Here is a 144,179-nt window from a genome sequence, read left to right as displayed (position 1 = left end):
AGTAGTGGCAACAGATGGCAAGAGAGGGTAACCCAGTTCGGAAATTTCGGGGGAAGATGCAGAGCACTGGTTTTGGGTGGTGGTTTAAAGTACGACTTGAGGCCACAGATCTGGAGATCTGCAACCTGCTCCATCTCACTGGAGGTGTCCTGGAGCAGGACGTGGAGCCTTTCCCTCTCCCCCGTTGTGTTTAGGAGGTGAGTACTCAGCTGCCTCAGATCACGTGTGGGAAAGCAAACAGGGGAGGTGGTGTCATGGTTTACTTTGTTCACATCTGTAAAGCATTTTAAAATCACCATAGGTAATGCAGCCTCAAAGGTCAGGGTCAGTTTGTTTCAAACCATGCACTGCAAATACACGGTACCGAACATTGCACCAGACCGCGAGTGAGCTGTAACCTCATGTCTCAGTACTTCTGTGAACCTCCTGAGCCAGACCACACTGCTCTGCACTGGGAAGGCTTTGGGAGGTCCTTTCAACATGTCTCAGTGATGCAAGGGTTGGAAAGGTGTTGTGGTTTTGGTTTTTTTTCTTTAAATCAGTACAGGAACTGCTATTGTACCATTGCTATGTCAAAAATTGTCAGTCAGAGGTTTGAGGAGGTTGTTTTTTCTCTGCCCCTTTTAACCTTCTCTGGTTTTGCAAATTAAAAGAAGTTTTCCCATCAGATTCAATTTCTACTTCAAATAAGTAGCATTTATGCTGGGGAAAAACTCTTCAAACCGCTCAGAAATTGAGCAGTAAATCAATGGCAGCTTCAGAACAAGTTAGCAATGCTGAGAAACTGAAATGAAGTCATGGATTGATGGGAAGGTTTTCAGAATGACACACAAGTTGAAACTACACCTTTTTGGTTCAGCTCTCTGGATATTTGTCTCCGAGAAGCTGATCCTTTCCCGACTGGCTCAGAGAATTGACAAACCTCCACGAGAAGGCAGCTATACATTGTACTCTAAGACTACCCAATTTAGTAGCTATTTAAGCACACTCCAGATTTTCCAGCACCAGATAAAATCCCACTGATGCCTTGTCTCCATGCCCAATATGAAACATTTGCTTACCTGCCTGGTTTTAGATAGGAGTAAATGCTCCTTTTGCTTATTCATGAGTAATATAATTAAGTAGAAACAGAACATGCAGAAACCAGCTTTTAGGTGCTCCGAGAGCCAGATTCCAACCCCAAGAAAACTAAATATTTGGGGCTGAAGATATACAAGGAGATACACCGTTGGTAATCAGGAGTAAATGAAGCATTAAGAAGGAACCAGCTGTTCGGCGAGCAGAACTGCACCGTCCGCGAGGAGCGAGGGTGCGCCTGAGGCAGCAGAAGCTTTTCTGTTCCTTCTTTTCTTTTTTTGGCTCTACCTTGCAGCACTTGTAGGCAAATGAGAGGGGAGAAATGACAAAGGGATTTGAGTCTCAGTTCTGATGGCTGTAGTATTACGTGCAGGTTTCCCAGTGGAGAAAGCACAGTAATGTATCTTACGTATTTTTAGGGTAAAAGGACCATTGAGCAAAGATTAACCATTCTGGAGTGCTAACACTGCGTGAAAAGGCATCATTATATTTGGCAAGTGCTGCTTTCTGTCAACAGCAACCTGTTATTTGATTTTACTTATTTATCTTTGTTAAATGAGGGGTACATTTCCATGCAATACATTTTTAAAGTGTTAACCTGAGGATTGGGATATATTTCAGTGGACACAGGGGCTATTAGCTGTTTTGCCTGTCTCTGTAATGTGTACTGCTCATCACTCCAGCCATTTTCATATTGAAGCTCCTTTGGAGTGGCTGACACCCTGTATCTGTAGGTCAGGCCAGCAATAGAAACGCTGTTTCCTTTAAGTACATCACTTTGGAGCAGGATATGGAAATGATCCAATTAATCATCTGCGGTTTCTTGCAAGCACATTAGAATGAGATCACGGTGTTCATGCAGTGGAAATCTTTTCCATGGCCACACTTATTTTGTTGAATAGTCTCAGTGCTGTCACACCCTGACTCCCTTGTACCTGGTGGTTCATGCTCAGGCTTTTCTTGCTCCTAGACCCATCACTCAATTAATCCTTCTTCCTTACGCTAGCCCTGAAATGTCATCTTCTGCACTGGCTTAGTATGTCTGTTTTGTGATTAATCTGCCTCGTACCTGAGCTCTGAGCCCATTTAAAAAGCCTCAGCAGCTTGGGACTTCCTACGAGGTTTTCCATTTCCTTGTCTTATTTACTGTAGAAAATTGCTGATGGAAGGAAAAAAGAAGTTCCCCTTTTGCTCATGGAAAATACATGAGAAACTGAATGCAGCTTCAAGGAATAGCTGAGGTCCATCCGGCTAAAACAGGAAGGCAGAAACAAAAAAGGAAAGATGAGAGTGAGAACATCTGGATTTTGGTCCCAAGATATCTGTGTAATAGACTGAAGGACTGAAATACCTAACCCACCATGTTCTCGCTCACCCTGAAAAAGAGGGATGGAGAAAGGGGAGGGAGGATAAGCAGGGATTATATAGAATATTAACTAATGTCAGTTTATCATCCAGAAACCTGTTTCCTGCAGTATATTCTTTCCTCCCTCCCTGACTTGGGTTATTCTGAACCGCTCACTCTGGTGCCTCATTACAAACCTCCGGCACCTTCACGATGAAATAGGGTTCAGCAAGTACAGGTTTCTTCTGGAGCCAGGGGATGCTGGAGCACGTTTCCATTCTGCCCAGCCTGTCTCTGTGACCTCGGCAAGCCTCTTCATGTGGCTCCGTTCTTCATCTGCAGAGGCCAGTACCACCACGCTTCCTTCTGCTCTGGGTGCAGAAGCATTCGGGAGGCGCAGGTACTCACCTGTGCTATGGTACAATGATACTACTGTATAAAAGTTTTCTGTACTGAAGTACTTAGAGGTGACTTAAAAAGCAAATACATGATATTTTTATGGTTGGATGTGTTTATCACTGTATCACAGCAGTACCTCATGACGTGAGTAACAGTTATAAAAGCACTTTGAGCTTACTTGACAGTAAATGTTTTGTGGCTCTTCTCTATTTCTTCCCCTTGTATTTTAAACTCCTGAGCTGTGTCATCATTATTCATTGGCATCCGAACTCCAGCACGGTGCGCAGAAGCCCTGTGCCGGGTAAGGGGGACCAGACAGTGCCTCACCTAGGGCGCACCGGTCCGGAAGGCTCGGGGGGGGCTGGATGCTGCTCTGGGGAGCTCGGGCAGTCCCCGCTGATTTCACATTCTGCGGCAGAATTCAATTTGGACACCCTGTGGGAAGGAAGGTTTCAGGATCAGGTGAAACATAGGAGCTCGCTTTCAAGCGTTGTAAATTTTCAGGTGGGCAGAACTGAATGGATTGCCCTTTACCCCAAAATGTAATTTCTCTGTTACAGAAGAGTAGCATTTGTAAAGAGGTTTAACCTGGGTAGCCTCTGTGTGCAGTCTCTGACCAGTAACAAAGCAGTGTCTCATGGGGTACAAAGGCAGCAATAAATTCTATATTGACACTGAACAAAATTTAATATCTGCTGCATTTTCCTCTATGTAGGAGGGTACTTACTGCAAGGTAATGTGCTGGCAATTCTGAATAATTCAAGTAGCCAAAGGCACTTCTAGATACAGGCATATGTACTTCAGACCTGCATCCCTTCCTGAGATCCCCTTCTTCAGTTCTGGTACGCATCGAACCCCTCTTCTCCTCTTCGTAAGGATGTGATGCACATCTGTTAAATTATGATGCTTTACCTTCATCAGCCTGTGATTGCATTACCTTTGTTTTTACCCCAGAGTGCCAATTAAAAAAGGAGCCCATGCAATCCTACAAAAGAGCATGAAAGCAAACATGGGAGACTTGTCACAAACTGCTCCCTTTCCATGTCACCACGCACACCGGGCATGACTGCTCCTGCTAGTTGAAAGTAATTGAAACAGGTGCTGTATTAATATTTATAAGAAGTTCTCACTAAAACACTATTTGATCTGCTCATGAGAAATGCTGCACGTGGAGCACTTTCTGTGACCTGGCTCTCAAGTGCCCCCCATTCTCCCGTGCTTCTTGCACACATTATGCACATTGCCGGTGGAATTTCATATTAATAACTTGCTTTTTATATCTCAAAATGTCTGAATAAAGACATCGCTGTCCTTTTTCTCCCCAGATCTGGCCAGGGAGCACTGGTCTCTAAAAAGGAGCCTCTGCTCAACAAGCTTAAAAATAATCATCAAACAAGCAGGTCTACAGATGCTGGCAGGCGGCTCGGAGGATGCCCTTCCTCCAGCGTGGGCTTGCTGAGCTGCCTGCGGGATTCGGCACTCCGAGCTCTCCTGGCACCAGGATGGGGAAATGGCATCGCCCCCACATATTTCTTGGGTTTTCCATGAGTGACATCAGTGGGGAGCATTTCTGACCAAAACCGGCCGGGGACAAAACTCTCCACCGGAGTCTCAGTTTTTGCACGGCTGGCAGCTCCCCGCTCTGTCTTGATATTCTGCTGGTGTAGCAGCCTGTAAGTACTCGCCAGTTCTTTTCGGCATGTCATTACTGGGCTATTAGCTGCCTGTGAACTGTGTAATTGAGACAGAGCGGATTATGTGTACACACGAGACGTTGCCTCGTGTCCTCGCCTTCCCCCAGACCCGCTGGCACGTGTCCCCGGCGGTGGCCGCGGCTGTGGCCGCCTCATCCCACAACATTGTTCGTTGGCACTGGCGTCTGGTATTATTTCTGCAGCTTGGTTGAATGGGCATAAAGACAGGAGAATAATGAAAGGTCAAGACTGTAATGACTTTTCCCATGAATTCGTACCAAATTTTGTGAGGACTGATGGATATCTTTATGAATAGGTTGCAATATAGACACCAGGTACTCATTTATTAGGGAACAGTAGAGCCAGGTAAGCCTTAATTCCATGACTCTTTTTCACTGAAATGTCAATGATCCAAGTATTTTTGTTGCTTTTTTTTTTTTCTGTTAGCAAACTCAAAAGCCAAAGCAACCACTGTGAAGTCTCAACTGACCACTTGAGAGCACAGGGACAAAATACTTCCCATCCAAACCTGCCATGTATTGAATGATGTGCTGCAGAACTACAGGGTCTGATCGGAGGTGATCTGCCATCCTGGAGCACCAGATGACATGGTGAAATGTGAACACTTTTTTTTTTTTTTTCCCATTAACAGTTTCAGTAAAAAAATAGAATAAGAATGTGAAGCCTAGGGACAGATGGACAGGAATACTAAGAAGCATCCATTCCAGAGGCTCAAAGAGTAGCACAGATGTATGACAGTGTCTTGTCTTGGGTATATTTTGAGCCCTTTTCCAATTTATTATTTTGTGACAGTAGAATTCAAATGTCTAAACACAGGTGTGGCTGCAGCTTACCACATGCAATGATGCCTTCTGGTCAGCCATGTACCAGAAAATAGAAGAAAAATAACAGTGCTTGCAGAGCCGTAGTTTCCAAATGGTTGCTTAGGCATTTAAATAACTAGGTCTAGGAATTACAGCAGGGACTGACGTGCCAAGGTGCCTAGGAAGAGCTGGTCGAAACATTTTTTATGAAAACAGGAAAAAATCTATTGCAGTAGAAATATTTTTTTCCTGGATATGTTTAATAGTATTCTTTGAAATGTTAGCAATAACATTAAAAATTCCCATGGAGGAACACAGAGCATTTCACCAGATGATTGGGTGGGTAATAGACATTTATTCCTTTTGGTGACTGGTCTCTTGTTCCGTTCCTGTCACTTAATGGTGACTCAGTAGAAGCCTCTGGGAACCTGCTCAGGGCGATGTGCAGCAGCACCTCTGCATGAGCCCCTGCCCGCAGCAGCGGCCCTTTCTCAGCGGTACGGCTCCCCGGCAGGATGAGACCACCTGAGTCCTCCTCTCCTCTTCAGGGCATCTCTGTTGTGGCAACCAGGGCCGCAATCCCCCGCCGCCCGTGAAGAGTGAGGCTTCCCACAGCAGCCTTCTCTTAAAGACTTCACTCAAAGCAGGAGAAAGGAGAAACTGGTGCTGATGGTGAGATCTCACTGGTTATACTTCCTGGGAAAGGCACCATTTGGACAAAGGGAAATTTCTTCATGGAAAGGCTCAAGGAAGTGAATGCAAGTGAATAAAGGTGTGAATTTAGCTAAAAAGGCACTAAAACCTATCTTGAGTCTCCTAAATGAAGGTAAATTGAACCAAGGTCCCTTTGATTCTGAAACCATTTTAGAGATTTAATGATTCAGCTAATTGTTTTGCCTGATTGATAATGCATGATTCATTGTGAACTTAAACTCCACAGAGTTCAGGTATTTTTTTTGGTGTGACATTTTGGTTTAGCTCTTTGTACGTAGGGAATCATCAGACGGATGTAGGGAGGTAGAGAACCAGAGGGAAATCAACCTGCTGGAGGATTTGCGGCAGACCTGGAGTCAAAAGACTTTTCAAATCCGTGTTGATTCAATATATTTTTTTATTGCTCTGAACTGCGGAGAATACTCAAGGGGATTGGCAACTAGAGGGATTTCATACAGGCCGTCGGTGGTGCCTGCTGCGAGTAAGTTGGGTCAGATCCATCCCGCGCACGGACCGTAGCCCTGGGGAGGCGAGACCCCCGCTGACGATGACTGGGGGGCCCTGGCACAGCACTGGGAGAGTCGGTGGTGCGTCCTGCCACGTGCACACACGCGGCTTGCGCGGCTGTAGGCACGGCTGAACCAGCTGCCGGGACGGGAGGTGATGCTGCTGAGCCAGCCCTGCTTAGCAACAGGACTAAGGCAAAGGCTCATGCTATTAAATAGCCCACTTGAATACGCTCAAATCCATTGTATTTGAAAACACCTGTTCTCTGTCCACTTTTTTTTTTTTTTAATTTTAAATTTAAAATTTAAATTTTAAATTTGCTTATCACAGGACAGCGTTGTTCTTAAGAGAGCATGGATTTTGTCTGCACTTGGTTTGCTCTTCTAAGCTTTTGCCTCCTTCTCGTCTGCCTGGTACTGCACACCATTACTGGCTCAGATCAAATATGCCAGAACAGTCTTCGGGATGCAAGTGCACTTTTCTTTTCTCCCACAGATGCCTACTGGCAGCAATAGTAAGAAAGATTTCTCCCTACATAAAACCAAAGTAGAGGTGAGGAGATTTGTTCTGCCAGCGCAGTGATAAACCACGAGAAATCGAGTTCCATCTGCCAGACCCGGCTAGGCAGATCTCTGCCAGCTTTCACATCTGAAGTGAAGACTAGCAGCATTGCTGCACTATGTGGGCAGGAATGAGCCAGGGAGACATTTCCCAGCATGGGGAGAACAATTCTCTTCCTTTCTCAGACACTTCTTCAAGTATTAGCAACCATGGTAACTGGAATAGAAATGTAACCAGAGCGCCGTGCATTCAGCTTGACACAATTATCTTTGCAGAACAGTCGTGTTAAAAATAAACACGACTTGCACCAGATTCCTCAGCCACCTTGCTCTGTGCCGTGTGGGAGACCTGCCGAAAGTTCGGTGTAGTTTGGATGAGTGCGTCGCGCGCCGAGGCCCGTGCAATCTCTTGGATGTTGATGGTGTGTCTGCCCATCGCCATCAATTCTCCCTGAGCTGCATCTGGGGAAGAAGAGGAAGACCTCGGTGGGGTCCCCTTGTCCACCCGCATGGAGACTCTGCAAAAGAGGGAGAGGCCCCGGGGTGGACGTGCCCTTCCCCAGTGAGGAGACGTCGGCATCCGCAGGGTGATGGGGCAGCAGAAGCCTCCACGTGCCCCGGGGAGGTGAGGACCTCTGTGTGTGTGTGTGTGTGGTGGGCAACCACCCTTAGGACTGTTTTGTGGCAGCGCAAGCTTGGTCGAAGTTAAACCCACGTAACGAGGGCTGTGGGCATGGTTTCATCCATTTTAGCATTGTGGCTTTAGCTCTGCAGTCCAACACTTGCACAGGGTATATCTTGCTGGTAAGCTCTGTGCAGACGGACGTACACCTTGATCTTTCTTTTAATCGTTATTTCTGATTTCATTCTTATGTTATTTAGAGAAATCCTTAGCATTCACTGAATTTATTGGTACACCAGTGCATTTACCTACTAAGCACAGCTATTTTTCCCCTCAAAATAGCTTTTGAAGAAGGTAGTTAGTGTTCTAGCAGGAATTACTGTATTTATTTAATATGGCATATGTATTGACGTGCTAAAAGATCTGGAATCAATGTTTGCTCTTATAACTGTTGGCCTAGATCAGTAATAATTCAGATTTGACTGATAAGAGTGCATCATCCATTGACAGTAGAGCAAACCTTGGATAGCAAGGGACTTTCTTTGGAGATCCTAGGCAAGATCAGTTGAGGGTACACAGGTTGTAAGCTGTGTCTTAAAATATTTGCTAGAAATACGCTTAGGAATAAAAAAGGATTTGGATACTTCATTTTGTCAATGAACATACTGTGATTTAAAACTCAGAATACTTTCAATTTGACATCTCTGCCTCACATCATTATATGGTCTACAAGAGATGGCAAAATGCGGGGAAAAATCATTACCAAATTGGTCTTGTTTGAATTCAGCCATCCATCATTAGTTTGTCCATTTCAAACTGCATTCACGCTCAGTGTTGGGCTTGCAATATAAGCTGTTCTCATTTGTAATGTTGTGATGAATTCTTTCTCCATCTTCAGCAGATGAGTAGGATTTAAAAGAGCCACGTCAAATACTCCTCCAGTTTTGTTTGCAAGCCCAGCACATTGGGCTACTGTGTTCTGTCAGGAATAGGTCACTGATAAATTCACAGAGGCAAACACTTCAGAACCCCAAATAACACAACTCAAATCACTACTAAGGTGCTGTGGTCTTATTTCCAAACCCATAGAAGAAGTTCCCTGCATTTGCACCAAAGTGGGTGAGGACATCCCAGCTAACTGCAGAGGGATGGAGGGAAGTGTACCTCGTGCACCGCATTGCTCCTTGTCAGAATAGCAATTAAATCATCAAGCAAAAGCATGTGGAAAGAGGGAAGAAAGTTTGAGTGTAGGAAGTATAAAAATTTTTCCTCTTGTCTTTTTTAATCAAGGGAAAGGCACAGATTGCAAGTTCTTAACCGCTAAAGATTTTTGCAAGAGTCATTTCCGCAAATGTCTTACATTCCATGTATAGATCTGGAGTCTATGCTTTTAATGGACTGACAAATGTACAATAACCCCAGATGACTGTTACTTCATTGCTTGGCTATACAGATAAGAGGAATGCTTTCTTTTGATTGAGATCTTAAATCAATTGTTCCTTTACCCAGTGTCTAGTGGTTATTATCCAAGGAGAAGATAAAGTTCAGATGCTAAATTGTTAATATTGTAAGAAAAATGTCTGTTGTGCCCTGCTTAAAGTTTCCTGTCTAGATGAAATACATTCTCCTATAATATTTAAGATTGTGTGTAATCCATCAGAGTACATATTTGATCAGTGGCCATATTCGCTTGCTCTGTCACTGCACCGTCAGGTTTTACAGTGCAGTTCTGCAAAATCTGCCGGCGCTCCGCACTCAGCAGCAGCAGCAGCAGCAGCAGGGAGCAGAGCCTCACTCCCCGGCTGGCCTGGTCCTCCTCCTGGGCGAGGGACGAGCTGCTGGGAAGCTGGGCAAGACCCTGTCTGGCTGTTTGGGAAAGGAGCCAGCCATGCCGCAGCAGATCCCCTTGTCCTGCTCCAAAATATCAGGGACTGTGCTGCTGGCAGCATGGAACTGGAAAAAAGCCCGAAGGGGTCACTTGCTTCATGCTTGCCTGCCGCTGCCATTTCCCATCAGTGACACGCGGAGGTGGAGGAGAGCAGGAGCTGTAGGTCAGCCTTCGGGATGGAGCGGCGGGGCGTCCTGCCAAGGCCATGCCTACGGAGGACTTGTAGGAGAGAGCATCGTGAGCTGTGCCGCATCACGAGTCAGTGTCGATGCTCGGCAGCGCAGGGTATATACATCAGGCAGATGAACATCGTATAATCCTGTGCGTTCCCATCCACTTCCTACAGCTTCTCCTCTGGCGTTAGGCGCTTTGCAGGGTTGTACGGTCTGTGATGGCCGCTGGACCACCGGGCCCTCTGCTCTTGAGCCAGCAGCACTTTGAAAGTGGAATCCTTACGATGCTTTCTGGGATTATTCATTGCCTTTTCAAGTTCCGTGGCTACAGTAATAAATAAAAAACACTTGGATGTTCTTCCTTTATATCTTTATATCTATGTTACCAAAGATACCAAATTTCCTCGCAAGCACTCAAAATACATAGTCTCACATTTGCTTCTCAAATGAGCAACAGCTCTAATTCTTCATCTGCTCGTCTCTGATTTAGTTTGGGTTGTAATATTTCATACCAATTTGCTATTGAATTTTCACCTTGTGTTATTGAGAGAAATAGTTCTGTTATTTTCTAATCGTGACTCGTGTTGCACCTTACAAACTTTAACTAGTCTCAGGGTCATTCTCATTGACAAATTGCTGTAGGCTGCTCAAGTAATTATTCGTCCTTGGGAAGATGTATATCCTGTATTGAAGGTATCCTAAGAATAAAACAATTTCACTATTCAAATGTCTGCTCTATCACTAGAAGATTAAATACTTATCCTTTTGACCAGTTCATGCTAGTCCCTGAAAGGCAGAGATCTAGCAAAAAGTACTAAAACCTACTCCATGAAAGGCTAGCTGTAGAGAAGGTATATAATTAATATGACTGTATATAACTAATTCTGATACATTTCTCTGTTCATTTTGTTTTGTGTTTTAGATCTGACAGTGATCACCAAGGAAACTAAAAAACGCTGGTGGCTCTTCACATCTCCAGCAAAGCTGAATTGTTAGATGCTCCTGGTTTGGGGCAGTGTGCTTCACTTGGGTCAAGTACAAAAAGCATCAAGCGGTCCCAGGTAGTGGCTCTCCTACTTGTCTCTCTCTTGGGTTTAAAGCTCCCACTGTGCTCTCTGACAACTGTTATTGAAAGGTGACCTCTACAACTAACCCGGGACTGAAGGAGGCAGACCAGGAACCCCAAGGGCTTTTCCTGGCCAAGAGACAGGCACAGGTACAGACAGTATCTACAGATGGGACTCTGGTCAGGCTGATATCTTCGGGTGCTGCCACAGCGAATGTGTGCAGAAGTTGATAGCTAACCTCTGTTGATTTATTTGTGCTCCTACATGCTAAGTCTGAGCCCACACAGATATGGCTGTGTGTCCTCTGTTTCGGTAAACAGCTAGAGCAAGGGGGACACCCTGAATCTTAACCGCGTCTGCTAAGACAAGAGCTCAGTGAATGCAAGCAAACCCTAGTTCCATCAAAATCGATAGGAAAACTGAGGGAAAGCTTGCAAACCAGGATGAGGACCCAAATTTGGTAAGGAAGCAACAGCGAAGAAACTCTGCCTTAGCAGAGCCTGGTCACTAGAGCCACAGAGCCCAACTCCATAGCGAACTTAGACCCATGCGTAGGGCGCCGGATTCTTCCCCTCGTGTGCGCCTGTTGGTTCAGATTCAAGGACCTGACCTAAAAGAGAAATCCAGTTTCCACATTGCCCTCTCAAACCCATTTTATTTCCCATCTCCTTAACCCAGAATCTGTGGCAGTGTTGGCTGCTGCTGTTGTGACAGATGCTGAAAGAGGCTGGCAATATTTTTGGTGCTAAAAGCAGTACTTCTTTGTTGACAAACTGTTAAAAAAAAGATTTACTGTTATGGGGCTGTTTCCCCTCAGGGTTATTTTCTAGAGGGAATAACTTTGGCTCTGTCCGTTGAGGATGCGGAGGGGGGGCACAGCACCAGGGGACACGCAGACATCAGGGCCCTCGGGGAAGGACAGTGTCCTGCCTGCTCATGCAAGTTATTCAAAGTAACGGCTTGTCCAGATACGAATATCTATTCATGCCAAGTTCCTTTTCGGTTCTCCTGCACTAATGAGATTCTGGTCTGAGTCTGGTTCTCGCTGAAAGGTAAAGCAGTGGCCGTGAGCAGGTCCCAGAGAGGCAGAGCAGGCGGGAGCACCGACCGGCATGGGTGGGAGCACAGCCGGCGCGTCCTCCTCCTCCGACCCAGCTGGAAATGCCTTCTCCTTCAGCCCAGTGGCTGCCGGCGCGCTGGTGAGATGGGGCCAGGCCAGGCCACGGGGTTTGTCCAGGGCCGCTCGTGTCCGTGGGCTCGGTACCCCGGCGGGGGCTGGAGGAGCGATGCGGAGGATGCCCCGCCGCTCCGCGCGGAGGGCACGGCCGTGGGCTGATGCCGCCAGCTGCCTCTCCCGACGGCCCTGGTCCTCCTTAGGGCGGGTGCTCCGGCCTGGGGAGGGCTCAAACGCACAGGTAATTCTTCTGAAGTTCGAAGGATCTCGAGTGTATCCACGCGCTTAAATTTGGTTCCGCACTGGTGTTGTCACGTATCGTTTCATCGGCTTCCCTCCGGCTGACAGACGACAGCCCCGCTCCAGGGCTCATTTTTTCCTACACAGCTTTGCTAATGACTTTGCACCCGTAGCCGTAAGCGCCTGGGTCCCCCAGTCTGTCTCTGCCTGAGGTCTCCTCATCTGTCTTCCACGGAAGAAAAGGGTGACTTTTCCCACGGGTCTGGTTGACGTGCTCATGATGAACTGCACGTGTTTAATGTGCAGCCAGAGTAAACTTCTGCGTTAGTGCCACTTCATGGACATCATGATGATGTCCCAGTCCATGCCCCGTTCCTCCAAGCAGTCTCTTTTTCTTTAGCGTATCACCTGGAGCGCTTATACCGCACAGTTTGTGCTTTTCTGGCTTTGGGAATAAATAGATGACAGTTGTCAATCTAGGACGTTTCACCAACATTGACTGCAATGGCGTTTTTTCTTCAATGACACTTTGGGGATGCTAAATGATCTTTTTCACTGTTAACAGAACACACGGAGCTATGCAGCTCCATTAAAGGCTTTGCAAATATTCAACTACAATAAGTGTCTTCTGCCTCTACCGCATTCCTGATTTTTTCTATTGACAGGAATCAATAGTAGCGCATATGAGGAAACAGATAAATATGTATCTAGCTAATGAGAGGTAAATGGCTCTTCAGAGCAAGTTGGCCTCACAAATTTCCATTTGTCTCTGCATTTTCTTATTTTTTGGATAAGTATTCAGCTATGCATGTTATCCCGCTCACCTTGAATGTATCTATCTGAAATCTCCAACCTCTCTTCAATGTGTTTTCAGCATTTTGTAATGTCAGATGTTGCTTCCAGCTGTAAGAAAAATTATCTTTTATACTTCTTTAAAGTAAAAGCAATTTAGAGCATTTACATCTGCAGAAGCAGTAGCTCCTTGTGGAGTCCAAAACCCAAGAGGTGCTTGTTTTTGTACACTATTGGACTATATCAAAGGCAGCATTGTGGAGTAGTTAATGATTGCCTTTTCATGTCAGCTTTTAAATTTTTGTGTAGTGTCTTTATTATTCATACCAATCTGTCTTTTACATCATCTTCCACAGACACTCCAGATTAAATTTTCTTCATTATCATTATAGAACTAGATGAATAAGTGGCACATCTGTTCATGAAGTGTTTTATTATCTGTTCTGATGAGGTTTTGGATGAATAGCGGAATGACTTAAATATGGAGCAGAGAAATGCATACAGGTTTATGCATAATCTTAAATTCATAACCAGTAGAGCTAGCTCGAGGAATCTGATTTTATACCGAAGAGGTAATTATTAATTAATGATCTGGGCCAATTTATCATGAGGGCCAACTTAATGAAGGGACAAGACGAGACAGAAAACAAACCTGCATGTGAAATAGCACTAATGAAGACCCACACATTGTTTAACTGGTTCTCGTTCCATCACTGCAAAGGAAAACTCCATAAATATTTTATAAACACACCATTCTAGCTGCGTAAAACCAAATTGCACCAATAAATCTATTTATCCAGAAGTTATTTCCTAATTTCTTACAGCTGCATCATTTACAAAGGAGGATGCTGATCATTTGTCTATCAAAGAGACAAGAAGGCTAAATTTTCCACACCCATATGGTAGTGGTGGTTTCCGCAAACACTCCCAAATTGCAGAGCACGCACTATCCCGTTTGCCTTCGGGTCTGGTTGTCCCAAAGGGAGGCAGAAGCCCTTGGAGGCAGCCCAGGATGGACACGGCAGCCAGGGTTTTCCAGCTGCAGGTCAGGCTCCCCTTTGGAGGGGCTATATTTCTCTTCCATGCCTAAACATTGCTTGACATCCCGAGGACGATGCCCCAGTCCCAGCTGGGTGCCAAGGTGGGAAGGGAGTGGAGGGAATACTGGAGTCCGGAGTAAAAAACTCCTGCTCCACTCGGGTGCGCTGAGCACTCTTTGATGCCCAAAATGTTTGATGGGGCACTTTACTGACCCCCTGCAGATGAGGTAAAATGAAGCATCAGATTCCTACGTGATCTTTATATGTTTGGTTTGGGGATGTGAAATGTAAGTAAGTGGATTGTATGTAAAATATGAGCCCGTGTCAGACAGAAGAGTGGCATCTTGAGCTCCAAGAGACAAATCACTCGAGCTGCAGGAGCTGTCATGGTATACAAGGTTGCCAGGAACAATCAATAAAATTATAGCCTTGTACTACATGGTTGTTTATCTGCTATTATGGAAATAAGGTACCATCAAAACTGTTGAAAATCTTAAGGATTACAGTATGCACAATTTGGGGATATGACAGCAATATTTAATGATGCTATTCTGACAGGTTCTGTTTAGAAAAAAAAAGAAAGTCACAAACTTCTACTGTTGTTGCCTGCATACAGCTGAAAGGATAACAATTAATGTTATTTGTCAGCTGTTATGGAAGAACAAATTTGGAATACTGTATAGTGTCTCAGAAAGCTGAAATCCCCGGAGTAGCACAGGTAACATGACAAACACAAAGATGCTCATTATTAGTATAGCTTCTACCGAGCAAAGGTGCCCATCAGATTGGTAATTCTCCTGGATTTCAGTGGAAATTTTACGTGAAAGAAAAGCAGGGCAGACACGGGCGCAGTACAGCGTTTCGTGCTGGGCTGCAGCCCCGGCGGCTGGAGCACTGCTGCACGACACCGGCTCCACTCGGGCTCTGGAGTTCTCATTTAATGGGGAAAAAATGTTCAGCTAATCCCACTTGATTGTCTTTTGCTATCTAGAGCTGTGTGGCAATATTTAACTTCCATCTGAAAAATACATAAGGAAAGTTAATTTAATATATCATTTAAAGAACAGATCATTTTACTCTGAAAAATCTCTGCTGTTAATAAGGCATTAAGAGCTTAATTTCGGGCTTGAGCTCAGATCCGGGAGAGAAAAGGCATTCCCAGCCTCCAGGCTCAGGCCTGGGGAATCTCTCAATTACAACATGTTAGTATTTTTAGAAAATACCATTAATTGAACAAGTACATTTTCAAAAACAATGCAGAAAAAGCATTTTGCCCCCAAACTGTACTCACACCACATTATTGCCTACAGTTTTTGAGACGCTTCGCTTTTCTTATTTATTTCCCAGATTTTACAAGTCAAAGGGTCTTTACTATGGCCCTCATGAAGAGGTGTGATTTAAACCTAAATTGATGTTGTAGGAATTTTAAATATTTTAAAAAAAAGTTTCATACAGATTGAGTTTAGACCATTGTTTTTGTGATCCGTCACACAGGCAGATTCTGTACTGAACATTTTTGTCTACTTCTGAAGATAGTATCAATCACCTCTGTTCTTGACAAGCCCTAAGGAGAAGAACATTTATCAGTCTCTATTAGAACAGTCTAAAAAAAATTCTAGAAATGACATTTTACAAAGACAGTATGATCTGGTTGGAAAATAGCAGAAGCTTGATGCTTTCCCTCAAAAATTCTGTGCTGCCTCCTTATATAGTTGCTGTCATCACAGCATCCACACACCTCACTCCTCTTATTTTAGGAGATCCTTTTTATATATTTTCACGTCAATCCCATGGGGGAAGATTCCAAAATGGGAGAGCAGGAGGCCAGACCCTATTCAGCTGGCATAAAACCTACCCAAAGCACGGAGCCTACAATTTTCTGTTGGCTCCTGCCCCTACATCCCCAAAGCCAAGCGCTAGGCTATGTCTGGTGCAGGGATTTGAGGGGATGGTGTCCAGTGGAGCGTAATATCCGCGGACGCGGCCCACGCTGTAGCAAGGCAGACGGCTATTTCTCCAAATTTACCTGTCTCCAAATTGGTATTTAGAACCATAAAATCATTTAGGTTGGGAAAAGACCTTAAAGGTCATCGAGTCCAACCGTCAACCCAACACCGCCACGTCCAGGGCGCTTCCTCGCCGTCGCCCGCGCTGCCCATCACGGCAGCCGCTCCGCTTCCACGAGCTCTCCTGCCAGCAAAGGGCTGAGGGCGGGTGGGCTGCGGGAGACGTGCAGGTCCCACGGGGCGCGTGGCGCAGCCCCACGCGGGTGGACTCGGGGCGGGGGGGGGGGTCCTGCCGCCGGATCGCGGCCCCCGCATCCCCTCCGGGAGCTGCCCCCGCGCTGGGGCAGCAGCCGCCGGGTGCAGGTCCTGCATTTCGCGGCGGTGCCGGGGGATGAGGGTCTCTGCTCCGGCTGTTACTCCCCGGCAGAGCGCGGCAAAAAGGCCAACAACAGTCGCTGGTTTCCTTTTTGCTGCTCCTCTGGGCAGGGTGAGCGCCGAGCCCCGCAGCGCTGCGCCCCGTCCTGCGGGGTCCAGCTTGCGCAGCACCGACAAACGAAGCAGGAGGGGTCCTGCCCGGGCACGGGGCGATACTCTTCCCTTTGAAGGGAGCGCGGGTACGGGCACGCTTCTTTCCAGCAGACGCAGTATTTGCCCAGGAACTGTCCAGAACTTTATATGCTTGAATTTGACACCACATACATTTAGCTATAATAGTAAAATCAGTGGGACCATTAAAGCAGATTATGCACTAATAATTATGCAAATATTCCTTCAGTGAAGCTATAAAAATCTCATGAAGATTTAGCACATGGCTATTACAAGGAGAGAAATATGTGGAAAATGAGAATGAAGATCATTAACTTTAAGGAGTTAGGGGAATTTTTTTGCTATCATTTAAATACATGATTTGGGATGCCTTTGCAGGTTTAACCTGGAGGAGACGATTAGTTATAACTGTGCTGAAATTCAACTGCAGGATGAAAATTTGGTCTGCCTGGAGAAATGATCGCTGGAAAACAGAGCTCACCTGTTTTGTCCTTTTAGAAAGAACTTAAATACAGTATTAGGGCATTTATAAAAAGCAGAATAACATTTGTATTCCTAGCAGGTAGATCTAAAAGGAACATCCATTTTCCTGTTTCAGGGCACAGATTAGTGGTTGGAAGGAATTACAAAGGGGTTTGACTGCTTCCCCACTCCAATGCCCTTGATTTTAGCTCTGGCTGGAAGAGCAGGACACTTGCTGTGGTCCTGGCTGCAAAGCAAAGCAAGTAACTTGCTGCCCCACAAGCCCTAGCAGCTTGATATTTCACTACAGCTGATGTTACGAAATGATATAATATTTGACAAAGAGACCACCCAAAGGAGCAAATTCAGTTTAACTTACTGAAGCTGGGTCCAGCATCCAGGCCCTGATATAACAGTACTTAATTAACTTTAAACATACAGGAACCACTGGAAGGGTAGATACCATAGTGACAGGCAAGTCTTCAAGGCTGATGGCTCTACCCCAACAGAAAAAAACCCACCCTTTTATTTTTATTTTTTTTTTTTTTATGTTATGCTTAAGTATCAGCTTGTGTGTGTTGAAGTCAGAAACCTAAAGTGCATCTTACTGTTTGGTCCTGGTGTGGTACCCAGCACTGATCCAACTTCTGCCTGCCCACTTCAGTGCCAGAGAGAAGAGCCTGCAACGCTTTCGGAAAAAGTGCCAGGGGTGGTATAAGTGATGTCCTTCTCCAGGATGCTTCGGCTGTCCAAGGAGACCAACAGGAGAGGTGAGGATGTTACAGATGTGGCTGAATGCATCACTAAAAGCAGATGAAAAGCTGCCACTCCTCTCCACAGCAGCTCTCCGTAGTACTGGGTACGCAGCCACGGTAACAATTACCTGGTACACCAGGGAAGAGGAGAAGGAAATGTTCTTGCTCGTGTTTTGTTTGCTGGGAAGGCATATTGTGCAACTGCAATTAAACTGCCAGTTTTTAGTTCTGCATTGTTAGCTGAATTTATTTCTCATCCATAGTGCTGGAAAAATAAACATGCTTGTGAGTTAGAGATAAGTACTAATACTGCAGTGCAACGCAGGGCATAACAAGCAGCTTGAAGCAGTGGCAGAGGTAAAGAGTTGGAGAATGTTTTCAGTTTGGTGCGGCTTGCTTTAGACATAAAGGGAGGTATTAGATATGACCTGAAGATGTGAGTGATTAAAAATACATGAAATTATGAGGGAAAATATTCAGTCTTTTGTGTTGCCTGAAAGCTGAAAAAATGCATGAAGAGGCTGGTGAAGACTGGAATGATTTCTGTCGATAATTAGATCAACATATTGGATTTGTGGACAACTTAAAGAGCTAAACTGTAATGTAGTGACAAATGTGGCAGTAGCTGTGTGTGGGGGATAATTCAGGTGAGAAGAACAGTCCTAAGCAGGATACAAAGCTGGAGGGAAAGACGGAGACGTCAGGGCAGAGGGAAAACTGTGGCTGAAGGTATCCAGACTTCTGCATTTTAGGGGACTAGATCTTGTTGCCGCTGTAGTCAGGGCCAGGATTTCCCTTTAGTAACAATTTTACCATGAAAGAAGAGAGGGCCGTTGTGTTTGGTTTGGTTTGGGGTTTTTTTCTCTTGGTTTTTGGTTTTGTTTTCTTCCTACAAGTATGGACACCAGTGACATCTGAAGGATAACCTCGCAGGGGTTGTGGGACCCGCCGTGGGAGGTTTAATTGCCCGAAGCAGTGGCAGAAGGATACCACGTCTCTCCTGCAAGAGCTGTCAGCGCTCAGGGGCTGCAGACGGGTCTGTGGTTATGGGAGAGAATTTTGGTCCCTGTTGTCCCGAGCTGGAGGTGGCGCGGTGTCGGGGGCTGCTCCCCAGCTGCTCCTCTCCTTTACCACTTTAGCCAGAGCATCCCGGCGCTGGCGGAGAGGGGACACCTTTGCAAAGCACCCGCTGGCGGGGAGCGAGTTACCCACGCGCTGAAACTTGTGCAAGTCGAGCGACTTTTACTTACATACCCACGCTCAGCACCGGGAACCGGTCGCTGCTTCGTGCAGGGGCTGGGAGCTGCTCGTCCCGCAGCGTGGCGCGTCGTCGCGGCACAGGAGCAGCGGCAGCCGGCGTCCCGCACGGCCCTTTCCCGGGAGCCTGGGCAAGGGACGCACGGCCAGTCATCTGGGTTGAAAGGATGGGCGGACGCTTCCAGGCTAATACTGCTGTTAATTGAGGGATTATTAGAGTAGAGACATATTTTTTAATCCTTCTATTACTGCGTGTGTGGGCATTGACCTTCGCTGTCACCCATCCCAGGTTGTACGTCACAGCCTGCCCGTGTAATTTAGCAGCCCGGCAGCCTGGCTGCATTAAGCACTGGCAATCCTGCTTGGTTATTACTGTTACAAAGCTGCAGCCTTGCCTACATCCTCCGTATTCGTTATCATTTTGCCCAAAGCCGTGCTATTTCAGCCCCTGCTCTCTTCAGCTCTCTCAGGTTTAGATTGGATTAATTCATTAACGCAAAAGGCCAGGGAGAGATCTGGTGGCAACAGGAAAAATGATGTTTTTTTCTCTCTCTCACGGCTCTGTCGCGCGTGGTTATCCTAGCCGCACACCTCATGTTGCCTGAGCACTTTTGACACCTATTTCTGTCCATCTGCACGTCATATACACCATCAAGAGCACAACATAAGCAAAACTCTGCGGTTGTTCACAACGCTCACAATAAGACAGAGTGTCTTATGGCAAAGGAAAGAAGGGAGGCAGATGTAATTGTTCTAATGAATAATTATAAAGAGATCAAGACCTGTTCTTTTGGACTAATGATGAAAATAAAAGCTCATAGCTACATGAGTAGCACCATTTATTTTAGCACTGGTAATATCACTAAACTACATACTATTCCCAATACATTATGTTAAAATTACACATATTAGATGTCTTTATTGGATTTTAAAAAATAATTAGAGTAGCTTAATAACGACTTCAAGTAACACAGGCCAGATGATAGAGAAAGCAGAAATTACATTTTCAATATGTGTCTACGAGCGCCTGCACCCTTTCAGATGTCCTGGAAAGGGACTGTGCCATAGCAGGCTGCTAATTTAACTTGGGGGTTAATGTCTGTGACTAAATAAAAACGAAGGAAACTGCGGATTTATCTTCGGAGGTACAACAAAGGTCATCGCTGTTGCCGTCAATGCGTACAGTCCATTACACACTCGGAGCCCTTTATCTGTTACTGCTCATCTGTTGTTGTAGCTTATCTTCATTTTATATCAACTCATAAAGAAGGAGTAAGGGGTGGGGGGAGCAAAGTTAATAATGACATTAGAGTCAGATGAACCGAAATAACTCCAGTCCTGTGCAGAGGGATTGCGGTGTTCAGTGAGCCCCGGTCGGTCCCCTCCATCCCTCCTGCGTCAGCGAGGGGCCGGCGGCAGAGCACAGCTCGGGGGGGCGGAGGGTCCCCCTGCCCCGGCTCCCTTCCCTCCCCACCCCGCCGGAGAAGCCGGCGCGCATCGCTCCTCCTGACGGTCCTTCTCCCCCGGGAGATCTCGGAGCTCTCCGGGTCACTCTCTTATTAGCACAAAGCTGTCGATACGCAGTGCTCCGACCTCCGGATTTCAGGATTGCAGATGAGGTCTAGGGTGATGGAGCGAAGGCAGAAATAGCCCCATCGCGTCATGTTCGGCAGCTTGGCAAATCCATATGCTAAAATACGTTTACATTAAAATGCGCTAAATAATTTTTGACAATCCAGTACTGTCTGAAGCTCAAATACCTCTGAAAATACTTCCCAGGCAGTTCAAGGGGTTAAATCCCAAGCAGAGTTTCTTCCCGCATTCTTTCTGCTCGCCCAGCTCTATTTCATGGGTAAACGGCCATTCGCAGGAATCACAGGTATTGGCTTCCTGGTTCCATCAGCGCTAAGTCTTGAAATCGGGGAAAATTTTGCTTCAGTAAAGACTAAATAAAATCTGATAAAGGGTTTTAGTTCTGGCAGCCTGGTGCAGCACAGGCACACCTGACTGGGAATTGGATTAGGTGAGATGGTTTTAATACCTCTTGGCTACTGTTTGCTGTGATCTCTGGGGCAAAATAATCTTCATAGCTGCACCTCACTTTCTCCTCCCATAAAATGGGCATAATAATAAAAATACATCTGGAAAGATGCAAAATTTATGCCACAGAGAGGATGTTTATAGTATTAATGCTTTTCGTGATTTTTAATGAGTCTCTGATGAAACCATTTTTTGCAAACTTTTCTTTAGGAGACAGCTAATTTACATGCAGTTAAACTGCTTCAAGTTTTGTTTGTCTTGCTGTCCTTTAAAAATCCTGGGTATTTTGGGATAATTTGTCAGCCATTAGTGATATTTTTGTCATCGCAGTCCAGCTTCATGACTCAGTATTGCACCAACAATCCCGTTGTGGAGCAGGATGCCTTCACAGCCGGTGACGAGCGCGCGGCTCCTCTTCCCACTCTGCTCAGTGGATGTTTTCTCGTTAATTTAAATGGGCATAGGGGCAGGTTTTTATGCTAATGTCACCAACTGCTTATGCCCATGCTCCAACACTGTAGGGAATTTGCAGGGCAGGGTTTGTAATTTAATTCTTATGTTTCAGATGGAGAAGGAAAACTAATGTTTGTAGCTGGAGAAAGCCCTTAGCTGAATAACGCTGAGATGGAGTTACTGGGGCTCTTACTGCTGACTGTCGTGCTGCACCCCCACCAGCACTAGGAAAGGGCGAAGGACCACGGACGGGCTCTGTTGGGAGGGATTCCGCCCCCGCCGAGGGATCCCCCCCCAGCAGTCGCCTGTCGTGTCGACGTGCTGAGGGGGAAGAAAGGACGGGGTTTGTGGTTAAAAGGATGCAGCAGGTCGCAGGCGGTCTGTGCTTTGATTTCTGCCTCCACTACCGATCCCCTACTTGGCTTTAAGCGAGTCATTCAGACCAAAGAGAGCGCTGCTCTGGGCGCCCAGCACAGCGCGCCTGAAGCCGGAGGGGACCTGAGCTCTTGGAGGGTGTCTCGGCGGGGATAGATGAGAACCGCGTCAAGCTGTGGTGCTCCAGAGACAGCGGGGACATCCTCACCCAGTGCCCGTTGCGCTCAGCAGGTTGTTATGTGTGATAACTCAGTTTCAGAGGGATGCATGCATTGCTATGCCTTGTCTGTCCCAGGTAGTGTTTAAGAAATTAAATAACTAGAGTTCATATAGGCATCGGTGCTCGTTTATTTGTATGCATCAAAGGATATGAGGTGCCCTGTGTCAGTACTTTCGTTCAGATAAAAAAATACTTAAAAAAAAAAATCCCATTTACTTTGAACTTTGAATCCATCACGGCTTTGCTTGCCAGCCACAACATGCAGGGCTGCTCGAAGGCTTGCCCAGTGCTGCAGGCTGGGCCGCGAAAGGGGCTGTTTCAGGCTCACCGGTGGCTCCAAACATCCCCCTTGCCAACAAAGACATGTGTGGGAATTATTGTTTCTACGCCGAGAGTACCTCCTCCTGCTGAGAAGAAAATGCACGTTGGAAGCAATGCTGCAAGGGTCTCCTGGAGTTGCCCTCTCGAGAGCAGTTTACAAAAGCCGGGTATCAATCAGCTCACAGATGAACTGCCCTCCTGGCTCCCAGCTAAATGAGTTTTGTCCTTCCCTTTGGAGGACCGTGGCTTCGGTGTTCAACAATGTGGAGCAAATAATACACGATTCCAGGGTTAAATCTGTGCCAAGCAATTCAATGGAACCAGTCACAAAATTAATAGTTTTGGTGTCACTCACAAAGGTCTTGCCCCTTGGACACCTCTCGGACCAAGGGGAAGCTCCTCTCCTCTTACGCCGCTCTCCACGACTCCTCCATAGCCCTGTCCCTGGCTCCTCCAGCTGAAGGCTGCTCTCATCTCCCACCTTTCATTATTTCTGTTCCTGGGTTGCTCCCTGTCTTGTAATCCTCCACCCTGCCTCTCCCAAAATGAATCTGCCTTTCCTCTGGCAAGCTCTCCCCCTCCAACACAACAAGCCGGGCTGGAAGATGCCTCCGGAGGTCATCTGGTCCAGCCTCCCGCTCACGGCAGATGAATTTCCCCTCCAGTTTCGCACCCACCTCCACGAACATCTGAGCTGCCGCTTTGTCATTCTCCTCTCAGCCGCACAAACACCGCTCTCAGAGACCAGGCGACAGCAGGAGGGCTAATTTTTTAGTATACACAGTGCTCTCTCTCAGGTTGGGAACGGACTTGATCAAAACCACACTTAGGTCCTGCCTCCCCTGATTTTGAGGGACCAAATTGCAAATTCCAGGTATTTTTTTCCTTTGTTAAAATTCTGCTAACCTGAAGGACTCTCACCCTCTTGTACTGTTGTGGTTAAACAAGGATTGGGTGGATGAAGTGTGCAGCATAACACTTACATCATGCCTAAAATCTATGCAATTTTCCTGGTTTTCTATTAACCTTTAATGGCTTATGTATATGCATAACTAGGCATGAAAATAAAGGCCAAAACAGAGTGTCCATGAAGTGAGACTTCAATGCCAATGCTGAAGACAAGATTTATATTTAAAGAATTGTTCTTATCTTTCAGCCCTGAATCAATTCATCCCACCGCTCCTCTACAAAAGGTATTCTGCTTCTAATATTTAAAATTAAATGTTTGCAGAGTGAGCAAAAGGTGCTGAGCTGACAGATCAGAAGCAAGCGGAGCTCAGGCATCCACACTTCACCCCCTCAGTGTGTCTGCTCTGGGGGGGGGGACAGGGACTCCCCTTGCCAGGGGAAGGTTCCCTCGGCGGTGATGCACCCCTGGTTTCACCGCCTGCTTTAAAAATGAGTCTGAAGCGGCTTTGAGATCTAGAGCCTGGTTTGTTTTCTAATCAGTATCCTGGAACCCAGCCCCTATGCCTTTCCCAAATTTTGTTCACATTTACATTTCTAATCTACACTTTTGCTGGTTTTTAATTCTTTTTTTATTTATTTCTTATGTGACAGAAAACTCTGGTTTGTCTTGAAATTCAATTTCCGTGTCATATTTTTGATCTAGGAGCAGGATATAGACCGATCACAGCAGAGATGATGTGTGCTGTCGGGAATAAAAAGGGAATTATCTCACTGCCCTCAGTGGAGAAAAAGCCTCCTCCCTCCTGGCAGCTCCCTGTGCTGGTGGTGGAAGAGGGACCAGGGAAGAAAACAGGGGGATGATCACAAGACATCTTCGTGGCTTCGATGCAGAATCCCTCATTTAGTCCACAGCCTTGTGGCTGGCCAGGTAATAGCTGCGTGTTCACCTGCTTATTGGTATATGTTCAATGAAGAGCTTTGAAAAGACTGTCTCCCCAAATTTTAATCTAAACTGTCTGACCGACGGCCGTGCTCACCAGCCCAGCACTGGTCCCACCGTCAGCAACACGGCGAGGATTAACCACGGCGTAACCCACAGCCGAGGACGGGGTCTCCTGTGGTCGCCGCCCCCCCCCAGTTCCCCAGGAGAGTGTGAAGGTGGGGTAAGAGGCAGAGGGCTGTGCAGCCCCCCCGTGACAGGCAGCATCCCCGTTCCGTAAGCAAGTGCACGCGAGTGGCTCGGTCCAGGTCACACATACAACGCCCAATGCCTTTTTTGTCTTTGGTTGATTTTTATTTATCAATAAAACAATACTACAAAACATGGGAAACATCTGCATTAAATACAGATCTGCTGTTACTTTGCCAGCTTTTAACCTGCTGTATTTACAGAGTTCTCCCCTACAGACTTTTCGCCAGCAGGAGCCCGAGGGGTGGTCGCTGCCGGCTGGAGGACGGGGCAGCACCAGCTCCCCGGCACTCCGCAGCAGCAACGGGAGTGAAAAGTCGAGCAAGAAGCGAGTATCTGTTGCTTTCTGCTCTCGCGTGAGACAATCTCGTTGTCTCGGTTCCCTGCAGTAGGATTCCTCTTTGCCCTGCCCCTGCCCTCGGTACAGCGGGGAGAGGCTGTTGCTGCAGGCTGGAGGGTGCGTGGGTCTGCGTCCCAAACGCCGCAGTCCCACCCCAGTCCTGCCTGCCAGCGGAAAGGATCTTCCTTTCCCACTGGATACCATCGAGCAAGCTGCCGAGCTCCTCATTTGCTCTGGTTTTGGGGCACAATAGTGATTGACTTATTCCCCTTCCTGTCAAGCCCACGGATGGCTCGCGCAGCCACACCTCAGCCCTCCTGACCGTTGCGTCTCGTGGGAATTGCTAAGATCAGCGAGCAGAAAGGGTGACGCTGGCACTAACCGGCAGCCTTCCCAACCCAGACCTTCTCCTCTGCATATTGAGTGCTTGGACAGCTTGTCATTTTGGGGCGGTTAGAGGTTACATCTGGGGAGAGGCGTCCTCTCCTCTGACAAGGGTTTGAACAAGCGATGAGTTAGGGCCGTTCTTCCCACCAGCACTTACCTGTGTGGCTCAGAGCAGCACACCTTCCAGGCACGGGGCAAGTCCGGACCTGGCCTCGTGCTGCTCGCTCTGATCACGGGCTAGAACGACTCACTCACTCCGTGAGAGAAAGAAATATACATATGTGTATATATATATTTCTCTATACAAGCTCCTTTTATTATATAGTTGTAAGGCAGATTAAAATTATTTTCTGATATCACCCGGCATCAAAGGGAATCTCTCCTACTTTCCATGCACATCACACAGTGCTGCGTAGGGAAGGTAATTAAATCCTCAGTAATTTTCGTACAGGTGTTCTAACCTGAACATCCACTGCTCTTTCACACCTGCCCTGACATGAAAAGAAGACAAGACAGTGCTCAGAAGTGCTAGGAATGGCAAACTTCAGCTTCCCGCCCTAGAAAACCCCTGGGAAGCCGCAGAGCTGAGCCCCTGCTCAGGACAGAGGTGCGACCTGCCGGGGAGGAGACCCTGCCACCGCAGCACAGAGCGCAGCTGGTTCCAACGTGTTCTCCTCCTTCGCAGACTGGAAGGGCCGAGGGAGATGGGGAGTGAAACCAAACCCCAGAGAGGGGCGAAGCGGGGGGAGCCGGAGCCAGAGCCCGGGCTGAGTCGGACCAGCGCCTCGGAATGTTTCTTTTTTGCTCCTGACTGCTGGAATTCGTCTGCTCCTCAGCAGTCAGTAAAGAAGAACAAGTTGGGGTTTTTCTCTCCACGTGGAAGGGAATGAGGACAATAATTTATCCCGTAACAGTTCAGCTTTTCTTAAGACTTATGATTAGGGAGCTGGCCAGAGCCTTGCTAATTGGCACCTGGCTGAGCAGCACGGTGCGTGCTCGCACGGGAGAGGACTGTCTGCTCACACCTCGGACCCGGAGCCGGCAGTCGTGACACCTCCGTAACGGGGCACGTTCGCAGAGCGCAGCTTCTCCAGAACTACCACAACATTGCCTAAGACGTAATAAGTATTGTCATGAGTGAATAAAGTTGAAAGAAGTGCACGAACAGGTACAGTGCTCCTGCTCTGCTTGTGGTCTCTTGAGCCGCCAAAGGAAAGCAAATCATTTTTACAAAGCAATCTTTGATCTTAAATTAATTTCTTTCATTTTGTCTTTATTTGTCTGCCCAGGAAATTGGAAATAGTCTAGGACATCTAACTACACCTCCCAAAAGCTCAGGAGGTCTTAAAGGACTTTTTTCCTGGGACAAATGTCTATGCTTGTGCTCAGGGGTCTCAGACGAGATGCGCTGCTGCCCGAGAGCCATCTCTGCACACAGGTGTGTGCATCCTCCCAAACCCACTTAAACCCCAGAGCACGGCTTCAATCAACATATGCTAACAAGTGGAGCTGCTTAAAATACGTAAAATGTGCTGTTTTGAAAAAGCCATAGTGTATTACAAAGGCATACAGATGTTGGAAGGAGCGGGGCTGTCTTTTAATAACAGATGCTCAGGTTTGCGAGCAGCAGGTGGCCGGGACGGGGGAACAGGTTGTCAACAGGTCCGTGGAAATGAGATTATTCAGGAATGCAGGGTGAATCTGGGAAACAGGCCTGGATGGGGAAAAAGAATGTGTGGAAGGGGGACATGCCGACATGTGCAAAAATGCATACACTGCCATTCTAAAGATGAAGGATTTAAACTTCTCTTCTCACAAATTCTCATTCTTCAGTTCAAAACTGAGCTAATTCAAACAAAAAAGGAGCAAAAATGGGTGCAATGAATCATTAGTAATTTCTTTTTTGTTTGAAGTGAAACATTTCTTTCATTTCAGGTTAGACAAAATAGTATTTGTTGTTTCACGTTAAAAAAGAAAAGAAAAGAAAAATGTCGATTTTTTGTTTATTCCAAACTGTCATTTTAAAAAAAATAATTGGTCAGCAAAGTCAAAGATCTCATCCACACACAAGTGCAACAGTTCCACGGACATCTGGAGTCCAGCTACTTGCAGTTACTGGTTCATGTTACCGGCACTGAACACCTGCAGTAATTTAGATATATGCCACTGGGACAAAACCACCTACCCAGAGAAGTAACCTGTGTCATTTCTGACGAAAAACTGGCGATAGCAGCGTCAGTACTTGTTTTATTCGCATGAAGGCGAGTGCACTACCCTGTGAGCTGATCTTCACCGTCACCCTCCAAGCCGCAGGGCCCCAAAGTGGCCCTGGCCAAACCAGCCCCACGAGAGGAGGAGGAGGATGCTCCCGAAACAAGCCAGTGACGACCTCCGGGTTTCAAACGCCGCTCAGGAGAAAGCAGGCAGATAAACGGGGTTACAGACCACCAGGTTCGTTTAGAAACAGCAGCAGAACCATCTCCCCATTTCATCCCTGCCCTGTCTCCCCATCTCCTTGACTCCAGGCAAGGGGTGTTTAACTTGGGAGAAGCCCACCCGAGAGCTGTGATGGCAGTTTAGGGACCGCAGGGACCCCGCTGCTGGCTCTGCAGGTGTTGGCGAGCTGTCACCGATGCAGAAGGCAGGTGTCTCCCGCAGAGTCATCTGCTGGGATGGGAATCGCGTTATCATCTGGCTCGCGGTTCTTCCAGCGTCGGCCGTTTGCAGGCTGCCAGCGGAGCGAGCGGGTGCAGCAGGCTGTGACTGCCGCACGGCGCTCGGCGAGCATCACGCCTCGCCATCTGAGGAGACGTAACTTCCAGAAATGCTTTGCTTTCCATATGCTTGTGCAGATACTGTAACATCCAAATCCCTGCTACGGTGAAGCGCCATATGGGGGGAGCTCTGCAAAGACGGGATCTTTCACCTTCTCCCAGGAAGGGGCCCTTGGAAACGGCTTCCTCTGAAGAACAGCCAAGTGCCACAGATTAAAAATAATAATAGTAAAATCATCCCGGGATACTCAGCCCCACAAGTGAGCAATTGCCTGGTTTTCTGGCTTTTCCAGACCCAGCTTGCCTGCAGCGATGCTTCCCGATTCCAGTCGTATTCGTGTGTATGCATGGCTGGAAGAGCAATGAGAGCCGGGCCACCCAGAGCGGCAACGACAGCAGTACCGAGCCCCAATTACCCCCCCGACAGCTGTGCAGAAGGGAAGAAGATATGACAATAAACCCAAATTATGAGTCTGTCATTCCAAGAACAGCACCGCTGGGGGAGAGGATTGCAAACGGCTTCCCCCCAGCCCCGGCAGCCTCTCTCTCTTTTTACCTTTGCAGCAGCTACTGGAGGAACGTAAAGCCTCGCAGCTGGGCACCATCTGCAGACCCTGGGACCTGCCTGGGATGGATGGCGTGGGGACCAGCACCGAGAAAGGCCACAGCTGGCTGCCCCTCCTTGTCCAGAAGAGATAGATACCCTGCCTTTCCCTCCATATCCTTCTCCTCCTGCCCTGCCCTGCGCTCTCTCTAGTTGCGACTCAGCCGCTGGCTGTAACGACGCCGTCCCTTGCCAAGGTGTCTTTAAAATGACAGAGGATGGGAGTATTTCAAAGTATTCTTGGAAATACTCTGGCAGGTAACCCCTGATGCAATGACGGCTTTTCCAGAAGTATTGCTGCTGGTGACAGTGCTTTCAAATCATGGCATCAAAAAATCTCTGTTCAAGACAGGGAGGCAGAAGAATCTCACCCTGTGACCACTGAACTGTTATCTTCAGCCCAACCCAGAAATAAATGAGGAAAAAAACCCCATCACCTTCAAGGGAGAATAATCCCCAGCCTGCAGGGAACCGGTTAACATAAACTGATGCTAAATCACAGTGGGCAAGAAAGCATGTATGTATCTATCGCTATATTTATGTGTGCGTATATATATGTGACAGTTGAAGGATACCAACTTATTTATTCTTGTCTGTGCTCTTACAGTGTATATGCACTGATTTATTTGAATGGCAAGACACAAATTAGCTGCAGTTTTCAGCCACCCAATGCCACAACACTGATAGCTGTACTTTTCACCAGCGTATTGTATAACACCTAACCCGCACATGGAAACGACTAACATGGAGTGGCTCTCTTCATTTATCGTCATCCTAAGCAAAAGGTCAGCTCTTCCGCCAGCAGTGACGCTGGAGCAGAAGGCAATAGCAACACCCTCATTTACCACCTCCGAGCCTCTATAAATAGGCATTTTTTTAGCAGTTGGACCACAGCTACCTGGCAGGTGTCATCACACGAATGACTCCACACAGGTCACAGCTATGACTTGTTTGGTTTTTTCCAACATGTCTCTCTTTCTTTCATGGTGTTATTTGTACCAGGGAAATACAGCAGGCTAAAAGCTACGTGTTTGGTTTTTTTTTTTTTTACATACCACAGTAGAAACAGTTACCGAGTTATATTTGTCACAGTAGTTTATGCATATTTGCTATTCACAGACTGCAGAATATTGCCAATAACCTCACTGGTGGGGACTGACAACACGGAGATACATGCATTCATGTGAGACCATAATCAATGATGTCTATACTGCATTAAGCACATTCATTTTTTTTAAACACCTTCCAGTAAAATCGATTCCTTTAAATTTGTAGTTAAAACTTCTTTTTTTTTCCACAATTACGCACAAAATAACCTGTAAACAATTTGACATTACACTTATGTACAAGTGAACCACGTTGGAAAGTAGAGAGGTAATTCAGTGGGTGCCACTTAATCTACATCAATGTGCAACAGACTGACTCAGCCTCAGCAAAGTCATTAAGTGCTTGTATGAGGTCCGAAAATGTAACATGAGCAAGGCCCCGAAGAGATCACAAAAGTCACCAAGCCCCCCTCTAAATCCTGTGTTGGCTGGGAAAATATTGCACTCGCAGCACTCGCTCCTCTAACGCGCGTACGTCTGGATAAACCGAAGCGCCCGGGTTGGATCCCGTCCTGCGAACACGGGGAAGGGGCCAGCCCCCCCTCGCTGCCCCGCGCGCCCCGAGGAGCGGCCAGGGGAGACGCGCGAAGGGACGTCAGGGAGGACACCCCCCACTGAAGTCCAGCAATTCCCGTTCAACCAGCTGGGCCTGCCATCCTTCTGCTTCACGTTGGTAAGTGTCGTCTGTTTAATTCTGAATTCTGCTTTTTCGTGTTTGCTTTATCATTGCTATAGTTTAAAATCTGTAATATCGTACTTATAAACTGATTTTTTAGCTAAGTGATATAGATGCCAAGAAAAATAAAGAATGTCTTTTTATAATATAAATAATTTAAAAGTGCTTTTCTGTTCTTTTACTATTAATCTACAAAACCCCGTTGGGGCATAAACTATCCATAAGACTGGACATTATTTTGTACCATGATATACATGGGGCCTTATGCAAAAATTACTCTGAAAGTCAAGTCCACGTGCGTACTCGCAATGGTGGAAAGGGCTTCAGGGCAGGGTAAGAAAGTTTTCTCCAGCCTTTCTAGGGCTCGGAGAGCAGCGTGAGATATGGCTGAAGGTCTCAGTTACATTACGGTCGTTGCCAATAAAAATCAACCTTGTTTTCCCCTTCAGCCCACAGCTTTGCAAAGAAAATTAATGAATGGTCTCACAAAACTAGAATTAAAAACCCAAAACACGTTCTCCAGAGTGCTGTGAAGCCTCTATACGGTGCACGCAGATGATTTAGGGAAAAAAGAAAATAATTTGGTCCCCATGGGTCTATGTAAACTCACACGGTCTCTCCCTTTCTCTCCCCCTGATGCTTTGCGTCCCGCTCAGGCGCCTGTCTCGAGGCGTTTGGGCGCGTAACAAAGCCCTCGGAAAACGTCACTTCTGACCGTGAAAGGCATAAGCAGGCGCGGCCCGCGGCTGCGATGGGAGCGGAGTTGAGCTGAGCCCGGGCGCCAGCAGTGCTCGCGGCCAGGACAGTGCCCAGGGCATCGCGTGTACCCCGCGGCTGCAGCACCCACCTGCGAGGCGCTCACCCCGCAGCGCGTTTCGCAGGGCTGTGCGCGCCCACCACGCTCCTCCAGCCCAGCGTCCTAAGCAAAGCTTCGGCAAGGCTACTGAAGAGACCACGGTAACTGAAGACTGGCTATGCAAGACCACCACCAAACCACCAGACCCGTTTGCTACACGCAGAAGCGATGAACGCTGCGAGCAACGTAAGCGGATGTGAATTTTATTACAGCTTAATGGCTATCTCTCAGCCTCACTGACGCAAGTGCCCATTTTTCTGGAGAAAAGGTGTTTTCGTAGAGTCTCGGTCCTACTGAAGTCAATGTAAGTTTTCAAAGTAGTTTCGACAGAACTTGTATTTGGTCTTTGTTATGTGTGGAAAGTAGCCCAAAGCCCAGTTTGCTCCCCAGATATTTTGGAAAGAATAAAGTACTCTGTTAACCAAGTTTCATTTTGGCTTGCTACCGATAAGTGACCAAAAACATCCTAGGGATAGACATGGGTTCTCTCATGGAAACAAAGCCGAATTGAGCGGAGTAATTTTAGAGCTCAAAATTCAGCTACCTTTTAGACAATCTGTTATTCCAGTTTCACTTCCCCCCACTGCATTGCATCCGTCTCCCTTCCTTTCCCTCATTGCCTCATTTCAGCAGGTGAGCAGCGGGGGGCTGCAGCCCACCACCCCTGCACAGCGCCGGGGAAAAGCCCCGGAGGGAGGAAGGTGCCTGGCGTGCTGAGCACCGACCCTAGTTCCCTCCTTCTGCCGAGCTGACGGTTTGGTTTGAGGGATCGTTTTGATGCCCACTTATTGCAGGAATTTCTCCTGCCCCTTCCAACAGTGAGTGAGCGGTGCCGTGTCCTGCAGATGGGGGAGAACAACCTTGCCAAAAAGGCATCAGTATGTGCCTTTCATCCCAAGGTGCGTGTATATATCTATCTAACTATATGTATGTATATGTACTTGTAGATATGTATACGTGTATACTTATGTGTGCGTGACATTTTTTTATGTATGCGTGCATGACATTATTTTTGGGAAGAGGTCTTTCAGAGTTAATACATCCGTGATAAGAAAAATCACCGCCTCAGCGCCTGTACGGCGAGGACACCACCAGCAAGAGAAGGTTCGGTCATTCTTTCCCGACCCGCTGCCACCCGCACATGAACTACGGGGCCATCGTGTAGCAGCTTTTTTAATTACCCTGGTGCCTGTCTCTACCTGGCCATGGTTTTTCCACACCGTCGCACGGTGCCGGCATCCCCTGCCCCCCGGCAGCAGAGCTGCCAGGGCTCGCGCCGGCAGGGTCCTGTGCCCGGTGGTGGCCCTGTGGCCACCTGACGGTGGCAGAACAAGGTGCCCGAAGTGTGGCTCTTTGGTGGGATGTGGTTCTTGCCGCGGGGTATGGGTGGTCCAGAGAAAAGCAGCGAGGCAAGGAGGGAGAGAAGGGGACCTCTGAGCAGCAGTAACGGATGCTGCCCAGCATCCAGCGTTTAGGCTAACCCCCATCGGGGAGGGGGGGACGGCTCCCCACCATTGCCCAGGGGCTCCTCCACAGCACAGGCTGCTCTACCCAGAGCCCACCAGTCAGTCTTAACAGCAAAAAGCCTTGAAGCACAGCCCCTAGCTCCTATACCAAGCCACCTGTAAAACAACTGCAACATGAAGTTAGACCAGAATTAGACCCCCGCAGGAACGCAGCAGAAAGTGCATACAAACACACACACACACACACACGAGTGTGCACCCACACGCCTGGGCACCTGCTCTCCTCCCACTCCATCCTAAATCGTGTTTCCTAGCAGGTTTGGCCTGCCTGTGATTACTGAAGTTTAAGACCTTTATTTCTGTAGCACTGGAGAGTAATAACCATTTCATCTAAAACTGAAGACATGAAGGCCACATAAATCAAGCCCATTCGGGCGCATTTCATTTGGTCTAATTTTTCCACAGTTATTAATCATCGTGCAATCCTGTGCACCCTGAACGTCAGTCTGGGAACACACACCCACCCCCACCCACCACACACACCCACCCCCAGCGCCTGTTCTTCTACTCCATCTCATGTATTTTATAGATTTTATAGCCCAAATAGTTGTGATATTAAAAAGAGACAGGGAATGATCTGGAGTGGTAGGAAGGACAAGGTTTTAGCTGCAGTCTGCTGCCGAGGAAGAGGGGTGATCCATCCCGAACTGCAGACTCAGCTGGAAATCCTGAGGGAGAGCCCGATCTGTTCCCCAGTTTTGTTTGCTTGGTGCTGGAGCTGGGGGGCAAAATGCAGGATATGTTAAGTAGGAAAAGAAAAACATTCTAAACTAACCAACAAATAACGAAGAGGAGCCAAATCTGTGGATCTTGTGCAAAACACTGATTTCCATGTGAAAATGCGCCTTTTGAGCAGGTAAGTGGAGGGCTGCACAACTACCATGCCTGAACTCGAATGTGAGCGAATGTCTTAAAACCTGAATTGGTTCTAGAGCCTGACCCCAAGAAGTGCTGAGATTTCTCACTGAGCCCAGCATTTCCCAGGTCAGACGCTCTATTTCACAATCCTCACTCTGTGTTACCATCACTGCACGTCCACTGTAAGAATTAGCACCCTTCTCACGGTAAAACCTCAGCTGAGATGATGCTAAGCTGCCACATCCAAGCCCTGTTCTCCGAAGACTGGGAGAGGTATTGCTGGGAGGGCTTTTCCCCCCTCCCTACAGCCAGCTCATGCTTATGGATCACTCTGGACACGTATTGCTTCCTTTTATGCTGGTAAGATTTGCAACCTCACCAATATACACCTGCATAACATCTGCAGCTGAGTGATGGGTATGAGCCTCTGCCCGTGCGCTTGTGCAGACCTTACGGTTCTTCTGGCAAAACAAAAATGTCACAGCCAGGTGTGTGGGTGCAATGGGGCCCTGCAAGCACAAAGATATCACCTTGCTGAAGCTGCATGAAGATCAACAGAAACAATCTGTGCATACTTGACATCATCTCCCATAGCAGTCTCTGAGATTTAAGAGGGGGGAAGCCCTGGAACCTGCAGGACACTAAATAAGTCAGAATCAAAGTGCTTTGTGTTACCAGCACTATCACTTCCCATATTTTTTTTATATATAGATAAAATCTCCACCTTCCTGTACCTTTAGAAAACGAATAATTTATCTCAAATACTCTAGCTGGTATGTTCTCAGCTATGGCCAAAATAGGTTAGCTGGAGCAATTCATTTTTCCGTCACTCTCCGTGGCTCGCCTCTGCCAGCGGCCTGAGCTCACCCCTGAGCCGAGCCCCCCCCGACGCCTACCTGCTCCAGGTTTTGCTGGCCCTATGCCTTTGACCGCTTGCTAACGCTCGGTTCCTGGGTGCTCTCCATCCCTGGCTGCTGTGCTTACGCACTACTCGGCAACAGCCGCCTGTTGCACCCCACGAGACTGACCCGTTCCCCTTCCCCGAGCTCCCGCGCCCCGGGGGGCTGTGGGCTGCGGGACCCCCGCTCCGATCACTGCAGGACCAGCCTTTCCCACGGCTCCCCGGCCGGCACGTGGTGGGTGACATAGGACACGCGGCGCGGTTTGCCGGCTATCGTCCCGGGACCGACACCGAGACAGGCGTCTGCGGGAGGGAATACGCGTACCTCCTTCTGGGGTTTGCGTTTTCTCTTGAAATGCACACGGCCGGAACGGTGCTGCTCCTGTCCTCTGGCAAGCAATCCCCGCCAGTCAAAGCACTAAACGTGGCTTGTTCGGCGGATAATTTCTTGCGTTCGCTTCTGTGCCGGACAGGACCCAGCGCCCGCTCTCCCTGCCGGCTGGGGCCAAACACTCCTGGCACACGCGCCTGGCAAGCCTGCAGAAACCAGCCATCCTCACCAGCGTGGCCACTCCGCCCGCCACCGCACTCGACCCCGGAAAAATTCCTACAGCTTTCCAACTGGGATCATCACACGTTTAACCCACTGGCACCAGAGAGCCTTGAGAAACACGACAAGAGGTGTGGGGAGGACACAGAGGGAACAAGATCGTCAAAAACAAATGGAATATTTTGCTGACAGCAACAAAGACCCACGCACTGTTCCCCGGTCTCCACTGAAATGCATTTACAGTGTCTCAAAGCAGGGGAAAAAAAGAGAAAGGGAGCAAGGGAGAGAGACAGTGAGATGGGTTTTCTACTGTTCAACCCTCAAAGACCTGAAGAAGAAATGGAACATCCACAGACTGCTAAAAAATGCTCTTTTCTGAGAAAGTGCAGTTATAAGGAGAGAGCCAGAAAATCTTTAAGCAATATATATTGATATATATATACATATATATATACACAGAGATATATATACACACATATATATATATGCACATATATATATACACATGCTTAAGGTAAACTGTCATGGCATAGCTTGTTTCTTTGAGCTGTGTACATCCCTCCAAACAACGCACTACAAGGAGAACGCAGAAGGCATGCAGTCCACAGACACCCCCGGACACTGCCTGCTCACGTGCCATGTTCCCACCGGCGTCAGCAGCATCCGCACATGAGCGTCTCTTGTTGTCGGTATGGTTGTGCCCTTAAGGTATTCAGCTTGTGTAAGACTCAGAGTTTACAAATAAAAGCGTTTGTCATTGTGCTTCCACCACTGGAAAAATATCGATACCCTATGACTATAAATGTTAAGGTGAAATAGGCAAATTAGGCAGTACTACAGAGATGGATTTTTTTTTTTTTGTGTGACCTAACAAATAATTATTATTGGGAATTATTTTTGTATCGCTTAGGATCTTGCTCTAATGGTAATAAGGTCGTGTGCTTTCCCCACCCTGAGCCTATAGGTGGTACTTCCGCAGCAGTTCGGATTGCCAAGGATGTTTCCTTTCCGGAAACCTGTCTGGGATTTTGATTTTGAGGAAATCCTGGATACATTTTTCTAGCTCCTCCTCAATGGAGAGCTTCTCCTTCACCGCTTTTTTCTTGCTGGAGTTGGACTCTCGGGAGCCGGAGGTGAGAGTCCGGAGCAGGTCGCTCTTCCTCCGGATCTCGGACTGCTGCAGCAGCTGCACCGGCCCCTTCTTGGCCGGCCGGTCCAGAGTCTGTATGTTGGGCTGGCGGGTGACGGGGCCGCAGATGACGGTCTCCTGGGGAGAGCTGGCCTCCGACTGACTGTCGCAGCTCGATGTTGACAGCTCGTTGCATGACGTGCCGCTCTCTCCCTCCTTGTCGCCTTTGCCGTTCTTGCAGCAGCAGTCGCAGTGGGACGAGGACCACCGGGAAGGCTCACCTGCAAGAGGAACAGAGAGCGCGCCGGGGTTACCGACAGCTCCGAACCCCTCGCCCCCACCCAGAAACAGGCTGCTCGCCCACCGCCGGGCTCGCTGCTGCCTGCCGCGACCCGCGGGAGCGGGGAGGGACGCAGCCGCCCAGCGCAGCAGAAAACCTCTCGGGGATCATTCCTGAACGTCACCGTGAACCGGCAGCAAAAGCTCCACCTGGTCTCAAGTGGGAGGTGATTTCCATTAACACCGGAGCTCCTTCATCTGCTCCGCTTGCACGTGATGCTCAGGTCCCCTGCGGGTCTCCTGAGACAACCAACGCGTGTCTGGAAGTTTTCTGAGATCCTCCGTGAGAAAGAGTCACACGAGGACCCAGTCAGGTGTTTAACCAGAGTGAGCCACCATCGTTTCAGGAACCCTAATTGCTTTTCAGGCTTGTAAATGACTTGCTGCTACCTCCACCCACCAACCCAAGGCCAAACCCTGAGCAGATCGCACAGGGCTTTTCCTCCCTTAAGAGAAAATCCTGAAGAAGTCCACAGAAATTTTGCCTGAGGAAAGACGGAGAAAAAACAGAATGCGGACTTCAGATTTTGTCATTCCCAATCCATTCCTCCAAGTTTCACTTGTATGTGGGGTTCCTTTGAAGCCAATAAACTCATAGGTGTGGATAGAGGTTACTGGGCAAAGGCCAAGATTACTAGTCCAAAACAGACAAACAAATGATGAATTTTTGGCTGCCAGAGGAAGGCAGCACCCAGGAGGCAGGACATGGCAAAACTTGCTGCCCCTTCCCATCCCAGCTACCGTCACTGCAAAACACAACGGGTCCAACAGCTTGTGTCGGCACTGATCATCTTCCCTGGGTTTGCGCTTAATAAAGGCAAGTCCAGACAGGAGGGAATAAAACTTGTTCACATAGGAAGGGTCTGTCTTGCTGGTGGGTGAAAGAAGTCAGGCTCTATCTGCAGCGGCTGCCGGGACCAACAGGTCTCACCTGGGAATGCCAGGCTGCTTAAATCCCATCGCACGCTCCTAGCCTCATCATTCTTCTGCCTTTAAAAGGACAGCGTCAAATACGCTGTTAAATCCAAACTATCTCATTTTTTCCTTGTTTGCCATGCTCAGGTTAAAACCAAAGACCCAGGGATTCTCCAATGATCTTCTTCACACAATTACACACAATGGCAGAGTCCTACCCTTCATTAGCAACCACACATAATGAACCAGCGCAGGCGAATGCCCTGCCAGGGGCTCTGCCCCAGAACAGACCGGCGTAAGCAACGTGGCGCGGGCCGATGGCTCTCCCGTACAGAGGAGATGAAATTCCAACCCCACAGCAAGTCGGCTCACAGCAAACACCCCGCAGGGAGAAACGCGCCGGTGCCAGGCTCGGAGCCACCCAGCAGTGGGCTCGTCGGCAGCCAGGCTATACCAGACCCGCTCCCTCCGTCTCCTCCCGGCACGACAGACGCAGCCGCCGGTCCGGTCCCATCCCCATCCGAGGGAGCAGGACCGCGTGGGATCACTGCTGGCGCTCTGCAGCGTGAGGTGCTGCGGCAAATTAAACGGGAGAAGTGGACGGCAGAGGAATGCGTACAAAAAGCAAAATAGACAGATCCTGGGTACAGGCAGCTCACGCTGATCTCTTTCCAGATCTTACAGGTAACATCCTGGCAGTCGCAAAGAAATTCAGCGTTAGGGGTTTTGGTCTAGCCCCCAGCACGCGGTGAGCGAGCCGGGGGGCTGCGGGAGGCACGCCAGCATGGGCAGCCCTCACAGCAGCAGCGAGCCCGCGGAGGCAGCATCCCTGCGTGACACCGCCACGGGACGTGCAGACACGTGGCCCTGGAAGTCACACTTTTTCCCAGCGGCATGAACCACAACAAAATAAAACAAGATGTTCCTCATGTCTAAACAAAACGTTCAGACAATAGTGCTCTCACTGCTCAGAAAAATGTTTGTTATTATTCTAGCCTGTAATCATCATGGTCTTTATACTTGCATTCGATTAAATATGACTATTTGTTCTTTTTTAAAGTAAGAAACCCAACAGCATTCAGGTAACCATTGGCTACTTATGTCAATAAACGTCTCTCCCGCAACAAAAAGGATGTATGCAGCCCGTTATACAATTCAGAACTGGGTATCAGAAGGTGGCTGGCTTCCCCAGCCTCCAGGAATAGCATTTGGGAAATTGTCTTTTCCATTATCGACAGCTATAGCACCCCTACTTTCTCCAGACATCTTTTCTTCTTTCAGGCTCGATAGCACAGCCAGCTTTGGCTTTAAGACCGCGCAGCCAGAGCCGCCAGCCTCGGTCCCGGCGGGCAGCACTCCCCCAGTGTCCCCCCTGCCCACCCAGACCCAGACCCCGACCCCTGCGGACAACTCGCAGCACTTCGGAGGTAGCCTCCCCATGCACGAAGGCTTGGCCATGCACAAAACAGAGGCTTCTGGGAAACATGGACCTTCATTTGCATAACCCATCAGTGATGGGAACCCCTGAAGAGTGCTTAATTTATTTCCTGATTCATGTAGCGCATGGCTTGATTTTTTTTTCTTTTTTCAGCTGGAGACCTGCCCAAACGCAGTAATCCGTGACAAAGAGGAAGAGCTGGCATTGATAACAACTGTTCCCTGACCAAACCACTGCAATAATCATGGATTTAAATGTCTTTTGGAAGCATCCATCTTCCCACTAAAATGTAATTATCATTTCCAACTCACGCAGATTGGTAACATCATCCAGATCAAGAAAAGCATAATTTAGCTTTGCAGCTTGGGCCCAGCAATACAGCACCCGGTCTCACCCATGAAAAGGAACCGGGGGCCCCGCTGCCAGGATTGCACCCCGGCGCTTGTGGCATTTCCTACAGCGGTGCAAGGGCAGGAGAAGGGAATGGGGAGGGGGAACAGCCAGGTCAGAGCTGCAGCATCGGCCCAGTGGTTTTTGCAGCAGCGAGAGGCAACGCGTGGTGCTGGGATCACGGTCGCGCCGGCAGCTCCCGCATGGCTGCGGGGAGGGCAACAGAGGGGGGTGAGGCCGGTGGGGAATCTCTTCTTCACGCCAGGGTCCAAGGTGACCGTTTGCTGCCACCGCTCCAGAAACAGGTCCCCATAAAAAAATTTGGGGCAGGGTGGGAAGAAACAAACGGCAAATGTTGCTGCCAATTTCAAACCCCTGTGCCGTGGGAGCAGACACTGGACAAAGGGGGTCTGCAAGCTCATGGCCGCAAATTGTTAAAAACTGCGCCACTGATAGTCGCTGCTCTGCGCTCCCTTTTCTCCAGCCATGAACACAATGCATATAATTTACAGAAACAGGTGGAAAAACAAAAGTCAGCAAGCCCCTCCTCATCTCTTCCCTCCTCTTCCTTGTCAATGATGAAGGAGTCTTTCAGTCTGTGAGCTGTGTGGCTAAATTTAATTTATAGACTGGCTTCAAGACCCGTTCTGTATCTTGTCTGAAAAAAGTCAATAACAGCTAATTGAAATTTTTTATAATTTGCTCAGCTTTGACAAAGGCATTACGTATTGAGCCTTTGCAAAATCCTGATCATGTGCTCCTGAAAAACACATCCATGAGCTGTATTGATTTGCAGCTCCTTACTGCAGCTGACAGTACAGCTCGGTGAGGGTTTTCCTGCGTTGCAGCTACTGACTGCTCCCTGGGAGGGACTGCTCCGGAGCCTCTGCCCTTCCTAAACACAGAACGATTTATTCCAGCAAGCAACCGCCAGTGCTTGAAAGGCAAAAATTAATCAGGTGGAAGGGAAGCGGTGAGGGTGTTTCTGGCTGGCCCTGTGGAAACACCGAGATGCTGAGAGGGGAGTGCCTCCTTCACGGCAATCCCGGCCGGCGGGAGGACAGCTCCTGCTCTCCTTTTCAGCGTTTGCCTGCACTCGCCTGTAATTACTTTTTCTCTTCTCACCCGCAAAGTCAGTCATCTTCCCCAGGCTGCTTGTGTGCATTTAAGGACGACAGTGGATCCTAACGGAGGAAATACATTTGACAAGCACCACTGCTGCCACCAGCCCTTTCACGACGTGTTTTCCCTCCTCCGGACACCGGGCTCCCTCCCCATCAGGGCCCAGAGGACAGCAGGGCTGAGCTCAGTGCCGGGGATGCTCGCCTGCTCCTACGCCAGGACGATGCGCTCCCGCTGCATTTGCTGCTTCCCCACCCCACGCTGAACCGAACGAAGTCTGAAAAACAGTGAAAAATGAGTTGAGAGGGAAAAGGTTACTGCTCAGGTCAGGTCCCATTAGCACACCGTGCAACCTCCTCCTACATCCTACCGCTGGCCCTGAGCGTGGCAGGTTTTGGTGCCTCCCTAGCAATTTCTAAGCAAATTCATAGGGACATTCAGCTAAAGCCCATCCACACCCCACAGCAGCAGGACAGCCCGTGAAACCCAAATCAAAGGGCTGCACTCACCCAGCCAAGGAACAAAACCCCAACACACACAGACCCCAAACAGCCCAGACCCTGAACATCAGACACCAAATATCAGACCACTGCAGTGGCACAGGACGTTGCTACGATCACCTAATGAAACCTTGCAAACCTGAGCTGATGTTCAGCACACGCTTAGGTCGCAGACACCTCCTCACTGTTGTAACTTCATAGTTACGGGGGAGAAGAAGGGGTCCAGCGCCCCGTGTTCCTCCTGGAGGGGCTGGACCCTGCTTGGGCAGGGGTACCCACCAGCTGCCATCAGGCACATCTAGAGTATATACTTCATTACCACAAAACAAGCCTTTTATAAGTTAATTAAGACCTAATAGATGCTAATTTCACTTAATGAATATTCACCAACGATGGGCATACCGCGGGTGAGCCAGGAGGCAGAAATTCATCTATTCATGAGGCAGAACAGCAAAAACCAGGCGAGATCTGGGTGCTGGAAACAGCCGCGGAGTTCGGAGAGGTTCCTCGGGCAGAGACCTCCCGCCAGCACCAATGTTCAGTGAGCTGGGCTGGCTCACCGGGAGCAGGGCTTGGCAGGGGAGCTGGCGACCAGCAGCGGATGCTCTGGGTACGCAGAGCATCTCTGCAGCGGATGCAGGCAGAGATCTCCGAACACCCCCGGGAAAGGCGAGAGCCTGGCTGAGCAGCTGCCGCAGCAGCAGGGAGAGCTAAAACCAGCAAGCTCCTTTTTGCAACCTGAACAACTGCTCCGCTCTGCAGAAAAACAAGGGGCAAAGGTGAACAGCTTTCTTTTTGCTAAATACGTTTTTGACACCTTGAAGCGGTGGGCAGGTCTGTATGCACAGTTAAACACACTCTCGGAAACCATCCGGCCGGCCTGGCTGCCAGCCTTCCGAACACCCCTGCCCTTGCTGGCCTCAGCCCAGCATCACGGAGCCAGAACCCCGGTGGGTGTGTGGGCAGCGGGCATCGCCAGACGTGTACTTTTCCTTTCAGCTACAAAATAAGCTTAAGTTTTATGCCGAAAAGACCTTAATATAATCATTACAAGAACAACATATCAGGCTAGCCAGAGCAGTACGTTAAGAAAATCTAGAGAGAGGGAAAGCTATGGAGAAAATTGAATTGCCCTTTAGCTTGTAATGAAGTAGAGGGAAAAAAATAATTTTCATTAGGCTATCGTCAGATACCAGAGAAAGAAAAAAAAGAAAGGTTCCAGTATTAAGCAATAATACATGAAAAATACATCTGTGCCAACCAGGATCAAAGTAATTACCATGCTAGGAAGTTGGCTCTGTTAGTTAAAACAGTACTGTAAAATTATCTGATCTCAAGTCAAGCAAGCTGAGCTCCACTTTGTTGCAGGTGCACAACGAAAAGTGCGGGCATAGCTGTCTAATTTACTGCTTTGCAAACTCCCTTTGCCTAATTTTAACTCAGTCAGGCATGGGCTGTGGAAGCCTCTGCTCCCCACGCGCTTTGACAAACAACTCCAGACATCGGCTCAGTGGAATGGCTTCTGTCATCTCCTCGGGAGCCAGAGGATGCCAGGGTGTTCCAGAGGCAGACTTGCCAAAACACATTTAAAAGCCGAAGTCGAAAGCCAGCTATCAGTCACACAAATTTGCAGCTGAGTGAACTTACTGAAGGTTACACTCATTCTGCCCACAGAGTTTCAGAGACTATGGGGTAAGGAAATACAACAACAAAATTCTAACAACGAAAGGAAGTTGGAGGCTCTGGACACGTCGTACGAGGCCTAATTTTATCATTTTAAGTAACCAAATTACTCTCTGTATCACATCAATTAGTTGACATCAAAGCGAGGGAAAACGTTCGGTCAGTCTGACAGAGACCAGACTCGGGAATTGCAGATAATTGCATGTACGTTTGCAACGCAGCCCGTTAGAAATAAAATCCTCAATGCTACCATTAGGAAGGAAAAAGCCCTTTGGGAATCGGGGCGATGGGTAGCGGGTTTCAGAGCTGCGCTACTACCAGCACGGCACGCTCGGTCCTGAGCTGGCCAAAGGTAAGAAGGAGCTGATGTGCGCTAGCAAGTGAGGCAGGTTGTCGCTGCATGGCCAGGTCACTTGGCAAAGAGGGAAGCAAAAGAGCTCAGATTTAGAGGGGAAAAAAAATCACTGCTGTTTGCCTCAGCCTGATTTTTATTTTTTTTTCTAAGAATGTTAAATTAAAACATTTCAGCCACCCCATACCAAAGGAAAAGAAATACATTGTTCGGCTATTTAAAAAATAGGTCACTTTTAAAAGATGTTTTGGAGCATGGAAGCGGGGATGGGAGGCAAAGGGCTACTGATTCGAGGCTGTGCCACGTGTCACCTCCGTGTGAACCCCTCTGTATCTGGGCGTAATTAGAAGCTGCTGACAGATCTCAGGTTGCATCAGAAAATGATTCTGTATTACACTGTAATGAAACGGGCGGAGCAGTGCACTTCACACCTTCTGTGCGTACACATTACGCATTATTTTGCTGGATACAATGAGTTTCCAACAGCGAGAACTGTACGGGGTCAAGGTGACTCCTGGCAAAAGCAGTGTCCAAACTGCAAACCCTCCTGGTGAACTCAGCCTGTGCGGGAGCAGGATCGGCCCCGGGTTTAGGCTTGGGGCTACCTCAACTTCTCTAGACTGGGAGCACAGTCTTTGAGAGCTGTATGTGTTGTGGAGTGACCACACATAAAAGGAAATCAATAAAGTGCTACTGAAAAATTGCAGATTACTGCTAACTAAAAGCAACGGCTGCAAACTGAACTGAAATCGATTAAAAAATAAGAACTATCACAGCCGCTACAAAGAAGAGCTAAGGCAAGTCATTCACCCCTGCGCCAGGACAGCACGGACGCTCTTCAAGCGTTTTCCCAGCATTTTCCAGATCGCTTCTGAAGGACGTCTCACCCAACTATTCACTTCTTGGAATGTGATTTTGGGGGAGAAGTTAGCAACTTTCAGCCTAGAGTCCCCATGCCAACACCCTCACAGGGCTGCTGCCGCCTGCGCCGGGGCTCAGAGCACCCGGGCCAGGCTGTGTCCACAGGACACCCCTCTGCCACGGGTGGAAGTGGGCTCACAAGTACCGGAGAGGATGCGTAGCCCTGGGAGACGAACCCGCGCTCCCTCCTGCTCCGTACCAGGACCGCTCTGACGCGCTAAACGGCACTGCCGCCTCGGCTGCGCGCTGCTGCGTAACGCGCAGATGGGTACGGTGTCTGACGCAGAAGTACCTCTGAATTAGAGAACAGTTAGCTCTCTTACTAAATCCCGTATCGAAAGCAAAAACGTACATCCCTGGAAGGCCGGGAGAGACGTAAACCCTACAAGCTGGGCCACTCCCTTGCACTGCATATCAGAAGCCTTTTTATTGGAGTAAAACTGCTGCCAGGATCAGTTTATTCTTTTGGGCACCATTTTGTCATGCAATAAACATGTTTGCTGGAGTCCCAGGGATAATCTAAGTGCCACAGGTGGGAGATTTCATGGAGTTTGGGTCTGGGTCAGCGGAGAACCTTTATTCACCATGGGAAGCCATCAGCTTTTGGTGCGCGGGGGACGCGCATCTGGTGGGCTTGTGGGGATTTGCAGAGTTCCCAGCCGTGTAAACCTGCCTGCGTGCATTCCCATGCAGAGGACAGGTCTCCTCACCTGGTTTTGGGTGCTGTAAGGGTGACAGACAGAGCAGACAGGAAAAAAATAAATATTTCTCTGTGTTTTGCAGTGAGAGGGAAGCATCTGCAGCAGTATCAACCCACGCAGGACCCACGGCCGAGCAAGGATGGGTGCTAAGTCCCAAGACTGGCCACCATTCCAGCAGCAAATCGAACATCGCGCTGATTTAACCACAGAATTCATTAATTAATGTCTAAATGCTTTGAGATTCTTAGATAAAAGGGGCTAATTAATTCTGGCCTGGCTTTCCTTCTTTTCTCCCTGATCTCAGCACATTTCTCTCCCAGTGCCCTAATTATAATTATTATTATTAGAAGCTTCTGAAGAAGCAGCAAAGCCTCTGATGTATAATTGACACACAAACCACCAGCCATCCAGTTTTTCTCTTCTCCTTTCCCTCTTTCACGACAAACACGCTGCAAGCGGGGAACGGGAAATCCCCACAAGAGGGATGGCTGGTGTGCCGAAAACTAGGGAGGAGAGAGAAGTTATGATACAAAATAAAATTAGCGCAGAGACCTTCAAACAAAAATCAGTGAAGAGTTTTTCTTGTGAGAAATGGCATATAGACCCTAACCCTAGCCATCATTAAGTCCATCTCAGAGACAACAGTGTTTGAATTTGGTAGTGCTAAGCCTGGGACAAATAGCCCAATGGAGACAGACCTGGGTTTCGCAGGGCAGCGCTTCCCCCTCCTCCCTGTCCCTCTGCAAAGCCCCCAAGCCAGCGGCGATGCTCTGATTGTGGGGGGTTCGCAGAAGCACTTTGAGGCATCTGAAACTGCCCCAAACCCCACTGTTGCAGCAGGCTGGGACATCTCCCCCTCCCCGACTTCTATGAGCTTCAAGAATTAGGTTTTTGCATTAGTTCACCCAGAAAAAGGCTAACAGAAAATTTAACAGTATTCAAATTTAAATGCTATCCGTAAGTAACTTCCAAGCAAGTGCTGTTTTACCATGTAGCTGCACCCACTTCTGGGACCGGCACCAGTCTCAGCCTCCACCTGTCCCAGGTGATCACCCCCAGATTTAATCCCGCTAACAAATTATCCAGCTGCTGCACTGGAAAGAAATTGTCACCCCTTGCTCTCCAAGCCCACCTGGAACTACAGAGGGAGCATAATCGAATGTGTGAAACCTCTGACAGATCCCAGGAGAAAGGGTTAAACATTTCTTAGGCAATTTTTCACGGATAAATGCTGTTGTCTTGAAATTAAGCATGGTGATTTTGATGACATTTGCACTGGGAAAGTGCTTAGCGAGATCATTCAACACCTCCTTTCATTTTGACATCTATATTATAATATTAATTTTAATATCACACTACATATAGTAATTTTCTGTTATAATGCTTCAGAGTTACAAAAATGCAATGTTGTGATATTTCAGAATTAATGTTGCAAATTACTATTCTACAAGAAATTTCAAAAAATTGATTATTTTTTTTTTTTCCTACTGAATTTGGAATGAAACTACATGTTGGTGTGTGAGAACATGCAATGGGATGGAGACTGCTTTCTCATGTAGCCTTGACCTTACAGGCAGAAGAGTTCATTGTTCTCAGGTTAATATTCCTTTTATTCAGCTTCTACAGTTTTCACAACCCTTCTTCTTGAGGTTTGGGGGGGTTTTTTTGGTGTGGGGTTTTTTGGGGGTTATCTACCTTGTTTTTCCCAACAGAAGAGGGATGGTTGAGCCTGTCTTATAAAAAAATGAATGGCAGGCTTGTTGCTACAGATATCGAGATAGCAATGAATTACTCATCAAAAGGCTTGACTGAGTTTTCTTGCTCAGAAAAAGGCACCTCACCAGCAGCACGGCAGGAGGGAGGCACGCTGCGGGCTGGTTTGCCCGCTCAGACCGTGCAGCCCCATCAGCCGCCTCCGCAGCGAGGCCGCTCCCGGGGACAGGCATCGCACCAGCCCCAGCAGCGTCTCTGGGGAGACACGGCTGGGGATGGGCGATGTCTTCAGGCAGGGCACGGAGGTTACGCACCAGATGCTTTTTGAGGCAGGCAGAGGTATTTTCAGCGTCCAGACATTCATTACCTCTACGTGTGTGGGCTGTACCAACCTCCCAGTCTGTGATCATCCTAATTTGAGCCATTTTCCCATCCTACTGTTCTCAATCCAATCTTGTCCATTTATGTTGTCCTTTCACCTTTTATTCTCCTTACTGCTTCTTCGGCTTTAGGGTTTTGCTGTTGGTTTTGGTTTTTTTATTTCTGTTTCACGTTCCTTTTCTTCTTCCTTGTCCCCGTGACTTTAACCACTCAACTGTTCTAGTTTTTGCTGTCTCTTCCACACTTTCTCTCTTCTGCTGGGGCTACTTGCAGCAACCGATCCCCGTTATGCGCAGTAATTAACAACGCTGCCCAGGAAGGCAGGACCATCGGCAGGTGGGAACAGGGTAGCCCCTGCCCTGAGCCAGGCAGCCTCCGGGGCCACCCCCTGGCCAGCTCCCCGTCACCTCCATCCCTCGGGGGTCCCATCACCTGAGCGTCTGAGGGGCCAGTGCCCTCACCTCCACGCTCACCTTTGTTTCCAACCGTGTGAAGCAAGGATTCTCCTTTCAACACCAAAAAAATGAAGCGTGGAAGTTTTTAAAAATATCACACATTATTCATATGGTAAATAAAAAATTGATTGCCTCTAGGTCTGAAGATAAGGTAATGTCGGTAAAGTGACAATTTGATTTAGATCACTCGTTCATGCATGCGCAATGCCTCAAACAGTTTTTGCATCCATGCATGAATTAAAGGTGTTCTGATTGATGAGAGACCACGGTCTAATTGGTGTTTTAATAAATACATTCTGACTTGGTAATCGAGCTAGATTTATCAGCAGAAAATGTCCCTGTCTAAATAAAATTACCAAGGTAAAGCTTAGGAACAATGACAAATGCCACGCAAGTAATTGGCTCTGGGATCAGTGTTGGCAGCAGGATGGACATGCGGTAGATTTATTTGCATTTAGGATCAAGTATCTTCAGTAAAATTTCAGCAAGCAAACAAAACCAGGGAAGGACTTGACAGTAATGTTATTGGTTTGAACTCTCCCATATGTTCAAAGACGGCAGCGAAGGGGGAGGAAGGGAATCAGCAGAGACAACGGCTGCTGCCAGGCACAGTTAGTAAGCTAACACAATTTTTTACCCTTCTGGGAGCAGCTGCGGACACCTGGGTGCTGCCGTGGCCAGGACTTGAGCTGCTCTCTGCAGATACCTGGTTCCTTCCTAGTCCATTCTACTAATTTAAATTTTCTATTTTAAAGTTTTTTTCCATTTAAACCTTCTGAACTTGCCAACCCAGTGTAGAAACCAGAATTGTGCACCCATGGTCTCTGTGTCTAGGGAGGTCTATGATTCGTGGAAGAGAATCTCAGCCAGTCCCTCGCCAGCACATACACTCTTATCAGGAGTCTCCCAGCATTTTACCAGCACTCCTGCAATCTTTCCTAAAACACTCAATTCTGGAAAGGAACTTCTGTAAGAGTATCAAATTTGTTTGAAAATAAAAATAAGTTCCCCAAATGGTGGAGAAAATATGAGACCTGGTGTTAAAATACCAGAAGGCATATTAAATGAGCCAAGATATTTATGTATGAATCTTTCTCAAAGTAACATGTGATGAAGTTAAAATTCTGAGTGGAAAGAGAAGCACAAAGTGTGAGCAGCAGTATGGTAAGAAACAGAAAGTGTTTACAGAAACTGGTCAACCCTGGTCATTGACATTGTCAGACTGTTTCTGAAAGTTGTGATGTACCCCAAGTAGTACAGACTTCTCCTTGCACTTCCTAACAAAAGCCTTTTTATCACAGGAAAACCGCTTCCATGGTCAATTTATTCTTTCGGCCATCGCTTTGCTGTGCAATAAACGTTTTCGACTCTACCTGGCGTCCCCCGTGCTGGCCTGCCTGGAGACACAGACTGTACCTGGGCTACTCAGCACTTGTCTAAACCAGCAAATATGTCCTGGGAGGACCCTTCAGCTTCAGGCGTCCCCCACCTGGGTGAGCAGACGGAGACGGCGGCCGTCCCCGCTGCAGGAGCAGCCTGACCCTACCAGGGCATCAGCATCCTTCCCGGGGAATGTGGCTGCTCCGCTCTGCACCCTCCGAGCAGCAAAACACATGGTGAAGACTCAGCCCAGAGAGCGACTCACGCAGGCTTCTCGGCAGGCTCCGACGAAGCCCATGCAGCTCTTCAACGGAGGTCGGAGGGTGGCAGGGGACCCTGTGGTTCAGTACGCGCGACCCTTGAGTGAGTTACTTCTGTGTTCAGGAAAACTCTGTCTGTCTCTTACTATGAAGATGTGTGGTCATACCTCAGCAAATGTCTCCATCGTTAATTCAGGTCATCTGTCAACTTTTAATTGTTTCTGATTGTGGTCTCTTCAAATCCATCCTTTTTTTTTAAACCTCTTTATCTGCCTAACCATAGCTGTCTGCTTAACCAAATCTTTCTCTGGTAGCACTGTAGAAATCATTCAGGCTCACACAACCCAGATTTATCTGCCTTTCTACCTTTTAGTTCTCATCCAGTAAAATCGTTGGCCAGACCAAAGTAAGAGCATAGCTGAGCAATACTCTTTCAATTCTCACCTGTATTTCTCATTGACAGTTTAGCAAGCATTTAGCCTGAAGAAGAAAAGTAAAATGAATAGCCTGGTTTGCAGGAAGAGCTGAAGAGGTCTGACTGTTCAGCATTTCCAACATAAGAAGTAATTCAAGTTGTAATTCAGTGCTGCTGGCTTCCTTGCTTTGTACTCCCCTTTCCAAATACTGTGATTACAAACAATATTTGGCCATCAGGACTGTGGCATTTAAGTATATCTTCCTCTGGGAAAATTACGTTGATATGAAAAACTGATGCCGAAGTTTTCTTCTGCCAATAGCATTTGCTCTTTCTGTCCTTCTGTCACACATCTCTAGCTCGGTTAAGTTTGGTGCACAGAGAATTATTAGCTGCCACTGCCAGCATCTTCATTCTTCAAGTCCAGCCTTGCCCTCTCAAATTTAAGACTTTTCTGTATCTTTTTTTGATTTAGTATTCCTGTATTAATACCTTATCTTAATACAATCTTTCCTTTTACCTTTTGTTACTTTAAATTTATGCTCAAGAACTTGAAAGTGAAGTTTGATTTAATTAAGCCAGCCTGGGTTAAAGAGCGAGGGCTTTCCTCATCTCCCCTGAACAATCTCCTGGAGTTAACCATGGCATGAGCCAAGACCTGCACCGCCTTTCTGATAGGAAAAGATGTGAAACCTTCTGGTAGGACATTAAATCAACCAGCCAGAAACCAGGGAAGTAATGCAGGTGGATCATGGGTTGAACCCCCCCAGTTGTTTAGCACTGACATATACCTGATGGTTATTAAGAAAGAAACTCCAATCATCCATCAATTAAAACACAGGTAAAACCAAATTAGTCTGAATAATCAAAAAATACATCCCCTCCCAGTGTCCTAATTTTAGAAATGCCCGCATGAGCATCACTGCAGACTCCTCAGCAGCTAAAGCAAAGAAATTCAGAACTAGATAAGCGTCAACAAAGCATTAACACCTCAATGCAAAGCCGGGGCAGTTTCCCCAGTGCAGCTATGCCAGCCTTGGCACTGAGCCGGGGCAGGAGCTCACCCCAACGCTTTGTACGTGTGACTGCACACAGCTCTCATCTAGTATGAAAGACCTTGAGATACATACATATATATATATATATATATTTGCACACATATATGTAAAAAACACAGTTTACATTCAAACCTGAGCCCTGTTTTGGACACCTGTTTTAATCAGCAAAGCCAAAGCGTGTATTAGTCCTGCTTCTTGAAGATAGATATCGCTGACCGATGGTTATGGTAATATGGAAGCCACAATTTTTGAATTTTTGAAAATTAGAACTCATGAACTCAAAAATGCTCTGGAGATATGAAGCTATCATGTCAGCCTATGTTGTTCCAATTAATTGCAATCAATTGCTAATTGAGAGCTATTTTAAGACTTGTCATTACTCTGAACATAATGTAGAATAATTTGTGTGTTCCCCTTTACCCCCACCACAAACGACATCGGTGCAAAGAAATCTCAGGAAATAGAGTAAAAAAGAGTAACAGGAGCCTGATTCCTGATTTCCTTTTGCCTCTTTGGCAGATACAGTAAAATTAGGAGCTGTAGATTTAAAAAATATGAGCAACAAGGACCGAGACAGGGAATCTCAGTCACTTGTTGGGGCTCCACCTCTAAAACTTTTCAAAATGGCAGCTCTGATATTACTGAGTAAATGCATTTGCTTACTCCCTGGATTTCCAGACAGTACAAATGTCCCATCTGTCGAAACTAACGTCTTCAAAGAACATTACACCTCAAATCTAAGCAATAATGGTGAAAGAGTGTCAAAGGCAGAAGGCAAAGTGGAGCCTGGTTTGTATATTTTAGTATGGGAATAGGTTGTCCGAAGATGTATCACAGACTCTGGAGAGGAATCGGAAAATCTGATTTTACAGGCAGAAGAAAGGCAAGCTTAAAACACACCTAAATTAATAGGTTTGCAATGGCACCACTTGCACAGGACCTGGCAGCCTCCAGAGCCGCCGAGATGGAGGCAGTGCCCGCCGGGGTGCAAGGCGGGGAGGAGGACGGTGCTGCGCAGCGGGGATGCGGGCAGAAGGGGAGACACGCGCCCATCACCCCGGAGAGGGACAGGCTTCCTCCCCTTGTCCATGCCGGGCACAAGAAAGGCACATTTCGGGGCAACTGCCATTGGCAACAAACACGTTATTAACCAGTTAGCGATTTCCAATTATAAAGGTGAAACAAAGCGCGGGAGCTGAGACACTCCGGTGTAAGGATGGCAGTGGCAGAGGTGCGCCTACAGGTAAGCGCATGATGCTCCAGAGCTGAAACCAAGAGGCACAAAGGAGTGCGTTCCCAGCAGCCCTGTCCAAAGCCACTGCCTTGAAATCTACACTCGCACTTCATATGCCAACATGTTCACAATTCAAAAACAAGCGCATATGCTCACGGGGAAAGGAAGCACCATTTGGAATTGGTTTACTGGCCAGCACAGCCGTTTGGTTTGTGTCCTTAGCTTGACTGGCTTTACAACAAAGGCCCCCAAATCCTGACAGAGTTATTTTGACATAAAAATCAGATGACCTAAATAGCTGTACAGCATTCAACAACAGGCTGGATGCTTACTGCAAAAGCTGGTGGAGCAGGCAAATCCAGCAGGGATATAATTCTCGGAGGCAAGAGGCATTTATGAGTAAGACCAGCGTGCTCAAAGACAGCAAGTCTGTCATTCAGCATCTACATTCAGACACGCACCAGCTTGACAAGCTATTTCATGATGTCAAGTAGAAAAATCCCCAGGCAAAGAGATAACTAATTCTTAAATGAGGAGTTTCTGCTAACAGTGCTGGTTTCAACCAACCAGTAACGGGGTTTTTTGTAATCAATCTACAGTTCTGCTGTCTTTTCATTGCATTTTATTATGCTTATAGTTGGAGCAAACTCAGCTCTCCTTTTAAAAACCCAAGTTAAACTTTTTTCACCTGATTATTTAATCACATACTCTCCTCATTTTCCACCTGGTCCTTGTATATAAATATATGCTATATACAAATATGTATCTCCTTGGATCCTGTCAGTGGCTTCTGTGCACAATTATGCTTGCCATCATCACATGGATAAATTCACCCCCTTTCACCTCTCATTTGTTCTGTTCTTGCAGTCTTTCTGTTGCTCCAGTTTCTTCTCTCTCATCTTTTACTCTTAGTATCAAGTGATCTGCTATTCCCGGAGCATCCTCCCATTGCCTCTTTGCCTCTACTCCAGTGCCGTTCCCAAAAGTCACCCTTTCCATGAACTATTTACAGGGGCTCCTCAGTCAGGTCTCCCCCTGCACTCTGCAGTCCCGTTCTCCTTTTCCTTGGGGTTACCGACTTCTTGTCTCTTTTCTTTACTAGTCCTTTGCCTTCGCTTTACATATACGCAGCATGGGGGTTTATGATGCTATAAACTAATAATTAAGCTGTAAAAATAGGCAGTGAGCTGTTAAAACTCACAACTGAAAAAACCCAAGGTTACTACAGGTTAGTTAATATAGCCGTGCTGCTCATCCTTGAGGAGCCAGGACGGCTGAACAACCTCCCAGGGAGGAGCGGAGCAGCCAGTGGCTCCTGCCACCTCCCGGGAGAGCTGCAGACGGCCACAGTCAGCCCACCTCCCATCCTCGAGGAGGGGGCTCCAGGGCTCCCCGCTTTCCCAGCACGCCTGGGAAAACTCAATGCCCGTGTCGGATGCCGTGCAAAGGGCGGGAGACAGAGGAAAGCAGCTCTAATGCTGGTTCCTGCAGGTCTGCCAGCGGTACCTGCGTGCCTGGAGGGGAGTCGCTACCGTTCGGACAGGCTGACGCTGCCTGCTAAGCACCGCTGAGCATCACCTGCACAGGCAACGGAGACGGCTGCAGGAGCAGCATAGAGTTATCAACCTACGATGAGTTTATTAGCGACATTTCTTTTCTGCCTAGTTTAGCCCCGTTTGCCGGCATTCCCCCCTGAGCCTGGATGGCACTGGCAGAGCTGAGAGGAACAGCTGCTTTCTGGATGGTGAACAGTGATGTGATGTATGTCGTTATTACGGAGTGAGATGAACCATGGCTTGTGCACCTGGACCAGGCGGCAGCGAGAGGGTACAGGACCAGCTAAACAGCCAGAAATGGTTCTCCTACTGAGATCCAACTGAAAAAGTTGCTTATTGAAAAAAATTACTTAGGAAATCACTTTCTTCTTCCCTGCTTAAAGCCATTACTAATCTCCTAATTACTATGATACGGTTTTCTTCTTATCCTGGACTTGTTTTAAACAATCTAACGTCCTTCACTTATCATTTAGCGTTGCGCAAAATGGCCACGTGTACCCCATGCGGGGACAGCAGCTGCGCAGCCAGGAGCTGCCCGGTGGCTGCGGCACCTCCTGACCAAACAGGCTGCACGTTGGGTGGTTTTCACCAGTCGGTGCAAGGCACCACTCCTCCATTGTCAGGATGCATCCCCAAATGAAGTCCCAAATTACTTCCCTAGTTAACAGGAATTAATGTTGCAAGAGGAGCGCAGATGACTGCAGTACCCGGCCAGCGGTGTTTGCAGTGCATTCCCTGCTCATTTATTACCTAGGGTCACAGAAAACTCTTTGTGGCGTTTCACTCTGACAACGGGCACTAATAAATAACTCATATTCGTTGCTGTAGCGGCGCAATTTCAACAGCGTTGAACCACGCCTCATCTTTCATAAACGGCTTCTTAAGAACAACCTTGTGCGGAGCTGGCACTCCAGGCGACGGGTCGCCCGCGTGGGGCAGCGGGTCCCGGCCCCAGAGCCGTGCCGCAGGGAGCGGCGTGGGCAGCGCTGGCTCATCACCCACCCCAAGCTTGTCCCGCTGCTCAGCGCCGCCGGATCGGGCTCCCCACCAGCTGCGCCCAGGTAAACACTGTGGCTACAAAGAAAATCAGAAAGTGAGGGGCTGCGAGATAAAGGAGCAGCCCTGCAGAGCTGTTCTGTGTTAACTGTTTGGAGCACGACAAAGGCAGCTGCTGCCAGAGCAAAGGTGGGATGTCCGAACCCGCAGCCAGGGGCATGGCCGGTACCGGAGCTCTGCACTGGGGCTGCTGCGTTTCTGGGAGTATCAGACATCCCCTTCCTTAGGGGCAGATGCTTGGTTTTTTTACAAGCTATTTAAGACACCCTCTCTGGAAGTTTTCTTTTTTTTTTTTCCTGTCTGAACCTCATAAAATAGCCTTCTGCTCTATAGAGATAAATTTGGTTTATGTGAGAGAAACATTCCCTGCCACAGTGGGCTTTGCCTTAAATACCGTATCTTGCTGTTTAATGTTGCTGTGGCTTAGCTTGGTTTATTTTCTAGCCTCCAAGTGGTGAACTGAACTTTAAGAAATGAATGGTTTGGTTTATCAGTTTTAGCATCTAGACCAAAGCACTTTTGCATCAAATAAATGCATGTAGTGGGAGACCCTCCAGATACTGCTTTAAAAAATCCAGCTATTTATTCCAAACATTTTTAGCACCAGCTTCAAGACCAATTAAGTTACCCATGCCTGGGCAATCCTAAACGCTCTGAGATCACAAGCTTTTCTCTTCCATGAAGTACAGGGGCCCGAGGGGTGCGAGGGGAGAGCTGAGCCATGGCAGCAGCCTGGCAGGGACAGCGAACACCGCAGCTGGGCTCGTCTCCCAGCGCAAGGCAGGTCTCTATGTAGGTCACTCCGAAGCTCTCTAGCACACACTGTTAGCATGAATGAAATACCCGACTATTTCTGGTTTTGCAATGTATTAAAAATAAATGTAGAAAGCAACCAAAGCCCAAACTGCCCCATCGCTTCCGACTTCAAAGAAGGCGCTGCGCAGAGGGGGACATGGCCTTCAGATGAGTAATTCCAGAACATGAATCAGTAACATTTATGAACCTGCTCCGTGGGAGTAAATCCAAGTGAAATCTGGAGTGGGTGACATTTAGAGATGGAAAATTAAACAAGACACAGCACCCATGCCTAGGTGATGGAGGGGATGCACTGGAACACAGTGAACCGGAGAAATCTCTTACTGGAACGTGAGGAACAGACAGGCGCCAAGAGAGGCAGGGACGTGCCACCCTTTGCTGTCCACAGCCGCGGGAGCCACCCCACAAATCCTGAGGCAGTGACACTGCTTGGTACTGAACACCAGCAGCTGCATACATATCCCGGGGAGAGGTTTTGCTACCAGGTTCTGCAGGGTTTTTCCCTAATGGGTCTAGAGGATAATGTGATTTTTTTGAGGTGGGCACACTGGGTTGGATCAGTTTTGGGAAACTAAACTGGTTTTGGTTAAGTAGTATACAGCTCTCCCCTGTATTTATAGAAGAAAATACTTTTTTTTTTTGTCCTGCCTAATCTAACAGTTTATTAGATGTTCTTCTCCATATATTTCTATAGGAGTATGCAAAAAGTCTTTAGAGATGTTAGTGGTTCCTATTAAACTCTGTAGGGTTTTAGTGTCATTTACAGAGACTCTACTGGTATCAGCATTATTAAATTCCATATAACTTCTCCACAAGAATGTAGAAAATCTCAATGATTATGAGTCCAGTACCTTTGTGGATGAAAAAGACATTCACAGGAAATCTCAGAGCACTACAGATGTATTCAAAATAATAATAATGGAAGGATTTTTCTACACGCTGCAATGCAGAAATGCATCAAACATGGAAAAATTGGACCAACTGTCCTTTGACCTAGAAGAAACATTGAAAATTTAAGTAAGCTCTCAGCTATGTAAAGACCTGATCCTAATCCCTCTGGAAATAATATGAGCATTTCCACTGACTGAAGAAGATTTTGAAATGGCACACCAGCTACAGCTGTAACATCGTGGTGTACTTTTGTACTCTTTACCTTATAGACACCTTATTTCTCTAGAAATCGCTACATCTCACAGCTATCCAAAAGCTAATAAGGCAGATTGTGAAGGCAGGCTGACTCTAAAGAAATGTTCAGAGGAAAAAAAAAAAATATATATGTACAGAGTTAATGCCAGGATTGGCATGTCAGGCTTCACAGGCTGGTTTAGTAATTATTCCTCAGCGTAGCACCTAGTAGGTTGGTGATGGAGCAGGAGCAAGTCATGGGTAGTAGCAACCTGGCTACGGCCACTTGGGTTTGCACAACGCGACCTACAGACATTGCAGAGAAAACCTCTATCTGCGGGAAACAAGACACAGACAGGAATACATGACAGTCAGGTTCACCACCATCACATCGAAGCGATGGAAGGGAGGTTTCAGAGAAGCCCTGGAAGAACAGCCACTGTTGCCTCTGTCTACTTGAAGTGGTGGAGCAAAGGAGTAACCCAACATACAATTTGTGTTTTCTTGATTTCTGTTATTCATTTTATGTTTGATCAGAAGTGCTTGTAATGCATTTCTGGAGCAACTGAAAATGGCATCAGAAACCAGCAATTACAGAAACCTCTTCCACACAGTCCATGAAACACAGCCCTTGATACAACAGAAGCCAAGGCAGCCCCAAGTCCAGCCCAGTTGGTCTTGGTCTGAGTAGGGACCAGGAGTGGTCTCACCAGCTCGCACGCTGAGAAGGCTCAACTCACAGAGGAGAAATGGGATCTGCAGCAGAACTTGGGGAAACCTTCCCACAACAGGAGAAACTGCCTTCACTTCAGCAGGTCCTCAAACTCATGCTGCTTCTGACCTGTAATGAGACATGGGTATCTCCTTCACCATGGTCCTCCACACTGGTTTCCCTTAGTAATTTTTTTCCCCAGCAAAGAAAAAGGAATTTACTAAACTAGAGCTGAGATCCTACAAAATTCTCAAGAACATTTCTCCTCAGCAGGCTGTGGGTCCTGTTTGCTTCTGCTTTTGGTCATCAACATGACTCTTTCTGTACCGCTCTGTACACCTGCAGCACCTCCACCTGTCTTCATTCACCTCCCTGTACATGTATTTCCTTCTGTGATGTCTACACAGACAGTAATGCTTATGTGTTATTTTTCTGATGAAACCCATGGACCTTGTATTTTGAAAAGCAACTATTTAGTTGCAGCTAACGAGCAGCTGCATGGTGCCTAGTTGCTGGCTGGGCTTAAACCACAATAACAAGTTTACCTGACTCTATTCTACAACATCCTAGCACTGGATCACATACACTTTCCAGCTAAATAGAGGTAACCAATAGAAATACATTGCTTTAAACACAAAATCTTTGTTTTGTTGAAAAACTTCATTTAGATTTTTTTATTGCATTTCAAAGAAAACAATCATTATAAAATCAAGTTTTGGAGGAAAAAAATTTTTGTCCTAGGTTAATTTTGTACTTAATTTAGAAGTTTCCATTCATGGCAAAACTAAGAAATCCGTTTGCATTGTGATTTTGAGCGACATTTTCCCCCAGCTATTTCCACAAACAGAAACAGATAGAAGGAGAAATGTGCTTTGTAGAAAGTGGAAATTTATTTCACCCTGGTCTTGTGGACAACGCTGGTAATAAAAACAGCCATTAAAGAGGAGAGCATTCATCACTCCTCCCATCGTGCCTCCCTCCAGCTGCGCTGTGCTCTGCTCTCCTTGGGAACGTCTGCTTTCTGCTGCGTGCAGCCCCGAGAACCAAGCCCGGAGCCTCTAGTCCCAAGCTGGAGATACAGCAGGGCAGCTTCTTGCCATGCAGGCATCCTCGGGAGCTGGAGCCAGGCTGGGCTCCACGCAGCTCTGCAGACCTGGCAGGGAGCAGGCACAGGCTGGGGGGAAGCCTGCCAAGGTAACGGCCATGAAAATATCTTGCTCCTTCCAGCAGTTGACAGAGCATCACTTGGAGGTCCCCTACTGCTCTCAGGGTCAAGAGCTGCTCCTCTTTGCTTCAGACACATCACCCTTGCTCACAGAACGATGCGCTCGTGCTGCAGCCTGTCATCTATCTCAATCTACGTTGTGGGCAACCGACTCCGAGGAGCACGGGCATAACATCCCCAGCGGATGCACGCTTTCTGAAACCGCACTAAGGAAGATGCCCTGCTGGTGGCAGGAATTCACATCACATCACCAATGCGGCCAGGGCCAAGAGCCTACCTCCTACCATCAGGAGACATTACCAAGAAATGGAGCAGGGCTCATTTTGCCTGTTACAGGGGAATTTCCATGTACCTGTTCCCCAGGCACAAGGCATTTGCCCGCAGCTTCCAGTTCCAGACCCTCATCTGCTGCCCTACAAATGGATCCTGCACCGCAGGGTGTTGGGTGGGTGACAAACCAGTGCCCCCAGCAGGACCCTCGTGCTGGTGGGGACAGATCCTGGCTGAGGGACTGCCATGCCCACATATATAAAAGGCTTTCTGAAATATTAAAACGCATGTAACTGCTTAGCTGAGGTGATAAATGGGCAGCACAATTATTTCAGCAGATATCGTATAATGCCTTACGGCTGCCACAATAGACAAGCTATTTCAGTCAGAGTTCCAGCAAACACCTTGCAATGTTTTCTAAATATTTTATATTGGGGGAAAACATATTTTCCCACGCATGCCTGAAAGATTCAGAATAAAACAGACACATTATGAGTGTTTTTACATCTTCACATATTTACCTCTGGCACTGTGAAAAATCATTTTGCCTGTTGTTTGTTAGTGCCTGGAAATGTCATTCATTAACTCACATAGGGTGCTTCTCGTTTTTTTTGCTATAGGTGCAATAGCATTTGTTTGACAAGTAGGCTGGGAATAAATGCCACCGGGAGTTTCACATGCCGCTTGTGACAGCAAACCAAAACACAGCTACAAAACTCCACCTTGACTAAAGCTGTTTCTTCAGTTGTCATCGTTTGGTTTAGATGAAGAATACATCATTAGATACGGTGATGAAGACACCAACTGCATGCTCTTCTGCTCGGTCTCTCTGGAAGCGATTTGTACTCGCGCGCTGCCCGTTGGGGTTTGCACAGGGCAAGGGAGACCCTGGGGGTCCCGGCGCTGAGGAAGCCTCCCTGCCCACAGCCCTGTCACTGCCAAAGGGGAAAGACTGAAGGTAAGAAACTTTCTGGAGTTGTAATACCCAAGAACGGGGACAGATTCCTTTGCTTCATCTGCTGCAGTTGTTTAATACCAGGAAGAAACGCGACTCCCAAGCCAGCTCTCCCTACCTGGAGGCGTGCTTGCCTTCTAGCAGGAGTAAAGCAGTGATATAAACGAGGGAATCAGAGGGGTAAACCCTGTCCCTGCCCCAGGAGCTGCCGCAGGGCGAGGAAGGACCATTCGCCAGCGCAGGGGCCATCGCTCGCCGCCCCGGGTCCCGAGAAGGGGGAGCCGTGCTCCCGGCTGCCCGGCCCCGCAGCCGGCTGGGGATGCGCTCACCAGAAATACAAAATCCCAAACCCATCCTGACCCCGCACCAAGCTGGGACTTCACCAAACGTCGTTGCTTTTTTGCCACGTTTACACCTCCCATCAGTTCTGCTTTAGCGGAGGAGTTTATATCTTAACTCTACGGGTGCACATGCAGGTCCTGAGGACATGGCCCCTCAGCGAGCGGGTGATAACTCAGGGGCCTCAGCACTGCCAGTTTTGTTCTGATGCATTTTACACTTTCTAGATGGAAAAGGAACATAACCAAGAGGGGAGGGTCCGTGCGGGCAACGTGGGACCCTCGCCCATGATGTTCGTCGCTCTCCTGCTCCAGCCCAACGAGGCATTGCCTGCAAAGGCATTCTCCCACACAAAATTAAAATGAAAAGTAATTACAAAAATAAGATGACCTTAAAAAGGCTTTTCTTCCTACCCACAGCAAGGCCAACGTATAGGAAAATGGCCCACACTGGAAGGCAGATGCACCAGCCCAGCTTCATAATGGGACTCCCAGCCTCCACCTTACTGGGAAGCATTCACACGAAAGCCATGCAGGCGATTATATAGTAAAAGTCTCCCGAGAAAACAGCACAGTTTTAGTGAAGCAGAGTGTTCAGCTGCTCTAATCATACTAATTACTTGAGACATTTCCTTTCTCCCTTCCCTCCTGCACCCTCTTGGGCCCTTTTGCCTTCAAATCAGCTACAGAAACAAAGTAATTTGGTCAAGTAAGAAGCTTATTAACACTCGATGCAGCTCGGCAGCACAAGAAAACAGACCACCACAAAGGTCCATTCACCCCGATGTCCTGACTGACAGACCTACCAACCCCAACATGGTAGGGGGGCTTTCTCTGGCATGGAGGGACTCGGTGCAGGGGGAGGAGGAGGAGGAGGAGGAAGATGGCTTCATCCTGCACATGGAGGGCTGCGAGACCCAGCTCAGCCCTCAGACACCCTTGCCAGGGTGGCCAACATCCCACTCCACCTCCCTGGAGCCTGGAGCCGACTGGTGGGATGACTGACCACATCCCAGCAATGGCAGGGAGGCTGGGTGCTAACACAGATCCTGAAATCAGCCCCCCCCTCTGCTTCCCCAAGTCTGTTCTCTCTTTTTCCTCCATACCTCAGCAGCGCATGGTTTAAAAAAAATCTCCCCCAGCTCCCCTCTTCTCAAATTCCCAGACATAAGGAAGTGATTTAGAGCTAGTTTCTGGGAGGTGGCTTTTGGGTGTTTTTTGGGGTTTTTTTTTGTTTTTTTTTTTTTGGGGGGGGGTTGTTTTTTGTTTGTTTGTTGGGGTTTTTTTTATCTGTCACTGATGCTAACACAGGCTGGCTGCTTGGGTCTTGCTTACTGCTTTATTTCAGCTTTATCTGCTGAAAACCAAACACTGAAACCTAGTTCTATTGTTCAGGAAAGATAAATTGTATTCTAAACGCACGCATGACCTGCTGTTCAAGAGGCTTGTTTTAGTGTTTTATGGTCTTTATTTATTGATCAGCCAGGAGATCCAAATCTGGTACTCCGAGCTATCTGAGCCGGGCTGGGAGTTAATGGGAGCACTGGCTTGGCAGCGGGAAGGGGAGCTCGCCGGCGGGCTCCCTCCGCATCAGTGGATGTGCAGGGTCTGGCTCCCCTGTGCATTGCACCAGCCTCATTTCAGCATCACTGCTCAGCCAAAAACACAATTAAGCAAGCAGTGAATCCAGTTTTTAAGTAGTGCAGACAAATAGAAATATAATTATTAAATTGAAAAAAGGGCCAAACTATAATTTGTAGAGTCTAAGTGTTTCAGCTTGAACTAAATATGTTACCGTGTAATAAAAGCTACTGCTTACACCATTCTCATCTTCCTTGTGAGCTGCTCAGACCTGAGTCACCACTGTGCTCCATCCTGACCTGCCTCTGGTGGCTTTGCACCCTTGTAAAGCTGCTGTCAGGCAGGCGCGAATCCGGCCAAAGGCACCTCCTGCTTCCCGGGGGAATTGATGTTCCCGGCAGCTTTGCTCTGCAGCCATTAGAAGAAGCTGCAAATCCAGTGGGTAATTTCTAAAGGGAGCTGTTAGACCCGAATTAATGCGCACGCATCACGGTGCGCTGCGCGCACAGCTCACCCCAGCCGACAGCCTCGGGCAGGGCTTGGGCTGAGCAGGAGATGTAGGCTGGGTCCCAGTGCAGCAGGAGAAGCACCTGGTGGTCCCGGCACTGGGATAACAGGAGCAGCAGCAGAGCTGCGCGGGGAGCCGGGACTTTGACCCACCAGGGTCCAGGGGCAGCGGGTAGAGCCGGCTCCCTTCTTTGCAGAAAGGAGGGAGAAGCTCAGCAGCTTCCAGCCAGGAGAAAGCACACCATTTACACCCAGAAAGTTGCAGGTTCCCAGCGTGTGGCATACTTGTGGCTGGGTACATGGGTGAGCGTGATTTATGCACTCTCGGGGGCTTACTAGTACATTTCATACTCTTCAAGTTCCACCTATTGCCTTCAAAAAATAAAACAAACTCATACTCAGCATGGGAGATTAATCTCCAACACAAAATATTTAATTAATACACTGAAATTTCATTTCATGGGTACTTGCATTTGTGCTACGATAAGCATTAGTTGAAGATCAGTGTATCACCAAATACTGCCTAAGACAAAGGAATCATTTGTCTATATTGCAGTCAAGCATAACAAATAACCAAGTAGTATTTTGGCATAGCTCTGTAATGTTTGCTGTATTAGTCTTTTACATTAATAATTTACAGCTAAAGGTCTGTCTCATTGCCATCACCAAATCAAAAGCCATTTGCACTACTTATGATATCACAGTGACATCTTGGCTGAAACAGTTTTCACTTTGCCAGCCTATGGATTTCATTGAATTTAATGGGTTTCTCTTACATATTAAGTGAAAATAAAATTAAAATAAACTGTCATGGTTTAACCCCAGCCAGCAACTAAGCCCCACACAGCTGCTCACCCACCTCCCCCCCTGCAGTGGGATGGGAAGAGAATTGGAAGAATGAGAGTGAGAAAACTTCTGGGTTAGAGATAAAAACAGTTTAATAGGCAAAGCAAAAGCCACACATGCAAGCAAAGCAAAAAGCCAAGTCCTGTCCCACCACTGGTCCTCTGAGCAGGAACCCAGAAAAGCAGCCTGAGCACAGATTTTTCCCGCAGCACTACCCATAATAGCATGAACCCATTGGGGAGTGCATTCCTAGGGAACCACAGCACCTCCCGCACCGCCCAAGTCAATCCTCTTTGGTCTCCTGCCTTACAGTATTAACCGAGTCCTTCTGAAAAGATCCTACCAAGCTCAGAGATTAAAGACAAAGCTGTTACCAGTCTCCAGGCACTGCTTTGAAAAACTGAAAGCCAGAAGAAGGTACTATTTAATGAAGCTCGTTGTGGGGGTAATGTTTGACTTGTTTGAGATTGTTCTACAAAATGGATGTTTGGTCCTTAACAAGGGGGCAAAAAGGGCTGTAAGGAGCACAGGCTAATGACTTGCCAAGCCTAAAAACCATTCCAGATTTTACTCATTTTTGAGACATGGTCTGACTGCCAGCTGATGAGCTGACCTGAGACACCTCGTCGATGCAAGAGCAGCCCCAGGGCTACCCTATCCTCCCAGCACAGACACTGGGACTGGGGTCACCCCACAGGGGCAGTGGGTGCCCACCAGGGCCGGGGTGGGGGCAGCCGGTGGGGAGGACCCCAGGAGCCTGCCAGCCCACAGGATGGGGCAGGGAGCTGCTCTGCCACAGCACATGCTGCCTCCAGCCAAAATCCCACTTATTGCAGGGAGTTTGTCATTTGGAAAGCTTCACAAATCCAAAATCAGTGAAGTCAGATTCTCATTTACACATTAAGCCTTTTTATACCTTTCTTACTGCATACAAGGGCCATAAAATAAGCAGCAATGTAATTTACTTATGCTTCAAGGCCCCTTTACAGAGCCAAAATGATTTATGCAGCCTCGGTGCACATGACCAACAGGCCCTTAATATTTAACAGCTGTAAAAATATTGCACAAACGCTATGTATTACCGAGTCAGTTTTAGCCTGCAAACGTATTAAGATAACTCTGCATACATTGCAACTGGTCAAATATTAATCATTGAATAATTTATCCTGTGAATATATTTTGTTTTAAAAAAATCATTCAGCAGATCTATTTGTCCACTCTAGTACAAATACATATTTATGATATGGTTATTGGTCTAATATATGTTTTTTTGGTATCCTCATTTCAGGATATACATAATAAGAGTCAAATCCATCCTGAGGAAAAAAAAGGGAGGAGGGCCCAGCAAAAGTTTTATATGCAGGGCTACGCTTGGCGAAATACTACCGCCTGCATCCAGGGAGCTCGGGAAATGAGCGGTTGCAGTCTCTTTAAAAATTGATGGCTTCGCTGGAACTGTTATGAAAGCACTGAAAAAGAGGCTGGAGCCGATGCAACAACCCCAACATGTGAAGCAGAGTCCGCAGGAATCCCGGCAAGGCTGCGTGGTACGTGCTGCCGCCAGCGCCGGCTCCCCCCGCGCACCCAGGACCCTCCTGCTCCGTGCCTACAGAAATATCCCCCGCCTCCCTTCACCTCTGCTCTGTGCATATGTGCAAAAAAAGCGAAGTGGAAATTCGAACAACAAACAGGTACACATAAAAGTACCAAAAGGTATTTGTCTCCCAGCATCTGTCAGCCTCTGCACGAGAAGGATGGGGATCTGGTGGCACAAAGCTCTCCTGGGGAAGGAAGCAGGTCCCTGGCAGCGGCTGCCCCAGCCTCGCAGAGCCCACAGCCTTTCCACGGGACAACCGCTCCGACGCACTATTCGGCACTTCTCCCCCGGGTGCAGCGGGGGACTCGGCGCCCTCCGGCCAGCGCCGCGACCGCAAGCTCGGTGTGCCGCCAGCTCCGGCGCCAGGGAGATCCTCAGCCTTGCGGCGGCTTGCTGCTTGACGTGGGGCCACGCCAGGTCTCACCCGGAGACACTCAGCCCACAGCACGTTCCCATCGCACAGCCGGACGGCTCCCCAGCGTTTTAGGGGAGCACTGCTCACGCCAGAAATGCACTGCTTGCTTCCCATTGACTGTTAGTCCTCAGTTGGAAGCCCCCCACTTAAAACATTTTGATGGGGGATTGAAGGAAGAGCCAGGTGATTTAGGCAGTCATTAACAGCCTGGGAAAAGCAAAGTCAGTTCGGAGTCGGTGCTGGATAGAGAGTCTTCAAGAGCCTGTAGCACGTCTGAAATGTCACGTAGACAAGCCCAAAGGGACCAGTGTTCAGTCTTTTGCTAGAAACAGCTTGTGTAGACAGCTAAAGGCAGATAACATCCTTATGTGTACCGTGACAGATGTATACTGCCACGAGTCTGAAAGCACATACCCGAGTACCTTTTAGGGAAAGAAAAGTCATACGGAAAACAAGTCCTCAGCTCAGGCTGGGCTTCCTCCTCCTCGAGTCCCAGCATTGTCCCACTGCCTTACAATTACTAACTGCATAGTCATGCTTGATAATTGTACGATATGCACAAAAAAGGATTAGAAGAAGGCAACACAACCAACATTGCCTCATTAACCTTAGCCAGGAGTTTAATTCAGATCATCAGAAGTACCATGCTAACAAATGAGAGCTGGCCCGGTGCATTACCTAGCCCTCTTTCAGTCCGTCACCAATAAAGGGTTTAATTAAAGACTCCAGGTTGTGCACTGTAACTACATGATGTGGAGGCAGGTCAGCTCATCCAGCAGAAGGAAGGGCTGAAGAGCCTGGCCGGCAGGACAGGCAGGTCAGTTACGCTGCCTGTCCTCTGCCACCAAGAAGCACCAGCATTGTCAGAAATACCGTAATTCACACGTGTGTGCTGGGTCTAGCACAGTCATTTAATGACCCTAAAACGGGTCCCTGTATAACCACAGTATGTCCACTGACAAATTTGCAGTGTGATTATACCACTTCAGCATCTGAAGACTGGTATTTCTAGTGCCTACCTCATCAGCTCACTGCGTCACAGCTACAGCTGCCTACCCAGCTATGGGTTATGCAGGGGACAAAAACTCTGTCAAATACATCAAACAGGAAAAGCAAGACTGACACCTTGAAACAGGACTGCTGCTGCAAGGCCTGCTTGCCCTTCAACCCGTTCTTCCAGACCATAAGTCAAAGGCAAATCAAGCAGCCATCCACACGCATAAGCATATCCGAGCTATGTTCCTGCTCCAAGCCAGCCAGCACTGCCACTCCGGATCGATCTCCCGAAAACCCCTGTCTGAATCCTGACAACTTCTCCATCTACAATCATGTTTTGAGGCACTCATAGCCAACAGGCAACTTTTAAACAAATCAGAGCAACGCGATTATTGAATTAAAAGCTACCAGGCTCAGGTGTTTTAGCTGACCCGCTCTCTCCGCAGTACGTGGCAGCCTGCAGTATGATGTACCAATTTCTCTGGGGCCCGATACTTCATCCCCCCTCCTCTCCGCGCTGCTCCCAGGCACTGCCCATCGCAGTGGGTGAGGAGGGCACCTGTGGGTCACATCGGGTCCCTGGGGGTCCCCAGGCTGAAGGCTGTCCCCATTCCCCAGCTCATTCCCAGTTTGCAGCCACCGATAGCACTGCCCAGCACAAGTGCGTATCAGCTGTGCGCTTCATCTGCGTCCAAACTAGAGGAAAACTGACACAAACTGCCTCCCCTCCCTCCCACGGCACCGAAAAGCTCACAGTAGCATTTCACTTGTTTTCATTTCTTCATTACAAGTTGTTTAGCAACATTGAGATTTTCACTTGGAGCAAGATTTTTCTCTCAGGTTCAGGCTACAATGATCAAATGCATTTCTGAAATCACCCCAATGACTCTTCAGAAGACGACTGAATCACCTAGGTAGTTATGTCATTCTGCAAGAATAGGAGATTTCAGCCAGGTTCAAACCAGATGGGTCAAAGAATAGGTCCCATATCAAAACAAAAAAAATCCCCTAGAAGCGGGTCCCAACTCCCCGCTAGCAGTCTGAACTGATTTGAAATGTAAGTCAGTTGCAATCTGAGCCCCGAGCATCAGCCCATCTCCAAGAGCAGCTACTGAGAACTGCTTCGTGCTTCTGCAGGCTCCACACACAGCTCAGGCAAGACTTTGCTCAGCCCCCCTCTGAAATACCCAGAAAGCAGGAGCTGGACTACAAGCTACTGAGAAATAAGTTTAAGTTTCTAGTAAACTGTGAGAGATCCTCCAGCTCCCATCATAGCAATGAGCCTGACATTCTTTCAGGAAAACACAAACTTAATTTCAAAACATCTGGGAAATTCCATTAAGTGATTTATGATGCAACTGATGAAACTGCAATTTAACTTCAAAGCCCCAAACAGCATTAAAGAAACCCTCATGTGCTCAAATTAACAGTAAAATATTTGACACTGTATATTATTGTAAAAGCAAATAGCGTTGTTCTCCAATTAGCCTAATGCAATAGATCACTGTACGGGCAAGCATCCCAGCAGGCACTCACTGGGATGCGCACATTCAGGTTAGCATATATGGCCTGTGAGACAGCAGAGCATTACACGCGCAGTAAGGGGGGCCCAGATGAACCAACTGTCCTGCTCCATCCCAGCATCTCACCTCTTCACAGTGTTATCCTCAGAGAAAAGATCTAAATATAGCAAGACATCACCTGGCAGGCTGCAGCCTAACCACCTTCCCTACCTCACCTCTGCGGCATCCCAGGCAGTGGGAGGACTTTGCAGGAATTAAGCTTGCAAAAAGCAACCACCCTCGTGCAGGAGCGGCTCTGTGCTGCTGCCCGAGCCCGCAGCCACCCGGGGCGATTCCTCCTGCTCGCAGGAAACAGAGGGGCAGGAGAGGAAGCTTTAGTGCTCAGCCAGTGCATGTCTAATTAGTTTACAACTGCCTCCTTCAATAACTGGTGAATAAGATCCCTATTGATCTAATTAGCAGTAAAAAAAAGTAAAAAAAAAGGCAGATTTTTAAGGGCTGTTGGCAGCTTTCGGGTCACAGCTAGAGAGCTCCATAAGCTCCACGCAGGCGTGCGTGGGCAGCAGGGAGAGCTGGCCCCAGACACCAAGCATCTGCATCCTTCACAGCCAGCCAGGTGCTCTGGCGAGAGCTCAACGTTGCACACAGCCAAGAGTTTGAAAGAGCACACCCTGATGTGCCCGAAAAGGACAATTCTGAGCAAGGTCCATGGGAGCCCGCAAGCTGCCTCCAGCAGAAACTGCCTGATGCAACGACCTTGGTCCTGATTTCAGGCCATAACCGAGCTGAATGCAGCCAGCAGAGGAGACACAAGTGTTTACGCCCACTCTTGCGTTTCTTCACGCTATCCTCAGACAGTACCTAGGGCCGCTCTAATTGAGGCCACCTGGAACAATCCTCAGCAGAGCCGAGCAGCAGCCCCGAGCGATGGGAATGGCACGGGGAGCTGCTGGACCCATCCCACCGCTCCCACGCTGTGCTGGAGACGCACCAGCTCTGACGCAGGGACTCGGGGCTGGTGCCACCCTGTGCGTCAGCCTGTACTTGTCCAACAAGGGATGCAGAATGGATGAAAAATGCCACTGGCTGGAAATGTTTAGTTTGAAAAAGGGATGAATGGAGGAGGGAAGGAAGAAGAAATACGTCCGTTGTGGTATTTATTTATCTTCTGAAAGGAAACAAAGACTTCCCAGGACTGAATAGCTCAATTAAGTGCTTGCTGGAATGACAGATTTACTGCTTGCTCAACAAATACATTTCAAACCAGAAGTAAGACTGGGATGAGAGAATTAACCGAGAGATAAGGAGAGCCTCAGATAACCCAGGAGAGGATCTACCACCCTGGTTTCCACAGAAACCAGGAGCTGCTACAGAGTGAGGTCAGACGATTTGTTTTGCAGCTCTTCATCCCTTGGAGGGAAAAATTGCCCAGAGGAGATGCCGCTGCTCCCCAGCCTCTGCTCAGGTGGGCAATCCCAAAGGCCCCAGCAAACCAGCCCAACCCCGAGCAGGCTGGGGGATCCACTGCCAAGGGATTTCAGCCAAGGCTTGCTCTATCAGGCTAAACATTCCTCTCCATCTCCAGCTGCTCTTGCGGAGACGGTTTTTCCTGAAAATAATTATAAAGCAATTACTTGTTGGTTTTCTTTGTATTGGTTACTACTTTTACTCAGAGCCTGTGAATGGGGTTGTAATTAAGCACACTGTGCTGTGAACACACCAAACCGCCGTGACAAACGATGCGCTCGAGTCCTCGTTCCTCCAGTTACGCAAGGGACAGAAAAGTCCTGTAAAGACTCTGCAGCTACAACTTAATAAATACTTGGTAGTTATTTAAACCTCAAAAATTAGGTGCAAGTCCTTCAATTTAATCCTGTTCCTTCTGGGGTCATAGAAAGTGCTAGATTACATGCCCCCCCAGGAGCAGCAAGAAGTGTTCTTTTTACTATGGGTACTCTGCAGAACAACGATCTCCAGCTCCACTGAGGCAATTTTTTTTATTAAACCAGACAGAGGACCACCTACATTAGTTAAGGTAAAACTGTTTCCAGCCATGCTATCTGGCAAGCATTTTTTATTTCAGCAAACCAGTAACGATGGCAGGAATTCAAGATTTGCAGGTGCCCAGATAGAAGCTCAAATCCTCCTATTACTAAACCGCCATGCAATTACAACAGACAAATTACTATCCCTTCCTCATCGCCCAGACTTAGAAAGGATTCATGGTTTTTCCATTTCAGGCAGATTTTGAAAGGCACAAAAGACTGTTGTGTGTAAAACTCCCAGTGATAATCAATGACAGTTGGGTCCTTATCAACCATTATGTTCTAAAAAATCTTCACCTTTGTGATTAACATATTGTTTCTTTGGCTCTCTTCTTGATTAAGAAGAATCACAGAGAAACAATTATGCATCCTATCATTACTTTCTAAGGGAGCTCCACAATTACATATTTTAATTAATATCCTTGTTCATTTCAGAGAAACTTTGGGTTTATTTGGCTTCAAGTCTACTTCTTTGGCATCAAATTGCATCCATAGCATGGTTTGAGAGCTTTGCTCCCACAGCCTGGGAAAAAGTGCAAATGATAAAGAACATTTCATGAAAACTTTTTTTTCTTTCAAATAAAAATTTTGATTTTAACCCAAGACAAATAGCAATCTATTTCTCACACTCTCGCTTGCAAAAGGCACCTTTTTTGCAGCATAACAAATTTACATTTGCAGGTTTTGGTGAGGTCACCATGACAACTGTCAGAAGTCATTCTTCAAAGACATCTTGAGTAAAGCCACAGACCTACCACTGTCATCACCACTACACCACAGAGCACATTTTAAGCTGGTTTTCAATTATGTGGCACATGGGTCAAAGTGGATCCCTATGGATCTGGGATTTGGTCCAGGTCTTGACCAAACATTGCTTTGCATTGACCCAGCTGCAGGTGGGTTTCTCAGAATTTGGATTTTAAAGCCGAGCGCGGCCAGGACCCGTGTGATGGCACAGCTCCCGTGCCTGCAAGGGCCACCCTCTTTTCCCCCCATTTGGATCATTCCCTTTCCTTCTCACCCTTTTTCTTCATCTCTCCTTTCCACAGTTGGCTTTTCAGCCTCTTCCTTTTGCCTTCCAATGGGAAAACAGAGGAGACGCAGCCGGGAGCTTTGCCTGCAGCCAGCCCCACGTTCCCAGGTGCTGACCCAGGGCTGGCAGGCAGCTGCCTGCAACCACAGCTGAACGCCGAGCACAGAATCCCCCTCTGAACCACATTATACAGCTCATCTGTATTGCAATTCACTGTCATAAATTCTCTGCTCATTTGATATACTGATTGTACCAGGAGTACCATGAAAGGAACAATTGCACAAAGACTATCGAGTACCAGAGTGTGAATCAGAAACAGGAATTTTCCCTGCAATTAGAAACAAAACAGTGCTATAACTTGCCTTGCAAAGAGGGTCACGCATTCAGAAGCAAGGCAAGAAGGGAACCATTTTATTTTTAACAGGGGAACATTTCTGTGGGGAAATATAAAATGCTTTCAATTTTGAAATGCCAAGTCTTCCTATGTAAAAAAATTATGGTTAGTCTTATCTCTGCTCAGTCTCCTTGTTGTACTAGTACAAATGACCCAGTGCCCACTGCCAAATTCCAAACTGAGGGTTGTCAATGCTTGGATTTAGGATGCAATTTATCCTGTATGAGTCATGGAACTTGTATTTTAGGCATCCCCAAGATTCAGAGAGAGATTTTTATCCTAAATGAGAAACAAGCCAAGCAACCACCAAAGCTACAAGCAACTTTCGACATGAGCATCCATTTTACCATCAGCCTGCAGGCATTTTCCCCTAACCATAAGCCTTTGCCTTGGAAAACACGGTCAGCAGCTGAGGGCAGGGCCACCCCACCTCTCTGGGGCCTGGTGCTGCTCCTCGTCCTCTCAGCGCTCCAGGATGGACGGGGCAGAGGTGCCCTCGCACCCACCGAGCCTCCTCCCTGGGTGCCGGGGCTGCTCCCCACCGTGACAGCTACATCCCGTGGCATCCGTACAAACACTGCATGTGCCACTCAAAACCACAGTCAAAAAGCCAAGAGCAATTACTTAATTGCTTTGATCTGTGCTCTGGTGAGATCCACAGAGCATAATTATATTCTTGCTTTAAAAAGAGTGAAGAAAAAAAAGGCTTTATTTTGATGTTTTAGTGTTTGCTTCTAAGCAATATGTGCTTAAAGGGAACTACGGTAATTTATCTTTCCAAAGCCTGCTTTCTACATCTGAAAAAACAGGAATAGCTGCTGTACATTTGCATCTCAATTTTAGCTTGAGCAACTTGACAAAGATTCAGCTAAATGAATCGGCACCGTTTGCAAAGAAAGCAGCTGAAGTAAATAAAACCTCCAGGGATGCTGACAAAGAGGCATTAAAATCAGGATCTGCTCTTTCACAATGAAAGAAATCCAGCACTTAGAGTATGATCTAAAGTTCACTGAAGTCCTTCCATCAGCTCCAGCAGGCTTTGGATGGCACCCAAAAGGTCTAGCCATCGATCGCAGCCCCTGCGGCTGAAGCTTGCTGGGGCCAAATTCATACCGAGATCCGAGACCCGCCCGAGAGGGCAAGGAGGAGAGCACAAGTCCCCGCCTGACAGTTTGAGAGAAATGCTTCTCCTGCTCCTTCAACCAGAGGCGAGTCCAGCTGCCAGTGCCTGGACAGCCCCATAGCATCCCCACTTCCCACCAGGGCTCCAAGGGCAGCGGAGGGGAGGTGTGTGGCTGCAGGTACCACTGATGGGTGTCTAGGGACCAGCTAGGCTGCAGCTGAGCCCTGAGGTTTTATTCCGAGCAGCTCTCTTTCAAAGTTTCATCTGAGAGCATGAAAAATGCCTTCATTTTCAATTCACTCAGGAAAAAGTGAAAAATATTGGCCAGCTGCACTTTTTATGGGGAAGTTATGAGCACTGATCTTTGAGAGCTGAAAAATATGTACCACTTATGCATAACAATTAACTTTTATGTTTTTCATGAGGGCTGTTCCCTTTACTGCCTCCTCACTCCAGGCCAAATTCTCTCCTGGTCTCAACCGCTGAAGCTCCGCTGCCTCCAGCCCCGCTACAGCAATTTACCCAAACTGAGGCTTCTACCCTTTGTTTTAACCCTGCCTTTGTCTGAAGGTCAGACAGGCTCAGAGGGAGATGTTTCAAAAGCATCGAGGACTTGGCTGACTCTAATCCCTGGCTTCAAGGGAAGCAGAGGAATTTAATGCAGCGTGCTTTCAAAAACCCTTCCCAGAGTCCATATTATCTTAAAGTGCAGCATGTTGGAGAGGCTAAAAGCAGAGGTGGGGCTGATCCTGCTGCCGCTGTGGGAGCTGAACAGACCAGTTTAATTAGCAAGACTGAGCTGAGATAGAAAGCTTTCATCTTTTGATACAGCAAAGAGGACACAAGAAGAGGCAAATGATTTAAAAGGTGCCCGTTGCCCTGGGCTGGCTTTCACTGGGTACTGTTCCCTTTTGTTACTCAGTTCCTTTTGGTCCAGTGAATTCAGTCACTCACAATGGTTTGCTTATTTTATTTGAAAGAGTGGGAGGAAAAAACTACTCCTATATACAAGTCTGGTCAGGTTAGATCAGGCAGAGCAGCAGCTCCCAGATTCTCTACTGCTTTTTTCATCAAGGCTGTCCAAAATTGCCATCTTGGGGACAGCACGGCCAGCAAGACAGTAAGTGACAGCCACGGTCAGCTGAAGGCTCAGTGGGAAAAAGTCCTCACCACAGGTTTTATTCTAGAATAGAACAGCAACAGGTGCCATTTTAAAAGTCTCCATTTACCACCCATATATCTAGGTCACATATGGTATTACTCCAGCACAGTATCTATATAACCCACTGAAACAGCGCTCGCTGTCCCAGCTGGTATTTATGGGTTCAGGCTCTTATTTTCATTTTACAAAGTATATATGCTCACAAACTCAGCCGTTTTTGAGCTCTTGGCAGCAAAGCCCGAGCACTCTTTACAGGGCTGTCATCACCATGGCATTTCAAAGTACCCCGAGGGAAAAGAAGAATATGCTACTGGTATATGACTAGCCCACCCTGTCCCCTATCTGTAGGAAGCACCGTGTACATTGCAGTGCTGGCACGCCTTATTGGGCTATTGGCCCCTATCACCCAGGGGTGTAGGGAGATATCACAGGAGAATTTCCCCTCCAGACCATTACAGATGAACACAAAGCTTTCGTTGCAAACCCCTCATACTCAGAGCAACTTAATCAATTTTATATTGTTGTACAACATAAAATCTAGAGCACATTTCAGGAAGGTGATTGGCAACGCTCGTAATGTTTACAGTTAATCCAGGCAATGAAGGAGCTGTATACCAGCATCACCTAAAATTCACTTTCCTGCGGGTAAAAGGTGACACCCAATTCCGCAGCAGGCTGGTAATTCAGTTCAGTCCTAATGAACTTCAGAATTTGATGATGCCCATCCAGCAGATTAAAACAAACAACCAAGAGGCTGGTGTCAAACCAAGCTACCCAGTGTTGTCATCCTCAGTCACAGTAAAAACCTTCCTGTCTCTTGCAAATAGCACAAGCCTGATCTTACTGCATCATCTGGTGTACTACACACATTAGTAAGAATCCAAGCAAAAATTTTGCCATTTTTTGAACAGAAAGACAAAACAATCCAAGCATTTAGTTTTACCAAGAAAAACTTGACACAGAAAAAAAACCCCAAACCTGTTTTTCCTTGGAACCATCTTAGGACAGTTGTTTCTCCAGAGCAAGATGAGGCAAGTGACACAAGAAGCTATAAATTATTCTTGTCAGAGAGCACCTGTATGGACATTTTTATCTGAGACTTGAAGAAGGAAAGGCCTTAGACACACAGTATTTCGGTGCAATATCTCAAGAGTACTTTGAGCTAGAAACGAATACACAAGCTCCCCTCTAGCAACAGATTGCTTTCTAATTCACAGAATGCAAATGCAGATGCTGTTCTTGGCACTTAACCAAACTATTGCACAACACATTTGTTTCTAGAGTAGGAGCATTTAATACAGTAGCAATAAAAAGGAAAGGAATACCCGGCATCCACCTGTATTTGCCTGGTTTTGTTATTTCTGCATATGATGATATGAAGATTCTAAACTGAAGACAAAACAGAGACCTCAGGCTGCCTATCCTTGAATAGGGAAGAAATTTAACAAACATTTCCATGATGTCCATACCTTCCAGCACTACGGTCATCTTGGGGGTCATTTTGTATAATCAGGTTACCCAGTAGAAGTCCCACCTGGCTCCTGCAACTCAGCTAGGAGACAAAATGGTTAAATTAAAAAAAAAAAGCTGTCAAAGCCAGTGATTCAAAGTCTCTTTCACTTCAAACTACTTTGGCTCAGGATCAACAGAAAGACAATTAATCTGCATTAACAACACACAGAGCCTATTCTCCGAGATTGAGTTTTGACATATATTACAAACACCTATTTGGATCAGTGGGGTTGACTACAACAGCCAGGTCACAGCCTTTTGCTCTGCTGCAAGCCCCGTTGCCCAGGACCACCTGGGGAGGAGACCCAGGACAGCAGCAGGGAGGCCTCCCACCCCCGCTTTCTCCGAACAAGAATGTCTACTGCTGCCAAATGAAGAAATTTAGGAGAAAAGAAAAAGAAGAAATACCCCAAAACGCACAGCTTTCCTTTGCCAGAATGACTCCAACAACCAGAACACACTGAAAACAAGAAATCCTAAGTGAGGCTCAATACCTTGCCTCTCAACAACAAGTAAGGGGAGATGCTGTCATTTTTCTTGACATTCTCTCCTTCTGTTCCCACCCAGTTCTGCCAGTGCAGCTCACCATGCCCCCGTGAAGGCAGGGAGCACTCGGAAACCTGCCCAGGTCAGCCTGGCCCCTCCTGCACCCCAGCAGCGATCCAGCAGGCACTGGGGAGGAAGCATCTCCTTCCCAAGGCACAAACCTCTACCTCTGGGCAGCTGGCACTTTAACCCCCTTTTTTCAAAGGGTAAAAGTTCCTACGTGTCCTTACATTTCAAACCAGTTAAGTGTATCAGGCTTTAAATGCAAGGGTCACCTTAATTAAGCTGCAAATAACATTTCCCCCCCTTGAAAGGAGCCCACTTCTTCCCCACAAGTTTCAGCCAACAGTCTCCATCAGTAGAAACTTTCCCTGTAAATTGATTTTGAAACACCAGGGATTACTGACTTGCTATCACCTCACACAAATTACATCTTATCAAAGAAGCACTGAAGTACATAATACAATTACTCAAAGAACAATTTGCTGGTGCCAGAGACAGTATTTTACATATGTCACTGAATTTATGGTTTAAGACTAAATACTGTCAATGAGCACCGATCTGATACACTTTCCTCCTTTGGGTTGGTTTTTTTTTTTTTTTCTTCCTTCCTCCTACTTCTTTTAGCCCTTGAGTCACACGCTAATGTATAGCTGGAATTAATGACAGGCTAAGTAGCTCCTAGAGAGACAGATGTCCAAACAGGAGCCCTGGCAGCAGTCACAGCCACACTGCCCCACCAAAACCAGCTCATACTTCCCCAGCACATGCAGGAGACAGTACAGTGTGGTCCATATGCTGGATTCCACCGTCTCTCCTGCCTTTAGGCAACCCAGAGAAGTAATATATAATTATATATAACGTATAATATAGTAATATTATAGATATCGCATATCTATTATAATATATATGGTATTATGTGTGTGCATATACCTATATAAACCCCACACTTTTTCACAGGGATTCATTCAGAGGGTTTTGCTTGGAGGACAACTTTTGGGCAAGGCCTGGATCCTGGTTTACCAATTTGATGTCAAGTGAGTTGGGTGCTGCTATACAGAACCATCCTTGCATTTATGCTGAGAGCCCACAGCAGGCACTCGGTGCTGCTACATAGTGAAAGTAATAAACATTATTTTCAGCTACTGGAAACCTTGGCAGAGCCATGATCTCAGCACAGCTCCTCCACAGAGCATGAGGGGATGGTGACCACACTCACAGGAGCAAGAACATCTGAGCTCCCCAATACTGAAGGGGAAAACGTTACTGGTTTTGCAAGAATAAAGCCCAGAACAGACCCCAAACCCACACCTTGCATGATCCCATCAGCACCAAGGATGCAGCCACTGGGGCTCAGAATTAATTTAACAAGGACGGGGTACAGACACACGGGGGCTGCCCAGTGGGTGGCTTTGGGTCAGGCAGAGCATGTGGGAGACTGCAAATGCAGGCACAGGTCTGCAGCTATCCAGATGACAACAGGGCTCTTATCTTCCCTTTACTTCGAAGGTAAAAACAGCGGGGTGAGAGATAACAGAGCAGCGCTCAGGGGACACCCTTGCAACAGCACCCACAGAAACACCACGAAGCTCTTCCAAACCATTTACATGAGATAACATGTACTTCATGCATATTTTATGTATACATAAACATACATCTGCAGAACATGCATATATCCTGCATTGCTTAAAAATGAAAACCATTTGGTGCTTGTGTTCACCAAATCGACCTGACCTTTTTAATCTTTGAGGTCCGTTTCAATACCAGGACCCTGGGAACTGAACCCACCTCATCTCGGGTGACAATAGGGCACCAGCTCCCTGGCCTGAAGATGTGCTGGCAGCCGTATGCCGCTCGCTGTAATCACAGCTCTTGTTGTATGGTTTAGGACAGGCAACCTCACCTTCTACATCTTATCTAGTGGTTAATTATAAGCCTAGTGTCTAAACTTTTATCTATCTACTTATCCAGATTTATATACATACAGTAACGTTATTTACCTAGAAAGGATGTTGTGTAGACCAATAAGCAAATATTTGATGAGTATTATCTGAACCTTAAATGTTATTACTAATAAAAATGTCAGCTTGAAAATCAATTAAGTCCCATGGAACCAGATTCTCAGCAGAGATGAATTGGTTTATTTCTGTGGAAGTCAATGAAGTTAAACTAATTTACACAGCTGCTAATGCCATCCAGATTCTGAACAATAATAAATAGTCTGTTCTTTCTTCTATTTAAACAAAAATGCATTACTTGTTTAAAAAGAGAAAAACCTTGCTGTAATAGCTACTGAGCTTTTGGCTTAAGAGATCCTGGCTTTTTCTTTTTTTTAAACTGACAAGCCAAAACTGTTTTCCGAATTCTTTGCCTTATATAGAATCAGCTACACTTGATACAACCTCAATGAAATCAATGACAAAGAGACAAAAACGCATCCTACTTTGGTCTCTGATGGGTTTTCCTTTGTTCTCAGAAATTCCCACTTAGGTCTTTGAATTAACAAAAATGATTACTTAAAAGTTAAGTATTATTTCTGCTGCACAGGGAGAGGTATTCTGCCTGACGTGCAGCAGCAGGATTAAATGAAAGCTGTGCTACAGGCACGACACATGGAGTGGCCCCGGGTCCTCAGTGGCAGGTTGCTGCAGGGGGCCGGAGGCTTGATTTTCTTCCCGGGAAGCCTTTCACAGTAATATACGAAGATTAACTTTTTGTCAAGCTGTCCTTTTTCTAACTAATTTGTGGGCTCAGACAGGAGCCTCAGCTAAAGGAATCTCTCTTGCAAGAGCCACATTGGGCTAGCCAGCACGGCCGAGGAAGGCAGCCGGGGTTCCGCAAGGAAAGATTCTGACAAAGACCATTTCATGTCACTAATTAAATCTAACTAAACCTCCCAAATTTTATGGCCCCATGAGGTCTATCACACAAGTATTTCATGCCTGTTTTGCTAGCCTGAATTACAAACACTGACAACGTGATTTAAGAGGAAAAATGCTAAATGCTACACCACTCATGATGAACTAGCACACATCCTGACAGAACACATTAGTTGCAGAAAAACAGCAGAGCCCAGGCAGGCAAGTTTCCTGCTGTGAAAGATCACTGTTGTGTGCCCTTCCTTGCAGCTGCAGTTTATGATCTTAGTTCTCACGACCCAGTTGGTCCGAAGCTCACGGTCGGTCAGAGACCCCAGTTCAACTATAACCATTGGCTAGAGCAGAACTTAACGCTACCAAACATCAACACCCGCTCATCCTTGTGGGGCACGAATCCAACCCCATCCAGCATTACCCTGAACCCTACACCTTTATTAACCTGAGTCTCCACTTCCTGAAAATATATTTCCTTTCCACTTTCAATATTTTATAGAAATGTCAATGTACTGTACCATAAATATTTAATTACAGGTAGCTAATGAAAACACTGAAGTTAATAAAAATCTCAAAGTAGCATGCCCAAATATAGCAAGGAACATTTTCACATACAAGTGAAAAAAGACAGCATATATTTTGGGTAAAATGTTTAATGCCTGCCTAACTAAATTCATTCAGGTTAATTAAATCCTTCTCAAACAATTATTTGTTTCCTATTTGTTACAGTACACATTGCAAAGTATGTTCCTCCACTGCTACGTATTCAGCAATTATACACATGCTTTGATAATTGTTGTCTTGTGTGTCAGATTTTGTTTAGTCTTTCTAAGCTCTTGCAAAATACAGGAGAGAGTTCAAGCGTTTCCACGTATATCTTTCAGAAGCCGAGATGCTGATCTCAGTTTAAAAGAAAAAGAACACAAGTACAAAAGTTTAAGTTCAATGAGAGACAAAAGCAATTTTCCAAGGAAACCTGCCCTTTTCCCATGGGACCGGCAGCTGCTGGGCATTGCTGTGGCCAAGAGCAGGCACCAGCTGTAAAGACGACATTTTTACGATTCATGCATTTGTGAAACTTGTTTATCAAGGCATTGAGATGCCTAAAACAAGCATATAAAATTCCATGATTCAGTGCATGAAAGTCTCCAACAGAAATTATTCCCTGTGAATAGCCAATTCCACAGTTACCTATGGGAAGGAAGGCACTGCATCTGCCTCCAAAGCACCTGCAGCTCCAGCCAAGGTGCCATCAGCGCTTCTGCTCCAGAAGCCCCTGTATTTCTCCCCATCATTCACAGAACTATTTCTCTTCCTCTAAAATGTTTTAGTCACATAGCTTTTTCTTTAAAACTTAAATTTATCCCAACAATTATAGAAATTCAGTCTCAGTGTTTGCCAAGTAGAAGATCCAAAAAGAAACTAAATATAAACAACAGCAACACTGACTTATCTAGTTTGTTAATCTGAACTTAGTGAAATTCCAAAATTTGGTTATGAGCATAAGATGTGGAAAATAAATTAGGTTTTGTACAACTTTTCTTCGCTCCATTTGACAGTCAAAGAGGCCAATAGAAAACCTGTGGCAAGATATTATCAAGAGAGCAATCTGATGATGGTTATCAGGACAAATTTAATTCTCTCTCTTATCAGGAACCTGCTTCTGAAGATCACCGAGAGCGTACAGGAATAAAGTACAAATCACCAGGGACCCAGCCCCACAGGAGGGATCTCCCCCTTGGTAACCCCACTCCACCACGATGGATTGCTTCCTATGCCCAACGGGCTTCAAGGCCCACTGACTTCAGTGCTCTTCAGATAAAGCCCTAGCTGAATAAAAGGATTAAGGCCAGTCTCATTATTTTATAGCATAGCATAAAGTTTTAGTGAAACACGGTGTCAGGGCCAGGAGGGAGGCTCAGGTCTCCCCTGCTGTGTTCATCCTGCACCCAGCTTGAGCACGTGTGGAAGTTTCATTACTGTAATTTTAAGAGAGACAAGAAACTGGATTTTTTCCAGTTAGGAAGTTCAGAATGGGTCTAATTGTGGGAAGGAATAATTAGGCATTTGCAGTGAACTCTAGAGGGGGGTGGAGGTGAGGATTTTATCACATTCATCACACCTATACATTACTTCCACTTGGGCAATGGGAGCTTTAAACCAAGTTTAAACTCTTCAGTGGGCTACAGTACAAGTTAATAACAGCTCATAAGATGAGGTGCTACATATTATTTGTGATCTTTAAACTACTACCATAATATGAAGCAATTATCAACACACACAGCACCAGAATAATTAGCACATCATTACTAATAAAACAGGGTCATCAAATAAGAGATACAAGATAATTATATTATATAACCATGCAGTTGAAAAGGCACAGAAAAGATACGGAAAATCAGTTAAGACCAAGAAATGATTAGGCTGAGTGGAACTACGATGATGTAATTGCAGTAAAACAAAGCAAATGTCACCATCCTTCCTTGGAGGCAGCAGGAAAGTCGCTATCTGTAATTGGACTCTGTGTTAGGGAAGAAGTGGCCTGTGATCTCCATTAGCCACTCTCCGGCACGACCTGCTGCTCTCAGAGCCCATCATGCAGCAAATGCACATGGAAAATGAATTGATGAGGAAATTAATAATTACCAGCTTCTAAGCAAATTCCCTGAACATGCAATTATTTCACCCTGAAATGCTCCTGAGCGATCAAAGACAAGATGGAGAACAAAGCAGTTAGCAAAAATTGTGTAATCAAGTAATTATTTATACTGTAATTGGCACTCTGAAAAAAACCACGTACACAGGACTAGATAGGCAGAGTGATAACTCCAGTGTTAGAGAGCAACAGACACGTGAGCCTGGCTGCAGCAAGAGACACCCAGGGTCGCTTATTCCTGCTCTTACTCCTTTCCTCCTCCACACAGACTTGTGCCTACATCCCATTTGTTTTGCTCATTAGGGAGCAGCGAAGCGGAGCCAGCGGGAGCCAGGCTGATATCAGCTGTCATCACCACAACACCGGGCAGAAAGGATTGCTGCTATCTTAAGATATGCTTCGCTGAAGCTTCTTCAGAAAGGAAACTCCACAAAACAAGAAGATAAATCACCCCCGAGTGCGGGAACCGGGAGCGGCAGGTAGATGGGCTTTCCCTGCATCCCTCACAGGGCTGTACCCACCCAAAAAGAGCTCCTGGGCAGTGGGCAGATGCTGCCGGGTGCCCAGGGCAGCTCAACAAGCTCCCCACGGACACTAGGCACAGACCTTGGCTCCTGACCGCCTGCGCTCCTCAGGACACCCTCCTCGGGATGGGAAACCCAGCTCAGAGCCAGTTCTCCACAGCCAGCCCTGCTGCCCGTGATGGAACAGTTCGGGGGTCTGTATCCAAAGGTGTCCGGTATCTGCTCAACAGTTTAAATTTGGGCCTCAAGCTTCGCTCCCTTCTGTGACGGTCAAACACCATAGGATGAGCCAAGAAACACCTATAGAGCCTGCACACACCTATGCTGCTCTTGGGAGGATCCCAAAGACAAAAGGAACAGCGAGGCTGGGGAGACACTGGCCTGAGTGAATGGTGAATTCAGACCCTAAAACTGCACCCCAAATGACCTGGGGCATCCAAAAGGATAAATATTTACTGATGTGCATTCAAACACAAACAGAAACTGAATCTAAAACCACACTGTACTCCTGCTCTCCCTGGAGAGATGGAACAGCCTGGACATGCTGGGTCTCCTTGAAACGAAACAAACAAAGAGAATAATTCACCTTTAGTATTATTAAAAAAAGTACTAAAAAACCCCTAGTATTTAGGGTTTGCATCTGCATCTCCCCCCACCTTACACGGGTTATTGCACTGTCATCTCCTGCCACCTCACCTAGCAAGGGCTTGCAGAGAACACGCAATTTTGCAGCAGCTCCCAGGCTCATCACCATATCGCTAGTCAGCGTGCCGAGAAGAGGTTTTCAACACAGCCTCCCATTTCCAGTTCCTCAGCTGCTGGTTCTCAGTGCTCAAGTATTTGTAAATGGACCATCTTGGTTTTGGTTCAAAAAACTTGGAGTAAAAGCAAACAGGGAGTTTAGAGGCCCTGGGCAATGCTGGTGGGAAGTCTCTCAAATCCCCAGCAGCAGAACACACTGCTGGAGGCAGTGTCTCATCGCCCAGACACAGCTTAAATGCAGCTTTAAAAAGTACCTCTGATTTTACCTGTGCAAGTATAAATCCATACCACTCACGTGGCTACAAGCAAGCACCTCTCTGCAATAAAACAGGTGAGTGGACGAAAGCAATAAATGAATGCAGACCACAAATACCATATCCTGCTCTTCCTAAAAGGCTGCTTTTATCTGATTTTTGTCAGCTTGTACAGCCTCTTGTGCATCTCTTTCTTCCCCCAGCTTCCTGATGCAACCTGCAGATGAAGCATTGCTCACTAAATGCTCTCAGCAGCACACACCAGCCTCAGGCACTGTTTGTCATCCCCCAGTGACTCCAGCCCCTCTCACATGTTCTTTTTTTGCAGCAAAAAGGGAGATGAAGTGGAGCCAGTAGATACAGACCAGGCAAGGGGTGGTACTGACAACTGCTATAGCATGAAACACATTGGGAGAATTACAAAGCCACTGTATTTTACTCAGCGAAAGCACTCAGAAATCCAGGGAGGAACTGAAGGTGTTATTGGTGAAGATCACCGGCTCACAGGGAATCTGCTGCCTCCAAATGACAGGGCTGTAGAGAAGGAGCAATTGCACTCAGCCTGTGGAAATCCCTGCTGCTCCAAAGGTACTCCATCCTTTCTTCCTTCCCAAAAACCGGCTTTTTTTTTTTTTGCCCCCTGCAAGCAAGAAGGCATTAGCACCCATAAAAATAGAAACACTAAGACGCTGGTGGAAACTGGGAGATATACAACCACAGACATGCTGGAAATGTCTTCACGTGCAGAACCGCAGCATTCAGAGCACCTAGTCCGGGAGTCTGATAAATCACAGGCTGAGAGATGATCTCAGGGAAATGACTTTATGGAGGAAAGGCAGCCAGAAGAGACGGCACGATCAGCCTTCTGGTGTAGTGGACGTAATGAGTGTGGGAACAGCAGCATAATAATGCAACCCTTGTCCTGTAGCAAAGGGCACTGAGCAGAGGAGTTGAGAAACCCATTACATGCATATACCTACATTATCCTGGGATGAATTACACTTGACAAAGTGCATTCCTACATCTCTTCAGCTTCTTTCAGCCCTCACACATACATCCCAGCATTACCATAACCTGCAATGTTTCCCATGGGCAATATATTACATATCTCATTTATGCTTAGCATATGTATTGCACCAATTTCCACAAGCAAGGACAAGAATGAAATCAACTCATTTAAACAGAAAATAACTTTAAGAAAATGTATTCTTGTTTTAGGGCTAGATCATCACTGCTATGTGAACAGAGAGCTTGTGCATGTAATTATGCCAGCCCTAAACACAACTGCTATAATTGCACATTGTAATGAGCTCGTCCACCCAATGGGGCGTCTCCAGGCACATCAGTGGGACAGTCAGTCAAGGACCACCGGTGCACTCAGGACCTGCAGCAACCCCGCGAACGTGCCAGGCACACGTGCAAGCATTGTGGTGCGCATATACCACGCTGTGCGCAGCACCCCATTTGCGTCAGATCTGGCTTTCAGTTGCATGGGTCCAAAGATGAAGTCATTCCCCTTGGAGGCATTAGTGTAATTTGTCCAGAATCTGCTTCTAGATCTTGAAATGCAATTACTGCTGTCTGCCAGCTCAGCCCCACTTAAAGCCAAGGGCTTCCCCCAGGGTCCAGCACAACATCCTACCACCAGAATTACTGTTTGCACAGATGCAAACTCGAGTCTCAGAAACTCTTTGCTCTCTTGTTCCACAGATTATCTCTTCCACTCTTTTTCCTCACGTTACACCTGCATTTGCACAGATCACTGGCAACATCAGTTATACTGATCATTTGTTCTGAACCATACGAACAAGTGCTAAAATAACTTGTTTTACACTATCGCTATTATCCTGTTTCAGAGGAATTTGTTTATACATATAGATATTATATAGTTATTCAAATTATTTAATTATTCTGTTTCAAATCTTATCAATAGCCCAGGTCTAGAAGATGATCAGTGTTGGAGGGCAGCACACAGTTCCCATCTGCTTGCACAAGGGCAAGATGCTCGAGTTGACAGTACTGAAGCAACAGATCTGTGGAACCAAGGGAAAAAGCAGCACCCATGTGGTGAAACTGCAGTTGGTTGCAAATACCAAACTGGGATTTCTGGGCATGAATCTGCCACGCTACCACGGTACCAATCTGTGTTTTACAAGATCCGATTGTCAGTGCTTGCCTGGCACTGCATTTCCAGGGCAAATGCTGCATCAGGGCACAGGGATGCCAGGACACGCAGCACACCATGCCCCGTTTGGGTTCATGATTTAAGGTACTGAAAAACACGAGCAAAGGAAGGAACTAAAGAGCTGGGTGGTACACATGCAAAAAGTGAGCCTAAAGTTTAAGGAGCATTATTACAAGTCTGTTGATGGCCTCAAAGTCTTTTTAAGCATAAGGTTTACTGCACTGCTTGTGGCCTTTCTAGAAGAACGGCTAACAGGCATTGATTTTTTTAAAATCCATTTGTCCTGAACACTTGCTAGGGTTATAAATGCAAATAAAAACAGAAACAAAAGGAAAGATAGTTCCCCAGCTGTTAAACAGAGGGCACATTCACCATGATTGTATTGACCTGGACTTGTCAAAGATGCTATTTCTGAGCTGAGGCATAACATAACACCTGCAGCCTCTCCTTGGGGACACCAGGCCAGGGACCAAGTCCCAGGGCTGCCCCAGCACAGGCAAGACAAGGCACAGGCACTCCCGTCCCCACCACGGTGCCCGAGCCCTGGGGACAACAGGGGCTCCGAGCCCATGAAACACACATTAACCTGTCACTGCCAGCACATTTCAAGTGCATCTGGCAAAGCTGCTTCCTCAAGGACCACGCGTGCACTCCCACAGTGTTACGGAAGGAGCAATGGATACTGCCAAGGCAGTTCATGCTACTGAGCATTAAACACAGGCTATGAACAAAGCCATTCCAGTGCTGCAGGCATTTAGGAGAGCACAACCCCAGGACAGCCTGTGGAAAGTCTGCTTACAGAAAGTATGAGGCATTATTAGAACTTTTCTAGAACTATGTATTTTCTGCAGTCAAAATCAGATTATCAGGACATATTTCACAGACATACATTGCACATTTCCCACCAGCCTTTGATGTATGGAAAGCCCTTTATGCAGAGGGAGACAGTAACACGTTGGGACTTCCAGAGCTACCAGTTAAGTGCAGAAGTGTCAGCAATGGTGGCTGTGCCTGGCCTCTCTGCAGAGAGAGGTCCTCACCGGAGCCTGCACCATCCCTGCCTTGCTGGGGACCTGCTGTCCTCTCCTGCACTGTCCCTAAGCAGAGGGACTCAAAAATAAATAAAGACCAGGAGCAGATGAAACACATGTGCATCAGGTCTCAGCAATGTCCCTTAATGTGTGCAGCTGTTTGCAGTCAGAGGAAACAACACTGGTAACACCTACTACAAACAGATTTCTTCATACAAGACAAACCCCACTTTCACACTCACTTTCCCAACTGGCAAGGGGAACGGCAGTAAATTAAAAGCTGGTGATCGACATTGCAGATCTTGTTCTAGGCATGCAGCTGCAGGAACTGAGGCAAAGGGAAGACACACAAATACTGTAATTGGAAGGTGCTAGGGAGTTGTCAGTGCTATCGACAGAAAGGCAACTGCTGTTTAAATTTTTATTTATTTTTTTTTTTTTTACCCTATTGTTATTCCCTTTTTAATGTCAGAATGAGCAAAACAGGAGATTACTTAGGGATGTTCACCCACAAGGGCAAACACAGTTTAAATGCAAATGAGCGCATGGCTCACAGCACTCACTCTTGCCTACTTTGCTCATCCCTGCGAGCCAGGCGTCCTGTAACAATTTGGTGACCAGACTGAAGTCCTCCACCTGAAGTCCTGTGCCACCTTGTTAATTTTTATCGCTTTCCAGCACAACTCCACTTCTCCATTGCCAGCAGACTGGCTACCCACAAGCCCATTGTCAAGGGAACAATATCCCCATCACCCCACACACCTTCCAACTGCTCCTCCACTGTCCTTGTTTTCTCCAGGGTCATTAAAAGCACTGTTTACAGATGTCTCAGTTGCAAGATACCCTTTCTTTCACTTCCACCCCAAAATGATCAGTCTCAGTCCTGGCCACCACCCTGTGTTGGAACATCTCCTGACCCCCCAGTGCCCACAGGAGAGGATGCACGTCTGTCATCCCATCTGACACAGGGGTTCAGACAGGTCCTCTTCTCTCCTCTAAACTCCACATATTTACACAAAATCCCTCCTGCAGCCTGTCATTTAGAGAATCCTCCTCAACATCTTTGCTGAGAACTGCCCAGAAAACTAACAAACTGCCTTGTTTGTCTTTGCTTCTCATTTGTTTCTGCATAATTTCATCCACCAACACATCTTTAATTAAGAGTTCTTGTTGATGATTCACAGATGCACCTTTCAGCTCCAGATATTTCTCCTTCAGTTCAAACCCCAATTTCAGCCTGCCTTCCTCCCTCCCAGCCCTGGAGAGGTTCATCCTCCAGGTCTAGCAAACGCCAAAGAGGTCACTCTCTCTTGCCATATTCACCACGCACTTTTCTCCGTCACTGTGGTCAACATCTTGCTTGTACAAGTAACTCAGCCTCCTAGTTTGGGATCATCCTCAGCTTGGGTCTCCCTGTGTCCCCATCTCCTGGCTATATCCACACCTTGCCAGTTGTTTACTCCAATGATTAAGGATGCAATCTCTCGCCTACTTCCATGTAAACAAAATCCTCATCTCCATAATCGCAAAGCTCTTCTCTCTGGCCGTTTTACCTTTCTGCCATTCGCACACTACCAGAAGATCCTGGGAAAGGTCATATCCCCAGGTGTCACTTCAGGCATGTCACCCTGCGAACCCTTTCTCTGCCTGTTCTTCCTCACAACCGTAAGCTGCTGCTTTACCTCCCTCTTGCCTTAAACGGGGTTCATGGTTGTCCTCCTGGAAACCCTTGCGGGAAGGGTGACCTCTCCCAGGCTATCACGGAACAGTCTCTCATACCGAGACCTAAAAGCAGTGACCCGTCTTGGAAAGGAGCTCCACAGCCCACATTTACCCCTGCAAATACCCCACCTGCCAACCTTCAGTTTTTTTCTGGGGACCATCAGCCAAGTTACCTGATAATTCTGGTTATCAATATTCATAGGAAGCAATGGAGAATCAGAGACACCAAGACAACTCACTTAAGACTCACTAAGTGTAGGGGGCACAGGGGGGAAGGTTGTAGTCTTATTTATCCCATGGAAGTAAAAGGAAAACTAAGCTTTGACATCTTTAGCTAACCATACATACAGAGATCAGCATCCAAAAAGAAAAAAAAAATTGTGTTCTTCATGCAGCAGAGAAGGCTGACAGAATGAAAAAGATGCCAGAAAACGCAAAAGGAGGTCATAAGCGGCACTGGATGGCTAAGGAGACCAGGAAGAAGAAGGAAAACTGAGAATGGTAGAAAGGATTAATGAATGATGCCTGTTTCTTGTAAAAACTGGGGGGGGGGGGGGGGGGGGGAGGAATCACTTCCAACACTGACTGGTTTTGGACTCCATGCTGTAAACAGGCTCATAAACACACCAGATGCCTTTTTCTCTGCTGTCCCCACTCATTAGGAAGCTGCAACCCCCTGGGAACAGCACTGCCACAAGTAAATGATGAGGGAACATATTGCCTGGTGCCAGCATTCACCTTTTTCCAAGATGGAAACAATCACAGACATTTTGATTGTTAGGGTGAGAAAACCGTTAATGATGTGTTGATGAATATGAAGTTAATTTTCCAATACATTTCCTACAAACTGTCTTTAGGAATTCTCCTCAGAGCCCAGAAAACAGCTTTAAAGAGCTACTGTTAAATATTGACTGCTGCTCTGGGATCATTACAGAAAATGTGTTTGGGTAGTATTTTCCAGGGCAGGTTGAGGGGGCTGGGTGATTTCTGTTAGGAGAAATGCCTTTTCTACCCCAGTAAGGAAGAAGGGGAAGCAGGGCAGACTGAACTGGTCACTGGTTAGTTGTTGTTGGGTTTTCGCTTCCCCAGAAATCTCAGATAAAGCCCAAGGACAGCAGTTTCCAAAGCTGGGTCAAGCTGAGAGTATAAATTCAGTAGCAAAATGCAAATATCCTCCACCACACCATAGGTGAAAGCAAGAGCAGGTCAACTGGGAGGGTGGACCAGACATGTGCAGAGGTGACACTGGAACCAGAAAGATCACAGGAAGAGGGAGGAAAAAAAAAAAAGAAGAGAGAACAACAGGGCATACAATATGCAGTGTCCCAGGAGACCAGCCTCTGCTGGACTTGCAGGGACCTTTAATGGCAGCAGAGCTCACCATCTGAAATTTCAGTTTTCCTTTGCATGCTTAAAAAAATAAAAATTTAAGAAATAAAAAACCCCAAAGGCATTAAAAAGATATAGAAAATAATGCTGCATGAAGCAGCTGGAGGTCTGCAGCCCAGTGCCTGGAGCAGGGTGAAGGGGCTGCCTCACCCAGTCAGATGCAGACCACCTCACTCCCTCCAGAGGAGGTGTGAGCACAGAAAGCCCCCGGCACCGCCACGGCCCCGTCCGGGAAGAGCCGAGATGCCGATCGATGCTCACTGCATTTGCCTCCACAGCAAGCAAGTACAATTGGAGCAAATGTAATGACAAATGCGTGAGCAGCACTTAAAAAGGAGCATACGAAACGTAGTCTGAGAGGATGAGAAATCGAATTTTAAGCCCGTAAAGCAGCACATGACCGTATCTGTGACAGAGTCCTCTTCGCCTTGCAGAGGCTTGCTTGTCGCCCCCCACGCTGCAGTTGGTGGGTGCAGGCAGCTGGCAATGCTCAGGGGGAGGGTGCTGAGCTCCTCCAGCACCCCAGAAGGTAACCGTTTCAAGGAATCTCTACAAATTCTCAATATCATCAAAAGACACTTCCAGTATTGACACTGAATTTGGGGGTCTGAGCAGGGAGATCAACAAAGTTAAGGAATGCACTCCCAATGTAAAGCAGATGTTCTCCACACAGATCTAACCACCCACAGAAGACAGGTACTTTGCATTTCTGTCTCCTTCTGAATGAGAAAGCACCAATTTAGCAACAAAACCCATGGACAAATAGCTTGAGAATAACACCGTCTTCCGATATAATTTGTACTATCCGCTGCAGCTAACATGTATTATGTTGAGGGATTGCCGATTCCCTGATTTTCCAGGCTTCTTAAGCCCATAATAAAGAGCACATGTCAGGGATTTCATCGCCCACAGTCAGTGGCAGAAGCTATTCTTCCTTGCTGGCTAAGAAGGTAAAAAACACAGTTATGAACTTCTGCAGTATATGTCACTAGAAAATACAGATCTTTGCTGCAAATGAAGGCCCACGGAGCAGTACATCAGTTCAAAAGCTAGCTGCATGAAGAAAACGGCTCGACCCATCAAGTTATAAGAGGAGGTTAGCAGTGCCAGTCTCCTCAGCCCAGCTGAAGAGGGAAGGACCCGTCCCCATCACCCCCAAACCCCTCAGGGTAGGAGATACACCGTTGTCCCGTGAGGGCGAGATGCAACAGAAATCGGTACCTGGCTCCTTCATATCAGAGCCAAAAAAAGCAGGAGTGGTGACAGACCTGGCTTGTGCTTACCTTGCCATCAGCACCGATGCCAAACACATCCAAGGCAGGCATCAAACATCACCACCACGGACCGCTGCTGCTCACCACCTGCTTCCCTACACACCTCAGCAAAGCCTCCGTAGACCTGCTGCCCCCTCCTCGAACAGCTACACTTTGGTCAACCCACACCCAAAGAGGTGAGGTTACTTTGGTCTCACATGTGAGGAACTCTGGATTTCTCTTTATACACTGTAACTTTTTTCCCTTTTCCCAAGGGTCCCACCCACTAACATATAAAATTCATTTTCTGTCATTTACAGTTTATGATCCGATTTTCAATTTTCCCCAACACAGAAATATTTGCAATAAAGGGTGGGGCAGAGACAAGTAACCCATGAATATCGCAAGCTAAAATGCTACCCATTCTTTCTCTTTTCAAATACTGATAGATTCCAGCTACTGTACATTTTGTCCTTGTGTATCACTCAAAATTACTTGGGCATGACATTTATTTTTTGTGTAATACCAACAGCATATGGAGGAGAGGGGAACAACCCGATTCTTTTCGTACTTTGGATTCAATTTTACTTAGAAGATTCTGTCCAACACCGCTATCCTGTTTTTTTAAATACTTAAACTTTTCCTTTAAAATTAAAATTCACTGATGATACATACTCAGCAGTAAAATAGCTTAGTTTTGCTCATCATCATCAAGAAGCATTTGAGTGACAGAGTCAAGTTAAAAAGCCCTGATTAGCACATGAAATAACATAAAAGATCCAAACAACAGCAGAGCTTCAGATGCCTCAAATACAAATACCTAAATAAACAAAGCCTTGGTGTTGGCAAAGGTTGTTTGTGGGATATCCAACTCATGAGAGAAAAGAGTCTACCTTTTCTTTTGGGGAAACTTCGTATGTCAGCTATACATCAGCCTTTAATAAAAACTGACATGACCAATTAAGATGGGAGCAATCCTGCACTGTCCTCTCTCCCTTCAGCCTGTCTGAAGCTGAATAATGCAAATACTTCCAACTATTTCTGAATATACAGCTCAAGAGTCAACACACTTCTGTTCCTTTTCATGACACACGGGATCCTTCATGAGCCATGACTGGTACTGATGAAAACATCCATGGAACTTCCACATTCAGCAAATCCATGCTAGAAGTTGGCTAATCTTTCACGTTTTTGACGCCCATGTTTTGTATATCTGCTACGGGAACACGCTGCCTCCAGCCAAGGAGCTGGATGAACACCATGTGAGAAGTCACAGCATCCAGCTTATGAACCATTCCTGGTGCAGGATTGCACACAGCAAAGCCACACTCACAAAACAGACAGCAGCAATTAATAACACGGAGTTTTGAGCAAACCAAAAGCAATCAGCTTATAAGCCAACAGTTGCATCTGTCACACCCGGGGTTTGTCCGATGCTGCACCACAAGGAGCCACGTAAGCATTTCTATCTACACCTTCATTCTGACTCCTCACGCAGCGCAACTCTTACACTCTTCCTGCCATCGCGTTGCTCATTTTCACGGAGGGCCGAGACCCATTTGCCACCAGCTTGGCACAGAGTCTATCACAGCAAGCAGGCAGCAGGTTTCACACACCGACTCCCCCCTGCAGCAAGCTACAGGGAGCGCTGGGGTGAGGACGTGACACCCCCAGGGTGATCCAGCCACGGGCTCAAGCAAGCATGCATCTCCTTTTGGAAGATTTCGGAAGGGAAGCCTGTATGCCGACATCAGACCAAGAAAGTCACCTCAGTAGAGCACCAGGGCTGGCAGCGAGGAGCGTGGATGGAGCACACGCTGCTTTCCTGGACGCTCTGCAGACACTCAGTGTCCCTCAAGGCACGGCCCCACTTCACCAGGACCTCACTCCGTTGCACTTGCTGTACTAAGTCACAGTTAAACCGCGTCCGCTTGTGCACGGCAGCAATACCAGCAGGATACAACCCAGCAAGAGACCGTATTGCCCTCCACTCTGCAGCCAGGCTGGCTCTGCCCCACAGCAGCCTCCAGCTCACACTCCCAGAGCTTTGCTAAGCCCGCACTTCAGGCAGTATTTTTCCCAAATATATTGGTCCTAAATTCCTGGCATACCTCAATATCATTAGTGTCCTCCAAACAACATTATCTTAAAAATAAGAGGCAACGTTTTCAAACAAAACTGCCATATTCCAAGTTGACAGTTTAAGGACTGAAAGAAACTGGAAATAAAAAGAGAACCATTTTCCTTAGTGTAGTGGACAGCACTTTGCAATCACAGCACCAACTCCACCTCTCACACTGCTGGAGAAGGCACTCGCTCCGCTGCTCCAAATTCCTTAACAGTGAAAGCCAAGTCTAAGGGGAAGCAGCTAAATTCGGAGAGAGGAAAAAAAGAAAGAGTGGTGGAAAAGCACCTTTTGCTCCTCTCAAGTCTTTCTGAAGGAACTTTATAAGCACAACAGAGCAAAAGAAAAAAAGTCCTCATTCAGTTTTAAAGATATGTAAAGCCTGTTGTTCCTAATGGATTATCATACTTTAAAATAAACCAGATCAGATGCATTCAGCTGAGCTGCATCCCATAACACCAAGAGCTTTTACAGCTGGCCTTGGAGCACACCCATTAAAGCTCCATCAAATAATTACCATCAATTTGGTTGGGAGTAGAGCTTTAACCTCACACTGCATAACTTGGGGGAAAATTCAAAATCTAGCTGTAGCTTCTTACTTATTAAGGGTATTTTAATAGTCTGTTCTGCTGCCTCACATGCTCCCACTTGTATTTCCTGGATATTGACAAGTCTGAACCTGCACAGGCAGAGCTCAAGTGCCCTGCCTTTGCTCCTCACGTGCAGATTTTTATGTTGACATCTAAACTGGACAAAAAGAGGACTTGGTGCCATCAGGGACACTTTATCCTAAATTCCAGCTGGGCTTTTTCATTCCACTAGTCCAGATACATGTCAAGAGCTTTTGTCTCAAAGAAGAGTCTGACCCTGCGACATCCCCATGGTGGGACACAAGAGCTCAGTGACCCTGGACACAGCATCTGGCACAGCACCACACCACCTGCCCCTCTTGCTCCCCAAAAGGCCAGACCAGCCCCATGCAGACCTGCCTCCTGTACGCTGCTAAAATGGCACTGATTTTATGGACATATATAACGTGGTCCCATTTTCATTTCAGCATGTGGATCAAATAATTGTTTGGATTTTAATATTGAGTCTACGTTTCAGTGATTTGCATTTAAATGTGTTGTCAGAGAAGTTCCAGAAATCTTTAATAAGACGACCGATTTGCATTTTAATGTGCACTTAAAGAATTTCAAGAAATCTTTTCATGTGAACAGTGTTATCTGAATAACGTTCACATTTGAGGGGGAAACGAAAGCTGCCGAATTGCTAAGTACAATTCTAAGAAAACTACTTTTTTGAGACAGCCTAGCCTTGTTAGACTTTGTTAAGCAGGGGGGGGGGGGAGTCTTACTGAAGATGTGCTTTGCAGGGAAAGGTGGAAAGGCAGTGGTGAGAGCTGGGCTGGTGCAGAGAAGGCTGAAGCGCAAATCACCGGTGGCTCATCCCTCATCATGACCAAGACCACTTAGATGAAGCCCGAGCCTGGTGGGCAAAGACCCACAGAGGGACCGTGAGCTCTAAAGGGCATTTTGCTGGAGCTCACTACAGCTTTATAAATAATTTAGGTGGGTAATGTCACACTTGAGCCATCCTGCAAGTCAAGTAACTAGCAGCTTGTCTTCTACATCTGTCATGGTTTAACCCCAGCTGAAACCAGGGCAACATCAAAAGTGAAGATAGACAAAAGCATGATTTCTTTCCTGTTTTCCTCAATAAAAGGAATATTTTAACCTTCTTCTGACTCCCCCTATCTCTTTAGAGCATGTTGTAGTATCTAAGCTGTACTACTACATTTATGCCTTCAGGTTACAGGCTAACCTTCCTCTCCTCTAATCAATCCAGTACCACTTACATCCATCAGATTATTGGGAAAAGGAAGCTGAGAGGCTGGGTAGAGTTTCCGAAAGTGAGAAAGAGTCTTCACAAAAGCTAAAGCCAAAGACAAGCTAAGGCAAAAAAAGAAAGAGAAAAACCCTCACAAACCCCAATTCTCCCCAAACAGAAATGCCCCACTGAGGCAGAACCCAGAAGCAGCCTCCTCCCCACCATCACAGTCCTCTTGCCCAGCCAAGCCTTCCACCGCAAAGGGACAGACTCACAATACAGACCATATCCTGCAGCCTTCAGAAGAAAACTGCACTTGCCCTACAAGTTCGGGGGGACCAGCTGGTGGCTGCACAGATGTTTTAACATCCCTAGCTGACATTTTTCTGTAAGTCAGTAGAATAGTAGCACACATCTTCTTTACGTTAATCATCCCTAGCACTTAAAATGATACTGCTAGTCAAATAATCCGTGTTTCTGATTATCAGCTTTATCCCATACTTGGTCCTAAGCAGAGCAAAACTCTAAGCCAATGTGAAAACAAGTTCTTTCTTCCATCTGCAATAGGAGCAAAGAAATGGCTCCTTCAGCTTGGGCTTTCTCATGAAAGATTTGTACATGCCTGCAGATTATCTTCACAGAAAATTAGGTTTCTACACTACACACATTCTTTATGGTGTCACTTAAGCACCAAATATATTCAACATACAGGATAACTCAGCTGATCGTATAGTTAAATCATGCATTGAAGTTTAAGTTCTATTAAGTTAGTTTATGTGTTTCTAGATTATGAAAACAGACACAGAACCTACTCTCTACAAGAAAATCCTCAAGGTCAGTTTATCTTTAAAATAAACCAGTCCAAAAATTCACACATAAATACTTAAAGCAGCTGAGAAGACCACATTCCAACTACAGTTCCCATCTTACCTTCACCCCTTGCACACTCCAACACACACCTCACCAGTGCTCTGCCCTCTACTCCTTCCCCAGAGCTCACCCCCTGCAGATAAACGTGCTTGACTTTAAACCACAGCTGTGCCAAATAGAAAAAATTGGGCTACAAGTGGTAGCAGGGGCTGTTTACAGTATATAGATGAAGACCGGCTCCTCGCTAGCAATGAGTGGGGAATTTAGAGGCCGTTCTAAGATTAAAATCAGCTCTTTTAGGCCCTAGAAGTTACCTGCAGCTAAGACAATGCCAGTGGAACACAGGAACACTGTCCTACCGCTAAACAAACGCAAGGCTGAGGCATTTATCAAAAATAAATGACTTTAGGAAACAAAGACACTTATTTTTAGCAGACAACTCGTTCCCCGACGAGGCTCCGCTCAGTTCACATAACTTCGCTTGCACCCAGTGACTCAGGCTGTTTCATCATCTCCTCGGAGGCGGCTGGCACGCGCGAGGGACCGCTGCTCCTGCGGTGCCGTCACCCGCCTCTCGCACGGCAAGGGCGAACGCAGTCTGAGCTGAAAGAGGACCTAAAGAGCTCAGATCCAGACTCCTCTGCCTCCCCTCCCAGTCTGAGCTTTGCTACAATACAGAGCATTCCTATCCTGTGCACAACAGGTCTCTAATTTACATACACACGTACACGCTGCTCTCAAACACATATGCTCTCCTAAGAGAGCTTGCAGCTTTGCAAACCTGCCGATATTTTACAGTGCAATCAAAAGTTTTAAAAACTGCAGTTAGCCAAGTGGAGACATATGCAAGGAGACAGCACAATAATTAGTGAAAAGCAAACTGGATACTTCAGCGTTTAAATTATCTAGCACATAATTGGTACATAAGTAAGAATATTTGTTTGTTTACTCTGTATGGGGTCACCTACTGCTTCCACTGAACAAAGCTGTCACTGATTTTAAATGGAATAGGTTTCTGCTGCTTAAGCCAATTATTTTCTCACCAGAGATCAGAGCGTCAATAAAAATGAACAAATAAGCCAGTTTCTGATCAGCTGAGATATTGGATATGTGGGATTTTTATCATATTCTTTATTGCAATAAACATAAACAGAATATCACATATGCGTCAACACTGCCAACTCCTGCAATTTTTCTGAGCATTTCATGACAGCTGATGTTTATCTTGATCCACCTGTCTAGAGACCAGGGGCTTCTGGGTCCGGGGGAATTTGGTTTTTTTTTATATAAGTACAAGTGCTGACCCTGGGGTTGCAGGAACTACCTGTAAGCTTACATCTTGGAGCTAGGTTATTAGTGAGGGCTTTTTAATGCCGTCAAAGACAATGCAGCTGCTTCACAAGCCACCAGTTTTATAAGCCCAGGCTCCTGCTCTTCTCCTGGTCTGCCCAGGTAAAGCAGCCAGGAGGAAAAGGCTGTTACCCCAGTGACGGGGGCATGCGGCTTGCTCTTGTCAATAAATCCAGCACAGGTATCAGATGAAAGTGGTCCTTCTGTGTCATTTTAAAGATCTGCTAATCCATATCATATTTCCTATTTTGGTAGCCAGTGACGTGTTCTTAGGGAAAGCACGCTGGATGGTCTTTAATGCCCAGTAATAAGATGTTGAGGAGAAAACACGGTAACAAGACAGTTTTGTATCATCCCGTATTTTAACAACAGTTCCAAGCACAGGGAAGCCTTTCCTTGTTGTAGAAGCTAGCTCTGTATTTCTGGTGAATTTGAGAGGGTCAAATAAATCACACGTTATTTGGCACATTGCTGTCAGGGCGTGCAATACACACCAAATAAAACTTCAGCTGCAAAAGCTGAAAATAATTTAAAGGTCTCACTGAAATAATTTTAACAATGCTAGTGAATGGGCACAGCAATCCTTCTGATCCCACCGTCACAAAGAGGTTTGCGCATTTTTACTCAGGGCCTTGTGGTGAGTACACGTCAGCTCTAAGGGCTGATGAGCGAGGGCTCGTCAGATGGATTCAGTCTCCTTTGGGGACATATGGGACGTGTCCCTGTCCTGCAGAAGGGGATTGTTTTATATGAGGTTATATCCAGGTGGACGTGTTCAGAACAGCTCAGTAAAAATGTGACTCCTGTACATCCAAACAGCTTTTGGCAAACTGTGTCTTTATGAATTTATCAAACCTGATCTGTCTTTCCAAAGTGGCTGTGTCACTGCATGCCAAGTTAGCGCAGAAGATGATGGAGCGTATTACGACAGGCAAAAAAAACTGGATGAGCACTTCAACATACACACAGGCATCCCCTGGTTTGCATTTTCAGACAGGAGTAAAAGAAAATGCTTTAGATTAAAAATGCAGTGTCTGTTAAAGTCCATAGGCTCCAGCTTGCCTCCCCTCAGCCCTGGCATGACATGAACTGGCTCCTACACACCCTGGCCAGGGAGAGGGGAGGGAACGGGCATAGAAATGCACGGTGGAGGTCAGGGTACCCCCCTGTCAGCACAGACCTCCCACCCTGGTCCCACGGAGGGGACACGGTGGGAACAGCCTTTCCCGAAAAGCTCTTGAAGTGTCCCTGACTTAGGTCATGCATATTTATGCATTTGGACTTACAGCACTGCAGTCAGAAAACCGATAACCACGCTCTAGCCATGAACACCATTTACATAAGCCGTAAGAAATACAAACAATCAAATACCTAATAACCTTACGCAAAGCTGTTTTAAAGGAAATATGATTTTCCCTAACGAAACATTCTTTAACGTTTAACTTAATCTGTTCTCTTCAGTAACTTCATCCCTTGGGAATAAGCGCATTAAAACACTGAGGATCTGTACAAGCAAGAAAAGGCATTACAATGCCATTATCAATACAAACCAATTTAAAATGCTTCCAATATTTAGAGAAGAGCTACAGCATGATTGCAAACAAAATCTCTGATCACTTTTTCAAACAATATTTAATCTGTTCTATAGCCACGGCTCTGTAAAAGCTGCATCTGCAAACAAAAAATACAGTGTGTAACTAAAGTTGTCACTACAGCTGAGCAAACATATTCTAGCTAATGTTTTCCTTACTAAATTTCACTTTTTTCTTTTAGGAGTGTGTTCAAAATCAGGTCACAGAACCTGCAAATGTCTTCATCACTGATATTTTTTCTGGGTTTCCCCATGCAGTGGAGAAGCCTGGCAGGGTCAGGTGCAGGAAATTTGGGTACAGGAAAATTTCTCTCTCCCCAAGGTGATGGTTTATGTCACCAAACAGCATGGTGGACACTTGGAATATGATATTGGAATTCAGGTTTGGTTTTATGGCTGTATAACCTAACCAGACTTACTGATCCTGACTTCAAGGCCTGGTTTGACTTCAGGCCATCGAGATGCAGGTGGAGCGAAGCATGAGAAGATCTGCATGGGATGATAATCCTGCAGACACGGCTGGCAGGGAGCAGGCAGGAGCGTGGTGCATGCCTGCTGAGGGGACATGGGACATCGTTAGCGAGGAGGAAGCATCCCGGTGCCAGGCTGTGCCCGCAGACAGCTTAGTAACAGCTTCACCCGCATGGAGAAGAGCGGCAGCAAACCCCCACAGTAGAGCAGACACCGATGCTCAGTCCCATGGGATGTGCCGGGGGGGACACACCCCACGGTTCCCAGCAGGGAAAAGAGACGGTGTAAAGCCATAACCTGCTCCCTGCAGCCAGGACCCAGCCACCAGCAGGCGGACCAAGGCCCCACCGGCCTGGAAATCTTCACCGGGCATGGAGAGATGGGGCCATTGCTGCTGTAAACTCTGGGGCCAGAGGGACACCCCTTTCCCATCCCACAGACCAGAGGGGCTGTGGTTTTGAAGTCAGTGTTTCAAACGCAGCATGAAGTGCAAGAAGTTAATATATCGGAGCTCTTTAATCCCCTCATTCAGAAGCAGCAACACAAACTTTCAAATATTTATGCTTGCGAGGGAGAAGGTGGCAGCCTGGATCAGTGCATTGTGCCTTTTCTCTGTCACTGCTTCACTCCCCATGAGGTAACCAGAGAGAAAAAATACATTGTCTAAAGCAAGGAGGCAGCTGCGAGGATGCAATGGAGTCAGCTACTCTCGTATACAGTGTTGTAATGTTTTCCCATGAAATATTCATTACTCATCCCCACTCGCCCTGTCCCCATTAGTACTTAAGTATCTGAGCAGAGGAGAGGCTGATCCGTGCCCCTCAACAGCGCGGTGCTGGGCAGCCCTGGCGCTGCACACAGCCTACCCTTCCTGGGTAGTCCGAGGAAAACCAAATTAGCTCAAACACCTCTGGCTATGGCACAGGCTTCTCGGTCAATGTCATTGGGATAATTATGGAAAATACTAATTATCAGAAATAGGTGGGAGGGCAATTTTTTGCGCTCCAGGGAATCCCAAAAGCCCCTTCTGCATCTACGCGGCTGCCCAAGCAAGAGGGGCCACGCCAGCCCCGCGGGGACGAGACATCTCGCAGCCTTTGGAGATGCACTCCAGCAGCACCCTGGTCTGCGGGCTGCCCAAGTATCCCTGCAGCCCCCCAGCCAGCCCCCGCCGAACCCTCCAGCCCAGCCGCCACCACAACCATTCATACTCTCCACCAGTTTCCCAAGAAACCAAAAAAAAAGCAAGCGAGGGCCCTGAGTGGGGACTTGGGGAGATGGGGTCCCTGGGTGCCGGGTCCCTGCCGTGGGAAAGTGCCTCCACGCCGTTAGCACTGTGCTCCCAGACCCGCTGCGTTTTAAGGATGGGAACAGCGTCTTCTCTATCACTGTGGGCTTTAACGAGCAGTAGGGAGATTTGCACATTTGCATGCGAGAGGAATGAGTAATGGCAGCAGGCACGAGGGAGGAATAAATGAACCTGATTATACCTCCACCTGCAACTGGCGTCTTTGCCCTTATGCCATATGTTTGCATCATCTTTCGTGGAAACCTCCCCTGCAGCCGATATTGCCAGGATGTACATGTGAAATGCATCAAGGACAGGTAATGGACTAAGATTTATTTTTGCTGGTCCAGTCACCTGGTCACAGTCAGACCTCAGAAATATGTTCTCCTGTTAGAAGTAAGCTGGGTAGGCACTTACTCAATGATTTCACCCTTGGGAAATGTTGTTTTCCCCAATCTAAAGATCTCCAATACCTACAGCTTCTTTCAAATGCAGGAGGCACTGGGACTCTCCTGCTTTCTGGACTGAGCTCTAGATTAAACACCAACACCACAGACTGGCTCAAGCTTCCCTGTGACCAGCTGCACGCAGCAAACACTCCTGCCGAGAAGGAAGATCAACAAGCCACGTCAAGCCTCATCCCTCCGAGGAGACGCTACCAACTGCAGCCCCCAGCAGACGTGAAGCCAAAGCAGAATCAAGGTCGGCACCCAGGAGACTTGCCTGAGACACATGCTCACAGGTCCTTCCCCTGGGTATGTGACATGGGGCAGGAGAAACAGTACGGAAAATGTACGCAGGTGCTTTATGCAAAACACCGGTATCTTTGCAAGGTGTAAGACATTCAGGTGGACATTAATAATTTTTAGCAGTAGATATTTTTTTCTACAAAAGATTAAATAAGCTTATAAATTATGATGAAAACAGAACCCTGTGTTTCACAACAGCATTAGATAGCAAGTCTCAGATCCTTACTGGCGTAAAAGTGGGGTCAATCCAGATTGACTCCAGTGCAACCAAGACTAGAAACCCGCCCTAGCATCCTCGGTCCCACCAGGTGTCCATGGCCCATTCAGCACTCCCCGCCTGCACCAGCCCTGCCTCAGGACTCAGTGCCACGGGAGATTTCGGAGCGGCTCCCTCCCCGGGGGCCCAGCACGGGACCTGCTCGCCCCAGGGACAGGTCGGCTTTCCCCTGGGGCGGGCTGGGCTGAGCACTCAGCACCGGCACCGCTGCAGAGCTCCGGTCTGCAACCCTGCCAGGCAGGTCCTCCTCCCCGCGCCTCTCGAGGGGAGCAGGAACAGGTCTAAGGGGAAATAAAAGGGCCAGCGGGAAGGAAACAGTAAATAGAGAGAAAGAGGAGTTTTAGGCAGAAATTGGGCTGTTTTCAGTCTAAAGTTACAAGGAAAAGAGATTCTGAGAAGACTGGCACATGTGCACAGACACACACATTCATGTATGCACACGCACACAGGGAAAGAAAAATGACAAGTAGAGCAATAATAACAATAGTCAAAAAGTAATTTGTTCTTAACCTGTTCAAAATAAAAATAACTAGTGTACAAGTTCACTCCTTGGACCATCTGCATCTCATAAGCATAAGTTAAAATCCTGACACCATCTGTTCAATTGGAATTTTAATACTGTACCAATATGCCAAATCACAATTATGCTAGCAAGGACAGCAGCCTCCTCATTTACCAAACAACTTGCTGCCGTACTTTAATGAGACGGGGAATGAAAAGCAGCCAACTTGGAGCAAAATGAAGCTGGGTGCTTACTGCTCACCCCAGGGTGGGGGAAACAGGCCCGGGCCATCAGTGACCTCTGGGAGCTGCCCTCACAGCCCTAACAGAAAAAGGCGGTTGCAGTAGGACATCTGAAGACTAAAAAATAAACAGAAAAAATTCTCTGGGTTCTCGTGGAATATATTTTGTTCTCTACAATGCAGCGCGCTTGCTGTACTGCAGAGCTGGCAGCCCCCACGAAGCCCTTCCAGAAGAGAGATCCATCACCGCCGTGATGAGGTTCAAGTCCCCTGGCGCCACCCCAGCGCCCTTCCTCGGGCCACGGCGGTGGGCTGGCCTGTCTGGTCTGGTCCTTCTGCACTTGCACCAGGCATCAGCCACGGTCATCTCTGTTACTTCTATTTGTCTCTGCGATGGACCAAAGAGGAGACGCTGAGATCCCAGAAAGAGCCAGAGGGGTTGGTATGGTGAATTCAGGGATGAGTTTTAATTCAATGGCTAAAAAAACCTACCTTGCTAAATTAGCCTAGCGAGATTTATGCCATCTTTTAACTAATTATTACTAGAGAGGCTGTTGAAAGCGTTTGCATATTTTTTATTGGTCCTAGTGGGAAAAAATCTATTTTAAAATGGAAATTAATATAATATCTGCCCAGCCTTCTTCAGTGATTTTTTTTTTTTTTGCTTAGCAATATTGTAGAGTTACAAACCATACATCATGTCCTGTGCTTCTTAGGATCAATTTCTTCAAGAAAGAAAAACAGAAATGTGTTCCCTTACCACTGCAGGATATAAAGCAAATGAAACTGCGGGAGGGGAGGAAGGCAAAACACTGTCAAGCGAGTAAAACTTAAAGACGTAGCACATATCCATTTTTTCCTGATCAATGGAACTACGTAGGCATGTTCACAAAATTTAATTAAGTTCTGTTCCCCAAGAAATCTATGTGCACTGTTTCCCTGCAATTATTTATTTACTATCTGCCATGTAGCTTTTAGCTTTCATACAGAAAATGATTGGTTTCCGCTGCATTTTCACGAGCAGGCGCACAGTACAGAGGCTGCTTCCCAAACGGTTTGTGGGAAGGTTTGCTCTTCTTTTGCTGTCTGTAGGTTGACTGTCTTCTTGCAAAGAAAATCTGTTAATGTATTTAGACGCACTTCAAGTACGATGCCGTTTGTACGAAAGCCACTAGCAAAAGTTGGAAGAGAAATGTACAAACGAACAAAATTCAGTTCCGCTGCTAGCAGCTATGAATGCTGTGGGAGCCGTGGCTGTGGCTTGTTGGCCTCCAGACTTGGTTTGATCCCGAGTCTGTTGCTGTTGTTGCTGGATTGCAAATACACAAACTCAAATCTCTGTGCTACTGCAGCAAACTTATCTGGGCACGGCACAGTGTGCAACACCCAGTTAAAGGGGATGGAAAACATCTCATGGCCAGGGAACAGTGCAGCCTCAGACAGGGGGTCTGAATCTCTTGGCTTATCTGTTGAAATCAAAGAGACTGCAGAGATGCCCAGGGAGAGGCAGACGAATCAGTCATCCTGCCCACACGAACAGGACTTGGCTGCTAATGTGCCACGTGCTTTGTACCAGACTGACTGGAAACACGTGGGCTGCTGTTGGAGAAGAAAGAATGCAATTATTAAGAGTTTCAAATGGATCATCATCTCCAGTCCTTCGAGTTTTGGCACAGGAGAGATTATTCTGACTTCTTAAACCCAGAAAATCTCTATAAAGTAAATACTGAGGCTTCTTAGGTACAAGTCAAGTATTTTGAAGATTTAAAAGTGGAAGTAAGTTAGAGCGGGGTTTGATTCTCCCTATTAATGACCTCCAATAGGTCTGCCAGTCTCAACGGGATGCAGGCTACCATGTGCTGCCTAATGCCACACCTGGGAAATTTTGTTTTATTTTTATAATGGGAGGTGGACTCATTTGTATTCATTGCCCATTCTGCAAAAAAAAAAAAAAAAAAAAAGAAAAAAAAACCAACTAACAGATACAAAACAGGAAAAAAACTAGTTGTGACATCCATTTCTATTTAAGTCCAAATAGTGTGACAATACTGTCCTTCTGGGAAGGAAGTTATTTTATTTATTTATTTCTATCATGAAGGACATCAAAACCCCTGCACAGAACAAATACTATTGCTACTAAATGTTCATCTTTGCAATAACGTGAAAATGTTCGTTGGACTTCTGAAATCAGAAGCACCCTCATTTGGGTTGGAAGAGGTGAACTGGCCTTAGCAAAAAGCCCACCTGGGGGCTGCAGCGGAGGAGCAGGGTGGGACCTGGTCTCTCCCCAGCAGTGCAGATGTCACCGAGTTGTGGAAATTCTTCCCACAGACCAACTTTTCAATCCCTCTGCAAGAAATGGTGTCTTTTGACTTCTGCCTTCACCTACAGGACTCTTTTTAAAGCAGCAGATTCTTTAATCAAATCCTTACTGGTGAAAGCATTTTTATCAGCATCCTTATTTAAATATTCTTTGTCTACTTAAAGTAAGGCAGACTAGCTTTCTGTCTGCAGACTCTAAATTGAAGGAAGGGAATGCTTTAATCCTCATGTAATATAAGTGCATTGACTTGAAAGAATAGAGGATTCGTTCTCTTCAATGCTCACAAATGAATGAAATCAAGAACACCTAGAAACTACTCTTCCCCCAGCTTTTGCATCTTGATAATTGTGGCTTCACTGGGGAAAGTGAAGACACCCTTGGGCTGCACGTGGTTTAGGTTAAACAACATCCAAGGGAATGCAAGAATTTATTTGAGCCACGGGTACAAAAGCTCTCTAACCTACAAGTCTTGTGGTTTAGGAGGTGATGGCAGGATTGAGAGAAAGTCATTCTATCCAATACTGGCAGGAATGACAAAGAGGTAAATCAGTCAGAGAAAAGCGCTCAGGTTATAGCATGTCACGATCAAATTAATGAGACAAAAGGAACCCAACTTTCAAGAAATTGCCAGCATTGTTTCCGATAGTGACCTCTCAAGAAAGCACAGCTGTACTTAAATAAAATACATTGAATATATTTGCTATGTCAAACAGTGAGATATCTTCCATAGCAAACCTTTCTAATTAGCCAAACCACATGGGAGCATACACTTTTGTCAGCGTAAGAAGCAGTACAGGGATAATGCGCTGCAGAAATGCTTGGCCAGATCTCCAGCTGTTGTAGCTGGTGTGGCTCTACTGGGCTCAGCAGACCTGTCATTAAACTGAGCTCTTCATATTTACTCTTCTGTCTATAAATATAACATTGAGAACAAATATTAACAATAATGGTAATAGATAATTTAATAAATAGTATATTTATGCATAAAAATTATATTACCACTGACCACTATTGGCCCATTAATTCAGAAACAGAATTCCCGCTTTAATTCTGCAAGAGGACAGTGGTAATTTTCTGTCCCCACAATTATGCTGCAACATTGTACCCAAAGAAAAGAACCAGGTACCCTCCTGAGGACCAGCTCCCTGTACTGACTTTGATGACCACCTAAAAACTAAGAGAGTAAACTGAAGAAAACCAAAGCCAACATACTTTAAAAAAACCCAGCAACTAATCAAATTCTTCCTTATTGATTTTTGCTTGTTATAAGCAAGGAGGTTTTAGATCTTCAGTGAAGCATCTCGTGGTTTTTCAGAAGCCCCAGTCTTCTGCTCTGATGCCCAGCCTACACTCATTTGCCATATGACAACACACTAAGGCAATGACACTGCAGGAGAATATTCTGTTCAAATTTTATATGAAAGCAGCCATTATCGATACAGGTGTTATGTTTAGTTTAAGTGATGATCAGTAATCACATTTTCATATGAGCATGCAAATTGTAAATTTGCAAAAAAGGCATCTTCACTTCCCAGTCTCGGGATTACGCTCTGCAATCCTTCTGGTCCTTTGTGGAACAAAACATTGGACTTTCCCACACTACCAGTGAAAACTCTGAGCTGAGAAAAATTCAGTAAAATCCCCTTTGTAGGAGCACAAATAAACATTTTTTCAAGCTTTCTGATGGCATGCTTTTCGCTCACTCAAGCTTTGCTCTGAGTTTTTGGCTTTGAGAATATTTAAAGTGCAAAATTCAGTCAAAATCAGCACGTTCCATGGGGTTCTATTTCAGCCTGCTTTAATTCTGCTGTAAAAACATACTCTCATTCAGTTTGATGGAAATTCAATCTGAAGTCTTCAAACAAGTCTCCTCCAAAATATGCAGAGAGAGAATTTTTTCTTTAAATTTGGCTTGCAGGCCCTGGCCAAAGACTAATGCCCGAACAGCAGCCCAGGGTCTCCATTCCCACCTGCGGCCCAAGCTCAGAGCAAGGAGGAGAGCATCCCTCGGGCTGCTGTTCCCTCCAACGTAATTCTGTTCTTCTAGAAGCGCACACCAAAACTCGGGTTCATTTTCCTGCTTGAAATTAAAGGTTTGGGGATGTTGTAGTCTTTTTTCAACAAACTCCAGAGCCCCATGTCCGGAGCACAGCTACAGAGATTTTCACATGCAGACTTGAAGGAGTTTGTTTTTGAGGTTTTCAGGATGGATTGCAAACCAGCATGGCCAAGGTTTTCTTCACTATATTTTCGGTAGAGGAATTTTTTTAGCCACCTTAGTAGCTAATCAATGAGCTCCTAGAAATCGCTAATCACTTTGTTAGTAGATTCAGAAGAAGCACTGGAAAATTTTTAACAGTAGTGATTTATGAACCAGCTTCCTAAGTCCAACCAGTTATTACAGCTGCAGAGTGCTCACACCAACACTGGGCTTATGGATGGAAACACACTTTACACAACTGATAGTCAATAGAAAGTGGTCAACAGGGTCACACTCTAATTGAACAGTTTATATTTATGGGTATTTCAACAGAGGTTATACCCAGCTATTGAAATGTAAAAAGTATTTGCACAATTCTACACTTCTCGCTTTCTTTTAAACATTATTAGAAAACTAATATAACAAGCTAATTTGGGAAGACTATGGAAAACAGCCTACACAGTACTCTGATGCCCAGTATACTGCTGTTTGTTCTCTATTTTATTTACCCAGATCCTACAAGCAGAGGTAAAACCGAGGGTCACTCATTGCAAAAGAAAAGTCCAAAGCTCTTAGGAAAGCCTTAGTAAGGGCCATTAGCACAGAAATAAATACCAGCTTCCTACACTGGACCAGTGAAGGGAGATGTTATCTTATGCGCTAAACTTTTATATCGCATATTCATATTTAGACCTGAATCTTTGTGGACTTAAGAGGCATTGCAGGTGTTCAGCACTTCCCAAATGATCAAAATAACATGCTCCCTTACACCATCAGATTTGAAGCTCGAGCTCCAATGTTCCTTAAACACTTGGGTTAACATTAGGCGGCATAATAAGGGCAGCAGTGTTTTGCTATTCCAGTATTAACTTGAGCACGCCTTCTGAAAGTAGCGGGGAAAATCACTCGAGCAGGATCCTTTGGACTGGCCACCTCATTCGCCATTACACTTCAGTGGCAAGTTCAAGCAATTCCTCCAAGTCTAACTCGCTTCAGTCTATTTTCTTCCTTTACAAAAAATACGGTTTTGAGCAAGTTTCATAAAAGGTTATTCTTGCTCTTTGCAAAGACATAATTTAGATTTTGCTTCTTGTCTCTGTATTTACTGTATGTTAGCCTTGAACTTGAAAAGCTGAAAAAAAAGGAGGAGAAACTGAGAAAATGTTGTGGTTACAAATTTAAACAAATCCAGGATGGCTGGAAAGAAAAAAAACCCAACCTGCTGCAAGGAAGTGTTTGTCTGTGTGTACAATATGTTGCTGATATTCATTGAATGGCAAATATCTGTGTTGTGTTTTCTTATTTACACTCCTTTGCTCTTTCAGATTTTGTTTTCATAGGAACCACAACTACATTTCAGCGAATTTTAGAAAGGACAGACCTCACCAGGCTGAACAAAGCTGCAGAAAACCGCCTGGTGGGAGCCATTCCATGCCGCTCCGCAGAGAGCAGCCCAGGGACACTGGGTCACTTCCACTTGTAATTCTCCTGTCCCAGGGCAACAGACCAGGCATTCCCTGTTTCCACACCTCCCTGGGACACCCGTGGGGGAATATCTCACTGGCACACGTCTACTTTTATTACAGCAAACCCCTCCTCTGATCAGTCTACCGAAACGGTGCTCTGGGACCTCGTCTGCACTGCTCCTGGAAAACATCCAGCTCAAGACTGCAGTTTAAAATACATCGATTTTTTTTTTCTTTCCCCCTCTAAGTGCCAGCCCTCCCTGGTTAATCCTTTAGTCATGACAGTCTGTTTCTGGATCGCAGAGCAGCAGCAGGCACGCAAGCCTGACAGGTGAGGTTGTGCCTCCAGCCCGTACCTGTTGGTCCTGCCGCAGCAGAAGGGGTGGCTGGGCGCAGCGGGGACGCGACCGCAGCCTGCGCCCGTGGCCGGGCCCTCACTTCACCGAACCCTGCGCAAATATTTCCACTGCCTCCCCAATACCTGCACCGCACGAAGCACACACAGCGCTCCTGACAGCTTGGAAAAAGAGGGATGCAAACACCAGATTGAAACCCACTCAACAACTTCTTTGGGCAGTGCTGGTTTTATCTCTTGAACTGACAAACCCCCTTCCCCTGCGGAGGCCACCCTGGACACGGGACAGAGGGACAGGGACTTTGCTTTGCAGGAAATCTGCCTAGCGGCTGCGCAGGTGACAGCGGGAGGATTTGCATTGCCCGGTGGTATTTTGGAGCAGCAAGGTAACAGACCTGTATAATCATGCTAAACATCTATCTCAAACGCTCAAGTCGATGAAGATCATAACCAAAGGGCTATGAAACAACCAGCCGTGCCGTGAAACCTGAGTAGAGGCAAAGGCCAGTACCCAAAAACCATCCTTGCCAGTTCCTGAACATCACTATCCGTACATTGTTAGAATGAACTCTGAGTCCTATATCCAACCAACATTTTTACCAATTTTTACTTCAGTTATCCGTTAAGCTGGAGAGTTTTAGACTGATCTAACAGTCAGATTTGACACTATTGGTTTCTAATAAATGATAGCATTTTTCATCTATGGAATAACTCTTATCAAACCAACAAAATCTACAGGCTTTTCGGTCTGCCATGACAAACTAGGAAACAATCAACCATCACTCAAGTCTGACCAAAAAAGCCCAGAGCGAGGTCCTTCTGACATGAATATGCTAGCAGACTTGGCTGACTACAGCCCTACCGCCTGCAGATGAGCATCCTTCTGAGAGAGAATTTTGTTTGGCAAGACGGACCAGACTCACTGATGATGACAATAATTACCTGGAAACAGAAACATCTCTTGTCAACAGGAGAGGAAGCTTGCATTATTCATTGGATTAGACCTTGTTATCTTTTGGGACATTTTGATCTTCACTGATTTAAAACTAGACAGAACCAACTACTAGAACATAGAACGGTATCAGTTTAAAGAGAGGGGGAATTGGTGATATTCTAGCAAGTGAAAAGCACACCCAGCCTGCATCTTCTTGAAAGAGTAAGGTGAGAAGGCCAAAATGTACAACTGTCCCTAGAGCAAGTAGAGGCAGCACATGTCCTTCAGGAGCAAGAGCCTTGTTAATTAATTTTTGGCTTTCAGAGCTACAGTGCCAGGAGTGTCTCACATCTTTGAACATCTGCAGGTGCTTGAGCTGCTCCGCATGTGCAGATGTGAACTGGCCAGGGCAAGGCAAGGCTTAAGCAAATCAGGCCACTGTCCTGATTTTCTCATGCTTGCTCAGACTTTGAAGCACGGCCTGAGGAAGGGCAGGGACAGCCATCTGTCTAAATCCCCATATTCTTTTCTGCTAGTGAACTTGAAGGAGCATATGTCAACCCCTCTCCACCTGCTTGTTGCAGGAAAACATTTGGGTTAAACTGAAGGCTTGACGTATCTAACGAATTATCCCTCACCATGTCTTGGTGTAGTTGTCAGTACCCACATCTTTTCCCTAGTTCTTTCTCTCCAGATTGTGTGTGAATTTTCTCTCCTTTTCCTCCATCTGTACTTCTTCTATATTTGCTCCTTTTTGCCTAGTAGCTCTCGTCTGCCCCCGCTTTATTGCTCCAGCTGAGCAGAGGGCAACCTGCTTGTTGTGGTGCCAACTGTGCTCCTTGTTGGTGCTACCCACAGCTGTGCTGGGAGCCACGAGAGCAAAAGCAAAGGGTTTGATGTGATATATTAGAGTTAAGATCTCCCCCCCTGTACTGTGAACAGTTCTCAGAGCCTACTGCAGTCTCAGCCACTGACAAGCAGAGAGAGAAGGGATGTGGCATCAGGGTTTTGGGGGCAAGAGCAATATGCAGACAGCAATATTTCTCCCCAGCCCATCCCACTGCCATGTCACTCGGTTCCTAGCTGCTCGGCAGACACACGCATGCAGCCTGCCATGTCGCTGATCTGAAGCTAAAGCCTTCTCCGTTTCCAACCTGTTATTTCGCTCTTCTGGCAATCACAACATCCACGTGCAGGACTGTCACCCTCAGTCCTGGCAATGCTGCAAGATTGGAGCGAGGCAAAAAGAGCTGGTTTGTAAGTTATTGGAGGTGGTGAAAAAGAGCGTGCTGCTGCCGCTGTGAAGTCAGGAATGGGGCCAGGCTACAAAAGGCTGAGCCAGCCCATATGGTTTAACACCCCTCACCCCCACCACAACATTTACCAGATGTTCCAAGTGCACATTTTTGATTCATCCCATCATAAAGGTTGAAAACATTTAAAAATTAAGATCCAAGCACAGGCTATCACCCTCTTCAAAAATGAGAGCGTTTGGAGATGAGGTTTTACTTTAAGAGAGATCATCAAAACAACAGGGGGATGGAACCCACAAAATGGTTCAAGTCAGAAATCCAACCTTAGCCGGTATAAAATGTAAGTAAACGTCTTTGACGTAAGAGAAACTGGATGGAGAGAAAATGCCTGAGCAGAACCTCACCTCCTTTCCTCAACTCATCCTCCACCTGTGAGCAGGAGCCAGGCTGTGACTCCTGCCTACCCACCACGCAGGAACTGCGTTTCAAAGAACCGTTTAATTATGGCTCTAACGTATTAACACAGTCTGTCTCCAAACCTTCCTTTGCATCGGTCTATTTGAAACTGGAGTGGAGCCCAGCTGTGCTCCGAGGATTGCACTGTCATCCCAAGTGCCGGCTTCGCAGCCCATCTTGCCACCCACTCAGCAAAGCAGCTGCAGGTTTGCTGTACTGGACGCTTTCTGCATGCCCTGCATTTCGGGAAAACCTCCTCCACAGAGAACATGAATCTCCCATTAGCCTTAATAGCACCTGAATTTGAACAAGGGGAGAAAATGTCATACAATATTAATGGTGCAATTCTGTTAACAGCACACACTGTACCCATGTGAGTAGGTGTGCAGTTTACACCCTCTTCGGTCCAGCTGATCTACTTTCAAAAGGATTTGCACAGGAAGAATGTTCTTTATCTTCCTGCCAACCACAGGCATTTACCTTCTGAGCAGTATTTGGAGTACACAATGTATTTGGTGTATCAAAAAAAATATTCCTCCCTCTATCCTTCCTCCTTTGGAAATAAGCATCCTTTCCAGCTCTGAAGAGTCCCCCCAACTGTGCATTTCACAGGATCTACTAAGCAGCTCTGCAAAGACCACCTCTGCATCTACCTAACCAGTTGTATTAGACACCTCCCATGTTTAGGCCCGTTAACCTGATCACAACGGCTTGATGAATTAATGCTTATATAGACACAGTTGGCAGCTTCTAATTAAATAATTATGGCTAAGCAGCTGCAGAGAAGTTGTAATGCTCCACTGGAAAGCCAGATGTCAATTTTATTGGTCCTCAAAGTTTCAAATGAAATGAGTTAGTGAAATTTGGGACGGCAGTTCTTTTGCTCCAGATGAATTCTGTAGATACCGTGCCTGCTCTCAGGTCGACTGGCTGTAGCCAGACCCCAAGCACGCGGCCAGAGAACCTCTGCAGCCCACCAGCGGCTCGATCGCAGCAAGCAGCAAACGGCACAGAGCCTAAGAGAACGATTCGGATTGGGATAGAGGAGAGTGGTTTGGCATCACGGTCGCTGCTTTAGCTTTTACCTAGGGAAGGACCCTTTGAAAAACCCATCTCTGAAACCGTATCAGTGTCAAAAATCCACAAAACTGATACGAGCCAAATGCAAAGCCTGTTGAACTGGGTAAGAGTCTTTCCCAGAACTTTCATTGGACTGGGCTTTTCCTGCACTGACGAGAGAAGATTTTGTGGCACCTACTCTAGAGTTTCACTCTCCAAAATTTCTAAGGTCCCTCTCATCTCAGTACCTAACCCTAGCTGTAGTGATGTGGAAGCAATGAGCAATCCTTGACAGTAAAATTTAAGTAATATGAAAATCAGGAGTCTGTGTTTGCTAATTCATGCAAAAGCTACGTTCATCCTCTCTTCAATTAGGAAACCATTGTGCCTATAAGGAACTTAGATTTTTTTCTGATTTTAAATATAAATGCAAACAGAATTTATTCTAATCCATTCCTATAACTACACTAATTCTCCTTGTATAACTTGTACAAGACACTATGATTTCACACAGAAGAAGCCTAATAATAGAAATCATCCATCCCTGTCGGAATATAAGCGGATCCATGACCTTAGAACCATTTTGCTAAGAAATCCAGCTAGAAAACTAATTTTAAGTAAATCTATGCATGTCAAAAATACAGATGGCTTTTCAGGATGCTGACTTAGGCATCATTACATAAGCAGATTAGGGCTGCCTGTTGAGCCCAGACACAAGAGTAGATGGCGCTGAATCTAGTATTACACACAAACTATTCACTTCCCGATACATCTTTCATCTAAAACTTTTGTCAGCTCTCCACGCTACTGAGCCTGCTAACTGTAAGCACCGCACACAGCGCAGCAGGTCTGCCAGCAAAGCATCATCCTGCTCTAAACCCTACTGCCCAAAGCAGCAGCTGGCTAAAGCCCATTTCTACAAATGGACTGGGGAAATGTTCCATCCTTCACCCTTTTGAAATGAAAATGGAGGAAAACAGCCTCACGAACCTCTCAAATTTTTAAGCACAGCAGTTGTGGAATGATTTTCTGATACAGAATTATAGAATCAAAATTACCCTTGTGTTACCATTGGTAACGGTGCCTCTACCTGAATATCAGCTTAGAAAGTTAATGAGCTTGCTAGAGCTATCAGCTAAAATTACCACAACAGTATGTGATCCGATGTGATTGCGGTAAGCAGGGCAGATTCTTCTCATTATGAGGGTAGTTTGTTTTTCATAGGCATGTTGCATAACAAGGCACAGCAACTTGCCTCTCTCTGCTCTGAGCCCTCATTTCAGAGCACATCAGCTGGCTCCGAGCAGACCCCCTGTTGAAAAGCAGCCAGAGGGACAGGATTTTGTTTTCCCTTCCCTGCGTGTAAGTGTGTCAGGTTTGTTGACAGATGGCTTGGCTGACTGTGCTTGACTATTATCAAGCAGCTATTACCTTTGCAAATTGAATCCCATTTGAAGATTTTCTGTAATTAAATCTGCAGTGTGTTTGCAAGGCTTATATCGCATCCCGCACGTACTCGGGAAGCGTGCAAGGCAGTCAGACGGCTGATGTACACAGCCAGAGACATCGGCATCCTCCAGCCACGGGGATGGGCAGCTTTTGGCAGTCTGTGCTGCCACCTAGCCAAGACCAAGCCATTGAGTTCAGCCTTGCTTTACGTTTTGAAAGCTTCAGCTGAACCGTATCCCCCCGGATCTAAAGAAAGCCTTAGTCGGCGGCAGACACGAGGAAATTTGCGCTCTTTGTGCTTTGAGAATTGTACAGGCAACGGAAGAGAGCAGCTTAAAACAGGTAGTTGCAGTGCCCTCAGAAGCGTCTTGTACTTACGGTAGAAGACATATTCAGTGTAGCTGGACCAGACCTTGTCGTCTGTGTACTGGTTGACAAAGGAAGCCGTCACCGAGGAGTTACAGGCCACCATGTGGAATCCACACTCGGACAACATGTCGAAAGCCCTCTCTAGGTGCTTGAACTTGAGATAAAACCTGGAGGTGTACCTTTCTGGAGCCCTGTCTGGGTCTCTGCTTTCATTCAAACTTTCTCCAAAGACCTCTTTGACCAGAGCAATCCTTCCACAAACCAAAATCCTTGGGACCCTCCTGAATTTGGCATCTGCTTGGCTCTCCCTGCCAATAGTGCACGACCCCCGGTACCCGATGGTAATGAATCCCCACTTCCGATCAGGCGGTAAGAGCGATGAGGGTGGGCATATTCTCGTGTCACTGCCTTGGGAGACCTCTTCGTAGTCACTGTGGCAATAATCATCGGGGCTTTGCTTGTTGTCATCAGGAGTCAGGAGTTTGACCAAGTCCGGGAGCTGGAAGTACTCAGCCTCCCTCTTGAGCCTTCCCTTCTCTGGGAAGTGGTCAGGCAGAACCACTTGCTTGTCCCTGAGATAGTCCAGAATATAGCGGAAGAGGAAACCATCTCTGTCGATGAAGAATCTTCCCTTGGAGTCCTTGGCCAGATCGTTGGCTGTCTCTCTCTTTGGGGTGAACATTTTCCACAGCAGGGAGTGAGGGGTGCCAACCAAGGTGGAGTGGCGAGTGAAGTAAACCTGGCCGCCCACGTTTAGCTCCACTACCTCCGGGAAGGAGTGCAGCCCAGTCCCCTGCTCTCGAGAAGGAAGGTAAGTCCTGCAGTTGCCACTTAGAGCCATTGTACTTTAAAACAGCAGCACGAAGCAGCAGGACTATCAATCACACCGAAGTGTAGAATAAGGCTCCCAACATTAAGGAGAAACAGGGGGGGAAAGGGAAGTGAGAAAAGAAAAATAGCCAAACGGTTTGCTTAAAAGAAATCTGAACTGTCCATGAGCGACAGTGTGGCAGAAGTGGCTTATACCCTAAGTCAGAGGGGCTGGAGAGCAATCGCTTCATGAAATGCAATCACATCATTAGATCTTCCAACAAAGCCATCAAAATCAAGGTCAAGCCAAGCCTATGGTCATTCACGGGGCTGTCGAAAGGGAAAACAAAATAAGACACAAATTATTCTTTTAAGCATCACAGAAGCTGCAACAGAGAAAAGCAGATCAGTTTAGAAAGCCGAGCTAGATCTCCTGCTAAATAGGTCTATTTTTTTGCAAGTTCTACGCTTCTTTTTCACAAGTACCAATCAATGGAAGGACTACATACGACTCCACCGTTTAAAAGAAAATACACACTTCATCTTTAAAGAAACACCTAATTTAGACATGCACATGAGGGAACAAGAACAGCCAGCCTTACCTTGGTTACAATTAATGCATAGCTCTTGTAAAGGAAAGCAAATTTCAAGACACTCGGAACACGCATACAGGCACACAGAGTCCAGTTCGTATGAAATCCGATCCCAGCAAGGGACAGCAAAGGCAAAAGAGAAGTGCTCGGAGCAACATCCGCGTAGATCTCAAGAGTTAAACCGAGTCACAGGAAAGTTAACCGTGGCAGGTGACGAGAGAAACCAACACACACAGCGCGGTGGGGGAGAAGGAGGAAAACAAACCCAAAAAAAAGCCGCAACAACCCCCCCGAATGAATCCGGCCGGGCTCCGTGAGGGCGGGCAGGGCAGCGCGGGGGGCGCGCCGTTTCGGCTGGCTCAGATGACTTGCAGAAACCCCGCAGCCTGCGCTAAGGGCTGCCGGGCTCCGGCGGCTCCCGCGGCGGCAGCCAGCCGGGCAGCGCGGCCGGCGGCGCGCCCATGTCCCCGCCGGGACCGGGGCCGGGACCGGGGCCGGGGCCGGGGCCGGGCCGCTGCGGGGCCGCCCCGCTCCGCTCCGCTCCGCCCCGCCGGGCCGGGCCGGGCCGGGCCGTGGGGCCGCTCCCGCGCCCCTGCGCCGCGCTGCGCGGCTCTGCTCAGCGGCGCGGGGAGGGGAGCGCGGAGGGCGATGCCGATTGCATCATCTTAAAGGAGTCGGGCCGGGATGGGCGCCCCGGGCCGGGACCGGACCAGCGGCAGCACCGGGGCCGCTGCCGGGGGGGCTGCGGGAGGGGCCGCAGCCCGCCCGGCTCGGGTCGGGGGGAAAAGTTCCTCCCCGCTCCGCTCCTCGCCGTCCCCCGCCGGCCGGCAGCGCCCGGCCGCTGCCCGCCCGCCCGCCCGCCCAAACGGGGCCTCTCCCGGCTCCCCGCGGACAACGGCGGCGGGCTCAGCCGGCGACGCGGGCGGGCAGGGCGGGAGCGCCCGGCGGGTGGGGGCTGCCGGCACGCACGCCCGTGGCTTTCAGGCAGGACCGCGATTTTATCCCGCTGCTGGCGCTCCTCATCTCCCCAGCGGCGACCCGGCAAGGGCAGGAGCCGGCAGCGAGGCGATCCGCCGAGGGAGGAGGTGGGACCCCCGCACCGACTTTATCTGTCGGGTCGTTAACGGGGCGGGGGGGGGGGGGGGAGAGCGGCTACGCGCCCGCCCCGCGCTGCCCGCGCCCCGTGGCCGCGGCGGCACCGCCACCTCGCGTCCGCGGCGGCGATCGCGCAGGATCGGCCCGGCTGCTCTTCCCGGGTCAAGCGCTGCGGGAGGAGGAGGAGGAGGAGGAGGAGGAGGAGAGCTGCACGGGAGCGGGGCTGCGGGACTGGCGGTGCGGGCTGCTGCTGCTGCTGCTGCTGGGTGTGGGCTCCGGGTCGGTACATCGGACCCCCCCACACACACTCCGGCCCGCTCCGCTCAGCGGGACGTTAAGCAGCTGCCTCACGTTAAATAAGCACGGGGCAAAACACCCGCTGCAATTAAAGCCGTGAAGCTGCTTAAAGAGCTCACCGAATCGCGACCACAAGACGTGGCCCACCAGCGATTTCACGGCTGGTCATGCAGGGGTTACAGGGAAGTCCAGCTTTCTGTCTAGCACACATCAGTTCTAGGCAAAAATAGGTTGGTCAGCATGATCAAGGTACGGTAAAATAAAGCCTTTTACTCAAACGTTAACCAAAACCTGGAGGGGAAGCTTTAAAGTGAAATCCTTGTGTGAGGAAGTCACCACGCGCAGATAGTTTTTGCTGACTGCACTTACGCTGCAGATAGTTCAGCAAGATTCTTCCAAAAACATGGCCATAATTCAAACAAAAACAAAACCAAAAACCACATCATGCTAATGTAAAACGTACAACTTTCAGGGCTAGGGCAGAAAATCATCGATTTCTATACTTAAAGACTTCAAATTCAAACCTGAGAGTTGAACAGTTAATCAAACCCTCGATTTTTACTTTAATCAATTCCTTAATTCTGAAGCAACCGCTGGGCTCCTGAGCCAAGGTTCTGTCTCTGACTTCTAGATCTAATTTCTAATTTTTAAACCAGCAGAATCTGGTACTACTACAGAGAATGCTGATTGTGTCTCAGAAAGAGAAAAGACAAAGCATTGTGCATCTTCCCTTGCAGTTCTGGTAGACTAGCTGAAGAAGTACTCGCCAAGTGCTCCATAACCTTTACAAGGAGGATTTAAAGGTGTGATATGGGAACGTGTTAACTTAGATGTCTTTGTTACTTTTTTAAGAGTCTGGTACAGTCAACGCATACGGGCTTTAACATCTACATGACCAGTCAGATGAAATGATAGCTTCTTTTGGGATTTAAGAACCATAGAATGAATCCTAGAATGGTTTGGGTTAGAAGGGACCTGAAAGTTCATCTAGTTCCACCCCCCCTGCCATGGACAGGGACACCTTCCACCAGACCAGGTTGCTCAAAGCCCCATCCAGCCTTGAACACTTCCAGGGATGGGGCATCCACAGCCTTTCTGGGCAACCTGGTCCAGTGTCTCACCACCCTCGCAGTAAAGAACTTCTTCCTTACATCTAATCTAAATCTACCCTCTTTCAGTTTGAAACCATTACCCCTCGTCCTATCACTACGTGCCCTTGTAAAAAGCCCCTCTCCTGCTTTCTTGTAGGGCCCCGTTAGGTACTCATTAGTGCTGCCCCGGTTCAAAGCAAGGAGCATTGCATCAGCTTTTTCAGATATTTTAGTTATTAATGTTAGTTAATATGCTGTAATAATATTTAAATCAGCTTTCATAAATCCAGTGATGCCATATTGGCAGGGCTTGAAGAATCAATTCACTCTCCCCAGTAAAAACTAATCTTGTTCAAACAAGCACCAAAGCCATTTGTGATCACGCAGCATGGTAAAGATCCAAACCGCCAAGGCAGGGGGATAAAGACCACCTGGGCAGAATTTTTCAGGGGCGAGTGGAGACAACATAGTAAGTCTGATGTGCCAGCGCTTAGGGAATGGCGTGGTGACATGGGAGTCTTATAAAAAATTGTGATTCCTGACAAGCTTCTGTGAAGCATTCTGACATGGATACCATGTGATTAGTGAATACAGAGATATTCAAGCTCTAAGTCTTTTTGAAAAATTATAATCAGAATTGCCCTTTGAAAAGAACAAAAACCTCAGAATTTTAATCAAAACAGCTTTAGAAATGCATCTGCACTTTTCAAATAATAAATGAAAGAAACTCAACACCTGCTTTTATTTCTTTACACAGGATGTTCCAATCATTTTACTGGAACACAATATAATTTCCTTTGATGAAATGACTTCAGTAGTAAAAGCATCACATAATGCTTCCCAGCTAAATACAAACCATTGGCCAAATCCATCAAAATGCAGCCTGAGAAGAGCGAAACTTGAAAATCTGGGCCAAACACACTGGTGACCTAAATGTAAAATATGTGTCAGGACTATGCGAAGGTCTCACCTATTCAGCTGCAGAACCAACGCAGCTCATTTGAAGAGCAGCTACAGTTCTGACAGAAAAGAAAAGCAGCATCTGTCAAAGGGGGGAGGATGAAGCATGTTCCACTTTTAACAGATGCCCACATAACCTTCAATACAGCTAGGGGAAAATTTAGCCTGAGCTTAAAGTGTATGTTCCAAAAGTCACGGCAGAGCTATGCTTAAACCCGATATACTAATGATGTGACATCATTCACAGGTTTGAGGTCACTCCTTATGACAAAGTGCTACATTAGCATTTATGCCTTCAGGAAATCATGGGACAACTGACTTCATCAAATCCTGTGGGTGCTAAAAAAAGGTGTCTTAAAAGAAGCAGCAATGAGCGTTAGAAAGAAAGGGTAGTATTCTGCTAGGTCTGTAGTAGCAGTGGTATGTATATATATCACCGTACATCTTGCAGTGTGAATACACAAGCTATAAATACGAATCAAATTGCCCACGCATAATGAGAAATGTTGAAGCTGTTTATCAGCATTTAGCAACACCGTGCAAAACTTCAAGGCACTCAGAGAAATAGCAATTGAAAGTAGCAGAAATTGAAGGAGTAATTCTGGGAAGAAAAAAAATATCTAAGTTGGATTTTGGACAGAAGATTTCAGCTAAAAAGCCACATGGGAACTTTCATCACTCTGGGTGATTTCTACACACAATAGTTAAAAAAGAAAGAAAGAAAAACAGTACTTCCAGTTCTAGGCTTACGCTTTGATTCAGAAATGACTTCAAGGTGCCACCTAAGGATCCTTCAGCCACATGGCCTGTAACATTCAGCACTCCTCTGCAGTCTCATATCTTAATGCTGGCCAATGCAACATTTCGCCAGGGCAAAACTCCATCAAGCCAGAGAGAAGAGTGCAGTTTCTGAGAAGGGTGGCATGGCAAAGAGAAAAAGAAGTGTCTGGCCCCAGCAGGTGTGTGGGGCCCGATCCTGGGTTATTGTCAGAGCAGTGTAAAGGGACAGTGGTTTCACTGAGAAGCAGACACCATGTCCTATAGGCAGATGCTAGTGCTTCCAGACAAGATTTCCAATCCAATCTCAATCCATAGCAAAGAACAGTAACAGAGCCCTGGTAGGAATAAATTCCAGGCTCTTGCAGAGTTACAGACTTTTAACCCAGACACTTTTCTAAAAGGGGTATATCATTCTGAGAGTGGTCTTCACATCGCTCAGGTAGCTCTAGAAACTGAGTTCCCAAGAAGTGAGCCAGGCAAGAAAAAGTATGATACTGAGCTAAAATAACACATGATCCACTAATCCAGCAGTGTGAATTACATACAGTGAAAATCTCATCTGCTGAAATCCAGCAGTAGGTGTGAATAAGAAGCCCTACCAAATCTTGCACTTTGAAGAATAAGCATAAAGAAACAGTAAATGGCAGAATCTCCCTAAGAAAAGGATCTGCTAGCAAGAGAGCGCAAGTGCCATAAAGTAGGGTTTATTAACAAGTACACAGCAAAGCATTATACAGATCTGCCCTTGATCTTTTATTCATAACTCAAGTACATAATGTATTTTCATCAAAAAAAGGCAAAGGGGAAGAATAGCTTTCACAGCTGCTCAGCACGTGCGCATGGGCATGGTGCAAGGCAGACAATTCAAATAGAAGACATGCGACAACATTTTTCTATCATGTAACATACAGAGTGTGGGCACAGCTTCTGCAAATAAAACTGCATGCTCCTTCTGTCAAACACTAAATCCAGAGCAAATGCTTTGCACAAGGGTCTAGGTTTTCAAAAACTGACAGTAAAGGGGAATCATATTCCACCGATTTAGTTAACAATTGTTGTATATCAGATAACATTTTGACCAGGAGTTGATATATCCAATGCTGATAAATCCTTTAGAATTTCATGGACACTGTTCAACAAAGCAATCCACTATACAGACAATCCTGTCTCTGACGCTTCAATAGACCCAGCACGTATAGGCGGACAGAGACCTCGTGTGCACTCACATCAGCAGCTGAGGATTAAACTCAAACAAAAATTGTTGTTTTCAGTCACCCGTCTGTAAGGGACTTCCTTTCTCTCTTAGAAGTTCTGCGATAGCAAAGCCTACTTCAGCAGACTCCTTCCTCTCCTCCTTTTCCCCTTCCTCCCACACTTCCAAAGTTCTTTGAATAATACTTTTATTCTCAGCGTGGTTCAAATTATCCTGTTATTAACACTGGTGTAATTATAGTGTATTTTTTAATGTTACAGCTAAACCAAAGTTTGATCCTCACTGGGTAGCATTATTATGGTATCAGGACTGTGTAATCCATGTACTAATTTTATGATTATCTTTACTCTTCCCATCATGGAGCCATTTCAAGGCCTCCTGCAAAGCCAGATCCCCTGTCCAGATGACCACAGGTGCAGCTGGAGCTGGTCCCTCAAGAAAGGGACGGTTTTTGCCAGGGGGTGTTTGGTGCCTTACTTGGTTGTACCTCTGGGCATGGTGAGCTGGGCTGTTCACATAATGCCCTTTCCAAGTCATGCAGGAAGGATGCAGTTGTGTAGCTGCAGTGTCTTGCCTTCCCTTGAACCCATTAGCCTGTATCAGACTACACACTGCTACAGATGAGTGTGAACTTGTCCTGCAACACTGAAGCAGATGATACCCTAAAGCAGTGTTGAGATGCCTAGTGCAGAGAGAACTAATTAATGAAAGCTCAACCTAAGCCATCAGTAAATTCTAATAATCTAAGCAAATCCAAGCAGATTTCTAGCCAAAGAGCATTTCACCAGCAGATCACAATTACACAGCCCACTGCCTGGGATTTGGGTCTCATTTTACTGTCTAGTGAACCGCAACCAAGTCACACAGTTCAGCGAAGTGGCACTAAGTCATCAACATTAGATGTAGCCTGCACACTCTACAGGTCTTCCATGAAAGCAGGGATCTTCTTAGCCTTCAGACACAAATTTACCTAAAGTATAAATTTGCAAGAAGCAGCTTATGCCACAGTTACTGATCTCTGTATTATCCATGGCTGTATTTCCCCCACCGTTATTTCATTCAGTTCTACAAACATACATATTTTCTGGGAGGCTGTTCTTAGGAGATACCATGTACAGTGAACCACAAGATAAGTTTTGCAGGAGAGGCTTGTAACAGGACTATAATTTAAATACAATAATCTCACTAGAAGAAGATTACATACATGAGAGTGTGTTAAAAAATAACTGGAATTGTGTCCTGAGCCAAAATGAATTAAAAAAAAAAGAAAATGTATACATATTTCAAAACAGGAACTCACACTTGCATGTGTGCCCAAGTGGCAAGCGTTCGGTTCCAGCATGCAGATAAGAAGTTAGGCTACATCAAGCATGGGATTGTAACTGTTTATGCATGCACAGTTAACGTATTTCTAAACCTCATTACCATGTACCTATTCAGCAACAACAATAAAGCGGCAATCAATCACGATTCATTTCATTCTGAAATTTCAGCTGAACTACCTCAGCTGGGGTTTTCCCTGACTCTGTCCATTACAAAGCCCACCTGAGTCAGCAATGCATGCTCACTTCTTCTGGTGCTCAGCGCCAGGACTTTAGGTAGCTAATAAAAACAAATCCTAGTTAATAGTCTGAGTACAGCCTTTTCCCCTGGCCCTACATGAAAAAAAGGGAGCAAAATAATGACATTAGAAGGATACATGGAGTGACTGACAAGGGACTGCAAAGGAATGGAGCTTCTACACATGAGAATGTCCTCACAGTCTCAGTCACTTTTTTTCTCAATTCCACAGTATACCCGGCTCCTGCAGCTTATTTGTGAGGGACAGGATAACAGCTGGTCTTTGGTAAAGACACGAAGATTCATGGCTCTAGCAAATTTTTTGTCTGGCCTCAGGAAAATATTAATTTTATTTAATGGGGACATGTGAAAGGGTATGAAGGTCTAACATTAAATGGCAGCAATTATTTACTTTTCACACAGCAGCACCATCACCTACTCCATTTCCTTCAGTACCTGCAGTTTCACATAAACTCTCCCATCCATGCAGTGAACAGAGCACACCCTGTTCCCTTTAGGAGATCTAGACAGATCACGGGGCAAGATGCTAAACTTGCAGGCAAAACCACTTCATGTAACTAAGCTGTGGCCTTGAGAAAAAAAAAAAAACAAACCACACCTTAAGTGAACATTATGCAAAATAATATCTCTAGGGCCGAAGTCTACTCTCTTACTTTCACTGATGTCAACAAGAATTCGTCTGCATCATGCAAAGAGCATTTTATTCCTACTCTGTTCCATGTTTATACAAGGATTCACAATACCATTTTTTTTTTCATGAATAATAGAAAAAAAAATCCTGGAAAGAAAGAGATTTTTGACAATCAAAAAGTTGCTTAGTAATACATTCCTCCGTGACCTCAAATGCATTAACACTAAACTCTCACTGAAAACCTTCTGATGTTTCCTGCGTACGTAAACTGCCGTCAAACCAAAATTTTGCATCCAGTTGAAAGCAGATGATGGTGCTGAGCCTAAACTAAGTAAACAAACACAGGGAACCTGGCAGATGCTGTAAGCCCGATAGTCTTTGTGCTTTACTTCAGGAAGTTACGTTAAAAGTGAGTATGCTGCTCGCTAGGGATGTAGCGCGGCACATCACGATGCCCTCAATAATCTGGTTCCACGAAGATGCCATGGCATGGGAGGGAGGTGTGGGGGTGAGCCAGCCCGAGCCTGGGCAACGAGACTGCAGCTTGGGCCCCAGCTGCAGCCCTGCTGCTGGAGCAGGCATCGCTTCTGGGCTCCTGCTCTCCTTGTGCCGGTCAAATCCTGCCTCGCTCCCCCTGCAGCTCTTCCAGACTGATTGAGGACTAATTGCAAACGCGGGAGTGACAGAGACTGGAGGAACATGTGACCGTTACCATTGCTAGAGCCCTGTCTTTGTCCGTTTCTGTGACTCCTGAAGAAAAGGTCAGCTTTTCTGTGATTTTTGTTACGGCATCGCATCTCCTCTTCATGACCACAGCAAGATTTGCTGACTGGGCTTCTCTAGACAGGGTAATGTTGATGGAAGGATTCACAACCGCTATTCACTTTTTTACATGTCATTGGTGGCTGCACCAGGAGAGGACATTAAAACAAATAACAATCAGCGGTTACACGGTGCATTACAGCTTCACCTCAGGATAAATCAGTGTAGCTCTTCCTGTGTCACAGCTGGGGTACCTGACTCTCAGCCGAACACAGTGAAAGGAGGTACTGACTACTTATGCTTTAATGCCCAGTGAAATACGGACAGCAGTTTATTCCTCGCTTGTATTTAAAAGCCAATGTTTTGCTTTTCTTCAGATTTTAGGCAAAACTATGTGAGACACAAGTCCTGAAGCTTCAAAGCCTCGGCTGTAACAGGAAGGCTGAACAGCGCAGGGGAAAAGCGCCAGCTCCCGGAGCTGTGCGATCGCCGGGCCGCCCGCGGCCCTGAAGGGGCTGACCGAGGCCACCAAGCCCCGCCAGCGCCGGCAGCAGCGCGGTGCGACCATCGGCTCCCGGCCGCGGCCGCCATCCCGCTCCGCTCCGCCGCCATCTTGCCTCCGCCCCGCGCCCCGTCTCCTTGGCAACGCGGGGGCGCCACGCACCGGGGGCGGGGCCGGGGACTGCGCATGCCCAGTGGAGGCGCTCCGCCCAGCGCGCCGTGCGCGGCCCCGCTGGCCCCGGAAGTGCTCGCGCCGCTGGGTTGACACGTCGCAGGGGCCGCGGTGGCGGGTGTGGGGCCGGGCCCGGAGGGGCTGCAGGTGGGTCTGTCCGTCCCTCTGTCTGTCTGGGCCCGCGTCTCCCGCTCCCGGCTTCCCGGCGAGGAGGAGAGGGGCTGGGGCGGCAGGCGAGGCCCTGGGGCAGCGCACGGCGCGGCTGCGGTCGGCCTGAGGGAGAGGGCGGCGGGCAGGGGAACTCCCGAAAGGGCTTCGGTGCTTTCGGGAGCTCACGGCGGCCCTGAGGGAGGGAGAGAGGGAGGGAGGCAGGCTGGGAGGCTCACCGGCCAGGTTTGGAGACCCGAGCAAAGCTGGCTGTTCTCTTACAGATAACTGGCGATGTCTGGGTTTGACAGCTTCAACACAGACTTCTTCCAGACGAGTTACAGTATTGATGACCAGACGCAGGCCTATGACTACAGCGGGAGACCGTACAGCAAGTAACTTGCGCGTGCCTTTCGAACTTGTGTAACGTGTGTCTTGTGTCGAGCCATTAAGTCATGCTTCTTTAGCGACCAAGCCCGAGTTAAGATACTTTTGGGATAGTCTGTTTATTCAGAAAAGGATCGGCATTTCAGCCAGCTACTGTCGCCTGTAATTGAATTCCTGTTGCTCTGTGTTATGAAGGGCATAACTTACATTCCATAAACGGAGATGTAAAGCAGTTGTATGTTGAATACTCTCCTTTCTACGTTGTAAGGCAAAGATTAGGAAATTGAAAGAGAGATTATATGAGTAGTCCTAATTATATGAACAGTCTTCACGTCTTTGGGAAAAGAAATACCGTTGTTCTGTAAGTCCATCTCTAGGTACTCACTCAGGGAGAAAAAAATTAGTTATGGTGTCAACATAAATGAGCCTGCGATGTCAGTGGTGATTCCTAGGCTTTAGTAGGAAGGCATGGTGGATGTTTCTAGGTCAGGGGAGCTCTTAGGAGTCCTGTGTGAATATCCAGTCTCAGGCTGAGGGTTTTGGTCAGTTACGCGACCTGTGAAATCCCTGCGATAGATGGAGCAGGTCGATGCCTGTTTGCGTCCTGAAAAGGATTACTGTGCTCTGATGAGGCTGAACTCTGCTAACACAAGGAAGGAAAGGAGAAGGAATTCTGGGGTTTAATTCTTTATATTAGTATTTTTAAATATTTTGGAGACATTTACCAAAATCTCTGTAGTCAGACCTGGAAATGGTTAGTGGCAAGAACAGCTCAGGAGTTTGTTTAGGAACAGGAGATAGCTTTGATTAGTTTTGTGGGTTTTTTTTAAAAATTAGCAATGTATATTTTTATATATATAAAATCTATAATAGAAGGAATTCCAAAGACAGTATAAATTGAATTGTTAGTAAATAATTGAGAATATGTGAAATAGAAAATGGAAAATCACCCCCTTTTTTTCTTCCCACTGCATCATATCCTGTAGGTAGATGTCCTAATCTGTTTAGTATCCATATCGTAACTCCTTCTTATATGTCATAATGCTATTTGATACACATGGTGCCTAAGTGAAGGGGAGAACAAGTTCATTATTTAAAATATGGTGGGGACCAAAAGTGGTAGTATGAGCAACTTCATTTTCTAATAGTGAGTTTGCAAATAAGCATTCTAAATAGCAAGTTAATGCTGGCATCAAATGAGATGTCAGTGGTAATTACTGGACAATATTTAAATAAGTTTCGCATGTAAAATTTTCCTACTCTTTTACAGGTCTACAGCCTGTAGTAGTAATTCAGTCAACGGATAACACTCACTTCTCCAGGCCTCTGACTTAAAAAGCAATACTAGCACATATAGCAAGAATTATCTCGTAGCTTAACAGTATTGTTTATAAGGGTTTGAATTGATGGATGTGGCTATATGTCTAAAAGGCCTGGATCTGAGCAGGAGATCATCTACGGTGACTTTTTAAAAAAGAAGAAATAAGGATTGTTTGCTGTGACTTATTTAATGAAAATAAGTGTTGCTTTTGCAGGGAGGTGCTTAAAGTAAAATCCTGTATCTGTCCATAACGCAATGTCATTCTTTGTAGGCAGTATGGAGGCTATGAATACTCTCAGCAAAGTGGATTTGTCCCTCCCGACATGATGCAGCAGCAGCAGCCTTACACAGGGCAGATTTACCAGCCAACACAGACATATGCTCCAACTTCAGCACAGTCTTTTTATGGAAGTAATTTTGAGGATGAGCCTCCTCTATTAGAAGGTATAACTTATACTTTATGGCCAAAATCCAAAACTCCTCCCAATTTGGGGATCAGTTGAGTAACGGGGTGTGTATTCCCTACTTCTGAAAGTGCACAGTTGATTTGAAATTCTTATTAATTTTTTTTTATTTGTCTGTATTTTGGTATATTAGATACATGTTCTTCTGTGAACTTCTGCAGTTTTAGAATTGTGCTTTATTACTTCATACCAGCTGTTCTGTGGAAGACATAATTAAATAAAGGGATAACCTGACTTCATACAGCTCTCATGACAAAACACTTACTGTTTCTGTTGTTGCAAATAAAAACTTGCGCACCTTTTGTAAAATAGATCGATGCAGTTAGTTTCAGTTGATTCTTTGGTTAGAACTGAAATCTTTCAATGCTGAAGAGGAATGCTAAACACTGCAGAAATTCCTATGTAGAATATAGCCTGTGCAGAATGCCAGAACGGATGTGTAGTTAGTCTCTGGTTTGATAGTTTCAGTTTCCAGCTTATATCCATCATTGGTCAGTACAAAACAACTAAAGACACCCTTACTGCTACTGTTTAGAGAGATAGGTATTCATGATGCCTATCACCTATACCTATTCATGATACCTTCCACCCTGCTGTGCTTTTTTTGCATTCTTAAAGAAAAACTATTTTGTTTATATAGATGTATCCCAGGGCCTGAGCTGGGCAAATAGTAACTGCATCCATAGCTAGGTTTTCATGCACAACTGTGGTCAAACTATATGGATGGAGACTTGAAATCATATCTAACTGGAGGGTGCTGTGAAACTCCCTTGCCGTGAGACACTGAGTGTTAAAAGGGGTGGGTGGGTTTTTTAGTGGGCTCAATGGCTGGTTTATGAAAGAGAAATCCACTGAGGGTAATTGGACACAGACAGACTACTTTGAATTAGAAATCCTTGAGCCACCAGTCATTGGAAGCTTGGGGAGTCTGCATGTTCTATGCTTATACTCTTTCATACGTATCTGCTTTTGGCTGCTTACAGGGACAGGGTACTGGGCTAAATGAACTTTTGGGCTGACCCAGAACACTGTACTTATGCTCTTATCTGGTCCTTTAGAAAACACCTTTTCCGAGCATTTGAGACCTGGGATCTGTGGAGGCAGCACACTTAGCAGCTTGAGGAAAGATGGAATAACTCAATTCTCTGGATCTGCATAGGATGTTATCTGGAGATTTAAAAGTGGAGAGGCAGGGAAAACTAAAAGTGAAGTAAATGGGTGTGACAGGAAGGGAAAATATGAAATAAATATGCATAATTCTTTTCATGTAATTTGTAGAATTGGGGATCAATTTTGACCACATCTGGCAGAAGACGCTAACAGTGCTCCACCCATTAAAAGTAGCAGATGGCAGCATCATGAATGAGACTGATTTGGCTGGACCAATGGTCTTCTGTCTAGCTTTTGGAGCCACATTATTACTGGTAAGATACTGATTGCAAAATGTTACTGTTTGTGCATTAATATTCTTGGAAACACTGGGGGGAAAAGCCAAGCTACCTATAGGTTTATTGCAAGTGAATTCTTGGCATGGAGGCAAAAAAAGGCACATCCAGACCAAGAATTTGTAGCTGTATGGAAAGACGAGCTTGGGCTCCTCTTGTAGCATGGAAGAGGAGCTGGGGCTTCACACATCACTGATTGAAGTTAATGGTTTCACTATGACTTCAGTGGAGTTTGAATCTAAGTCTTCGTGCTTGGTTTTTACATGGCAATTATTTCAATGTAATTGATATTTTTTTTCATACTTTGTTTTTGAGGAATATGGCTCTCTTTTTGTGACAGGAACGGGTGTGACCCATGTTCTCAGATTTTTACCTGTTTGGGATTTTTTTTATAGATTGAGATATTTTACTTTCAGAATCATACCTTGGATTTTTGCAGCATCTCTGTTATCTTCCATCTTACCAGGAATCAGAACAATGGACACATTAAATATTTGAATATTTATTTCATTTCTTCATTTAGGAGTTTCTTTTATTTTTTAACTCTTATTGTGTTTAATACTTGTCTATTTCTCTGATTTGTTTCATTGTATTTCTTTGTTCCATACTCTTTATTCATTGTTCTTTACTGATATTCAAGTGGCAAGGAGATTCACAATTCATGTGTAAAAAGTGATTTCATAAGTACTGATGTATTAGGCATGGCTTTCACTATCAAGAGTCAGTCTGGTAAAACACTTCTAAAACAAACCTGTTCTCAAATTGTTTATACTTCTTCATATGTCAGCAGCTGTTGAAGCCTGGTGGTTTATTTAGTTGAGCTTAACTGAAATAAGATTTTGCTTTAATGACTCCAAACCCCAATTACGAAATGACAGAGTAGCAGCAAACAGCCTTCTTTGTCACTGAAAGCGTCAATATTTTTAATCATTTTTTTTTCCTCTTTTTTTGCTTCAGGCACTGCATTTAATTTTTGCCTAAAATTTCCCATTGCTATGACACTTAGAACAGTGTTTTGGTACCAAGGGCACTTTAAGCCTACTTTAATAAGTAACCTTTATGGAAACTAGGCCAGTAGAATTAATGAACATGTTTATAATAGATATATTTGAATGTTCTTTTCCTGAGAAATTAACACTTTTTCCTATGTGCTTTTTATTTTTTTTTTTAAATACCTTGAGTGTAGTGAGAGAAAACAAGCTTAGCCTAGCAAAAAGATTAAAGCAGATATGATTGCTTTCTATAGCGTTTGAGGAAGAAGAGCTGGATTATAAATAAACTTAGTTTGGAAGTTGTTGGTGAGAGACAGACCTCGAAGCTACACGCCATCGTAGCTTCAGTAACTGCACAGTCCTGTGTTCCTGAAGTGATGAGCACCATGCATTTGTGCACATTTTGGTAGATGTTATAAAGGAAGCGTCGATGGAAAAACAGATGATGACATAGGATACATACGTTTTGAAATAATGCATGCATGCTTTCTGCATACTTGTTAGTAAACAAAGTTCTGATTTTGACTTTTTAAAATTTATGCAAGTTAATTCTGCTGTTCATGTACAGTGCTTTACAGCTCAGCTTCAACTGTTTCTGGGAATTTTTTATAATTTACGTTGTGCTATAACTTTATGGAGTCTCACAAATTAAAGGACTTTAGATCTGGATTTGTCAAGAAGTTCCTGAATAACAGTTTTTTGGTCTTTATACACCAGTTCTTTAAAGATTATTATTGCAAGTAATCAATTGGCATGAGAAGTTAGTTGATTAAACCCTGAAGAATTCATAGGCTTTTGCAGCCCAGATCAAAGAATAACAATTCAATCAAAATCTGTTCATCAAGATAGGTAAAGTTAGGATAAATGTGCCTCTTGGGTGCCTGGAATATATGTGTGTCTTGGAATTCAGGTTGTGGGAAAATACTTCCTGTTGAATTTGAATATAAGAATTAGGGGTGGAGGACAATGGAGAGAAAGCTTTCCTTTTCCCTTTGTTTGTGGGAGGCATTACTTGTTCTGGTAACTAATGTGGATTACTCTGCTTGACTTTCAGGCTGGTAAAATTCAGTTTGGTTATGTCTATGGAATAAGTGCAATCGGATGTTTAGGGATGTTTTGTCTCCTGAACTTAATGAGCATGACGGGTGTCTCGTTTGGCTGCGTTGCCAGTGTCCTTGGATACTGTCTTCTTCCTATGATCCTACTTTCCACTTTTGCAATTGTATTTTCGTTGCAGTAAGTACCTAAACTTTATAATTTGGTAAAAGATTCCTCTCCTATGAGATGGTGAAGGAAGTTATTAAAAGGAATTTTCATATTCAGTGATGAAGCTGCATACAATTTGAATATGACAGGAATTTGTACTAAGTGTAAAAACATAAATATCAACAGTCTTCAGGTGTTTATTTGATAAAAGCTAGGTGAATACTCGTTTTATCTTTAAGTCAATTAACAGCTTTTAAATACATAGGCTGAAATAACAATATCAAGTTTGGTTTCAGTCAGCTTTGAATTTGACAAATCTTAGTACCTGTAAAGTCTAAAAGTAATTATAATTTAAGATGCATATTTGAATTTGACAAACAGAAGATCAGTGTGATTACTCATAGCTATATGAAATTAGGGACTAGAAGGAAGGAACTTGCTACAGTTAATTTTACTCACTGCTTTTACATTTCATATGCACAAAGTTAATTTTTGGGTTTTTTTATGCTGTCATAATTGAATAACATCATTCTGAAGTCTTTACTGGAACTATTTCATTTAAAAAGTCAAAGATAAAAGCTGGAATTCATCTTAGAGTCTGTAAAAGGTGTTAGGAGTCCAGTCATGACTCCTATAAGCATATATTCTTACAAGTCTTACATGATTTCTCTTTTTATTTCTGTCTTTGCAGGGGAATGATGGGGATTATTCTCACAGCTGGGATTATTGGCTGGTGCAGCTTTTCTGCTTCCAAAATCTTTATTTCTGCCTTAGCAATGGAAGGACAACAACTTCTAGTAGCATACCCTTGTGCTTTATTGTATGGAGTCTTTGCTCTCATTTCTGTGTTTTGAATAGACTGTCCAAACTGTTGGACTCCAGTGGGCCAAAATGAAAACATCAACTTGGAACACTTAGTTGGACCAGAAGCAGCTGCAAACAACTGTATAGTGTTGCTATCGCAAAACCTAGACCTGTTTTGAATCATCTGGAACAATGAAAACAAATGTCTTGTGTTGACTTTTTTAGGACTTTGAATACTGTTTTCAATTGACCTGAGGTGTCTATAGCTTTAATAAGTGTTCACGCTTATCAAGTTAATGTAATTTCTTTCCCATTCCTATATCTTTAGAAAAGTAACTTTTGGTTGTTTGAGGGTTGTGTTTTTTGTTTGTTTGGGGGGTGGGTGGGTGGGTTTTTGTTTGTTTTTGTGTTTGGGTTTTCTTGGGTTTTGTTTTGTTTTGTTTTTTAGGGGAGTGAGGGAGGGAGAAGGGTTGCAGTTATAAATTGATAGATTTTTATCCGAAAACGTTAACAGAACTGCAGATGCCGTAGATTTGGGGTACTCTTTGAATAAATCTGCAGTAATATGGAACCTATTTGCTGTCCCCTCTTACCAAAAGCAAAATGCACAAATGAACACAAGCAATTAGAAAACTTTCTGTATTTTAACAAACATACTCTTAAGCTCTTTGGTCTCATTTATTTGTTCATTTGATGTGATAGTATTTCAGGATTTAAGATACTTAAATTATGAATTAGAAAACAGATGCTTAAAAGTTAAAGGGATCTGTAATTCTGTCACACTTGAAATATGAATACATTTGGATGTCTAAGTAGCTATATGTGAACTTGGATTTCTGAAAATTACTTCAACTAGAGTTTCTTTTCCTAATGGTGCACATACTAGTAGATGAAGAGTAATCTCTTTTGCAGTACTTCCAAGAAAAACAGCATTTTGAAAATGTTATGCTTGTCAGTATTGTAGTTACTGTAAAATAATTTAAGGCATATTGATTAAATTTTCCTTAAATTTTGAAAAAGGTGTTTGATTTTTCTAATTTTTCTTTTTTAATGGAGTTCAATTACTAAAATACTAGAAACTTCAATATTGAAGCAAAATCATATTTAAAATTGTATTCAGTTAGTAGATTTGATACTTGCTTCAGTCACAGATACTCTTACATGAGAAGCATAATCTAGTTTGTGATGTAAGACTTCTTGTGACTAACAAGTGTGAGAAGTGGGAAAGCAAAAGTGGTTGTTCTTCATGTAAGCACTTGCTAATTCTTAAGCAAGAAGAGGATACAGACATATTTTAACTCATACTGGGGAGGGGAGGTTACTTACGTAGGTAGTAACTCCCTGCCCATGCCCTGGAAATGAAAAAGCTCTAACAAAGTGGTAGATTATAACAGTTTAATCCAAGGGATTTCATTTTGTTGAATTTACCACAGGTGTTAGTCTGATGTTCATCTGTCCTGTCCATGGAGTGATCTATTTGTAGACTTCAGGAGTTGAATCACTGGTCAGACGTGTTACATTAACACCTTCTGGTAAGACTCAATGTGCGAATGCATCTTCAGAAAGCTTTCATCTTACTGATACATGAATGAATCATTTCAAAGGCTCAGCACGCATTTTTGTTCACTCTTCCCTTAGTTCTGCACATTCTCCTAAAAATACTTTCCTAGTGCCACGAGAAGTTACTGACAAGGTCATTCTTTGTTGGCCAGAGCCAGCTTTTGCTTGTGTCACTGGGAGTTGCGGGAAGTGTCATATGAGTGTAAAGCCATTAGGAACCAAACACTGATACACAAAACCATTCTGACTTGTGTTCTATACTGTTACAATGAATATTAAAACACATATGCATAAGAAACTTCAGTTTCCTTCCAGAAGCCAATTCAAGAGCGTAGATAATTTTCTACTTTATGTTATTACAAATTATACTAAGTAAAAGTGGTGGGTCAATTTTATTTAACAAAATGTTTTACTTTGCACTTTGGAGTTCTGATTTCTTTGGATTAGTAGACCACATGTGCCCTGGTGCACGAAGTTCTTACTCCTTTTAATGAAGAACATTACCTGCTGATAGAGCATGATGTCCTGTATTTGTAAAAATAAATTACAGTGATTACCTTTACTAATGACGCCTAATTAAATACAGAATTGTTCTAGTAAGTATAAAAGCTCACATACTTTCTTGAGCACATCAGGTTCTAATACTCAAATATTGTATTTTTGTGAAGTGGGCTAATTAAGCTTACCTTGCATATATGAATGTGGTTCATTTCTTAAAGCTTGCGGTGATTCTGTAGATAGCTTTCAGGGTGATTACTTATGTGTTAAACTGTTAGAAATAACCTTTTCTCTCACCACAGCATGAGCAAACTAAATGCAGATGAAAAACATTAAAATTAGCTTGTCTCAGTCTAGCACTGGCAATACAACTGCTGAGTTTGGAAAGACCATATGAAAAGATTTATTTTTATATATATATATATGTTCACAGCATCCTTGCTCTGGCAGTAGAGGATACTACATGCTCTACTCGAGCAGTGAGGTTTGACCAGTGAGTTTCAGGAGCATATTGTGTTCTTCAGCTCACACAGTGGAGAATTGATCGGTGAATTTCTAACTGGTCTCTTGGGGCAGGAGAGAAGCGGATGGGAGTAGAGGGTCAAACACTTCAATTCATAGAGGACTTTATAAAAACAGAATGTTATGTCTAGACTGGTAGTCTTAAATATCCCAAATTTCTGGTACATTAATTAATGTGATTCCACTCACTGTGTTTATTGCCTTTCCAAAATCAATTCCATTGATTTTCTGTAATAATGTTTTGTCCTAGATCTTGCTTCAATTTTAGTTACATTTCAGACAATTTAATCTTGCCATTACATAGAAGGACAAGATTGTATGCTGTAATTCTTTACTCCCACATGTGCATTTCATATTTATTAGGACTTTTTTCCTTTAACTTTCTAAATCAGAACTCTCCCCCACAGTCTGTTAACATCAGTATTCTCATCTAGTTTTCAGATGAAATGCTAACATTTCTTGCTTCCATCCTGTGTTGTCTCTTGATGTGTTCATGTAACCCAGCTTAAAGCATTCAAATATGAATGCTAGTGTTGCTTATTTTAAAACCACTTTTGTTATCGCACCCGATCTTGAAGTTACTTCCCATTCTACAAAAGTTAAAAGTTTCCCAGTTTATCCATTTTTCGTCCCAGTTTGTCAGTGTTTTGACAGTGACTCTGTTTTTTCAGGTCACTTGTTTTGCTATGAGGCAGCTGGGGACTGCAGTTCAGTTTGTTTCTTAGGTAGTATTTCAGTAAGTATCAACAAATTACATGGCATGTCCTTTACTAAAAAGCATGGGTTTCCTGTGCTCTTATGCCTTTCATCTGTGCACTGGTGTTGGCATCTGTTCTTGAGGGGCTGTTACTTGTTTAGTGATGGATGAATACCATCAGAAGCCAGAGAGAACAGGGACTGATTTGGTATTTTGTGTGAAGTCAGATGTTCCTCCATCCTCGTGGCTGGAGAGGAGCATCCTGGATTTGTGTGGGGAGCACCAACAGCGCTGTTCAGCAGCATCGCTAGTGCTTTGCACTGCCACCTCTCGGGGATGATTACCTCATTTCCAAGGAGCTGAGCGGTCCAGACTGGGTCACTGTAGAGGCCTTTCATCTGGGTCCGTAATAAGAAGCTGGAATACCCTTAGGCTTGTCTCCAGGTATTGGCACCAACAGTGCATTAGTTTGTATTGATACCATTGCTTAAAAGTTTGCTAATGTTTTTAGGAACAACATTAGCTAAAAGAACAGCCAGCGCTTTGGGGTATAACATGTTACACCACAGAAGCAGGGTTTGCAAAAGAGAGTGTCTTTTCACTTTGCCAGTTGATTTACCTGAACAAGCTTTCAGTCTCTGTTTTCACTGAGATGCCTTGGAGTGTCTGCTGTTAATGTTACATGCTGCATCTTAACAAAAAATGGAGGGACTGGGGCTTGCTGTTTCCTGCTTCTCCACTGGGTGGGCCTGCAGCATACCTCATGTGCTACAACACGTCTGCTGTACTACTGTATATCTGCTGTACTACTGTATATCTGCTGTACTACTGTATATCATCTGCTGTACTCCAATGCTTCTGATGTAGGCAGGACTCGGGGCTGGCACAGCTCAGCATTGGGAAGCCTTTCCCCTCCTTCTCCCCTCCTTGCTTGTCCCCCACAACATCAGTAGCACTTCCATTCCCAGGTAGTCAAACCGCTAATGTTAAGCTGGGTTGCTGCTCCCTGTCGTGGGATTCAGTTCAGTCGTGGCCTGTCAAATTAGCAGAGAGGTGGTGTGTGCTGGGTAGCCCTCCTGGCAATAGGAAACGTTTGCTACATCTCATTCTTTGTATAAAGCTATAATATTTCTGACCAGCTTTTATTTTTGCATTACCAGCAAGTCTCTTCGTTTTCTGTATGCAGTCCATAAACACATAAAATTATTTTTCTCTGGGTAACTCACTGCCTTTCCAACCGCTGGGTGATACAGACAGGCAAGCTTGTCCCTAGTGTGGGTCACGTTGTGTTGTAGCACTGTCTCGCTACCTTTTGTCCCTGTTAAGTGGACACATCCTTCCTTTGCTATACTTTTAAATTTAGTTAAATAGCATCCCTCTCAAAACTAAACTTTTTATTTACACGATCTATGGGATTAGAAGAGTTTTTAATGTATTTTTTGTTGTTTGGGAGTTGCAAGCCCTAATACGTTAAGATGTGAGGATCTCAGATTATTTATTGTGGTTATCCTTGAGCGTCCTGTGAGATGGGGAGGTTCCGTTGTCCTGCTGTGTAGATGAGGAATGGAGTCAGATGTATGTAATTTGTGTAAGTCCTGCTGCATTTGACCATCTTTATCCCAGCAAAACATAATGGGGTATTTCTCCAAGGGGGGAATTCTCAGTCCAGCTCTCTGGGACACAGTTTGAAAGTGGGAGGAGGCTTTGTAATTGGAAAGTCTGTCGATTGTGTTTGCCAGCTTTGTGCTTTCCTAATCAAAGCCAGCAGGCCATTAGCCAAACAGCAGTCCATGCTTTGGGAAGGACTGCGAGCATTGTGCTCTTAAGGGCATTTTTTTTTTCTCTCCTGCTACTTCTTTGCTTTATTGCAGGAAGTACTGACATTAGAAAAGCGAGGACTCTCTGGTCCTTATCGGGAATGGTGAAGTGGAAGATTGCCTAAAATTAGACACTCGTGCTGGAATAGGCCTCTCTCAAAAATTGTACTGTAATTACGTGTCTTTAGGAAGAAGGGCGTTGCTCTGTTTCTGTACACACTAAACACCACATCATTCCTGGAATTACAATGCTCTTACCATACATGCTTCTATTCATTTTTTCCCAACATTCTTGCTTTTCTGCTGTTAGCATAGGAAAATCTAATGTTCTTGGATACCTGCCTTACCTACTGATCTACCCAACCTATTGGCTTTTCAGACATGGAATTTGCATCCACTTCCATGCAAGAGCTGAAGCCAAAGGTAAGAAGCATTTTGTGCTTCCATCGGAAGGATGGCCCCAGTTCCTACGAGCCTGTCTCTCTGTCCTGCCCGCGGCCACTGCAGTGACATGAAGTTACCATCGGGCTTTGAACCAGACCTTGCCAAAGGCACTCTTTGCCTACCTGTGTTTTCTCAAGTCTGGAGAATAATGATTTACTGTTAAAGAGGAGTCAGGAAAATTCCCCCTAGACTGCCCGTTCCCCGGTGCAAAGCGTTAGGTAGCTCCTGTGGCATGGGGTGTGTTTTCCCCTTTGTGAATGAGTGGTTTGCATCTCACGTTGGTAAATGCATCACAGGAGGATATTTCACGTCTCGGACCTGCACAGGGTTTCCTCCCATGCAGCTTGTGCACCAGTAAGTCTGTCAGAGGGAGGTCACTAAAGATGCAGAGTTTAATGGTCCAGCTGAGTGCTGGTCCCAAAACTTTTTGGCAGAATCTTTCCAGGCCCATTGGCAGCAAGCACCAGCGAAGGCTTATCTTCAGCAGTTTTTATGAATCTAAACTCAAGGCCATTTGGGCCTCAGGGTAAAATCCAGACGTTCCTACTTGGGGTGTGATTTATCCCACTCTGGTGGGTGCCAGCTTCTCGGTTCTTTTTCAGGCAGAATTCCCATTTAGCTCAGCAGGAGACTTAGCTGAATCAACAAGATGAATATTTGACCAATAATTATGTCAGGCAACTCTGGACAAATATCCTCATCTACAAATAAACCTGACAGGCTAGGGTGCTTGGCTAGTACCTCCACTCCAGTCAGCGTCAGGCCCAAGTGATGCCCAGCCTCCTGAGCCTGCGCTTGGACTAGCCGCATCCACAGAGAAAAGAATTTCAGTGTTGATAGATCGATGCCAGCTCCTTACCTCAGAAATGTACAGAGTCTGAAAAGTATGTGCATGGAGGCCTTTTGTTTTAGTGAAAGATACGATCTGCAGAAATGAAAATCCATCTTAAAAACTGACTGTATTAACCTGTTCATGTTCAATTACCCAAGAAAATTGAAGGTCATATTGTCCTCATACTATCAAGACAAACACTAAAGACTCACAACAGCTTATGGAGGATTTTAATGAGTTCAGTGCCTTTTTCTCTCTTTATGTAATCTTCACTTTATTAATATGAGTCAATCTTCTCATTGTTTTAGTGGCCAGTTCAAATGTTAATTGTCAATATGGAAAGATAATCTAGCATCTTGGCAAGGCTGTGCTGGTAGTGTGGCTGCTTTATTGAATCACAGATAGAAACGTTTAAATTCAGGATGATTTTCTCATTCCAGTGTTTTGTCCCAATTAAAAATTACTGGTTCAGACAAGGTTAGGAGATCTAAGGAATGCAGTGTCTGCACTTAACTAATGCCAGCAGCAGATGTCACATTACTTGCCCCTCTGCTTTCTTACAGATTCGTTTAGCCAAATTCTGCCAGGTACCCATTTGGTTTATTTTAAAAGCCCTGAGCCAGCAAGGTGCAGGATTACCTTTAATCATTTTATGTGGGATCTGAGAAATTTTGACATTCCCCTTGAGGATACAAACGGGTCCCCCGTTATGGGGCTGGGGTGGGCACAGGGGGTCAGTGGTGAAGCCCCATTTCTCCACCGTGGGAGAGCAGGCAGGACCCACTCCGTAGGGCTGAACGCGGAGCCCTCCGCTGTCTCGCCCGTTTTCTAATGCTGCCTGTTGGATTAATGCCCATGCTTTGTTCCCTTGGCCACCTCGGTGGCTGCCTCTCCAGTGCCCCACGTGAAGGTTGCGTGTCCCCACGTCCTCCTCTGCTCTCGGCTGTAGAAGGTTGGTCTGGATGGGACCCAGAGAAGTCCATCACCATCACCTGGTGTAAAGGCAAGATTACCTCATTTCTGACAGATACGTCTGACCTGTCCTTTAAAACTCCAGCTGGAGGGAAATGGCACAATCTCCCTTGAACACCTTGTCAGTGCTTCGCTAACTTTATGATTAGAAAATGGTTCATGATGTCAGGCTTATTTCTTCCTATTTCTTCCTCCCTTTAATACACTTTATTATTACTATTCTAGCCACAATAGACATGAAAGACAGCTTATTCTCTTCCTTTTGCCAGCAGCCGCTTACATAATGGTGAACTCGTTCTAATTCCCCCTGTCATTCTTCTCTTTCTTGGAAAAAAAAAAAAATGTTTGACTATCCACTGCAAGCCCAAAATTCTTTTCTACAGAAATGCTACTGAGCCCATGGTTACCCAACTTGTTTATAGGCATTGACATTTCTTCTTTAAAATAACATTGTGCACTGTACTGAATTCCATCTGAAAAATTCAGATCATTTCTCCAATTTATGTAGATCAATTTGAACTCTAATCCCATCTCCAAAGTGATTGTAATGCCTTCCACTTTGTTATCATCTTTAAATTTCATCCCCCAAGTTGATTAAAATAGTGACTAGTGCAGACTGAGGGTGGGGTATATCACCTGCGTTTAATAGTGATGCAGTTCTATATTTGTGCTCACAGTTCAATCTTTACAGTAAACCTTTCTGACCTGTGTTTCTTGTAAATCACGATATCCCATCTGCTGCTTCCCTGTCTTTAATAAGACCAGTTACTTGTGAAAGAAGGTAACTAGGTTTGCCTAACCTGCTTTCTCCCTTTCAATCCCATATTTGCTGTTTCTTGTCACCTCATTTTCTTCTATGTATTTACAGACTGATTCCTTTAATTATTTTCCAGCCTCCTTATAGGTATTAACGTTTGTTCCTCAGGTCCTGCTGTTAAAAAGTGCTTTATTTGTCCCTCCATAGCTACAGTGTTTGTGGCCCCATCCCCGCACTTGCATGCGTTCTCAAGATGATTGCAGGTGGCTGAGCAATTGCTCTGTCCGGTTCCCTGAGAATCCCCTGGCATCATTTAATAAGCCTCCATAGACACAACAATTTACAGAAATAGTCTAAACCTTTTCAGGGTGTAAGCATTTGGTCACAGCCGGTGTTTTGGTGAGGGCTCAGATAAAAAGGGCATGTTAACCTCCCCACCATCGTGCAGCACTTGCTTTCCTTCCCTGTTAAGTAACGGTCGTGTACTTTGCTTTTACTTTTTGTCCCAATGTATTAATAGAAACTGTTGTTAGTCTTGTTTGCACCTTTGTTTATTGGTCACTTATTACTCTTCCTTTTACCTCAGCATAGGCTGCTTATTTTTTCCATCATCTTTACTACAAGAATATGCATCAAATTTTCTTTGATGGCCTCACTTACTGTCATCAACCACTGAGATGTTATTTAGAGAAGAAGCTGAAATAATCAGCCTAGAACTCTGTATTTTAACTTTCTCGATGCCTTTTAGACATACAATTTCACCACTGAATATTTTGGGTCTACTTCAGTCTTTAAATACATGCAAAATGGTGGCTTTGAGTGCTTTTGGATTACGCAACACATGAGAAGAGGGTCCTTATTTCACTTTGAATTGTTGTTTGTTTGGAGGAATATTTGTGCAATGCTCTGCAAATCAGGTCACTGGTTTTAGCAGCCAGCCTAGAGTTAAACAAATCTGGGAATTAAGTGGCCTGAGTTCAGTTAATTGTAAAATGGGTTTGCTAATTCTGGAGCTGCAGCAATCTGCGGAGGAGTATGGGGGGGTTGTTTGAAGGCAGACTGAAATAGCAGAAGCAAAACAGAACAATGTCATTTTTAACGACAGCTAAAGGTAAGCACTGTGCTATGAGTGGAATCTGCTTGTGCAAGTTCTCAATTCGGTGCTTTTCCCATAAAAAATGTGTGCTTCAGTAAAACAATTAAATCATTTAATTGCATTTTATTGGAATAAAAGCCACAGCAGTTGTATTGTTCTTAAAAGCTAAAGAATGAAAAGGGATCTGTGAATGTAATCTTACGTGGAAAAAGAATGCCCTGAGCATGGATTTCAGTAGCAATGATTCAGTAACAAGAACATCTGCTTGATTAGCTGCAATTGGCTTTAATGTTTTCTCTGGGTATTTTATACTCTCCTGGAATTCTTATAATCTAAATCCTTTTATCTAAACTAGATGTACTTAACTATCATGTAATAGTAGGTTTGTTCTGGAGGCTGAGAATTCACAGTTTTATATGTCAGTAACAGCTTTCTGAGAGACACAGATGTTTCATGTAAACTTAATTTCAGTATCTTTTAAACTGAATGCATTTATTTATTCACATGTTTACACAATCAAGATAATTCTGATGCCATGGGGTAGTTTATTTCTGTTCATTTATTTATTGTGTAATTAACATTGCCAGCTTTAAATATCAAGGTTTGCGTGGGGGTTTTTTGTTGTTTTTTTTTTTTTTAATTGAACAGGCCTCTCTCATTTCAGTTGCTAATCTCTGGTGATTTCACTGTCATATCTGAATAAAGTATCAGAATTAAATTTTAAATATGCATATTGACAAAAGACAAGAATATCATAATTATAAATGATTGATTGGCCCAAGCCCACATCATTGGATTAATTCTTCACTCCTTCGCACCACTGTTAATTTGGAATAAATTTGCAGTAATCAAGCGATCTTAACTTGGGTACTAAGTATGAGGATCTTAATGTTCTGCCTGAGCTTTAATTAGGCTTAAAAGGCCTAATTCTGCCTCAAATCTATTCTTATTTTTGTTTCAGACTTGGAGTGAATGTAGAGCTTAAATTTGAAAATGATCCTCCTGTCTACATATTAGCTAGCGATAGTTTTCCCACCCAGTCATTGCTTCCATTAATAGGCTCAAACTTTCACGCAAGGATGGAGGATACAGTGCAGCCGTGCTGATGTGCTGCTATAGCTGCTGAGGTAGTTTTACAGCAGATCGCTTAAACATATGCATGGGATTACATTTTCCACATGTTACTCCTATCACTTCTCCTAAGATCTGTTGTGAATATACAGTGATTTATTTAGAGAATGCCAGGAGGGAATAAAGCCACAAAAGTCTCAGAGCTTCAGAGTGAGGTAAGTAGTGGATTGTAATATATTTAACAAATGATCATGAAAAACACAGGAAAAGAGAGAGGAAAAACACATTCCCTGGCTATGAAGTTGTTTAAATGTAAAAGGCAGGAGCACTGTTCAGTCAGGAATATTTTCTTGGCTTTTCCCTGAATAAATAAATCATCACAGCATACATAGTGGACGTGGTGATACGTAGTAAATTCTACCCTGAAAGCCCCTCGCTTCCCGCCCCGTCGTGGTACCGAGCCCTACACCATGCCTTGGACTGGGATTCGGGGCGTGATGTGTGCGAGCAGCCCTGGGATGCAGCCGCGGGATGCTCCCAGGGGATGCAGCCGCGGGATGCTCCTGGCCGCATCTGGCCGTCAGCGGGGCTGACGCGGAGAGCAAGCTGCCTGTAGAGGAACAGCAAGTGTTTCCCTTTCTGTCCGAGTATAGCGGGGTCTGCCGCGGATTTCTGCCTCCTGCCTGCCAGTATCTGCCTGTGGCTATAGAGAGGGTGCAGAGGATAAATGGTCAAAAAAACTCCAAACCACCAACAAAACCCACCCCTTGGTTCTTCTTTGTGCTTTTTGTATTCAGTATCTTTCAGATAGTTTAACGAGGCATCCAAAATTTTACCTTGTGAAAAAAGAGATTGGTTTAATTGGGGAATACAGGACAAAAAGAATAGCAATGCCTCTTCTGTTTGCGTGCAAGCAAATGGCAAAATAACTAATTATTTTATTTTTTTTTTGTAGGTTCCTTTTCTTTGGGATTGGGAAATGGATGACAAAAAAAAAAAAAAAAAGAGCTGGGTTATCTTCTGGCTTCTGCTACGGCAGAATTGAAACAGTTTTCCTATAAATTAGAAGGAAATTTTCCTACAGGCAGAGCTGCAACAGTGACACATTTTAGATTCACATCTAGGTCTGGCTTGTTTAGCCAGTTGTCACTTCTTTTTGGGGCCGGCATGAGCTTTACAGCGAGATCCTGGGTCTATAAGCAGGCAGGTGCATTCACACAGAAGTCAGCACTCAGAGCGAATTCAGGCGATGCAGAGCCTGCTCTGCAGCTCGTCCGCGGGCTACAAAACCGCCCATCGTTAGTTCTCAGCAAAGCCTCGCTAGCAGGGGAAAAACCAAAAGAAACCCAAGCTAAGGAGAGGAACAGAATGTTAACTTGCCATTAAATCGTATCGGGGTTGCGAACGGATTATCTATTGCAGATTACAGATAAGAAGCAGGAGGACAAAGCTGGGAGGAGGTGAACAGGCAAAGTTAAAATTCTTAAACGCTCAATTATCAATGAAATCTGACTTGGTGTACGTGTGACTTGTGCTCAGATATCATCCTTTATTATCAGCTTTGGCTGCTCATCAGCTCGCCCTTCCAGTCCAAACTGGGAACACGGTGGTGGGCTCTCCCAGCCCGGCTGGCTCCCGTCAGGACCACCCTGGACCACCGATGGGGTGCGGGGGTGCAGGAGCCTGTGCTGCCCAGAGGGATGCGGCCGCGGGGGCTGTCGCCTCTCCCGTCTGCTCCCCCCGGTACACGACCGCAGGCACAACGGAGACTTTGCCCCCAGCGGCACATGCCCTTTCAATTCTGTCAGACAGGCAGCTGGAGCAACATCTGCCAGCTCAGAACATCTGCACTCCTCTAACTACAGGTCTGGCTCTTCTGGCCATACCTGGGGCCCATGAGCACTGTTATTATTCATTTCACCTAAGCCTTTCTCCAGGGTGCCTTTGCCCCGTCCTCCCCGCGGGGCCGTGAGCACCCCTGTCAGCGGGAGTGAGGGGCTGTAATTAAGGTTGTGTGCTGCTGGGTGGAGAGGGGGAGAGAAGGAAGAACTGGCAGGGAGCTACAAAAAGAATTATTTCCAATTGAATCACAGAAGCAGTAAAAACCGCTATCAGCCTAACTTCTGTAACTGTTAAGTAGTCATACCAAATATTCCTTCTTATTCTCAAATAATAAATGTTATTAAAATAATTTTCTCTATCATGAATTATATATGAACGTGGTAAGTATTCATAATCTATTAAAAATTAACCCATTTTGAGTAGCATGAAAATATTCAAATTAGATTATTTCAGATCATGTTTTTAAAAGCAAGGAAGAATTTCTTATTTTGTTATTAAAATATGTCCTACCAATACTGCACAGTACCTGCAACTCACAGCCAGAAATAGGTGTCAAGTTGATATGCAAAATATTGTTTTTCGATAGTACAGTAATTCTGCCGCACAATACCTTGTTTTTACCCTGGAGTCCAGCTCTGGGTGAGAAAATTAATTTTACTGACCTGGAGAATCTCACCGGCTGAAACTCAGCAGAGTTTAATACGCTGGGGATCCCAATGGACTTCAAATACTGGAGGTAAGGAAGAAAAAAAAAGTCCTTAAAATCATACGGCCCCTTTCCTTGCCAATGCCGAGCTAGTCCTTTCTGTGCATAATCCAGGCTACTTTTAAGCATGCTAATGACTTTCCACTGCATTGCTGAAAGGAGGCAGTGCATCCCTAAACAGAGAAGGTATCTTCCTTAAGTTATGCTGAATTCCCCTTTAACCATGGCACTTGAAAGCTTCTTAAATATACAGTGGAGAAACACAACAACAGTTCTTGCCTTTCTGCCGCAATCTCTAATTAATTGGCTTTGGTGATTTGTAGGGATTTTTGCTCCTATTTCTTTGACTGTTTTGTCTGTATAAACGAGTCGGCATGTTCTTTGTGCGAGCACCGTTTTTGAGGAGACACTAGTGTTTTCATGCTGGAAGTAGCTCTGAAGCAGTCACATTCAGCTCTCTCCCAGCTTCTACCTCCAGCACATTTGTTTGCTTGTTTTCACTCTGGATTGCTAAGCAGATGATTGAATAACCACAGAGGCCATTTCTTGTGCCTTCATTATTTTCAAAGCAAATACAGGCAGAATTCTAGACCCTGGAGAAAATACAGCTAAGCTAAATTTTGAAATTGTAAAGTGCTGGCAGCAGCTAGATAATACTCATTAAAAACATCAAGCTGAAGCTCTGAAACCTCTCTTCAGTTTACACAGTAATTCGGCTGGAAGTATGTTCTATGGGAGTTTTTTCCATGGAAACCTGAAGTGTAATCCCCCAAACAACTCACTTCGCTCTAATGTATATGGGCTTGATGTTTAGATACCACCCGGCTGTGTTAGTCCGGTTGCTATGGTCCTGTTTTCTTTTTCATATAGCCTTTGATTAATACACTAACCATCACAACAAGCTGGAGGACTGGTATACGAACACGCCATATGGTGCGCGCTGGGTAGAGATGGGCTCGCTAGATGCCGAAACGCCGCTAGTTTCTTCCAAGAAACTCTGGCAGTATCAACAGCCTTGGCCTGCGCTTAGATAGTATCTCAATCCCCTCCGCACCGCTGCCAAGATTTCTTAACTGCAGATTTTTTTTCAGCCGCCCTCCCCACCCCATCACTCGGTGCCGGAGCGCGCGCTCAGCCCCGCCGAGCTGCCTGTGATTTACAGCACACCCAGCTCCAGCCCCTCACAGACCAAGGTCAACATTGCTCGTGACTCGGTGCGGGTGGCTTGTGCCACACACACGTGGTGGGCTCGGACCCGGGTCATCCAAACCAAAAAGCCGATGTCTTTTCCCGGCTCGGGTCCTTGCAGCTTTTTTCTTTTATCATCAAGTTTCTTTTATTTACAACCTGCAGCTAAGCA

The 144,179-nt window shown here is 46.0% G+C and overlaps 2 protein-coding genes across 2 annotated transcripts; one reads left to right on the top strand and one right to left on the bottom strand.

Annotated features, from left to right (window-relative positions):
• Window positions 1-33,411: 33,411 nt before the first annotated feature.
• On the bottom strand, window positions 33,412-114,388 carry KCTD16 (potassium channel tetramerization domain containing 16). Its single transcript, XM_049830008.1, has 3 exons — window positions 114,166-114,388; window positions 112,763-113,893; window positions 33,412-36,637 (listed from the first exon to the last, which is right to left on the bottom strand). The coding sequence occupies exons 2-3, from the start codon at window positions 113,592-113,594 to the stop codon at window positions 36,186-36,188; spliced, it is 1,284 nt and encodes a 427-aa protein (XP_049685965.1). The 5' UTR covers window positions 113,595-113,893; window positions 114,166-114,388; the 3' UTR covers window positions 33,412-36,185.
• An 8,884-nt stretch (window positions 114,389-123,272) lies between these two features.
• On the top strand, window positions 123,273-131,024 carry YIPF5 (Yip1 domain family member 5). The gene is made up of 6 exons (XM_049830009.1): window positions 123,273-123,386; window positions 123,671-123,781; window positions 125,366-125,538; window positions 126,837-126,982; window positions 129,050-129,231; window positions 129,893-131,024. Exons 2-6 carry the CDS (start codon window positions 123,681-123,683, stop codon window positions 130,053-130,055), a joined length of 765 nt encoding a protein of 254 aa, XP_049685966.1. The 5' UTR covers window positions 123,273-123,386; window positions 123,671-123,680; the 3' UTR covers window positions 130,056-131,024.
• The last annotated feature ends 13,155 nt before the right edge of the window (window positions 131,025-144,179 follow it).

The sequence above is a fragment of the Accipiter gentilis genome, chromosome 26, assembly GCF_929443795.1.
Source record: "Accipiter gentilis chromosome 26, bAccGen1.1, whole genome shotgun sequence".
NCBI classification, from domain to species: domain Eukaryota; kingdom Metazoa; phylum Chordata; class Aves; order Accipitriformes; family Accipitridae; genus Astur; species Astur gentilis.
This window is presented reverse-complemented; position numbering and strand designations above follow the sequence as displayed.

Bases quoted from the DNA above. Each gene is read 5' to 3' on its own strand.
- YIPF5 (XM_049830009.1), top strand. From the start codon at position 123,681: ATGTCTGGGTTTGACAGCTTCAACACAGACTTCTTCCAGACGAGTTAC. The intron at 125,539-126,836 runs GTATAACTTATA...TGTAATTTGTAG, and splicing joins TGAGCCTCCTCTATTAGAAG to AATTGGGGATCAATTTTGAC. The intron at 126,983-129,049 runs GTAAGATACTGA...CTTGACTTTCAG, and splicing joins TTGGAGCCACATTATTACTG to GCTGGTAAAATTCAGTTTGG.
- KCTD16 (XM_049830008.1), bottom strand. From the start codon at position 113,594: ATGGCTCTAAGTGGCAACTGCAGGACTTACCTTCCTTCTCGAGAGCAG. The intron at 36,638-112,762 runs GTAAGTACAAGA...TTCCTCTTGCAG, and splicing joins CACTGAATATGTCTTCTACC to GTGAGCCTTCCCGGTGGTCC.